At 28.9% G+C, this 144179-nt stretch overlaps 18 protein-coding genes and 1 non-coding gene across 22 annotated transcripts in view; 11 read left to right on the top strand and 8 right to left on the bottom strand.

The window, feature by feature from the left end:
• The window catches only part of LOC123300277 (structure-specific endonuclease subunit slx1), a 1860-nt gene extending 328 nt beyond the window's left edge, over positions 1-1532 (bottom strand). For both annotated transcript variants that reach the window (XM_044882822.1, XM_044882823.1), the window contains exons 1-3: positions 1143-1532; positions 1031-1082; positions 1-500 (exon numbers count right to left, since the gene is read on the bottom strand). The exon at positions 1-500 is cut by the window's left edge. In XM_044882822.1, the coding sequence (XP_044738757.1) occupies positions 1-500; positions 1031-1082; positions 1143-1324 (734 nt within the window). In that variant the 5' untranslated portion in view covers positions 1325-1532. The remainder of the gene's footprint in view (positions 501-1030; positions 1083-1142) is intronic.
• A 16-nt stretch (positions 1533-1548) lies between these two features.
• Positions 1549-5278, top strand: LOC123301187 (zinc finger HIT domain-containing protein 2). Its single transcript, XM_044883921.1, has 5 exons — positions 1549-1588; positions 2156-2180; positions 2313-2844; positions 4097-4306; positions 4550-5278. Exons 1-5 carry the CDS (start codon positions 1549-1551, stop codon positions 4859-4861), a joined length of 1119 nt encoding a protein of 372 aa, XP_044739856.1. The 3' UTR covers positions 4862-5278.
• Positions 5279-10503: 5225 nt separating this feature from the next.
• Positions 10504-11650, top strand: LOC123300654 (zinc finger protein 525-like). Its single transcript, XM_044883260.1, has 2 exons — positions 10504-10536; positions 10602-11650. Exon 2 carries the CDS (start codon positions 10605-10607, stop codon positions 11622-11624), a length of 1020 nt encoding a protein of 339 aa, XP_044739195.1. The 5' UTR covers positions 10504-10536; positions 10602-10604; the 3' UTR covers positions 11625-11650.
• Positions 11651-14256: 2606 nt separating this feature from the next.
• LOC123300695 (mediator of RNA polymerase II transcription subunit 31) lies at positions 14257-15016 on the bottom strand. 2 transcript variants are annotated; one of them, XM_044883315.1, is made up of 3 exons: positions 14873-15016; positions 14719-14826; positions 14257-14650 (listed from the first exon to the last, which is right to left on the bottom strand). In XM_044883315.1, exons 1-3 carry the CDS (start codon positions 14883-14885, stop codon positions 14301-14303), a joined length of 471 nt encoding a protein of 156 aa, XP_044739250.1. In that variant the 5' UTR covers positions 14886-15016; the 3' UTR covers positions 14257-14300. The 2 variants fall into 2 exon arrangements, with proteins under 2 accessions (XP_044739250.1, XP_044739251.1); XM_044883316.1 differs by having other exon boundaries at positions 14719-14808; positions 14873-14993.
• Positions 15017-16519: 1503 nt separating this feature from the next.
• On the top strand, positions 16520-17459 carry LOC123299661 (synaptosomal-associated protein 29). Its single transcript, XM_044881949.1, has one exon. It carries the CDS (start codon positions 16656-16658, stop codon positions 17442-17444), a length of 789 nt encoding a protein of 262 aa, XP_044737884.1. The 5' UTR covers positions 16520-16655; the 3' UTR covers positions 17445-17459.
• Positions 17460-20394: 2935 nt separating this feature from the next.
• Positions 20395-23573, bottom strand: LOC123300126 (larval cuticle protein LCP-17). The gene is made up of 3 exons (XM_044882616.1): positions 23424-23573; positions 23129-23345; positions 20395-20947 (listed from the first exon to the last, which is right to left on the bottom strand). The coding sequence occupies exons 1-3, from the start codon at positions 23430-23432 to the stop codon at positions 20580-20582; spliced, it is 594 nt and encodes a 197-aa protein (XP_044738551.1). The 5' UTR covers positions 23433-23573; the 3' UTR covers positions 20395-20579.
• A 3337-nt stretch (positions 23574-26910) lies between these two features.
• Positions 26911-37288, bottom strand: LOC123301861 (alpha-tocopherol transfer protein-like). Its single transcript, XM_044884796.1, has 6 exons — positions 37033-37288; positions 29526-29682; positions 28549-28801; positions 27809-27919; positions 27173-27275; positions 26911-27106 (listed from the first exon to the last, which is right to left on the bottom strand). Exons 1-6 carry the CDS (start codon positions 37157-37159, stop codon positions 26952-26954), a joined length of 906 nt encoding a protein of 301 aa, XP_044740731.1. The 5' UTR covers positions 37160-37288; the 3' UTR covers positions 26911-26951.
• A 3663-nt stretch (positions 37289-40951) lies between these two features.
• Positions 40952-43328, top strand: LOC123301185 (piggyBac transposable element-derived protein 1-like). Its single transcript, XM_044883919.1, has 4 exons — positions 40952-41290; positions 41347-41587; positions 41753-42670; positions 43325-43328. The coding sequence occupies exons 1-4, from the start codon at positions 40975-40977 to the stop codon at positions 43326-43328; spliced, it is 1479 nt and encodes a 492-aa protein (XP_044739854.1). The 5' UTR covers positions 40952-40974.
• A 430-nt stretch (positions 43329-43758) lies between these two features.
• On the top strand, positions 43759-44897 carry LOC123301862. The gene is made up of 2 exons (XM_044884798.1): positions 43759-43808; positions 44622-44897. Exons 1-2 carry the CDS (start codon positions 43776-43778, stop codon positions 44895-44897), a joined length of 309 nt encoding a protein of 102 aa, XP_044740733.1. The 5' UTR covers positions 43759-43775.
• A 4457-nt stretch (positions 44898-49354) lies between these two features.
• LOC123301860 (phosphatidylinositol glycan anchor biosynthesis class U protein) lies at positions 49355-51631 on the top strand. The gene has a single exon (XM_044884795.1). The coding sequence runs from the start codon at positions 49578-49580 to the stop codon at positions 50877-50879; it is 1302 nt and encodes a 433-aa protein (XP_044740730.1). The 5' UTR covers positions 49355-49577; the 3' UTR covers positions 50880-51631.
• Positions 51632-54422: 2791 nt separating this feature from the next.
• LOC123301184 (membrane-bound transcription factor site-2 protease) lies at positions 54423-56558 on the top strand. Its single transcript, XM_044883918.1, has 2 exons — positions 54423-54503; positions 55149-56558. The coding sequence occupies exons 1-2, from the start codon at positions 54429-54431 to the stop codon at positions 56556-56558; spliced, it is 1485 nt and encodes a 494-aa protein (XP_044739853.1). The 5' UTR covers positions 54423-54428.
• An 816-nt stretch (positions 56559-57374) lies between these two features.
• On the bottom strand, positions 57375-57860 carry LOC123301013 (LYR motif-containing protein 2). The gene is made up of 2 exons (XM_044883725.1): positions 57697-57860; positions 57375-57630 (listed from the first exon to the last, which is right to left on the bottom strand). The coding sequence occupies exons 1-2, from the start codon at positions 57754-57756 to the stop codon at positions 57412-57414; spliced, it is 279 nt and encodes a 92-aa protein (XP_044739660.1). The 5' UTR covers positions 57757-57860; the 3' UTR covers positions 57375-57411.
• Positions 57861-61690: 3830 nt separating this feature from the next.
• LOC123301183 (zinc finger protein 271-like) lies at positions 61691-63193 on the top strand. The gene is made up of 3 exons (XM_044883917.1): positions 61691-61939; positions 62738-62990; positions 63111-63193. Exons 1-3 carry the CDS (start codon positions 61691-61693, stop codon positions 63191-63193), a joined length of 585 nt encoding a protein of 194 aa, XP_044739852.1.
• A 2425-nt stretch (positions 63194-65618) lies between these two features.
• LOC123300699 (iron-sulfur cluster assembly scaffold protein IscU) lies at positions 65619-66575 on the bottom strand. The gene is made up of 3 exons (XM_044883321.1): positions 66439-66575; positions 65920-66223; positions 65619-65826 (listed from the first exon to the last, which is right to left on the bottom strand). The coding sequence occupies exons 1-3, from the start codon at positions 66514-66516 to the stop codon at positions 65762-65764; spliced, it is 447 nt and encodes a 148-aa protein (XP_044739256.1). The 5' UTR covers positions 66517-66575; the 3' UTR covers positions 65619-65761.
• A 1160-nt stretch (positions 66576-67735) lies between these two features.
• LOC123300501 (sorting nexin-12) lies at positions 67736-72803 on the top strand. The gene is made up of 3 exons (XM_044883084.1): positions 67736-68200; positions 70847-71067; positions 72541-72803. The coding sequence occupies exons 1-3, from the start codon at positions 68024-68026 to the stop codon at positions 72644-72646; spliced, it is 504 nt and encodes a 167-aa protein (XP_044739019.1). The 5' UTR covers positions 67736-68023; the 3' UTR covers positions 72647-72803.
• A 2784-nt stretch (positions 72804-75587) lies between these two features.
• LOC123301182 (cAMP and cAMP-inhibited cGMP 3',5'-cyclic phosphodiesterase 10A-like) lies at positions 75588-83346 on the bottom strand. The gene is made up of 12 exons (XM_044883916.1): positions 83179-83346; positions 82722-82902; positions 82239-82439; positions 81851-82131; positions 81069-81223; positions 80453-80756; positions 79598-79719; positions 78143-78383; positions 77779-77934; positions 76469-76747; positions 76198-76367; positions 75588-75687 (listed from the first exon to the last, which is right to left on the bottom strand). Exons 1-12 carry the CDS (start codon positions 83335-83337, stop codon positions 75588-75590), a joined length of 2349 nt encoding a protein of 782 aa, XP_044739851.1. The 5' UTR covers positions 83338-83346.
• Positions 83347-84318: 972 nt separating this feature from the next.
• On the top strand, positions 84319-84996 carry LOC123300860. Its single transcript, XM_044883513.1, has 2 exons — positions 84319-84472; positions 84547-84996. The coding sequence occupies exons 1-2, from the start codon at positions 84398-84400 to the stop codon at positions 84895-84897; spliced, it is 426 nt and encodes a 141-aa protein (XP_044739448.1). The 5' UTR covers positions 84319-84397; the 3' UTR covers positions 84898-84996.
• Positions 84997-85677: 681 nt separating this feature from the next.
• Positions 85678-85761, top strand: Trnal-uaa. The gene has a single exon. It is a non-coding gene; the product is annotated as a tRNA-Leu (tRNA).
• A 2399-nt stretch (positions 85762-88160) lies between these two features.
• On the bottom strand, positions 88161-135345 carry LOC123299906 (sodium-dependent transporter bedraggled). 2 transcript variants are annotated; one of them, XM_044882316.1, is made up of 11 exons: positions 135228-135345; positions 133008-133950; positions 96431-96834; positions 95569-95775; positions 94745-95088; positions 94461-94683; positions 93499-93911; positions 93099-93329; positions 92695-92895; positions 92597-92623; positions 88161-91876 (listed from the first exon to the last, which is right to left on the bottom strand). In XM_044882316.1, exons 2-11 carry the CDS (start codon positions 133784-133786, stop codon positions 91139-91141), a joined length of 3567 nt encoding a protein of 1188 aa, XP_044738251.1. In that variant the 5' UTR covers positions 133787-133950; positions 135228-135345; the 3' UTR covers positions 88161-91138. The 2 variants fall into 2 exon arrangements, with proteins under 2 accessions (XP_044738251.1, XP_044738253.1); XM_044882318.1 differs by lacking the exon at positions 92597-92623.
• Positions 135346-144179: the final 8834 nt, after the last annotated feature.

The following is a 144179-nucleotide window of genomic DNA, read 5'->3' as shown; positions in this document are numbered from 1 at the left end:
TCACCCCATAACACACGAGTACAACATTTTGGACAATCTCCTTCGATTGGAACATATTCTCCAACATCCAAAAATAATTTTGATAAACATTCAAAATGTGCAATCATATCGCATTCAACGGCCAAGCATTCAATTTTATTATCATTATTTAAAATATTTTTACAACAGAAGCAAAATAAAATGTCTTCATCTTCTTGGTTACTCTTCTCTAATTTGGAGAGCGATGAAGAAGAACTTTTTGTTGATTTGGGTAATTTTTTACTAACAACTTTACCATAACAAATTGGCATATGAATTGGTGGTAATCGATCGTTATGAAAATCTCTAGCGTATTCTTGTTCCAGCCATCTTATGGTTAAAGGTAATCGATTCCATGGACCAATACGTAACATTTCAGAAACTATTCGTAATAAATAATCGAACATTCGTTCGTTATTCTTTTTCTTTGGTAAATGGTTTAATCGCCGAGATGTATGAGGATGTTGCCAGGCCCACTCAAACTAAAAAAATTTTAACAACAAAACTATTAAAATAAGAGAACTAAAAGAGTTTAAAAGGATGACTTTTTGTTGACTTCGAATTGAGACATAGATAAAATTGTATATTAGGAAATTCTATTTAAAAAATATAACTAAAAACTATACAACGCAACCGTCGGCAGTAGCAAAATTTATTCATATAACACCTTACAAACATTCTTCAATGTTTTTGTAAAGAATGTTTGTAATATTTTTATATGAATAAATTTAGCTACTGATGATGGTTGCATTACGAAATATCGATATTTAGCGAAATGTAAACCTGATTTTTTAAATAGAATTTCTTAATATACAATTTTATTTCAACTATCGTGGTTTCAAAAACCATAAAAAAGCTTGTATTTTTTCCGATTTAAAAAAAAATGTCTATTATGTTGTCTGGTTATTTTGTAATTACTTGACTTCCATATTTTTGGGAGGAAATTGCCCTGATTACTACTCACTGGATCCACGCTTGCATTTATCCAAGTTTGCTTATACAATATACTTACCCTTAACGCAGCAATCTCGTTTGGAAAGCCATGAATTATTAAAACCATTTTCCTAAAAATACAAAAATCTAAATTCTAAAATATTTAACTTCAATATTTAAAATCAAATTACCATGGTCCTCGATTACTGGTTTTCCAAGCTCCACCAAACTTCCGACCTTTATTATGTTGTTTTATTCGACGATTTGGATCAACTGTAAATCCTATATACGTACGACCTTTAAACTGTGGATTTTCACAATATAATAAGTACACTCCATAAAATTGCTCAATTACATGAGAATTCCCATCCATTCTTTTGTTTATTTATTCTTTTGTTTTCATTACTCGCCCATAACCTTTTATTGCTGCGAGTAGCTTAAGCGTAATTAGTGCTGAGCGTGTTGAGTAAGATATAAGCTAAGGGTGTGGAAAGTCATTTTTTATGGATATTAAAGACTTTTTGACTATTACCTTAAATAAAAGTGCAAGGTTTTCAGAAACTTAATCTTTAAGGGGTAACGATATTTCTTGTTCATATGGCCGCGGCCATGTTTTTTCCTATTGCTGACATCTGGCGTCGAGAAGAAAACATGTATATAAAGCTACATACATTTTGACATTATGGAAACGAACCTTTTTGAAAGTATTTTGTGCAAAATGCAAAATTTTAATAAAAAAATGGTTATTCATATTACAAATTGTATTTAGAAGGGCTGAAGACTTTGGTTTTCACATTTTATGAACACGAATTTAAAATATTAACAAAAAATAATAACCTGACATAGGATCGTTATATAAATTTGAAAATTTTTTTTTGATTAAAAGATATCAAATTTAAGTTTTTAGCCCTTTGTAACATCATTTTGAACATGCATGCAAATTTTTAGGTCATTTTATTGAGGATAACATAGAAAATCCTTTGTTTAAAAAAATGTAGATAATCTTCATATGACTATAACCCCTTAACGATGAAATCTTTTTTAAAATTCAAATTTGTTGTACATGTGAGAAAAGTTTAAAAAATTATTACAGCGCATAAGTAAGCGCAGAACACTGACATTTCATTTGTATACAAAAATTTATAAACTACAACAAAAAAAAAACACAAAAAAATGGAATTTTTACCAACAAAATTAACGGAAGAAAATCAAAATGTAATTTGTGCAATGTAAGTACACAATTTTTCATTAATTGGCAATTTACAATTAATTTATTTAGAACACCAAAAACACAAAAGAAAAATTTTGTAACCTATAAAATAGTTTTTTTTATCAAAAATACACAATAATTTCAATTATAGATGTAATTTGAATCCAGTAAAATATACTTGTCCACGATGTAACATTTCATATTGCTCTGTTGATTGCTATAAAAATGAAAAACATGTAGAATGTTCGGAAAATTTTTACCGGGAAAATGTAATGACTGAATTAACCAGTACTACCGATGAAGAATCTAAACAAAAAATGTATGAAATATTAACACGATTTCAAAACGAGCAAGATACGAATCTTTTAAATAATGATATAGAAATGAACAGTGATGAAATGGATTCAGATGATGAAGATTGTATGGATTTAAGTGAGCGATTAGAGAATGTTGATTTGAATAATCCAGATGCAGTTTGGGAAAAATTAAATAATGATGAACGACAACAATTTGAAGCATTAGTAAATAGTGGACAAATTGCACAGTTTATACCAAATTGGACACCATGGTGGTGTTTAAAAACGATCACAGCTCCAATACAGGATTTGGATCAACCAGAAGATTTTAGTTATGTAGAACATTGTCCAAAAATTAAGGAAGTTCCTGATTTTAATGTCATTTCGGTAATGAAAGTTGCGTTTATAGATAACACAGGTCTGCGACTAAAAAACTGCATACGATTTTTTTACATTTTCTTATAGATTTTGACCTCCCAAAAACAGGAAAAATATTCAAAACATTCTATCATATAGGTTTTTATAGATATTAGTAACAACTTAAACTAGTCTTTAAGTAGTACAATATAGTATTTTATAGTAATATTAAATTAAACTAGTCTTAAAGTATTATTATTGCACAATGAAAATAAATTAGCTTCGCTTCCAATGGGGTATTCTGTGCATATGGAAGAAAACTAACTGTAATAATTTGGCCATTATCCTGGAAAGAATCAAATACCAGGACCATTAATGGATGGTTTGTGGGGACTTTTGGATCAGCAGGCAGCTGACGATGCTTTTGGGTCAGCAGGCAGGCTATACTAAATACCCTTGCTTCTTATGTTTATGGGATAGTAGAGCCAGATAACAGCATTGGACTAAAAGTGATTGGTCACCCCGAGAAACTTTAAAACCTGGAGAGAAAAATGTTATCAATACTACTTTGGTGCCGCCAGAAAAAGTTTTGTTACCACCTCTCCATATCAATTGGGTTAATGAAACAATTTGTAAAACTCCTACAAGAGGGTGGAGACTATTTTAAATATCTATGTACAAAATTCCCGAAGATGTCAGAAGCAAAGTTGAAAGAGGGAGTTTTTACTGTTCCCGACATCAGAAGGCTTTTAACCGGCACCCTCTTTGTGGAAAGTATGAATGAGAAAGAAAAATAAGCTTGTGTATCGTTCAAGGATGTAGTGTGAAAGTTTTTGGGAAATACTAAGGATTCTGACTACAAAACCATTGTTCAACTAGCAGCATACGAAGCTCAAGGCTGCAAGATTAGCCTGAAGGTCCATTTTTTGCACTCCTACATAGACTTTTTTCCTGAAAACCTTTTTTCCTGGTTTCACCAGGATGTCCGCGATATCGAGAGGCAGTTCCAAGGAAGATGGGATGTGATTAAGCTTACAGGCTACCTTCAGGCTACTGTATAATTTTTAATAAACGAGTGCTTTTACCATTTATTTGTTTTTGAATTTGCAAAAAAACCTTACGTGATAGAAACAAATGGCCATAATTTCTGAAATCAGCGCATTCTAAAACATATAATTTAGTATCTCATGCAGCTGACAAAAATTTTTTTTTGCTGACCTGTGTAATTGATTACAGTTTTTATTTTTCTTCGAATATTCTGATTAATAAATTAAATTTTTAGAATACCCCACCTTCAGAATGTGTTCAATTTAATATTGTAAATGTACTGGCATCATTTGTATATACAATGAAAACTTATAATGGCGAACATTACGATTATATCAATGAATCGGTTTATCTGTTAATATTTTTGTCAAATAACTTAAAAAATGGTAAAAATTATGAAGATCCAAACACTGCTATGAATGACATCATTGTTGAAGCTTCCCACGTAAGTTTTTTAAATTAAAAGATATACAGAGTGCTTTTTTAAGTTGACATATGCTTCAAACTCACAAAACATTTTTCCGCAGTTTATTCAAAAACGGACTGAAAAGTTTTACCCAAAAATTGTTGACTTATTTTAAGAGTAACCCCTATCCGGGAGCTTTCAAGATTACAAGTTGATGATTTTTGTTATATTTTTATAAATAAATTGATTCAAAATGCTAACAAAATGAATTTTACTTTTCAGTGTTTTTTAATAGTATTCGATGAGCGTGAATTCGATGACATGAAAGTGAATTGTAAAACTTTAATAAAAGGTCCATCAATAAATGATCAAACGTTTTACATACAAGCAGCACTATCTGAGATCCACAAAATGTTGGTTACATTAAAACGTAAAATCAACCATAGACTGAAATTGGCCAAAGAAGGTAAACGCAGTATTGAACCAGATGATCCAGAAATTGAGATACCAAAAGAAAAATTAAATTTACATATTAAAAAAATTGAATATTATATGTCGTACATTAAATCTTTCAATTTACTGATTAATTTTTGAATATATACATTTTTTTTTTCTTTTTGAAAGATTCGATGATATTTTTATATGTCTATTACTGTTCTTTTAGTTTTGAAAGCCTGTAAAAAACTAAGGGGCTGCATACACGTATCTAGCAGTAGCAATAGTACAAAAATAGTAACAGTCGTAAGATCCCCTAATCCCAGAGATTTATAAAATACATATAGATTCATACTTTCATAACGTACCATAATCTACTCTTAATCAGATTTATATCTTATAAATATAGTCTTTGCTTTAATAAATCAGTTTATTATTATCGTAAATCGATATATCGAGATATACATTCTAAAAGTGATTCCCTAAACTCATTTTTAATAAAATACCATGGTAATGATAAATAAACAACTACATCTATAATGGTTGGTGAATATTATCAATAGGGAATATTCATGAAATTTAAATTTGGTTCAAATATTTTTCTTCCGTAACTTTAATGACTGGACATTTTAACTAAACCATTATTTTAGTAATTAATATGTTTTTAATTAGTTAAAATTAAATAATAAAAGTACAAATTCAGTGAGGGCATTTAAAAATTTCTAAAACGGAAATTCAAATTTTTATACGGACGTGACATCAAAGTACGGGCTTGTCAAATTTGTTGACATACTGTATGATATTGATTACTTACATTTTATATGGTATTTCATTAAATTATACTATTCTACGGTTTTTTATTAGAAAACTTAATTATAACGAGTGTAAATTCTGTGTTGTAAATTCATTTTTTTAAAATGTAAATTATACATTGAACTGTCACCAATTGAAAGATCACGTACTTATACGTCATCAACAGAGTTATTTAATAATCCGGAAGTTTATCCAAAAAAAGAATGTTTTAGTGTTATTAAAATACCATATTTTGTTGAATGGTTTAAGTTTGTAAATTTTTCGTTTACTAATAGTTACCCATTTTTAAAGCTCATTTCTATCAAAATCTTAAATAGAAAATGGCAAAATCAAGATAGACAGTGGATACTTCATTCCATTAATTACACAAAGTTACCAAAAACTCATATTTTAACGGTATTTTTCGGGAATTAAATTAGATAGATAAGGAAAAAAGTATATTTTTTAATACACACAAAATTGATCATTCTTGTTCAATTTTGTGTTTAATTGTTTTGATCGATAGTTTCAAGTATTTATTCAAAATCCAAGTCAATGTTAGATTAGGTGGCAGCTAATAACACTTAAAATTGTTTTATAAACTAATGCCTACGATTGATCCAGCCATTTAATTATGTAAAAGATGATAATTGGCACTAATTTCTAATTTCCACGGTATTTAACAGGTAACAGATAGAGAAAGAGATAGTAAAACCTATATTAGAACCTTATTCTTTATAAACAACATTTTGTTCGAGACATTTTTCCAGCGGATTTGTTCGCGATTTTTCTGAAGAATGCGCATGTTGACTAAAATTGAAGAATATTTCAGGATATATTCTATTTTTCTGTTTCATTCATTGAATTATAAGTGTATGCAGCCTGTTAAAAATCAAACTGTCTCCCTTCAATCGACGTTATAATCTGTATAGAATAGTAAAATTGAATTCCTTTATTCCTAATCAGCTGTTGACGCCAATATTTTACGTAATATTTTTTTTTTTAAATTAATCTTTTTATTTATTTACTAAAAAATTTATTTTTTATTAATTTCTGAAAATTGTTAATTCAAATTAAGAAGGAATCACATAACACGTAATTTATCAGTGAATTGTAGTGTAATTGAAAACTTTTCATAAAAGTTTATTTCACAAAATGGTGCATAAATTAGAAATATTCAAGTTGAGGTGTCGAGTGTTATGTGTGAATAATTTTATTTTGTATTATTATGTAATGTTTTATCCATATTGTTATTTTTGTGAAAATTTTACGTTTGGAATAAATATTTTAAAAAATTATCAAATTTTGTTTCATTCGCATACAGGAATACATAAAATAGCCATTCTTAGGGAGTCCTCAATAACAGCTCCGATTTTGATGATTTTGAGTTATCCACGTTATAGTCTTCAATTCTCTTACCTTCACTTTTATTAACTAAGTAATGGATTTTACCTTTTAGTTCGAATCTTTAATTATTTTGAAAAGAAAATATGGCCATGTTTCTTGCTGATAATGTTGCATTCTAAAGATGAAAGAATTTTTAAAATCGGTTATGTATTGAACTAAAACATGCCGGTTTCACTATTTAATGGATTTTTACTTTTGATGAGCAACTCTAATTTTTAGTCCATGTTACTTGCTGATAAAAAAATCGTATAAAATTATCAATTAATTAATTATGTAGTAAAGGTAAGTATTAAGTTAATTATATAGTTATAAATAAGCCGGGTGGCAGGGTGGATATAGCCCTTGCCAATTTTAATTCCCACCCCCTGACAGAAGAGTGATTTATGACATAAGTAAGAAAGTGGGACTAACATAATGAATTTTATTTTTGTGAAATAACACGTTCTCCTATTACAAAATCTTATAAAATTTCATTTAACAAGAATAAATTTTTAGCATTTACAACAAACAAAAAAGCAAGTAAAATAAGTATTTTTTTAATATTTTGTAATAGGAGAATATGAGCGAGAGATACTATATGACATGTTCTCCTATTAAAAAGTTTCTTATTTAGCAACCAACTTATTAACCAAGCCATTTTTGTACATATTTTTAATATTTTGTAACAGGAGAACATGATTTTAAATAGTAAGATATATTTATGATTATTTAAATTCCCACCCCCTGACAGAATAGTGATTTATGACATATGTATAATTGACATTATTTATTGCAAGAGGGCGGGTTATATAGATAATTTTAACTATAATAGTAGAGTGAAATTACGCCTTGTGTATGGATTAAAAGTTCGAGCAACGAAACTTTGGGGTTTTTCTTTTCACATCAAAATAAGTATTTTTTGAAATTTTTTACTTTCCCGGAGTGGTGCAACATGTTTAAAAAACAAAATGGCGTCAAAAATGAAATTTTTTGCAGAAATTTTATCATTTTTATTTTATATTCGCAAAAGGAGGCATCGGTGCATATCCAAATTTGGTAGGTTTGTAGTCCATGTTAAGAACTACTCCTCATATTTTTTTGGTGGGGTTTCGTCCCTTCCCCTCCCAGTTATATATATATGTATACATACATATGGTAAAACAGTTCATTTGACTGTAACTTGAAAAATATTCGATTGATTTTAATGAAACTAATATCAATAGTAGGTTTTATTACTCACAAATTTTGGTTAAAATTTTAGCGAAATCCGTTAAATAGTTCGGCCAAAATTTCCAATTTAGGAAATTGTTTAAAATGGCTGCCATTTTATGCCATTTTGTCCTACGAGGTTAAATTTTTTTTTAAATTGTAGCATTTTTTATTATCTTTCGATTTTATAATAAGTGGCTTACCCGTAAAATGACTCCTTGATCCATATTTTTTCGAAAAACGGAAAATTTAGCACTTTCTGGAAATAATTGTTTGGGGGGTGTATGGACTGGCTTTGGGGGGTGTTTTTTGCTTTGGCATGAGAAAACTATTTTTAAAAGAGGTCTATATGGTTTAAAGCAAAATTTTTAAGTTTTAACCCTCGCGCTGTAAGGGGGAAGGGGTGTATGAAATAAATGTACCTTAAAAGATTTTAAAAAGAGGTCAAAATAGCTTAAAATGCTAAAGTAACCCAAAATTTTAGATGCTTTTATTAATATAGCACTTTTTACAACATCCACCCCTTCCCCTCCCGCTTTCATATTTTTTGCAAATTCAAAATTTTTATGACGTATAAAGGGGTTTTTGGGGTCGCTGATCTCGAATTTTGCAATAGATTATCAAAAACAATTGTAATATTTTTAGGGGGTGTACTTATTTGGGCCAAAAGTTCAAGATCAGCGACCCCCAAAACCTCTTTATACGTGATAAAAATTTTGAATTTGCAACAAATATGAAAGCGGGAGGGGAAGGGGTGGATGTTGTAAAAAGTGCTATATTAATAAAAGTATCTAAAATTTTGGGTTACTTTAGCATTTTAAGCTATTTTGACCTCTTTTTAAAATCTTTTAAGACACATTTATTTCATGCACCCCTTCCCCCTTACAGCGCGGGGGTTAAAACTTAAAAATTTTGCTTTAAACCATATAGACCTCTTTTAAAAATATTTTTCTCATGCCAAAGCAAAAAACACCCCCCAAAGCCAGTCCATACACCCCCCAAACAATTATTTCCAGAAAGTGCTAAATTTTCCGTTTTTCGCAAAAATATGGATCAAGGAGTCATTTTACGGGTAAGCCTTTTATTATAAAATCGAAAGATAATAAAAAATGCTACAATTTAAAAAAAAATTTAACCTCGTAGGACAAAATGGCATAAAATGGCAGCCATTTTAAACAATACCCTAAATTGGAAATTTTGGCCGAACTATTTAACGGATTTCGCTAAAATTTTAACCGAAAGTTGTAAGTAATAAAACCTACTATTGATATTAGTTTCATTAAAATCAATCGAATATTTTTCAAGTTATAGTCAAATGAACTGTTTTACCATATGTATGTATACATATATATATAACTGGGAGGGGAAGGGACGAAACCCCACCAAAAAATTATGAGGAGTAGTTCTTAACATGGACTACAAACCTACCAAATTTGGATATGCACCGATGCCTCCTTTTGCGAATATAAAATAAAAATGATAAAATTTCTGCAAAAAATTTCATTTTTGACGCCATTTTGTTTTTTAAACATGTTGCACCACTCCGGGAAAGTAAAAAATTTCAAAAAATACTTATTTTGATGTGAAAAGAAAAACCCCAAAGTTTCGTTGCTCGAACTTTTAATCCATATAACAGCCTTTTTTTGCTTAGATTTACTCCAGTATAAAAAGAGTGGAAAATTTAAACAACAGGAAAAATTCATTTAATTTAAAAGTAAAAATATTATCTACACCAGGATACGAACCATCGTACCTTGGCTTTATAAGCAAGTGCTATATCCACACTGCCACCTGCCTTATTTATATTAATAAAATTAAATACACTTACTAAATAATATGGGGGAGCTAACTTAATGGCAAATAATTGTTTAATAAATAATAAATAAACATTTAACGATCGAACAAATATTTTTAATTATCAATCAATGAAGAACAAACTTGGAACAAACGACGAACAATAGACTAAAAAAGATTTATAATTAATTAACTCGAAAAATAATTTTGTGGGGGGCCAAATTACATTAACTGATAATTACAGATGTGAGCAAATTTTTGGATCATTATAATTAATAAAATTAATACTGTTAGAAAGAATTCGAAAGCTTAATAAGTTAAAAAAGTTTAAGTTCACATTTGAATATCTGCCAAACCCCCAAACCAATCCAACCACACATTTATTTGGTTCAACCTCTATGGGTTCAACACATGGAAGTTGTAAGGAGGTTGAACCCGTTAAACACGAATGACATAATTTATGTTTTTTAACTATAAATTAACCTTTCCGAAAATTTTTCCTCTAATTTATGTGAAAATTGTAAAGATAAATTAATTTTGATTATGAAAAGTTATTTTATTTTACAAATATAAACCAGTTTTGTTTAAACTTTTTTAATAATATAAGTGTATACATCAAATTTAAAAATTGTGTATACATTTGGGGACTTGGGGTAAATATTTCAAGATACATATTTTTATTTTTAAAAAGAAAATACCAATAATATTTATTTTCAAGAACATGGATGATGATGGTATGGAAAGAATACCAGTTAAAATTAAAATTGAAGAACAACTACATAGCGAATTTATTATCAAAGAAGAATTGCCAGAAAATGATCCATTAGCAGAAACCACTACAGACGACATCAATTTTGAAAACACGAGTACATCTACTATTAATAATTTAACAAATGAAGAAATAACGAAATATAAAACATTTAATCTGGAAGATAATTTGGAATTGCAACGATTATATACTGGTAAACCAATTTATAAATGTAATTTTTGTGATAAAACATTTACACAGGAAAGTTATTTTGTAATACATGAACGAACTCATACTGGAGAAAGACCATTTTCATGTAACTTTTGTGGTAAATCGTTCACACAGCAAAGTCATTTACCGGCACATGAACGTACACATACCGGAGAAAGACCTTACAAATGTATGGTATGCGATAAAACATTTACCGAACGTAGTAATTTAACACGTCATATACGAACACATACTGGAGAAAGGCCTTACAAGTGTAATTTATGTTGTAAAACTTTTACACGACAAACTAGTTTAACAGAACATGAACGCAGTCATAATGGCGAAAGACCTTTTAAATGTACAATGTGTGAGAAAACATTTATAGCGAGAGCAGATCTAACTAGACATGAAAAATTGCATACAGGAGAAGGAGCATATAAATGTAATGTTTGTACGAAAATATTTTTAACGAAAACTGATTATACACGCCATGAACGAACACATACGGGAGAACGACCTTATAAATGTACGACATGTAACAAGACATTTATACAACAAGGTAATTTAACGGTACATGAAAGGACTCACCATAAGACTAATTTAAATAATATTGTTGTAAAAGATCAACCAGATATTTATCGATGTCATATTTGTTACAAAACATTTACGGGACGTAGTGACTTAGTGAAACATGAAACAATTCATAACATGAGTGCTACTGATCTTGCCACATATGCGTGTAATATGTATGATCAAACTCAATTTGTAACTAAAATTAAATGAATATCGAAGTACAGCCAGTATTTAGACCTTTCAAAGCAAAATTTATTGTTAAAACTCAATATTTTTAATGATTTTAAAATATAAATGCTTAAAGATAATGTGATATTGCAGAACTATTGGTTTTATTTAATTTTTATGCACCTTTTTATACAAACAGAAGTTAATTTGATCTATAAGCGTTCGGCGGCATGCAATCATCTAAGGATTAATTATTCGGGGTTAATACGTGCTCGTTTCTCTATATTATCAGTCGAGGTGATATATAGTGTGTCCCCGGATAGAGGTAACTATACTTGTAAATTTTCTTATTTTGCATTTTAAGAAAAAAAGTCATTCTTTATAAGAAGTTTTGCTTAATATGAAAAGTATGTAGGAATATTTAAAACTTCTAAATAATGTACAGGGTAGCCAAAAATTTGGTATCACTATTTATTTTTTTTTTTTTGGGTAAAACTACCCTTCGTTTTTAAAAGTTGACAAAATGTTACTAAAAAAAGTTACTCGAAATTAACAATTATGACTATATAAAATATCAAGAAGATCTTTCCAACTTTGACAATTCCATTCTTAGTGAATGTTTATCCGAGAAAATAAATTTTCTTTTTAATTTTCTAAACTAGTCCACAAAAAAATACGCTCTCGAATAATGTATGTTAATTGATTTATTATTATTTTCTTTCTTACGTTTTTTTATAATTAGAGCTTTTGTTCAAATAAAAAATGATGCTATAATTAAAGTACATGGATCTTCTTGATATTTTGTATAGAGTCATAATTGTTAATTGCGAGTAACTTTTCTTAGTAACATTTCGCCAACTTATAAAAAAGAAGGGTAGTTAACCAAAAATAAAAATAGTGATTCCAAATTTTTGGCTACTCTGAACATTATTAAGAAATTTTAAATATACCTACACACTTTTCAGAATAAGCAAAACTTCTTATAAAGAATGACTTTTTTTCTTAAAATGCAAAATAAGTAAATTTACACGTATAGTTACCTCTATCCGGGGACACACTATATAATAATATTTTTATTTGCGGATAATTAGGTAAGTAAATAATTGATAGTATAGGTATAAGAATGAATTTTTGTTGACTTCGAGTTGAGACATAGTTATTGAAATAAATACCACGATACTCGAAATAAAATTGTATATTAAGTAATTCTATTTAAAAAATACAATAAAAAATATTATATTATATGTAATATTAGATATTTCGATTGCAACACAATCATTGTCAGTAGCTACTAAATTTATTTATATAACACATTACAAACATTTTTCACAAAGTTAAAAATAAATATGTAAAACATTACCATCAATTACAGTAACTTGAACAAGCCCATTCTTATGAAGACGCAAAGTATACTGAGTCTTTATAAGAAATTCGTATAATGTGGTTCAGCTTCAATCGTTCATGAGTCTGTTTGTACCTAAACGTGTAACTTTTAAAGTTGTTGACCGATAAATGTCATATTCACACAAGGTTTTGATCTGTCGAGACAGTGGGCGAATTTCGAATGCTTCTATTGTAATCAAACTACATGTTATTGATATAGTTAAACCAATTTTGATCGCCTCGTATACGATTGAATAAAACGGGGTGGATCGAGCAATCAAATCTGCGTATTCAACTATGCATTTATTTACAGCCACATCACTTGCTTCATTTTTCTTCAATATCTCGTACCATATGGTGGATTTCGAAAGTGCTTAAGCCATGAACTTCAAAATGTAATCAGATCTAGCTTTTAATGAATACTTTTGAATGTCGCAAAAATTGTTCAAAATCCGTTAAGATATTGTACTACAATAAAAGGTGATATTTACACATACAGACGGACTTCTAATTAGAAATAGATTGAAAAGCTTTCGAAAACTCGAATTTGTAGAAATATTTCCAAAAATGAATGAATTAAAATCATATTTTCTAAGATAATTATTAAAAACTTCGAAATTACTTTGAGCTTTGGTTATAGTATTCTATTAAAAATGAGACCATTTTTGTACATCAGTTAATTTCTACAAAAATATGTGTTGAGATTTGTTGTACGTTCAATTAATAGCAAGATTTGAAGTTTTTTATGGGACTGAGGTAAAAATGGAAAACTTTGATGAGGAGGACCCTCCTTTTAAGATTCAGAGCTCATATTTCGAGATAATTTTTTAGAGATGCATAGAAATCAATTTTCCAGTATCAGAAGTAAAAAATAGTAGATTGTTGTGAACCACCCTAGTGTAGCTGCAGATGCACCTTCTTGAAGGTAAATCTGGCGGCACCCATGCTGTCATAATGTATGTTATAAATAGAAAAAGGTAGTTAGAGGTGAAGTTTATAGGAGAATTAAAGGCAGGGGAATTAAAATTATTTTTCTCATAAGATCTACGAACATGGAATTTTCGCTCGAAATCTAGGGCATTATTGCATATAATATGCATTACTTACAGTTTCTAACTTGGCCCGGTTGGCAAAATAATCTTAATATTCAGTAGTTTCGTAGCTTTCCAGATTTTAACATTTCACCAGCTTCTAGATTTCGAGTGTTAGTAGTTTTTAAAAATGAATAAAACGGAATAAAATAATTTAAACGGTTTTTGTATAAACGAGTTTTTTTTTTAATGAACGCTTTGGAAAATTATAACAAAAATACAAACTTTCTTATATTATAAAATTTTAAGTGACCTTAGGTCCAATACCATTATTTGTATTAATAGTACCATTCGTAGTATTATTATTCTGTTGTTCATTATTAGTTGTGTTTCCATTGGCCGCAGCAGTTTGTAAGAGACGACTTCGTCGGCGTGTATAATGTTGCCACAATAATATTTGTTGATCATCAATGAATTTTGTACATTGTGAGTTAACCACCTCCCGTCTAAAATGTTCGTATTGTAGTAAATCTAAGAAATACAAGCACATTGGATATTTTAAATAACGTGCATATTCTGGTTGTTTCCAATATAATAAATATTTTAAATAATTTACAAAAGCAGCATCCTTAAAGTATCCTCTTTGAGCCAAAACTAAAACATTAAAAATATTTGCATCAGTATTCTTATATTACAATATAATATTTTTAATATAATCTTACAATTTAAATAATTTGGATTTGCCAAACATTGTACAAATTCTAATTCGACTTGAAATCGTACTCTTTGTTGGTCATCGGTTTCTGGACCTCCTGCAACAAATTTGAAACCTTTCTTAATCGTTTAGCATGAACTTATTATGCATTTAATACAAACCTTTTGTTGCCATATTTTATTCACTCATTACTTAGTTTTATTTAAATATTTTTTTTATTCTCACTTCTCTTCTAGTGTTTATCAAATGTATGTTTTCATGACATAGATAATGAATTTTATTTTGTAGGGATTGTTCTGTTATGACACATAATAATAGCTACGAGCCTCATACTAGACCACAGACTTAATATCTAAAACAAAGTCGGGTTAGTTACACCACTTATAATAGGGAATATTCATGTATTTTTTTATATTTTTAATTCATTGCTTACACCGTTATAACAAAGCAAAAAATATAAATACTGCTTAAAAATGCTGTATTTAAGTGTAAGAAAATATTTAAAATACATTATAATTTTTAGATATTTATACGCAGTTTTTTGGCGCTCTCTGTTGATGACGTATAAGTACGTGATCTGTCAATTGGTGGCAGCTCAATGTATAATTTACACTTAAAAAAATGAATTCCGTATAAAAAACGAACATCCGTATAAAAATTTGAATTTTCGTTTTAGAAATTTTTAAATGCCCTCACTGAATTTGTACTTTTATTAATTAATTTTAAGTTATTAAAAAGATATTAATTACTAAAATAATGGTTTTGTTGGAATGTCCAGTCATTAAAGTAACGGAAGAAAAATATTTGAACCAAATTTAAATTTCATGAATATTCCCTATTCAAGACCGGCTGAATTGATTTTAATGATCTCCGATTTGTTAAATTAAAGCACATAAAATTGTGAAGAAAAGGGAAGACAAGTAAGGGCAAGAGAAGTGAAGTTTATAAGGTTTATGATATTATAGCGCGGTAGTCTTTGTTTTTAAAGTTGAAATTTCCCAATGTAACTGCTAGTACATAAATAAATAGCGAGGCTGTAAACAATTCCATTTGGATGGCTTGTTTTTGGACGTTTACCACAGAAGAGAATTAACTTATATGATTATAAAAGATACAACACTCTGTGTAACCACAGAGTTGTGAGAGACAATAGCCACAAATTCGAAAAACTTGCTTTAAGTTAATATTAACTTGTCGAAAACGATGCCTCTCACTAAAATTCATTCCAAATTAAGCTTACAAATAAGAAAATTGGAAAGATTCTATAAACAATATTTTCTGCAATCACGAAAACTTCGCTTAAGAAATTTGAACCTGGTGATACTGTTTTGTTTGGAGCTCTATTTTGTGATACACCAAATATGTTTATTGTTGTATTTTTTTTTTTAAACTTATAAAAATGGCAACTTTTGAAAAATACGAAAGGATAAATTATTAAATAAAAAAATCTTACCACGTGTCAAAGCACAAATGATGGCGTTGATTTAAGAAAGGATTGTTAGGCGGAAGAACATGTGGAATAATTTTATTCATGCTTTTTCCTCATGCTCTCCAAATCATTAAAAATGAAATTTAATACCGCTAACGCCCCCTTTTATATTTAGTGCGTGTTACGTAAGCAGTCTATTTAAAAGTATGTTGTCTATGAACGTCAATTTGTTCACGAGATAAAATTTCATACTCAAGAATTTTCCCCTCTATTGTTATACAGAAATTCTTCGATTAAACATTCCAAGATTAATAAATATAAGTGATAAATAATTATCATTAATAGTTAAAATAACATAAATGCAAATAAGTTCAGTTGATTAATTATTCATTTGACGTTTATTTGTCATTGTGATAATTTGTGATGTTAAATTCATATCCCTAGTGGATTGTGATAAGTATAGTTTTGTGAAACGTAATTTTGTACTTGAAATTAAAAAAAACCAAGTTATAAAAATGTCAGGTCATAAGTATATCACAGACTCAAAAAATTTATTTTCGGATGATGATGTAGATGATAACACGTTTCTACAAAATTCCCGTCAATCATCCAACTATTACTCATCATCAAACAATGATCCAATGCGACAATTAGAAGACCAACGTATGTCAATATTAGAACGTAGTAAGCAAATTGAAGAATCCACGTTACGAAGTACACAAAAAAGTATTGGATTGTTACGTGAAAGTGAACAAGTTGGTATTGCAACTGCTGAAGAATTACAACGTCAACGTGAAAAACTTGAATTAACTGATAAACGTTTAGATGAAATTAATTCAACGTTACGATTCTCGCAAAAACATTTGAATGGTATAAAATCAGTGTTTGGTAGTTTAAAAAATTATTTATCTGGCAAACAAAATGAACAACAGAGTACGTCGAATTTAAAAGAACAATATCCACAATCTACAAGTAGGCCAACGAGTTTTGCTGGCAATAATTCGGAGGATTTGTACAAATCACATCCTTTATCACGGATAAACGATTTAGATAATGATATCAATGATGTAAGATATTCAAATTCATCGACCAGTGGGTCAAGTAATATACAAGCTGCTATTAATTCGAATTTAGAGGAAATGTTGAAGTCTACAATTCAATTAAAAGGATTAGCTATTGATTTATCCGAAGAAATTGATTCACAGAACGATTTAATCGATAATATTACCTATAAAACTGATAAAGCTGATCTAACTATTCATAGACAAAATAAGGAGATGAATAAAATTCTAAAAAAGAAATGAAATTTTTTAAGTAAATTGAATCTTTAAATTTTAATACATTTTTATATTTTAAGAATTTATTTTCAAAAGAGTCTAATTTCAATGAAACTACAATAAAATTTTCTTCAAAATTGAAAGGTAGATTTATTGAAAAGTGGTCAATACTTTCACTTGTAGTAAAATTGTTTTTTATACGTTAAAATACCGTCAATTAGTATTTTGGTTTTTATAAAATACCTACTCTGAAAGGCATATAAGTTGAGACAAAATCATAAATACACAGAAAATTGGAAAAGAGTGGTAAAGGATTTTTGTAAACAAAGAATAAGTATAAGTCATACAGTAATAAGAAAGATGTTGTTCTATATTCTATGCCTTTCAGTGTAAGAATATAATACATTGATTTCTTTAAAAAAATGTGTAAGTTATCGAATTTGTTGATTAGGAGGTCAATAGATAATGCACAAGTAAGCTGTATTTATTCGCTTTTTTAACAAATTTGCGAAGTTTAGCGGAAAAGAGCGCTCATTAGCGATCAAGAGAATACACCACTCAAGAGTGATCAAAACGATCATCCATGAATGATCACCAGCTATCTTTTCAGCTAAATGCAGCCAATAAATGCGTTTCAATTCATTTGTTTTGGGATGCGTTCAGAAATTTAAGCCATTGTATGGTTTTGCATATATTTGGCAAGAAAGTTTAAAATGATAAAATTCTGGGTATGAATTTGAACTTTAAACTATAAACCGTTATAAAACTTCAATTTTGTTTTTTACCTAACTTATCGTAATCCTCCAAAAGGCAGATAAAAGGGAAATTTCATTTCATTATGGGCTCACGATTTCTGGACATATCCCGGGTATTATTAAGCTAGCTGGCTATTAAAATATTGCAAAAGTAAACAATTAATTATAATTGATTTCAATTCAATGTATTATAAATATTACTCGTACATATCTAGAAGTTTAATTTATAGAATTTGTTAATTTAAACTTGGGTTCAGATCGAGTCAATAAAAAAGTTAATGAAAAGATCTCATTTAAAAAATTTTGTGGCGCTAAGATATTGTAAAAAGAAATTTTAAACGTTAATAGATCGATGTTAGATTGATGGGGTGCTTAGTACAAAATTTCATTATTTCGGAACTTCTATGAATGCAAGTTTGAGCAAACAGAGAAGTGTATTATGTAGCCGCTAGACCGATCTGTACTCAGGTTAAAAATTAAAAAGAAATGTAGGTTTATCACGAATGTTTATTAGATCGTGCATAATGAGTACAGTGGCGTAATGAGTACAGATGGCACTAGGTTGTAGCTGGTCGAGAAATAATATATACGTATTATCCGCGTAGCGGGTAAACATTAGAGTAAACATTCGATACAGTTAATAGAAAGAGATCCGAGTGGATATTTTGTTCTTCTACTTGAGCGTTGGACAAAGAGCACTATTTTACTACTGTATTCGTTACGTGCAACTGAAGTTCGATTAGTAGTAAGTTTCACGTGAGCGGTTCTTATCTGGTAATTCTGCCTTATTAGAACTTTCACAATTGCAATATTATTGATTTTACGCTTTCTTACGATTTATCAGATGTTTTATTTGTCTATAAAATTTCATAGAAAAATTACTGAATTCTAAAAAATTTTTTTTGTGGTGCCAAGGTTTATATTATACAGAGGTATTTCTTATAATATATTGTAATTCTGATGAAAGTTCGTCACGATGCTCTGGGGATCGACTCTTGTACTCTAGCGTCTTTAAAATCGCTTTGTTCATATTTTTATGTAAAACTGTTGGTGTGTTAAAATGTTTTTAGTGCAGCTTTAAAAACGTTTTCCTTGATTAAAAGCAGCTTTAAAAACACTAAAATCTAAAAAATGAATTTATTAAACTCGGAAATAACATCTGTTTAAATAATATAAACCTTAGTTTAGTGCAATTTTATTATTTATTTAAATAAATATCGAATGTAGTCAAGGAGAAACTTTTGATATACAAGTTTTAATTGAAAAAATGGAAATTTTGTTTTGTCTTTTGTACAACTTTCCGTATTTGAACGTTAATGAAAACGAATAAAATTATGTGTATTCATATTTTTCAAAATGTTGTAAAAAACACAATTTGTGGATTATAAATATTATAAAATTGTTGTAATATTTTTCAAGATCGATAATTAAAATGAATGCGCACCAAGTTTACAAAGTTTATATTAGAATGATACTCGGAAAAAATAATTTAAACATTTGGTGCGAATGTGTTATGTAATTCATTTAGTTTAAATTCATTTATAATTTATCAAATATATGACCAATGTTTAAAAGTAATTATTCTAAAATGTGTCATTATTATATGTATTTACAAAACATTTCGCGAAAAGAAAACAGAAAATTCGAACACTCTCTTTACAAAAAAATATTTTGTATTCTTGTTTATAAATGATATATACAATTTTTATTAAAAATGTTATGTACCTTATTTTAAAATTATTATCTAAAATGTTTATACATAAATGGTATTTGTACTATTAAAACAAATTTCAATATTTGTCAATTAGGCCTTTTGATTATTATTAATTCCTTTCTTCGAAATATTGTTTTACTGATGTAAATGCTTGGCATCTCAAAAACTAACGCGTTCAATCGTCAAATCGAGACAAAAAACCTTTCCCGATTTTTTATAATTTATCTTTCCAGTCTGGTTGACTTTCGTTTCACAATTATTACTCTTGTGATGAGAGAAAATTTCACGCTATTGTGCAAGCGCCAGGAGTGAAATTTCAAACTTTGTTTACAATATGATTTTTACATATGTTTACGTGTGAAAATACATTAATACATATGAAAGAATAGTATATTAAATTTCCTTTTATATAATTTTCTAAAGGGGTTTTCCTACAGCAGGTACTGACAATCTGAAAGCTGAAAATCGTTATATTGGATTTAAAGGTGAAGTTTTAAAACAAATTATATAAACAAATAAAGAAATTAGCATGTATTTAGTCATTAAAATTACACCATATTAAAGACAAGTATTACACAACGAGCACCTGAAACCCTTGTTAATTTGTTAACAAAAAAATAATTTATTTAACACGAAAAATTATACAAATTTACACAAATAATTAAATAAAAAAATCAACATTCTTTATTATTACTAATAAACTTCAGTTGATTGTTCAAGAGTGTTGGGTTCAGCTGTTGCTAAAATAGCTGCTCGTTCTTCGGCAATACGTGCATGTTCAGCGGCGATTTGATTAAATAAATCGTAATGTTTGTTCGTGGCACGAATTACAGATTCACTTTGTCTTGGTGTTGCTGATGGTAAACTTCCAATACCTTGTGCATGTGCATTAGCGATTTTAGCATATAAAGCATAATGTTTTTGTTTGGCAGCTTCTACAACTGGTGAATCATCTGGTAGTGGTTTTGGTGTATAATTTAATATTGGGTAAAATCCATTTTTATCAGCAACATATTCGACAGTACGTAATCGGAAACGTGGATCCACGTATTGGTAATTACCTGAAAATTTTTATTTGTTAATATATATTTGTTCCCATAATTTAAGTACTGAACCATTTTAATCGATAAATGAAAAAAATTCAAACAAAAAAATGTTGGGTTCAATTGGAGGAGGCGTCTTTTAAACACGTTTAGACACTTCTAGGCGTATTAGAAAGATGCGGTTATTTGCATTCTACGACGAATCGCTTGAAACCTACAAAAATTGGCAAACATACCCCAAAATCACGTTTTTGTGTTTTTAGGGTTTCGTACCAGCAAAATGATAACCAACGGAATCCTATTATCAAAACTCCGCTTTCGATCCTTTCATCTGTCTGTCAGCGGGTTGTATCTCATAAGCAGCAATAGTTAGACATCTGAAATATTGCCGCTATAACAAAAAACTTCGTACTTTTTTTCTTTTACAAAAGTAGGTTTTTGCAAAAATATGCCATCTTATCAAGATTTATTTCCTTTGTTAATAAAGTGTGGAAACATATTTAATCCATAAAAAGTTTATTTATCAGAATTTATAGTAGGGTAATTAATATAAACAAGGCCGTGGCTAGCCAGGGGCCGAGTGGCGGACAGTTAAGGTTTTTAGTTGTAAAATGTAGAATGCAAAGCAACTTCAAAGGATTTGCGAATAATGATGCGAAATAAACTTACGTAGACTTACAAAATTAGTTCACTTGGGGTAAACAACAAATGACAGGAGGGAAGCGACACCCCCTCCTTTGGCGACATCCTTGAATATAAATTATTATTAATCTATTTTAAGCCTTTAGTGTATAATTTATAAATATTTTTAAAATGCTTAAATATTATTAATTTTCATTCCGTGTTTGAACTAGTGACAATTACAGGTTTAAATAATCGCGTCAGAAAAAAAGTGTAACTTGTGCTCAAAAAAAATTTTTTTTTGACGCTGCCGATTTGTTTTTGAATTTGAAATTTTCACCTATTTATTGGTAGGTATTTAATAGGGCTTTTCATTTTAAAATCACGATTCACATTTGTTTCGTACTAAATGATTTATAACCAATGTGATAAAATGAATAACAAATATCTTCTATCTTAGTCCTACTTATTGCTATCAGTACGAAAAAATAAACTCTGCACTTGCGCTTATGACATGATGAAAAGGCCTATTGAATCATCCACAGGTGACTCAATTAAATAAAATTACATTAATTTTTATTTATAATCAATTTTTTTATTTAAACATATTAAATTAGTTAAAATTATTTCGCATTCTGATGCGTTTGTGCGTTTTCCATGAAAACGTAAACAGTTAGCTATAGGAAAGTTGATGGTATTTGATAAAGAATTATATTTTACACCTGCTAACATAAAATATAGGGTGTTCTATTTAAGTTAAACAAGTTATTACCGTTTAAAACTTGTAATTCTTGAGCTTTAATTTTAGAATAACTGTATAAGTAATACAATTATTCACAATTGTGACAAGAAACTCAATCGATTTGTAGGCTCCAAGTTAAATTTGGTTTGGAAAACGGATATAAGCTTTGAGAATTTATACATTATAATATACAGTGTGTTCTATTTAAAAAAAATACAACTTTGGTACCTCGTGTTTTCCGGAAATTTTTTAAAATGTACAGATAAGAACCCTCCATCTATTCCAGAAACAAACTTTTCTTAAAATCGTGCCTTAATCTTTCGTGATATATCGAATAACCCTGTGTACATTTACCTAGAATATCGTGAATAACCTGTATACATGTACCTAGTAACTAGAATCATAGAATGTGCTTGCTCTAATTTTTAATGCAGAACTGAACACATGTTCATCATTATTTGAATATCGAAAAATTTTTTTTGTTTTTAAGATTTTTTTTGGACAAATCAAAAAAAAGTTTTTTTCAATTTATCTTGGGATTTCGTTCAAAACTTCATTTTTAAAAAGAAACCTACAAAATTTAAATTTATATGATCTAGGCTTTTTACTTTCTCGAGAAATCAAGGACGCTCACATGTATGCACTCAGAATAATAAATAAAATCCTATTTTTCAATTTGGGGGACCACAAAACGTAAAAATTTAATAAAATTTCGCATTTTCGCATAACCTAACTTAAAACGTATGGTAGATTTGAAATGGAATTAAACACACATGATATTCTAGTACATTCCAGAAATATTTGACGATGTACAGTAAGTTTCATGATTGACTTACCTCTAACAACACCTGAACCGTCACTACCTTCAGAATGTGAACGATCTAAATGTCCAGGTGCACGTCCAGCCGTATATGAAAAGTAATATGGTCTTGGAGGCGGTTGTGGGGTCGTTGTAGTTTCAACATATTCTTCAACATATCCTTCTTTATTTAAAATATGTGATACATCACACAAACTCACTGTAAATACAGTACTTAAGATTATAGAAATTATCTGAAAAAAAATGAAGTAATAGATAACTTTCACTTCTTGTAATAAGAAAAAACCAAAAAAATAAATTTTATTACTTACCAATTTCATGTTTAAAAAAATAGCTCTGTAAGATCCAAATCCGTATTGTAAGATTGACTGCTGACACGATGCGTAATGAATTTTAATAACTTAATAAATATATTTAAAAAAATATTTAGTGAAAGTAAAATTTACAAAAAAATATTTATTTTTAACTCTTTTAACGGAATCTCTTTCTTTAATGATTCTTCAATGTTAACATTGGTTCGTGTGTGAATTATTATTGGATTAATTTCAATATATAATTTTAATTATAATTAGTCATCGAATACTATTATTGCTTAGTTTTTATTGGATTTCAAAATAATTGTTTGTGGAAAAAAAAATTTTGAAAAAAGATTTATGTAAATTAGGTAATTTTTTTGAAGATATTTTTAATAATTACGTCATGATCCCATGTCGTGATGTTTTTGCTCATCAATATTCACAAAAAAAATTGATTTTTATGATTCAGAAATATTAAAATGACCTTTAAATTTTGTCTCAGGCGTAATTTTTTGTATATATATTTTAAAATAAATTATTATTTTAATTTATAACTGAATTAAGAAGCATGAAATCTTTTTTTTTGTATTTTCAGTTGCAGATAAATCGAATTTCATCTTTTTATTGTTTATCCAAATTGAGTTTCAACAATCAATATTTTGAAAAAAAACGTGGGTATTCAATTTAACATAATTTATGTGATTTTTTTATGCACATGCGGACGCATGCGCTTCACTATCTACTCAATTAAGACCACAGTCTGTGATCCAGATTGTGTATCGGGTGATCAACGAAATACACTTGATATGTAATTCATTTTTGCGCTGAAGCTATGGGAATTTAATGCTAAGAAAGACTCTATCTAGCGGTAGAAAAAATGAATATATATATATATATATATATATATATATATATATATATATGTTAGCTCTCCTAGATACATAATATTTAACGGAAAGATTGTTTACAATGTTGTATTATTGCATTTCATACATACATATATAAAATAGGTTGTTAATGTCATAATTTTTGACAACAAACAATTTTGCTAAAGAATTATGTAAAACATTAAAATAGTTATTTTAACTTGGGTCACTATGTCGTTTAAATACTGTTGTAATGTACCAATGTGCAAATCCTCAAAAAAATATAAATCCCGATTTATGCTTCTATAAATTCCCAAAGTATAGTGAAAAACTAAAATGCTTAACAGAAGACAAGTTTAAAAACTTAAAATTCAAAGTGTGTGTACCAGAGTGTGTGTCTTCATTTTTAACCCCTGAACTAAAAAAGGGGTATTATAAGTTTGACCAGTATGTGAGTGTGTCTGTCTGTCTGTCTGTGGCATCGTAGCGCCTAAACAGATGAACCGATTCTAATTTTTTTTGGTTTCGTCTGAAAGGTAATTTAACGTAGTGTTCTTAGCTATATTTCAAGTGCAAGTTTAGGGTTCCGTACACGAAAAAAAAAACAAAAAAATTAGCGACGATGTTCAAAATGCCTTAAGGAAAATGGTAATTTAATGGTGAGTGTTCTTATATATGTTTCAATGCTTTTTTAAATTTTGTGAATTTCACTTGTTAAAAAGTGATTTTTTGAAAGATATTGTTACAAACTATTTGAACATATAATAGGTTGGCTGATAAGTCCCCGGTCTGACACATATATGGCGTCGCTAGTATTAAATGCATATTATTTTTATATAGTACCAACCTTCAAATGATTCGTGTCAAAATTTGACGTCTGTAAGTCAATTAGTTTGTGAGATAGAGCGTCTTTTGTGAAGCGACTTGTGTTATTGTGAAAAAAATGGAAAAAAAGGAATTTCGTGTTTTGATAAAATACTGTTTTCTGAAGGGAAAAAATACAGTGGAAGCAAAAACTTGGCTTGATAATGAGTTTCCGGACTCTGTATTTTTTCCCTTCAGAAAACAGTATTTTATCAAAACACGAAATTCCATTTTTTCCATTTTTTTCACAATAACACAAGTTGCTTCACAAAAGACGCTCTATCTCACAAACTAATTGACTTACAGACGTCAAATTTTGACACGAATCATTTGAAGGTTGGTACTATATAAAAATAATATGCATTTAATACTAGCGACGCCATATATGTGTCAGACCGGGGACTTATCAGCCAACCTGTTATACAAATACAAATATGATACATCTTTTGTCTTTCTATTCAATGCAAAAATCAGCTGAATCTAAAAAAATGGTTGCCATGTTTTTTACTCGTGGCGCTGACATCTTAGCGTTAAAATCTCATAACCAATTAAACCAAATTTTTCCCCGGAAATTAATCTAACTTCAATTTTAACATTATAAACTTATTACCTATTTTTTTGAGATATCGGACAGTTTTTAATTTTCTTGCTCGGTCATTAATTTTAAGTACTAATAATAAATTGATTTTTAGAAGTCAGCTTTCATTAAACATCGTTTGGCTCTATCAATGTGTTTTCTAGTATTGTGTCTTATTTTACCATGTTGTCGTAAAAAATCAAAAGATGAAAATGGTGAAACTCGACGTCGTTATTGTTGGAAAAATAAATCTACAAATGGAAAGGCTACATTTTGTCAAAAATTGGAACTTTATTGATTTGCAGCGATTAGGAGATTACTGTGATCTGCACACATTATCATAAAAAATTTTTAAATAAAATTACCGGCATTTATACTTTTAAACTTAAATATCTGGCAACTTCGAAAAAGCTGGGTTTTTTGGGCACCTTATTGTATGTGGTATCGTTGGATAGGGCTTTGAAAAGGAAATAAAGGGTTTCAGGTGAATTTATATACCCCCAAAGTTGAAAATCTTTTGCCAGAAACCTTCTTGTCTTCTATCAGGATAGTAGTAATGCCATCTTTTAATACTTTCTTTAGTTAAAATTATGTCGTTCATTTCGATAAATAAGTGGTAGAGGGGGAAGAGCATTAAAAATGTAATGTCTTAAAATTCGTTTAAGAACACGTTTATCCCAAATAAATTTTAAATTTTCAACCAAATTTTTCGCTAGCAAACATTTTTTTTTTCAAAATTTCGATTTTCAATCGATAATTGTATAAAAAAAATTCCAAAAAAGGCCATTTCTTTGGAATGTTTTGCAATGACTTTTCACAATATTTAATATTTTGTTTGTTAATACCAGAAAAAATGGAGCTTTTGTGGATTCGTTTGCAGGGTTTTCAAGACCTATCCATCGATATTGCAAGTGCTCAAAAAATATTCATCTTTCAAAGAAAAAATTAAAATTTTTACGAAAGGCAATAATTGTTTTTTGCGCTGCTTACGACTTGCCCAATTTTTTAAATAATAATTCGTAAAATGGTTTCGAATATTTATAGATTTTATACATACTAACCGAATAACCTTAATAACTGATTAATATCAGATTAAAAAAAAAAAAACATTGATAAACATTTGTGATAAAACTTTTAATTTTTAATTAATTAAGTAATACAACAAATTAATGATCGAAATAAATATACAAAAAACAAATTTAACTTTTAATAAAACACAACAATTGATTAATTATATTAATCGATATCCAATTTTTTAAATGATCCCTCAACACCAAATAAATCTCCTGCAGTTTTTGCTTTACCAGGGCGTTTCGATTCAATAACTCGATTATTTTGTTCATCATCAATAAACCATTGATAATTTTCACTGATTTTCTTAATTGTTTTTTCTGATTAAAAAAATTAACAAATTTAGTTAAGCGTATACCATACTAATAAATTTCAAATTTTTTTACCGTGTATTTCTTTGTAACTTGGTCCTTGACCTCCAAGGTCACTTGGTGCCAATCTTTGAGGAACATGTTTGAAAAATTCGTCTAATTTTGTGTGAGTGTATAGCTAAAAATTATAAATATGAAAAATGAAGAACTTAATTACTATTTTTTTTTTAAATTTTTCATAAAATTAAATGGATTTTTGTAAAATTTATCTCTTTTAGAGTCTTAGATTCTAAAAATGAATTTCTCTAAGATATCGTTTTAATCATTTAAATTCATTTAAATCACACAGTATAGGCAATATATATCACTTCAATGTAAAAAATACGATAAAAAATTACACAATCCATTGATTTTTGGTTTCGGTTAAAATTTTTTGAAAACTATGGATTAAGGCAGTTTTGATCGTGATGATCAAAAGTTGTTATGGACTCAACCCTCAAAAATCCTTCCCTTCCGATCTACGGCCCTTCAAAGGGAAAAAACTATAGATTTCCGTATTTTCCACACAGTTGTGTTACAAACGTTGTTTATATTTCGGTATAACGATTTTTCTCGTTGGTAAAATGTTTCTTAGGTATCGATATGTCAAGACCCTGTAGATTGAACCTTCCAAATACTGATAATTTAAAAAATATGTGAATATGATCATACCACGTCCATTAATTCCTTCTTCATGAATGGTTTCATTAAAGCCAAAATTTTATCCATAAATGGTACCGCATTTATAAAATGTAATCCCTTTAATCTAAATGGTAATGCTTCCTAAAATTATATAAAAATAATTAAAACATGAAAAGCCATCATTCATGGGCAAAGAAAGCGGGTCAGTTTTAATTCAAAGTTTGGAAATCAATGAAGATTTTTATTGGCTTTATTTATAATCAAACCTGGATACTAATTAAGTAATTACACATTTTGTATCAAAAATAATCTTAATATCAAAGCTCGGCTCATCCAGAAAATTAATAACATCTCAGAAATTACGAATTCAATTGGATTAATCGTCAATTTTTAATGGGTAAAAATCATGAATTTATTTTTGTTTCAGAATTTGATGAAACTTAATTAAGGATAATTTTGAAAAAATACAAAATCGGTTTATTTAACATTTTAATGAGTAGTATTTGAGGCACCATCATAAATCCTTTGTGATAAAAGATTTCATTTCAGAGAAATTCTGGGCTTCGAAAAATACTCATTTAGTCATAAAATGGGATAGATTTTTGTTTTCTGGGTTCTAATTACTCAAAAAACGAAAATCTTACCCGTCCAATCAACAAAATGATTCAATTTTTGTGTTTTTTTTTACCAAAATTACGCTTACTCTCAAAATTACAAGAAAATTTGAACTCGATTTCTTTGCCTACGATTATATTTAATTTGATAATTACTTGTAAATAATATAAAAATTTTTTCATTGCCATTAAACCTAATCTGGCTACATGGCCCAAAACAACGCCATCCATATCGAATACAATTACATGCCCTAGTGCAGTGCCTTCTTCGAGTAACCATAAATCACAAACCATGCTAAATAATTTACATCCATCTGTATAAACATAACGATTTGGATCACCTATTGCTAATTTAGCAAAAATTACTTTGTATCCTTGATCTGTTAAACCGGGAGATGGTCCATAAATACTTAAAATTAAAAATTGTATTCATTATTTTAGTCATCTTTAATCACTCATTTTTCTAGAGACTGATTTTCTAGTAAAAAATATAAATTTTCTTTATTAAAATTGGAGATAATTTCTGGCACATTTTTCTAGACATCATTCTGAATCTGACGAGCTATCACACGTATTTTTACGTCCTGTATTTCTATATTTCACCAATTTGAACTTGTTGACTAGACTATGGCATCCGTATAAAATCTACCAACTGGTCATTATTATGTTTTTTTGTGATTGGAAATAAAACTGAGCATTAACACAACGAAAAGCAACTACAAGGTTTCGATTATTCAAATCTCAAGTTGTAATATTATATGTTATCAAAATGAGTTTTTCTACAATAGTTATACAGTTGTGTAATGTGTATTGCATACACGAATTGATATTTTACAAAATGGATTTTTTTTATTCATGACAATAAATATTAAATATAATAATTAATTAGTGTTAAATAATATTCAAATTAAGACGAGCATTTCTGTGGGCTGTATTATGCATTTTGTTAAAATATATCCCCTTAAAGACCCACAATAAAAATATTTAGCTAAATTATAAAATTATTAATAATTAGCTATATATTAATAATTTTATAATCTAGCTAAATATTTTTATTGTGGGTCCTTAAGGGGATATATTTTAACAAAATGCGAGTGTTAAATAATATTAATTTACTTTTTTTAAAGACTTACATAACGTCTAATATTTCTTTAACAGTTTTATTTTTTGCATCACGATTACAAAAAAATTCTGGACAATGTGTTCGAACTGTATAGTAATTGTCAATTGTAATTTTTGCTAATTCCATTCGATAGTAACAACTATGTAGAAATAAAATAATTTCCAATTCTGTAAATAAAAATATATAATATTATTAAAAAACTAATAATAAAAATCTTAATTATTTGATTAATAAAAATTGTTTTAAAACACAAATTTTGAAATTTTCCGGTTATTATATGAATAAAACGCATTGTACTACTACTTCTGCGAAATCTGACCCATTTGACCCCCCTTATATTATTTGATGGGTTTACTATGAAATTAGAATCATTAAACTCACTAATTGAAGCTACCTTTAAATTTTCAACTCGACTCTATCTTCCATAGTTTTTGAGAAAATGGAAACTTAAGTGTTGCCCTTATTTGGTCTCTCAGGGGAAAAAAATATGTACGAAAAAATGTTTCAAACGAAAGTTGTTTATTTTTGATAGGTTAAATAATTATTATTGTTTTTAATACAAAAAAAAATATTAAGTATTCAGTTTAAGCAGTTTCGAGAGCTGTTAATTTATTGCGATCAAAATCCATGATTCAATACTTAACAAATTTTTTTTTTTAATAACAATAATAATTATTTAATAATTTATTTTTATAATCTATCAAAAATCATTAATTAATCATTCTCAGTCAGAGTCGAATAGTTTATTTTTTTGTTACAATGGTTCTGATTGGCTGCCTATTTTAATTCTAACTATTCGTGCATCTAATAAAAAAATTGAGAACTTTTCGTTTAAGAATTTTATTTTCTACCTGATGTAACAAAAACGTGTGGTACCTACGGGACACCCTGTATATATATAGGGTATAAAAAACTACATCCCATCTGAGTGGGAATATAACATATATCGCAAATGAAACTGCAAATTATGTTCATTGTGCGAAAGAAAAATATATCAAGATATCAAGAAAATTACGTAGTTTAACTTCATTACCACCCCTTCACTCATGTAATTCAGCGTAGTCTTTGAATTTACCTTCCCCCCCCCCCCCTCTTGACCAGGCTATAAAGTTCGCTGAAATTCGTTACTTTCATAGTTAGGCGTAAACAAACAAATTTGTCCGCAGGTTACTGAATATTTTTTAAATGACTTCGAATACAAAATTTGGAGTTTCTCTATTGATATTTTCTCAATTTCTCTATAAGTCGAATATGTACAAAAATATATTTATCACAATTTATATAAAACATTTTTTTTTTTACAATAATTCAAAGGTTGGAACGTTATTTGCTTGCTTCCAAAGATCATACCCACAGGAGATTGTTACTATTTTAATTCATGGATGTAATATTTTGATTTCACTCATACAATCAAAAATAATTTAATAGTAAGGTATCTACAAACAATAGAACACAGATGAGGAAAATATTTACGTATTGATTGATTATGTGGAAACAAAACCAAGTTATGTAATAAAGGAGGTATTATTAAATTGAATGAAAATAAAAGAAATTCAATACGATTGAAAAAATCAAGGCCTTTTTTACAACAACAATTAAGTACTTGCAATTATAACTGAAATATTCATTCATTATGTATTTTGATGAAATAATTCTTTATTAGCATATATTTCAAATCCGTTATTTTTACAGTTTGGCAGTATTAAAACGTTTTAAGAAAATTGATCGCAAGGACAGCAGATTACGACGAGGTTGCGAGGAAAATTTCTCTAGAGCGACATTCTAGGGGAAAATGCATGAAGTAGTGATATTTAAAAATTATCAATAACTTAAAATTCTTACTTTTTGCTTTTGTTTACTTTTAATCATGATATTTATTTACATCATGGTCTCTCGATTATAATTGATGATTTTTAATATGATACATATAGCGTAAACTAAATATTGACAAATGTCTTGTCTAGTAATCTTAATTAAAGATAATTGAATAGAGAATGAATTTAAAATTATTTTTTCTATAAATTTTAAAATGTCTCTTAGAGTGATAGTGCTGATAAAATTTTCGTTGCTTTTATTTATTTCTAATCGATTGTTATTAATAGTCGTTAATTTATTGTTCGCAATAGCCATTAACTAAGTCAATCCGTACAGAATTCTGCGATGCAGTATTCGTGGCTAAGAACAGGCTAGAGAATTTATATATCTGTGACTACCTCGAACCATGCGGAATTTTGCTGTCGTAGTTACTGTAACCCGTGACTAAAAACAACAAACAGCAAATTTTGTAGAAAAGTGGTGACAAAAAATTAAAAGTTCTTAAATTAATATTAGAAAATATTTATTAAAAATAGTAATTATACATATATCTAGGCTATTAAAAGAGCATTTGTAAAAACTAACATGTTTGCCTAAGAACATTTTGAGAATTATACGCCTAGAGTATTGGCAGAGCATCTGTAAAAACTAACATATTTGTTTAATAACTTATTATTTAAATTTATTTAAGTTTATGATAATTTTTCGTTCAAATTATATGCCTAGGTTGTATTTTCCTAAGCGGGACATTTTTAGACTGGGAGTATATTTTTCGTCAAACCTAGACAGAATAAGTTTGAAAATGAGAGGTGAATCAAGGAATTTGATAAAGGAATAAAAAAGATAAGGGTAGGCCAGAAAAAAAATTGCTAGAATATATAAGATTTTTAATAAATAAAGCCAATAAAATTTTACCCTTATCGCGGAATTAATTTTAATTGTTCGTTTTGATTTCTATTTTCAAAATATCTCGATATGACAGCTCAAAATTTGGCCAAAATATCTGTCACACCAGTTTATAATATAACTTCAACCCTCGGAAATATTTCTGCCAGAATAAGCCCTGACACACTTAGTCTATATTGTATATCGTTAAATAATATTGATTCATTTGCGAAATTTTGAAATCCGTGTAAGTGCAGTTTTACTGTCACGGGCTCCAGGACTATAATGGTAATTATTCCCATTTCATTATATCTGAGAAATTCCAAATTTTGTATTTAGAATTTAAAAAATTAGTAACTTATTTATGTCAAATATTTTCATTTTTTTTAAATTTATCGAGATATCCCTAATTTTGTGTTTTCTACTACTATCACAAATATTTAACTTGAAATTGGAAAAAATGAGCGTTAAATTCAAATAAAATTTATTTTCTTCAATCTGCAGCTTGATTAATATGTATTTCACTATTGTTATTTACTCCAATTATCTTAGGGTTTCACCTTGGAATCTAACGGATTAAGCTTTTTCGTCCAAACGTACAAAAGGGCGCAAAAATCAGTTTTTTGAGAATATCTCGTTTACTTTCCTTTCAATCGTATTTACATTTATTATAAAAGTTCTGCTTCGTCGTCTATTTCAAAAAGGATTCAACGTACAAAATAAAGTTTCAAACAACTTTTTTAGAGAATTTAATCCTTTGAATCTTTTACAATAAATATAAATAGATACGATTGAAGGAAAAGGAAACGAGATATTCACAAAAAAATGATTTTTGCTACCTTTGACCTTGAATATCTATGGACGCACGAACGTGCCCATATGTGACCTTTAAGTAACATTTTTTGTACTATAAAAATAAAGGTTTTTATAAAAATTCAGTTTATTTTGTTAGATTCCGAGGTTGACCACTTTTTTTGACTAAAATAATCGGGTTAATTATTAAGCAAAAATAACAGCTATTTTACTGCCTGATTTGACAAACGGCGTTGTCTTAATTTTTATATGGCTTTCTTTTAATTTTTATAAACTTTCTTAATTTTTATATTGCTTATTGCTTATTACTTTGATTTTAAGGGGGGAATACAATAATATACTATCAAGAAATTAATAAATTAAAACCGGAAAATCGTACATTTTGAAATTGAATTTATAAATAAGAACAAAACATTGACATTCGTGTGTTTCAACAAAATAATTTTTATTCGTATTAAAAAATATATAAACACTTTTTTTCAAGGTTTGCAACCTACCATATTATTTTTATTAGTACACATGATTGCCCAAACCAAATGTAATAAATACTAATTGTACTTTGTGTTTTATGCTTTATGGAACATTTAACAATTTCACAAACACATGAAAAATTACCGGTTGAAAAATCTACGGTACAAACAAAGAATGAACTAGAATCGAGATTTTTAATTGGTGTTCAAATCTTAATAAACTCTGTGTAGAATTTGTATACATTGTTAACAAGTAAAAACAAACTATTGACTGAGTAAATTGTTGAAATTCCATGCATAGACAGTGTTGATTACTCTATCACATTAAACATACATACATGTTACACATACATAACTGATATCCCCAAATAATACATAGTATACAATTGACATCTAATTTGCGCCCTCACGGGTAAACAGTGATGTTTACGAAAAAATTTTTCAAACAAAAGTTGGTTATTTTTTTTGTATAAGGAATATTTTTCACATTTAAACTTTTGTTCTATCTCTAACGGTTTACAAGATGGATCCTACGGATCCAAGACCCAATTGACCTATATTGCTCATTTACGAAGTCGACCTCTCATTTACGTCCTGAGTATGCTGTAAAAATTATAGCTTGATATATTTTTTCGTTTTTGATCTATCGCGTTGACAGACAGACGGGCAGACAACCGAAAATGGACTAATTAGGTGATTTTATAAACACCTATACCAAAGTTTTGTTCATAGCATCAATATTTTTAAGCGTTACAAACTTCGGACTAAACATAGTATACCTTGCATATTACATATATGCATGGTATAAAAATATCGAATAGTTCGAAAAGTTTTTGTTGCGAAAAAAAATGTTCCAAATTCGAAATAATAATTCGAAAAATGTTAAAATCTTATTGACTGTGAATTAGAAAAAGTCTTTATAGTGTTTGCTGCAGTTTCCCGTACACGCTTTCTTGCTACTGGAAATATTCCAAACGTTCTTAAGGTAGTATGAGCGCCAAGGGAAGTTTAGATTTGTGGTTGAAATAGTTTGTAACTTATTTTCAACTTTGATGATTAATTTTGTTCTAACTCCTGACGAATGAATGTAGACGAGAAATAAGCATACAATTCCTTGGTTTTTGAAATATCGCTAAATAATTAAATAAAATATTCAATTTTCGATATTTTGAAAATTACTCCAGGTAACGAAAAATTTTATTCTTACTTTTCGTCTTATATTGTCAAGTTATAACATAATTCACCACCAAAATTGAAAAAAATAACCTTTTTAAAATTTATGTCCCCACTGCCGCGCTCATACATCCTTAATTAGTCGGGCACAGCGGGTTTTTGTTGTTTTCAATAATTTATTAAGGTTTTAACTTGAAAATAGTTTTGGAGAAATCTCCATCGTTTTCCCACAAGACCAATGTAAAGTATTCCTACTTTTGAAGTCATTTATTTATTTAAATAATCGGTATTTAAATAATCGGGCATCCCCCCTTAAAATAGAATTGATTTAGACTAAGTCCAACTTCATATAAAAAAAATCAAGCCCTTTATCCAAAATTGCTCTGGCGCTCGTACATCCTTCACAAATTTTTACAAAGATATGTACATTTATGCCCCTTTTCCCTCCAAGTATTTCTTCTGCACCCATTTGAAGATCTATGTTCATGATAAGTAGCAGGTTGGTCCAGTAGAGTTTCAGAGATATGGAAGAACATTGCCCATCACGCATCGAATAAAATAGACTTCTATGTATATTAGATTGCAACATGATTTTTATCTTTTATACTCTTTGTTTGTGTAATGTGATTTTAACATTTAATTGTAGGTAATTCTTTATCAAGATGTCACATTATATGCATGTCTAAGGTCACTAAAAAAGTCAAGGATGTGTAAATATATTCACAAAATATTTCCTTCTATTATCAACATGCAATAGATGAATAATTGCATTGTACCGAAAAAAATAACATTTTTTTGCATATTTTATCAGCATTTTGTAAAAAAAATGCATTTTTGTTATTGTTACACCAGAGAACAAGTGTTCGAAGAAGCGTTCAGAACCTGTTGACCGGCCAACCTATTTTTTCTAGAAAAGGTAGTGAAATTTTATTTTAAATAAAATTTCAAAAATTTACGAAGTTTTTACTCGAAAGCTGGAGGGCTTAGAGAAAAATGTCTAGGGTTTCAAATTTTGATCCCATTTATATGACAATTCGCAATCTGCACTTTTACGTTCAGGAGAATTTTTTAGGCGAGATCCTTCAAAAATTTTCCATGCGAAAATTACTCCCATGTTTGCAAAAAACTACTCATGCGTTTTTCACAGCAGATGAATATGCCGAAGATATTACTTCATTATCTGACCGGAAAACATTCAGCGTGATAGTAAATCTAATAATTATAGGCAGGCGTGATTGAACTTCAAAAGACGCAAAAATTATTGTACAGCAATTTTTATATCATAGATATATGAAATATATCAAGGTATACTAAGTTAAGTCCCAAGTTTGTAACGCTTAAAAATATAGATGATACGAACAAGATTTTGTTATAGGTGTTCATAAAATCACCTGTGTTTCTGCCCGTCTGTCAACACGATAACTAAAAAACAAAGAGATATCAAGTTGAAATTTTTATAGCGTGCTTAGGACGCAAAAAGTTAGGTCGAATTCGTAAAAGCAACAAAGGTCAATTTGTTCTTGTAAACCGTTAGAGATGGAACCAAAGTTTAAATGTTCCTATAGAAAATGTTCGTTTTAAAAAAATTAACAACTTTTTTTTGAAACATTTTTTCGTAAAAATCACTGTGTACCCGTGAGGGCGCAAATAAGGTTAGAACATTATATAGTATGCATACAGGTATTGTATATATTTAAAATTTATACGTTACATATATTATATATGTGTTTGTTTATAGCATATAATATATTTACTGAGAAAGTGAAAAGAAAGATACTCTTATTACTTTGTGTGTAAGAGTGACTATCTTTCTTTACTTACATGACATAAAAAAACAAACGATTGCGTAATCAACACTGTCTATATATGGTATTTCAACAATTAACTCAGTCAATTAAAGTAAATGGTTTCAGTCAGTAAATGGTTTTAGAGAGCTTTTTGAAGAATTTGAACACTGAAGAAGTTCAAAATAGAGCAACTATGTTAGCAACGATATATTCGAGTGATTTAAAAAAATGCTTTTTGGATAAATTTATCCATTTACGTTCTTATTTACCTAACGATAGCTCGAACCGCAGAAAATTACCCCGAACAACTAACACGATTTTACAAATTCTAAAAAATAAAGAACTTGAAACTAAATAACTATAAAAAAGATCTTTATTGATAGATTTTTATTACGGGGGGCACTAATTTTTGCAACTGCTTACGTGCGCAAAATTTTTTAATCCATCTCTGAGTTAGATGGGGAATAAATTCGTTGCTTTACTCAAAATGCCTCAATTATAATGCTACTTCAAATTATGGTTCATGAACCACAATTATATAAACAAAAAATTTTAAAATATCGTTTGGACCAACCTGTAACATTTGGTAAATGTGGCTGTTTATCCATCCATTCTTGTAACGCCAGTACATCTTCTTTTCGTAAATTTGGTGAATTCTTTTTATATTCCTCATCAACAGAAATTGGTGTTATAATTGCCATAATTTATAATTTTTTTTAATCTAACAAATAATAATTAAAATAAAACACGCGCACCACTATGAGATTTGCACACAGTAATAAAAATAAAATTATTATGAAAATATTAAAAAAATTGTTCAAAAGTATATATATAAATAAAAGATAAAAAAAAAAAAATTTGCGTGTTTTCAGTTCTTCATCTGATATTTATATGAATTAAACATTATTTCTAATATTGAACACTGTAATCTACCTCAATACAATTTATATTTTGTGTTTGGCCTTGTAAAAATAATTTAATTTTTTTAGAAAATAAAAGTGATTGTAAAGTCTATTCACTTTTACAGCATTGTAGTCGCCCTATTAGCTTAGTTGGTTAAGGCGTAACCAATTCCGTCCGCGGTATGCTTAGAATAGCGGGTTCGATTCCCGCCGTCACAACAAAATTAATTTAATTAATAGTTGTGATGGGTTGGTGTAGTGCATGGCATATGTATGAAGGAGTTGCACTCAGCGTCTGAAATTGAGGAGCTGATAAATGAAATTAATTATCAGCGGAAAGCCGTTTCGGCCTGATTACTTTGTACTGATCTATTTTTTCTCTACTAAAAGGCATAGTTTTCGAGTAATTTGAAAAAATAGTTTAAAAATTGTGGAAAATCGTTGATTTTTCCAAAATTATCCTTTTTTTCTCGAAATAAAAAATTTTTTTATTCTACAGGTAAAAAACTTGGCATAGGTGACCTTGTTGCCTCCAAAACTTAAAACAGTAAATATCTATATCTATATCTAAATATATTATAAATGCGAAAGTAAGCATGTTTGTTTGTTACGCTTTCACGCTAAAACTAGAGAATGATTTTTAATGAAACTGTACAGCAATATAGCTCATACTTCAGAATAACACATGAGATATAATTTATAAAGATATATTAATAAAATAAAAATTAATTTAATTTGTCATTACCATACATTACAAATTTCTTTAAAAGTAGTCATTTAACATTACCATAAATTACAGATGTCTGTAAAAATAGTCAATATAAAATATTTCACGGTCATCTTTTCTGATATACTCAATGAATAATTACGACTATTATACATTTAAAAAAATAGATAACCATACATATATTATACCTGTGTAAAACAATCCTTACCATTATTTCGAGTGTTATAGAAAAGGGCTAAGCGAGAGCAATCGTTATCAATCTTTAGTTTTATACTCAGCGAAGCGGGTGGGTATCACTCTAGTATAATACATAAATTCAAGTTTAGAAACTTAGTAAACACTCTACAACCAAAAACTATAAAAATTTATGATTATAAGGTAGGAGATACATTATAGAATTTAAAATTGTATATGTGTGGTAGATACTTCCTTGATATGAGCTGGACATCCAATTTATAACTATAATTAAAAGGAATTCAGTTTTAATAGAGATATAATTAAAATTACATTAATTAATAATATTGGGAATTGTTTTTGAAAACATTGTCATTTTTATTTAAATAAAAAAAGAATAATATAATGACAATGTTTTGTTGTGGAAGTTAATATTAAAAATCTCTTGCAATTCAAAATTTAAATAATAGCAATTTAGATTTTTTTAAATTATTAAGTACAAAAGTACAATTCAATCAGTTAAAATGTTGAAAATACTTTATGGTATAAACTTCAGTTGCATTGTATTAATAATAGATTTTATGATAGTAATTGATTTGGGTGCATTTTCTCTTTTTTTTGTATTGATGGGGGGTGAAAAATTATTTCAATTTTTACTAAAATTAAGGAAAATTTGTAAGTGCACTGCCATAACATATCGAAAAATTTATTTTCTATTATTCAGACGCTTAATCTCATTAATTAAATGAGAGGAGCTTAATCAAATATACCTTAATTTTTAAATACAAAATTTGCAATAGGAAGCAATAAAAATGAGTTAACACCGTGGTAATAACAATTAAACGTACTCTAAAAATTTATTAAAAATCTTTTTTATTAAGTATAAATACTTTATAATCAATCTTTATTAAAATGTCTGGACATTATTTAAAATTATTATAATAAACAAGTGAAAACAAATAATTGACCGAGTTAATTGTTGAAATACCATGCATAGACAGTGTTTATTATGCAATCGTTTGTTTTTTTTACGTCATGTAAGAAAATAAAGATAGTCACTCATAGATTGCCACTGTCGTGTATATATAACACGACTGTGGTGTCACACACATAACTCATATTAATTATAAATTATACTTACCGTATAATTTGCGCCTAATTTGCGCTCTCACTGGTTAACAGTGTGATGTTAATGGAACAATATTTCAAATAAAAGTTGTTTATTTTTTTATTTGAAGCAATTTTTATTTTTAAACTTTTGTTCTATCTCTAACGGTTTACAAGATAGGTCTCCTGGCCCCAAGATCCAGTTGACCTATGTTGTTCATTTACGAACTCATCCTGACTTTATACGTTCTGAGCATGCTATAGAAATTTCAGCTAGATATCTCTTTTCGTTTTTGAGTTATCGTGATCACAGATAGACAGACGAGCAGACGGACATTCGAAAATGAACTAATTGGGGATTTTATCCATTAAGCCAAAACCAAAATTTTGTTCGTAGCATCAATATTTTTAAGCATTAAGAACTTGAGACTAAACTTAGCATACCTTGATATATTTCATATATACATGGTATAAAAATTCAATTTTCAAACTTTTATTAGTTGGTAATTGGGTGCTAATTTACTTTTATTGACTCAAGAATAACTCGTATGATAAATTTTTATTGAATTCAAATATTATAAACGTAACATTATTGCGTTGTAATTTTTAAGAATAAAATATATTTTAAATTTCCCTCCAACTTGTAAAATAAGGAAGTAAAATGAAATATAGTTCATTGGGACATGCATATATCAAACTGGAGCATATTCGAGCTTTCGAGCTTCGTTTTATAATACATTATGTACGATGTGGGTACTATCGTGTTGTAAAAATATTGAACTAATCGGAAATAAAGCCTCCTGTTTTCAAGGAGTTATGGAATTTAACAATACACATTGTAAGCTTGTAGCTCATTTTTACATAAACATTAGGTGTATCAAGAGTGTAATCCAATCAGGGGAAATAAAATTAAGTATACTAACCAATCTCGTCGTTTGATAATGTTAAGAGGGCTAAAGTTTTTTTGAAAAAAATAATTTCGTAACTTTATTTCAGAACGTGTGGATTCCAAGAAACAAACAAAAAATTTTCTTAGAAAAAAACTAGGACCATTACACTTAATATGCATTTACTAACAGAAAAATTTTCTCATTAGTTAACCCCTTAACTACCGACACTGTTTCTCTAGGAAGCTACTAGTGGTACTTCAGTGTACCGACTATTTGAATTCTCTGTAAAACTTATTAACAATATTTATTTCTAGATATTTTGGTGGTACTTTAAAGTTTAATGTATTCTTATACGGATTATGATTCAAAAACTTGAAAAAACTTGCAATAACAGCATGTTTACACTAATTGAGACTCAGTTCTTGTCAAAGGTTATAATTGCGTATTTTAGTGTAAATTATCGAACAAAATTCAGGTATAATTTTGAATTTTTAATTAAATATGTGGATTTTTATTAATAATTAATGTGTTTTGAATGTGCCTGTATAAAATAGTTTTATTTTATTAAATTGTTCATCTTTAAATATCAAAAAATATAAACTGGACTCGTAAGTACCATTAAGTAAGTACAATGCTTTTGTAAGCATTGTTATGATATTATTTTGAAACAATAAAATAGTATTTGAAATAAATCGATTTTAGTACAGTAATTGAAAATGTGTTCGAGAAATAGAGCTATGACTGATGATGAGTTAATAAGAATACTTGAAGAAGATATTCCATTCGATTTATCTGAACAAACCGATGAAGAGGATGATTTTGAACAGGAGGAGGATAATAATACTGATCACTTTACGGATGTTTTTGAAAGAAATTTAGATAACATGTTTAATGAAGACGAAGAATTAGATATTGAAATGGGACCTGCGGTACCATCTACATTACAAGATATTACAAATATTTTACATGAATGCAGGACTTGGAAAAAAATTGAAGAAGATAAGAATATTGGTCCTTATTATTTGCCAGAAGGTATACGGTAACCATCATAATATTTTAGTATGTATTGAAATTCTGTTCTCTTGCAGGTGTAAATTTAGACGAAATTTCCGATTGTGAGACACCCACTGATTTTTTTATAAAGGTAATGGGTCCTGCAATAAAACACATAACTTTCCAATCGAATTTATATGCCACCCAAAAAAATAAAAACTTAAAACTTACCGAAGATGAACTTTTATCGTTCTTTGCATTGAATTTTTTTATGGGGTATCACCAATTACCTTCCATTAAAAATTATTGGTCAACCGATAAAGATTATGACGTTCCGTTTGTAAGGAATATTATGACACGGACGCGATTTGAAACGATACTTTCCAATATTCATATCAACGACAATACATTTATAACAAATAGTAATGATAAACTATACAAAGTAAGGCCTTTGATAGACATTTTGAACGAACAATTTAAGCATTATTACTATGGTTCAAGAGAGCTGGCTGTAGATGAAGCCATGATCCTTTTCAAAGGAAGATCCACGATTAAACAATATAATCCAATGAAACCTGTGAAAAGAGGTTATAAGTTATGGATCTTGGCGGATAAATGTGGATTCGTAAAGAAATTCGATGTATATCAAGGGAAAACCGGTCAAGTTGACAAAAAATTTGAAAATTACAATTTAGGTGAACGCGTTGTGTTAGAAATGACTGAAGAGCATTGGGGGAAACAAAAAATTATTTATTTCGATAATTTCTTCACATCGTTACGATTGTTGGAAAAATTGAAAGTTGAAGGAACTTTCGCCTGCGGCACTATACGACAAAATAGAAAAGGTATTCCTCCTACCATTAATGATAAGCACATGAAAAGAGGCGATTTCGATCACAAGACAAGTAACACAGGCATTACATTCTGTAAATGGATGGATAATCGACCAGTTCTCTTGGCCTCAAATTATAATGGTAGTAAAGAAACTACAGTAGAAAGAAGAGATAAAAAAGGGGAAAAACATCCAATAAAGTGTCCCGAAGTAATATGCGATTATGGAAAATTTATGGGTGGTGTCGATCGAGCCGATCATCTACGCAGTTTATATAATTTAGACAGAAGATCTAAGAAATGGTGGCACCGTTTACTTTTTGGAATGATAGAAATTTCTTTGATAAATGCATATATAATTTATTGCCAAGCTCGAACTAAAATGAGCGTGTTGGAGTTTCGTAGAGCTGTCACAAATGGACTAGCAGTAAAAGGTGCTACTTTACCTTCTACATCAAGATTGTCAAATTCACGCATCAGCTATGGTAATCGTCCGCAAAAGAGAAAATATAATTATTCGGTATCTCAAGACTTACGACTAAGTAATAGAGGTGCTCATTGGGCACGATTTGGGAATCAAAGAGGAAGGTGTGAACAGTGCCGCTGTTATGGAATACAATCAAGACCTTTTTCAAAGTGCTCAGCTTGTGGAATTTTTTTATGCTGTAACAAGGAAAAAAATTGTTTCCTTCATTACCACCAGGATTAATTTATTTATTGGTAATTATTTCGATTGTTAAAGATTATAATAAGAAAATATTAAATTATTTTTGAAATTTAAATAATTTGAGTTTTATTGTTGTATGAATCCCTTAGTGGTACCTTGAAGTACCCAAATTTTATCTCCGGTTTGGTAAATAATTTTTGAATTTTTTAAAGAAATCCGTATTCGTAAACTATTCGAGATATCAAAACATCAAGCAGCACCAAAAAATTTCCATTATTTCACATGCTGGGGTTTCAGAGGTAGTAAAAATCAGGACTGATAAGTACCACTAGTAGCTAAAGGGTTAAGTTAACAAGTGAAATTTACAAAATTTATAAAACCCCCGACAAATGCGATTTATTCTTTGTAAACCGATTTTTGGTAACTTAGCTATAAAATGTTCTTAATCAAGGCGATTCGACCATTTAGGGGCTACGATGCCACAGACAGACAAACACACAGACTCTCAAAAATCAAGGCAAGTTTATAAAATCATTAAAAACATTTAATCCAAACTTATGTTTTCATTTGAACAGATAAAAATTATTCAGAAGACGAAAATCGAACTCGGGTTCTATAGACATCCTGTCTAGGACGTAACCAACTCCGTCACTTTTTTTTCTATGTAAGTGACTCAATAATATATAGGTACGCTGTTTGTGATTTATTATATTAAAAATTTGAAACAAAATGTAAAAATATGCAAACTGATATTGTTTATTATGATAGCTCAATTTTTTCAATCAAATGTGTACAATATTAAGGGATAATAAGGAAAAATAGCGGAAGTAAATACCTACACCAAAAAAAAAAAAAAAAAATCAATGAATGTGACCTGTAACAATAAAGATTGAACTTTGACATTGTATAAATAAAAATTTGATAAATTAGTGTTTTTTTAATATTCAAATAATAGCTTTTTGAGAAACAAGTTATATTTTTATAAAAATTTACAAAGGATAATATTTCATTTATATATTTAAGGAAATGGATGATGCTGTAATTAAATTAGAAGAAACGGTAAAAATACAAACTTTATTTTTAAATTTCCATAACAAATTCATTTTTATTAATAACTTTTAGTGAAGTCAAAGGTATTAACTTCGCTTTTTGCTAGGCCACAATAAAAATGGATATACCACAATATTATGCTACGGCCAGGCACGAAGGCGAATTCCAAACAACAACGAAAATAGGCAAGTATCAAATGGATATATGACATCGCATATTAGTTATTTTCGTTAGGGTTTGGTGTTCGCCTTCGTTTATGGTCGTACCTTTATTAGTTAAAATACGATTTGATTTATTAAAAAATTTAAAACTACTAAGCGCTAATTTATAGATGAGTCGCGTTGAAATATACAAATAATTTCAAACCTGCTCTAAAATCGAGACCACGTTTTACATAGCATTTTCTCATAAACTCTCAACCGCAAGAGACCATAATCTCTTCTGTTATTTTTTCGTCCTGCGGAAAGAAGTATTAGCAAAATTATTATTTATATATATTATTTTGAAGTATTAGCAAAACATATCATAATTTGTAAGGTTAGGTATATTCATCGAAATCGGTGCTGTATTATTCTAAGTTAGGCTATGTTCTAAATAATGACTATCGATAGTAATAACTTTCGAAAAAATTTTTTCTTTTCAAATCTTTCTTTCAAACTGTATGTTGCTAATTTTGGAAAATTTATCGAGCTAATGTTAACTTTTTTAAAGTAATATACAGAGAGAAATTATCCACATCTGAGCATGCTTAATTATTTTAATCCTTAATTTTTTATAAATGTGACCCGTAACTTGACTCTAATTTGAAAATTAAATATTTAGGTGAAAAGGACCGATGAAAGTCTCGATGAAATGGTTTTGAAAATAGAATGCGCTGAAAAAAATATTTGTGAGCAAGATACAGACGTTACCGTATTTAAATTATTAAAATCAGTTACTGAGGTAAAAAATGATTATCAAAATATACGAAAAGAATTAATGGAAGTGCAACAATTACAACGTCAAATTAGCACTTCGTTACGATCACAATTGGAACAAGTACAAGGCCATTTTACAGCCTTAAAACAAAAAATTGCTGGATCACAAAATGATACTTAATTTTATGACATTAATTAGATTTGTTTTTTTTTTTTATTTATATATTACGTCATGAAAAAAAATCACAATTATATCACTTATAAAAATTTTTGCACAATTTACGACCAAATATGACAAAGGAATAAAATTATTTAAATTCAATTGTTTTGAAATTTACTTTTATAAATATAGATGGAACTATGTACCTATATTGTGATTTTTTTTTAAACAGAATACCAACTATGACGTAATTTATACGAATTTATTTTTAATTTTTGTAATGTATGCAAAGAAAAGACTTAGTTTTAGGGCGGCATTGAATGCATGCAATTTAATTTTACCAATTGTTAATTACTCAATGTGGTATTCAAATTAAATATATTATCTATTTATGCATGTTAGCAACCCTGATTCCTGTTAAATACATGTTGACTACTATGTACTTTAGGTATTAAGAATTTAGTATTTTATGTCATAATCAAACTGAAGTCTCTATTTTAGGACGATTTCATAGCTGAAAACAAAGGTCCACCTTAAAGGAAAAAAAAGACGACTTATCTACATGTAGCTTTCTTTTCACTATCAACTTTAATATAGATATTGGAACATACTACGAAATTTTTTTTTTCTAACATATTTGTCTTTCTAAATTTTCTTCATATTAACTACATTTTTATAGCCTCTAGAAAAAAGCTAAAAGAATTTTTTTACAATTTACCGGAAGCATGGTTTCCTCTTGTGGTAGAAACAGGTACTATTTTAAGATATCTTTTTAAATCGCATTTTATTTTAATTTAATGAAGCCAAAGCAACTGTAACATTGAGTATCAAAAATGAAAAAGTCTATCTTCAAGTTAGTTCCTTGATTATAGAAGATATATATTGTGATTTGATGAATTAGTCGCAGAAACAAACACGAAACACAGTCAAAGTTCGAAAAATTTGAACAAATAAGTCGGATTTTAATGCGGTTTTCGGCATTCGATTCGTTAGAGCGTCAGGACATTTAGTGTCCTCAATTGATTTATGAGGAATTAAAAATATGGAATTTGCATAAATAATATGCATTTTATAATCGCATTTTAAATTATCCGGAAATATACTAAATTTACAATTCGGTTAATGGTGGTGAAAATGATTCCAAATTTGTAACTTTCTTTTTGGGGTCGCTAAACACGAATATCGTGTCTTCGAGGTACCTGGTGCTCAGGGTAAGCAGTATTCCCGTCGTCTTCTGACGTTTTCGAGAAATTCGTTATATAATCGGTCTAAACTCGTTACTCGGGGGTTTTTGGGGGTCACTGAATACGAATATTGCGAAAGCATCGGGCACCAGGTACCTGGTGCCCGAAGAACCTCGGAGATCAATTATTCGTGGTCAAGCGGCTCAGTTAATATCTTTTAATAGAAATGGCCATGTTTCAATTACAAATTTAGACAATCGCTCGAAGCATAATACTTCGATGGTCACTCGAAGCATAATATTTAAGAGTATAAATATCAAAAACCTATATTCAAATGAAAATATTTTCGTTTTTAAACTCTGCTCATATTTCTCCAGAATCTATAGAAAAGAGTTGATCTAGAAATATTAATACCGGAACAGAAGATAAAATTATTTCATAGCATGTTCTTGTATTGATATTCAAGTACATTTTTTTGTAGTACGTTAAGCTACATGCTTTAATTTAAGTAGTACCGTAGTTTTTAGCTATGAGAAATCGCGCTAATTCAAATAAAATTTTAATTTAGCTACAATTATGCATGTTTTATTTATGTAAAACGCTTTATATATCAGCTTTTAATTCTTACATGGAATGTCAAACTAATTATTCAAGCCAAATAAACTTGTGCCAAAAAAAAAACATTCTATGTAAACAGGCTCTAAACTGTGATATTTTATTTATTAGCTTTTCTGCTAAACGATTTTATTCAATTTATTAGTGGATGAAGCTATAATTGCTGCTATAAAAATATTTTCAAAAATCTACAAAACAGATGAAATATTTCGCATGAATAATAATTTTTATAGGCAGAAGACAAGTATTTTTTGGAGTCTTCAGTTTGAAAAATTCAATAAAACAAACAGTATTATGTAAAAGTAACGTATGAGGGCAGTTTTTTATACTAAAGCCTCGACACGACGTTATTTTTTTAATAAAATTTTGAAGGCCTTATGATATCTTCCTGTAATTTCCATGTGATATCTTATAATTATTTTTTAAATTATACTTCGTAAATTATTAAAACAAATAAATTTATAGCCATTCTTTAATTACCGATTTGAACACTTCCAAAAAGAGGCAAAAGTACATGAAGCTTGGAAATATATTTTCTTAATGGACAATCTTTTTTTCTCTTAAGTAAAAAAAGTAGTCTACCCGTTTTAATAAATTTTGAAAGACAATTATTATTGTTCTTGGTCTACTTTTTTGGGAAAACGAGGACAAGAGTATAGAATGATGAACTTTCCGTAAATGGATCACAGGGTAAGATCAAATCTAATATGGTATGTATTGGTATTTATCTGATAAACACTAAATGATAACTAAATGATATGTAGGCAACAAAACTTCGACTGCTGAGCTTAATTTTACTTTAATATTCTACAGTACGTGGAAAATCTTGCTTTTAATTTACAAACTAATTTGAGATTAAATTTTCTATCATGAACTCTTTACGCAATAAAATTTTCTATTATCTTTCTAGAAATGTTTTCGATTGGGTTATATATCCTCGAATATGTATTTGTTATTCACTCGGCAGTTATTGATCGCCATCTTTGTCCTCAAGCTGTTATCGAATAAAATTTCCTAATGGTTCGAAACACACATTCGAAGCAAAATCAAGTGCATACCTTTGATTGGTTAGTTTATTAATATGGCAGAATGTGCTCCTGATTGGCTGTGCTCCAATCCATACATCCGATTCTCTTATGTCATGGTTGCAATGATGAAGCTACGCTCAAATTATCATGGCAAGCTTCATATCTCCTGTGGTGTATACAGTTATATGATACAGTAAGACAATATATTTTATACATAGACCCATTACAGAGACATTTAGAAAAAAGCAGAATCTTGACCACGGTAGCTTTTAACTTTTAGGCATATGCAACTCCTACCACTTTAATCTTAATTAATAGACTTAAGAACTTAGACTATAATGGTTCTTATAAGGTTCCCTTTATACTTTAAATGCAGTACAAACGTTAAATCATCGAATAAAAAAACGAAATAAAAGAAATTTTATCAGTATTATTTCAAAAATAATTAAAAAATATCACAAATTCTTTATACACAATAAAATTATAAATAAAGTAATAATAATAAAAAATACTTTTTGCTCAAGTATTTATACCTTACAAGCATAATATTCCAATAATTAAATAAACTTTAGAAATAAATATTTGTAAACAAAATGAATATTTAAGATGTTGTTTTAGCACTGAGTGTTTTACATATCTTCAATAAACTCTTGTATTTTGATGTCTTCTTATAAATACATAACATAATTAGATTATACAAAATGATTTCATTTTTATCCAAGGTATTAATAATTTACAAATATTGAATATAATTATAATAAAATCAGTATTAAATCTGATCATTATTATAGCATGTAAATTATATATAATAATTTTTATTTTAAATGTTCTTTGTACTTGATTATAATTTTTAATAAAAATCTCTCTTTAAAAATGCCTTTTATTTATTACCATAGCATATCATTGATTTCGTAAAATTAAAAATAATTAAAATACTATTTAAGACATCATTTGCTTATTTCTTCTATTTCTCAAAGAACTCAATAGGGTATTCTACTATTTTTGAAAAAGTACTTCAAAATGTTGATTTTGCTAATAAAAAGCCACCAAAAATTTATTTCGGAAAAATACACACGCTTTCTTGCCAAAAACTAAAATTAAATTTTAAACCTTTTTTAAACTGTCAAAAACGCGGGCATCCAATTCGATGACGTAATATCGGTATCATTACACGAAATAACACAAATAACTTTGACAGATATATTCATAGACATCTGATTATAATAAATATAAATACTTATTATCTATGGATATATTATACCCAGCTGTCGACACTGAACTAATTGATGATCTATGGCTTATACCGATATGACATCACAGCAAGGCTTGTCCACGTTTTAGGTCACGTGATATACAGTTTAAAAATTACGATTTTTAATTTTAATATTTTAAAAGAAAAATGTGCTTTTATGACTCGAAATCAGAATATTAAAGTATATTTTTACATAAATTTTAACTTTTTTCTAATTTCATAATTTATTTTTGACTAACGATAATACCCTATTATAGCTCTAGTTTGTGCCGCTCCAAGCGGATTGCGTTATAGGTACGGTGATGAAAAAAGCGTATGCAAGAACACACCCAAAACTATTATAGATTATAGAAATCGCATGACAAATTGTTTATTATCAATTATCTATGATGGCTGCTATTTGATTTGACTATTTGACTCCACCTATCACGGATTTTGAATTGTGATAAATAAAATATATCTTACATGGTTTAATTTAAAAATACCACTTAAAAATAATTGAGACGTGGTTCTTATAAAATGGAAGAAGCTATCCGTAATTTAGAACAATCGGTAAGCAGCATTTAATTTAAGACAACAGAACAATCAACTAAAAAAAAAGTCGGTGTTTTAACCTAAAAAAATGGCTGTGCAAATAGTTCTTGAATATGTCATAGCTGGGGCAATTCGTTATTTATTAATGAATTCAGATTATCGAAAAATAATTACTGAACGAGTTGAAATATCAACACCATTGAATGCATGGGAGAGAGCTACTGAAGCGGCATTTATTCATGATAAACATGGGATTGATCCGTATACTGCAGATATATTTCACGATACACCATTAAATTTGGAATTTTATAAGTTACTTTTAAAAGTTTTACCAAAGTATTTACCATTAATATTCGTATTTATAGATTTATTAACTGCAACGTTCTTATATTTTACGGCTAGAGCATATATGTCAAATTTAAAATTAATACAAATACGGGATAAAGCTAAATATTGTAAAAAATCGTTACCGTTTTTATTAAAAGATGACGATTTTCAATCGGTACCAGTATTCGTATTAACAGCATTTTTATTTAATCCGTTTATTATATTAAACTGTGTAGCAATGACCACTACTGTCTTAACTAATCTATTTTTAGGGATTATTTTTTACGGTATTTGTAATAAAAATTATGTTTTGTCGTATTTATTTATTGCAATTGCCACTAGTCAAACGTTATATCCAACTTTCTTAATTGTACCATTTGCGATAAATATCGCTCAAAACCATGTGACAACTTATAAAAAAGGTATAACTTTAGCTACTCATTTTACCATTTACGGTCTCGTACTGTTCGGTATATTATATTTATCGTACCATATTTCTGGATCATGGAACTTTTTAAATAATACATTCGGATTTATATTAAATGTTACAGATTTACGACCAAATATTGGTACAACTTGGTATTTTTTCACCGAAATGTTTGAACATTTTCGTTTATTATTCATTTGGTCGTTACAAATTAACGTAACTATATTGTATTTAGTTCCGTTAAGTTTAAAATTTCGTAAAGATCCATTGTTATTAGCTTTTGCATTAACTGCGCTCACAACAATATTCCGAACATATCCGAGTATCGGTGATGTTGGATTTTATTTATCGTTGTTGCCTACATGGAAACATTTATTACCGTTTATGCAACAAAGATTTATAATTTGTTGTATATTCTTGCTGACATCAGTTATTGGCCCGGTATTTTGGCATTTATGGATTTATTCCGGAGCAGCAAATGCTAATTTCTATTTTGGTGTTACACTAGCTTTTACGGTTGCCCAAATTTTTGTGCTAACCGATATGTTGTTTGCATATATTAATCGACAATATATTTTGAAAAAAGGTTGTTTAGATCAAGAAGATCTTAAAAAGTATAAATTAATTTTATGGTAGATAAATTCATATTGTGTGGCAGAAAATGAACTTAACGGTTTGAATTCTCCATAATTTATTGCCTGTTTTTAAAATAGGAAATTTTTTAGTTTAATTATATCTCGAAAGTAGTGGCCACAGGACTGATTAAATTCGTTGAGCGCGAAGACCAACTGAAATTACTTTTTCGAAAAATAATGCGTTCAGATATAGGTCTCCAGGAAGGTTCTTTGAGGCTTTTTTGTTATTAATATCAGTTAATTCTTTGCTCTGAGTGTCAAATACCCAATTTAGAGCATCGACGTTATATAAGTTCAACAAAAAAGATTTTTATTTGTTTTCGATTATGTTTATTAATGTTTCATTATAAATTCGACAAGTCTTTATTACAAAACATTGCAAATAAAAATGTTAGGACGAATTTAAACCATAACATTAATTACATTTACATTAATCAACGATACAGCATTTGCGTACGAGAAAGTATTTCAAGAAGGCCCATTTTAGAAATCAAATATACGTTTAATTCGGGAAACATATCTTAAAACATTTTTCGTTCTGAATGATTGTATTGTGCAAGTGAATGGACCATAAGCCATGAATTTTGGTAATTTTCAGTTTAATTTTTGTTTTCAAAATTACTTGAGTTTTTTTTCTAAATTAAGCCATACAAAAATATAAATATATGATTTTTTTAATGTTTCTTATAAAAAAGCTGTTCTTACGACTCGAAATTATTTCACTTATTACTTTTAAAATAATTTTTGCGTTTCCTTGAACAAAAGATCAAAACCCAAAAAAAGTTTGCGAGCTACAACAATGAAATGAAATTTTTTTAATTGTATTAATTTTGAATTATTTCAATTATTGGCTGATTAATTGTAAACAAAAAAATATCAATAAATTTTTTTTTTTGTAAATAATTCATGTTACATAAATATTGTAAATAAAATTTTTGTAGTGAAATTTAATAGAAAAACCAAGTTTTCATTGTTGATTATTTTATTTCTCTTTGTTTATTTTCAGATACAAGATGTGAATAGTAAAATATTTACTATGATAAAAAAAGTAGAAAACAGTCAAAAAACTGATCCTACGAAAATAGAGAGTATTCATACGCTAGCGTTAGAAGTACAAACATTAAAATCGGAATTCCTATTAGTCCAACAGGAATGTTATCGATTATTGGAAATGGATAGTAAAAAAGATTTCGAGGATAAGTTACAATTTTTGAAAGAAAAATTGGAACGATTAGAAATAAAAGTTGATTAATTTTACAACAAATCACATATAGTTTTTAATACCAAGTGTCTTCGAATCCTAAACAGTAGCCTTGATTAGGAAGAAGAAATTTTCAATTTTGAATTGGACTTAACTAGTTATCAGAATTTTAACAGGCACTTTTACTTTATTTCATTGGATTTTATTCATACACAAGTAAAATTTACAAAATTATAAAAACCCAAAAATGCTGTTTTTTCCCTTGTAACTCACTCCAAATTGAACCGTTTTTCTTGAAACTTAGCTAAGAACACTACATTAAATTTACTTTAAAAAAAATCAAAATCGGTTTATCCATGTAGGAGTTACGGTGCCACAGACAAGCTGACACATAGCGGTCAAACTTATGAAACCATTACAAATAATCATAAAAACCAGAGGCGCCACCTATTAAAAAATGACCTCAACAAAAATTGTAAAGTTTGATGGGGGACAGCATGTTCTGGCATCAGATTGGGCCTAGTTCTTCGGGTTGCTTTTTTTAATAGCCAATTTAGATTCTAAACGGTAAGAGATAGAATAACACTTTATATTAGCAACTTGATCCTCATAAAAAAATAACAATTTTTGTTTAAAACATTTTTCAAAAAAAGTGAGCTTTCGAATGAAATGCGACTTAAAAATATGTCATATTGTAAAATAACCCGTAAAATTGTAAATTTGACTTCTAATAAAAGAGCCAAAAACTATCCCAACCCGTGGTAACGCAATCTAAACCAACTAAATATAACGTAATGAGCTGATTTTCTTTAACAGGTGTTGAGTTAGCGCTAGTTGGAATGGTTTTTTGTAACCAATTTTTTATCTGACGGAAATAACAATATTACGTTTACATACACACTGTGAAATAATATAGAATTTAAAAAAATTCAAAGCTACTCAGTTTAAAACTAGGCCTTAATTGTATTTATAAAAAAACTATTATTCCGTGCATAGTGAGTCTGTGATAATTTTTAATACACCATAATATGTTTTGTCTAAGCTTTCAGAAAATTTTAATATTGCTTTTTATTTATTTAATTTGATAGAATTAGAGATTAAAGTTTAAAAATTTAGTTATTCCTGTAAGACAGCTTAGTTGTAAAATTTTAATTTGTATAAAAAAAATGTTTGTTTTGTAATTTCCTCTCCTCGTAGCAAATTTGGTTTGAATCCATAGATTTTGACCAAAATTATTAAAAATGGTAATCAAAATTATTCTCAAGATGGAAAAACAACATCGAGGTAACACAGATAAAATTTATTTGATAAATCGCATTAGAAAAGTGGTATTTGTAATACAAGTTACCAACAAAAGGTCTGTATCTACGATAGATGTCTTCTAATGATCCCTACCAAAAAAAAAGCGAACCCATGTTAACTCAAATGTCCTTTTTCCATCTTAAAAATAATCTTATCACCATTTTTGGTCATGAAATTTCTGAGAGTGAAGGAGGTTCAGAAAAGATTCAAATTAAGCTTCACTTATCTGATTTAGGAATAAATCATTTACTTTTAATCGGTATAATACGGGTCTACTAGTGGTGTAATGTGATTTTATAAGATAATTAGCGTATACCATGTGTTCAAACAAAGAACCCCTTCCCGATTTAGAGTATACTTTCTGATACAGCACTGGAATCTACTGTTTTTGTTCCTTATATTCGATAAATAGGAGTGAATGATTGTTTCATGAAAATCCTAAATACTTATTACACTTAAAAATTAGATTTATGAATAGTACGCAATATTAATAACATTTTAAAGCTTTATTTACGTTCATTATAAAATAAGACTTCGATTATTCGAAACTTTAAAACTGCCTAACAAAATTGTTTAACATTTATAAAAAAATTTGTAAATATTAAATACAAGTATAAATCATTTAAAAAAGACGAAGCGTTTCTAATTTTTTTTAACTACATGTCTACCCAAGCGAGAAGTTTTTTTTAAAAATAAATAACACCTGTAGATTAAAACCATTAAAACAAAAATGAATTTTCGGTAATTAACCTTAAAATTGAAGATAAAATACCTATGCGGTATTAGTTATAAAATACTTAAAAATATTACGTAAAACTAATAATAAGAGTTTAAAATTGTATTTTAGTTTTTAATAAATTCCGAAATAAATACAAATTAATGGCTGATGTCCATTGTTATATTTGACAAGTTTGAAAAAAATGTCAACATGACTTTTTTGAAGAAATAAAAAAAAATGTGTATTAAATATGGATAAAAATTACACCATAATTTAATCTTTTTTGTATCCGATTATTAATTAAATGATTAGATTATTTGAATTTTGAAATGGATGCTACAGAATGTTTATATGTTATTTTGTTCTGTTATGGAGCCCTATTTTTCTTTGATCGCTTTTTTAAGGTATGACAACTTCTTAACTTCTCTTTTTTTTAGAATTACAAGATTATGAGTTATAGTATAAGAGTTCTTTCGAATTTGACCTTCTGTTCAAACTATTCTATAACTGAGCTATAGAATATCCCATAATTTGAATTGATAGAACGGCAGGATTTTTTCTACAAATCTAGCCAGGGAAAATCTGGAAATCATGCATACGTTTACTTTTATTATAATAAAAGATGGATATCCATCAATATTTAAGTTGTCGGCGCCTCACGACAATTGTTTAGCGTTGCATTTTTAAAAAACAGTGTAAGCTGCCGGGAACTAAGATTACTAAAATTTCGGGGGTGGGGAACGTTAACCGTTCTAATAGCATAGTCTACATCGGAGTGTCTACTGCCACCCGCCAAGGATACCCGTACCTATAATTTATATAACTAATATATAATATATTCGGGTCCATAATTTCAAACACGGGTGACTTTTATACCCGGATATCCGTAGGTACAGTTACAGTCACTAATTGAGAATTTTCTACGGATTTTTTGGCCCTTGCGTACATCCTGTGATCCACGGGTTAAATAAAAATCACGGACATTCGAGCGGGTGGCAATAGAATCGATTCTACATTTCTAATAATTGTGTAACTTTTTTAATTCGCAGAGTTGTTCGATGTATCCTTACATCGCATTTCTAAATGGAACTGGATTAAATATAGGATTTCTACGTATTAGTTGGCGGACAACAGCATTCAATCGAACATTACTGAAAATTGGTACAAAATATAAAAATTTATTGAATATATGGTTCGATATTGGCATATACGTAACAATAATTCTACTTCCAATATCAATTGGTGTACTTCTTTATGCAGCCTTTCAAATTTTCGTGTTCTCAAGCACCACAGATAAAGTTGCTAGCAATAAAGATACTATTATTGAGCCTATAATTCCTGGTGTCACGTCACCCCTAAATGAAATTGGATATTATGCCATTACGCTACTAATATCCAGTTGTTTGCATGAATTGGGTCATGCAATTGCAGCCGTCCGTGAAGATATTCACATAATTGAAGTGGGTTGTAGCGCATTTTTTATTTTACCCGTCGCATTTGTAATTATCTCAAATGATCAATTACAAACACTTAATGTTAAGAAAAAATTACGTGTGCTATGCGCAGGCGTATGGCATAATTTAGTTATTGCAGTCATTGCATATTTAATATTTATATCGTTACCGCTTTTATTCATGCCATTTTATGCGTTAAACCGTGGCGTGTATGTATCTGAAGTAAGTCATAAATCACCGTTACGAGGACAGCGTGGAATCGAGGTTGGAGATATAATAGTTGGAATTAACGAGCATAAAATTTACAACGATCAAACTTGGTTTCAAGCACTTACACGAACTATCAAACAAAAACCAGGATATTGTGTGGAAACCGATTTCGTGCATGCGTTAGATGAAAGTGTTGTAACGGAACATCATGAAATTAATGGATTAATTGAATGTTGTGGACCGAACAAAGGACAAAATTTATGTTTTGAATACTTAGAGGCAAGTGATGGGATTGTTCAACTTCCACCACACATGTGTTTACCAGCTCGTAAAATTGTTGAGCATGCAAAAACTTTATGCTATTCTGGTACGTGTTCCTTGGACTTACATTGTATTAAACCGGTGTTACCAAATGCAACGAGTTTGCTAAGTATTAGCCGATATCGAAAAGATCATGTGATTTATATAGGACATCCTTCCGATGTATTTTATTCGGTTCAAGTATCTGCGTATGTACCAAAAACATGGTTTTTAAGTTCGAAATTTGCGGAACGTATCGACTTGCTACTAAAATATTTAGTGGTTTTTTCATTAGGTTTAGTTATTGTAAATATTATACCATGTTGGTACTTAGATGGAGAACATATAATTGTTGCCGTTGTACAATTAGTGTTAGCACGACGAATCCAATCGAAATTAGTTAAGGATGTAATTTCTTTAAGTTTAACAATATTCGGTACGGTATTTTTAATTTTAGTTATACTAGGCACCTTATTAATGAAATTATTTTATTAAATTTGTAAATATATTTTACCGATATAGTTATTTTTTGCTAAATAAATTATTTCTAGAAAATGTTTTAATTATTTTATGACTGCCGTATTTAACATTATTTCTGATAATTCGACCCTGAATGATGCTTTTTTATATTATATCTAGCGAAAAATCCTATAAAATGTTACTTTGTTGTTCCTCTGCTAGGTCATATGTAGGGTTCTCAACTTTTTGTATGAGAAATGAAGTATATTAAGATCGAAGAAATAAAATTAACATTATTTTATTTTTTTGGCATTTTAAAAACATATTCTTGCAGTCGCCACTTTGCATTCATTACAGAAAACACTCTTTCGGTAAAGGCTCAAGTGGCGGGGACAGAAAGTATGTATGCAAGAATTTTACAGATGTTTTTAAATTCGTGTAAGTGTTGATTAATAAATGATTCCATTTTTGGCTAGTATTCATATAAAGAAAATCCTTGTTCTCAGACATTTTTACATAAATAAGTTGAAATTGTATTAATTCTGAATATAAATTATCCATATCAATAAAGTCTATGCAAATTTAGACTTTATTTTTTCAAAATGATCAAAGGTGACCAAAGACTTGACAAATGATTAATCAAAGAAAGCCAATTAGTTTAATTGGCTTTCAAAATTGGCAAAAATACTAAAGTCGGCTTAAATTAATGGTTGCATGAGTAAGTAGTTTTTGATTAAAATGTTTGCCTAGACAAACATAGCGCTGTCACAAAATTTAAAACTTATTATTGAAATTTTCTGAATACAAAATGAATTCTAAACTTAGGGGAACGGAAGGAATCTACAGCTGTTATTTAATAAATATTTTAAGGTTTTATTTTATACTACTATTATCTAGCTAAAACAATACTACTTTCTAATTCTTTTAAACATTTTTTCCCATAAGTTAGATAAATATTAATTGATGTATTGTCAGTTAAATTTTGATAAGCTCGAAAATCTCTTCGAATCCAATCTTGAATTTCTCTTTTATATTGTTTATCTTCAATCATTCGTGTTGTTCGAAATAAATCTCGATATAACTTTAAAACTTGCTGTCGTCTCATAAACTACAACAATAAATATTTAGTTGAGAAAAAGTTTGGTTATTATTTTAATAATGTTGAATATTTAACTGTCTTTAAATCCATTTCAGGTTTTATGGCTTTATTCAATAACAGTGAAATTAATTTCATTGTTGCTTAAAGCAAAAAAAAAAAACTAATTGTCACACAAAATCTAGTTTAAAAATTCAATTTGCATTTGACACTTGTTTATCTTTGCATAATTTGTACCTGAAAATTTGAGCAATTAGTATTTCAAAGATTTCATCATGATAAACAACTAAAATTTTTCTTAAAAACAAGTGAAAACAAACAATTGACTGAGTTAATTGTTGAAATACCATGCATAGTCAGTGTTGATTTCTTTATCACATTACACATACAAACATGTGACACATACATAACTGATAATCAAGTATAGTTACATATTATAAAATTTCCGCCTAATTGGCACCCTCACGGGTAAACAGTGATGTTTACGAAAAAATGTTTAAAACAAAAGTTGTTTATTTTTTTATAAGGAACATTTTCACATTTGAACTTTTGTTCTATCTCTAACGGTTTACAAGACCCAATTGACCTATGATGCTCATTTACGAACTTGACCTCACTTTTTACGTCCTGAGTACGCTGTAAAAATTTCAGCTCGATATCTTTTTTCGTTTTTGAGTTATCGTGTCCACAGACGGACGGACGGACGGGCAACCGGAAATGGACTAATTAGGTGATTATATGAACACCTATGACAAAATTTTTCATGATAATTTAAAACATTTTTTTTTTGTTATAAATAAATCAAAATCGTTCTATATTTTAAATTTTGTTTTATTTTTTAAATTTTCTATCCTATTTTTTATTTCAGAGCAAAATTATCAATTATTTAGTAAAGGTAAGTATTAAGTTAATTATATAGTTATAAATAAGCCGGGTGGCTGTGTGGGTATAGCACTTACCCCGAAACCAAGGTACGCCGGTTCGTATCCTAGTACGGTTAACATTTTTACTTTTAAATTAAATGAATTTTTCCCTATGCTAAAAATTTTCCACTCTTTTTATAGTTTAAATTATCTTTAAAACCCGCCCTCTTGCTATAAATAATGTCAGTTATGTATATGTCATAAATCACTATTCTGCCAGGGGGTGGGAATTTAAATAATCATAAATATATCTCACTCTATAAAAACATGTTCTCCTGTAACAAAATATTAAAAATATGTACAAAAATGGCTTGGTTATGCTAAAACAAGAAACTTTTTAATAGGAGAACATGTCATATAGTTTATCTCACTCATATTCTCCTATTACAAAATATTAAAATTTGTATTTATAAAATTAAAATATCGCTCGTTAAGACTAAAACTTGAAATTTTGTTACAGGAGAACATGTTTTATATTTTATCCCATTTTTTATAACATATTCGCCTATTACAAAATATTTAAAATATACTTATTTTGCTCGCCGTTTTTGTTGTACATGTTAAAATTTATTCTTGTTAAATGAAATTTTATAAGATTTTGTAATAGGAGAACATGTTTTTCACAAACAAAATAATAATTATTTTAGTCCCACTTTCCTACTTATGTCATAAAGCAAAATCACTCTTTTGTCAGGTAGTGGGAATTAAAATAACATAAAATATACCTCCCTCGCTTTCTTACTTAATTGTCGCTTTTGGTTTTCATAACAATTTTCTAAAAAAAACGACCTTCTCACGGGATAGTTACTAATTTAAAATAAAACTAATCGGGACCCTGCTGTTTTCGAACCGAGGGACGTTGAAACCATAAGCGAGTGTGCTAGCCACCACTCCACTGTTGACATATTATAGTTATCAATAATGTAATATATCTACCTTTTACTCATATTTTTTGAATTAACTTGTTTTCTTAAACTTAGTATTTATTTTTCTATTGCTGACTTTTTTCATTAACGGCGAACAATAGATTAAAAAAAAAAATTATAATTAATTAGTCCGAAATAAAATTTTTGGGGGGAGGGGAGAGCAAATTACGTTAGCTAACTTCAAGTGTTGAGTGACTGGCTGAGTTCATGTATACACATATACAATCCTCTTTATTTTATACATAAGAATGTCCGTAAGAACTTTTCTTACTTCATATAATATAAATGGCCAGTGGCGGATTTAGAGATTTGCCGCCCGTAGGCTATTCAATTTTTGCCGCCTCTAAATTTTGATATCTTAGTTCACAATCATATCAATTATCTATCAATAAAATTGCAACTTTATGATTTGTGCTCCATTATCCTCATTACATCAACTTTTCCCGTATGGTTAGTTTCATCGAGAACTATGGTACCGTGTTAGATCCTTGATTATTTTTACAGCAAAGAATTATCAAAAAACAATATTTTATGCAAAAAATATCTCAAACATGTACCAATTTTAAAGTAAGTTAAGGTATGTGTTAAAACTATACAATAATAGGTTGGCTGATAAGTCCCCGGTCTGACACATAGATGGCGTCGCTAGTATTAAATGCATATTATTTTTATATAGTACCAACCTTCAAATGATTCGTGTCAAAATTTGACGTCTGTAAGTCAATTAGTTTGTGAGATAGAGCGTCTTTTGTGAAGCAACTTTTGTTATTGTGAAAAAAATGGAAAAAAAGGAATTTCGTGTTTTGATAAAATACTGTTTCCTGAAGGGAAAAAATACAGTGGAAGCAAAAACTTGGCTTGATAATGAGTTTCCGGACTCTGTATTTTTTCCCTTCAGAAAACAGTATTTTATCAAAACACGAAATTCCATTTTTTCCATTTTTTTCACAATAACAAAAGTTGCTTCACAAAAGACGCTCTATCTCACAAACTAATTGACTTACAGACGTCAAATTTTGACACGAATCATTTGAAGGTTGGTACTATATAAAAATAATATGCATTTAATACTAGCGACGCCATCTATGTGTCAGACCGGGGACTTATCAGCCAATGTTACTTATGTAATAGGAATAAAGCTTACACAAAAAATCTATATTTGGCGAACGTTGATAAATATTTATTATTACACTTACAGTTACAAAACAACACAATAAATATATCCTTTCTTAATTATTTGTTAGTATTATAATTCAAGTCAAATTATAAAAGCATTACAATACTATTTTGCGACACTTTGAATTCGCAAAATCATTTATTATATCGTCGTACGAAATCTTGTTTATTAGCTCTGACTCTATGCACAAGAGAGCTCTGGATTGAATTGTGTAAGGAGATCTCATAATTATTAGGTACACGGAGAAAAAATTATAGTAATTATCAGTGAAGAAAATATGTAAAAATAACTAAATTTCGACTATAATATGGAATCGCTATTGCGATATTCTAAAAATTCATGATCATTACATTATAATCAAAAGCGTTTAGCAATTGTTTATGCAGAGATTTTGAGATATTTATTATTTAGCACTGTATATAGGACTATATTTCGGTTTTTGTTGAATATTTTAATTCCTCTATAATTTTTGAAATTCGTATTTTGTGTGTGTATTATAATTTTTTCTAAATTTTATCAATCGAAATAAAAAATTTATGAACTAAATTTGCCGCCTCTTAAAATTTGCCGCCCTAGGCTCCAGCCTACTCAGCCTGCTGGTAAATCCGCCACTGTAAATGGCTAATGATATGGTTAACAAACAGTATAACATCTTTGTACGAGACGCTCATAAAGTAATGTCTTATCAACTCAAAATGGCATCTTATGTCAAGTTATTGTAAACAGCAAAGAGATTATATATATAGAGGAAGCATTCGAAGTAATTCATGTTCCAAAATTTAGGAAGAGATACAATTAAAGTTACGGTAGAGTTATCTCTGTCATACGTCTATAATCACCTCTCAGAAGAACAAAGCTAGCTTTTTAAGGCTGCCTCTTTCTTAAATTGGCACACCTTTTCAACACAGAAGGTATATGCATCGCACCGTCTAGTATTACTATGTCTATGGTAAACACTGAACACAATACATGGAAAAATTGTTAATTTTTGAGTTTATCAAGTGGAAAACATGGAACTTGAAAAACAATTAAATACGGAATTTAAAATGGAAAATGAAATATTTGAAGGAACTGTTACTAAAATAGAACAAGTATCACTTAAAGAAGAAATAATAGAAGAACCTGTTGAAATTAAACATGAAGAAATACATTTCAATGATGTATTTACAGAATATGAAAATGTTAAACTTGAACAACAATTGAATACAGAACCAATATCTAAAAATGAAATTTTTAATGAAAATGTTTTAGAACATCAACAGACTGACATCGAAGACAAACGTTTTTCATGTGAAGTTTGTGATAAAAAATTTATTAAAAAACAAATTTTAATTAGACATAAACTTATTCATTCTGGTGAAAAACCATTCTCATGTGAAATTTGTGATAGAAGATTTATTAAAAAACAGAATTTAATTAGACATAAACTAATTCATTCTGGTGAAAAACCATTTTCATGTGAAATTTGTAATAAACCATTTACTCAGTTAGCTAATTTAATTCAACATAAACGAACACATAGTGGTGAAAGACCGTTTTCATGTGATTTGTGTGAAAAATCATTTGCTAGTAAACATAACTTAATTGTTCATAAACGAACTCATACTGGAAAAAAACATTTCAATATGAAATCTGAAATTGTTAAAATTGAACAAGTATTTATTAAAGAAGAAATATCCGATGAAAATTTTGAAACGAGAGTTGTACCAATTAATAATGAAGAAAAACGTTTTTCTTATGAAGATTGTGATAAAACTTATAATCAGCAAAGCAGTCTTAAAGAAAATGATAGTGAAGAAAAACTATTTTCATGTGAAATTTGTAATAAAACATTTACTACAAAACAAAATTTAGTTGTTCATAAACGAATTCATACTGGGGAAAAACCTTATTCATGTGAAGTGTGTGAAAAAACATTTACTAGAAAGCATAGCTTAACTGTTCATAAACGAACTCATACTGGAGAAAAACCATTTACATGTGAAATTTGTGATAAAAAATTTTCTGGACTTGGTAATTTAGTTGTTCATAAACGAATTCATTCCGGCGAAAAACCATTTTCATGTGAACTGTGTGATAAAATGTTTATTGAGAAAAGTAAATTAATTAAACATCAACGAACACATTCGGGAACAAAACCGTTAACATGTGATGTTTGTGATAAAACATTTAATTTACAAAGTGATTTAGCTCTACATAAACGAATCCACACCGGTGAAAAAACTTATTCATGTGAAATTTGTAATAAACAATTTAGTGATAGAAGTAAATTAAAACATCAACGAACGCATACTGGAAAAAAACCGTTAACATGTGAAGTTTGTGATAAAACATTTAATTTACAAAGTGATTTAACGCGGCATAAACGAATTCACACCGGAGAAAAACCTTATTCATGTGAAATTTGTAGTAAAAACTTTAGTTTAAAACATCATTTAAATAAACATAAACGAATTCATTTTCGAGAACAAACTGAAACTGTTAGATTGGAAAATGGGGGAATTAAAGAAGAAATACCAATGGAAACTGTTAAAATTGAACATAGATAGAGATAGATAGATAAATAACGTCCTCCATCTAACTATTATTACTAATAGTTCGTTTTTTACTTAACCAATCCAAAAATATCTTTCAACAAAAGTTGCGGAGTTAGATGGAGGACATATGTTCTTACATCAGATTGGAACTAGTTCTCTAGGTTGCTTTAACAGTCAATTTAGATCCTAAAAGGTAAGAGATAGAAGAAGACTTTAAATTAGAAAGTTGATCCTCAAACATAAAAATATGTCAACTAGCTTAAGCAAAATTTTTTAGATAAAATTTATCAAGGGCAATAAAGATCATTCGTCTGTATTAATAACTTTTAAGTCCAGGTACATTTTCAAGATCGTTTGAAGATCAAGGTCAAATGACCTTGAAACTAGAATTTCAGAGCAAAGTCATGACCACGGGTGAATGTACTCTATTGCCTTGGACAACTTTTGGCTAACGAATTTTTCTGTAGCTAGCGTGCTTTCTATCGATAAAATTTTAGTTTTTTTGTGAGGATCTCTTACCTTTTAGGATCTAAATTGACTATTAAAGCAACCTGAAGAACTAGATACAATCAAATGTCAGAACATGATGTCCCCAATCTAACTCCGCAACTTTTGTTTAAGGTATTTTTTATTGGTTAACTATAAAACGAGCAATTAGCCATAATAAATTAAAATGATTCATCTGTATATGCCTAGCATTGAAAATTGAATACTATTTTCTAAAAAACTTAAATAAGTAATTATGTTAATTATTATTTGTATGTACATATAGATAAATACACTGTTTAATATTAATAAACATAGCCATTTGTTTAAATAAATACAATATTTTAATATTATTTTATCAATCAACAACAACAATTGCGTTTCCCATCAATCTTCCCATTGCGTTTCGAATCCTATCAATATAATAATCTAGTAATAACTACACATCAGAGCTTGCGTCAAATCCGGTAATTCTGATTTTTTGCCGAACGAAACTCTTTGTTTGTTTTCTTTTTCAGATTTTGCCGATTATAACCCTAAAGGGCTAGTTTTTGATAGTACCTTTTCGGGATGTTTTTAAAGTAGACTAAATTTGCTACAATATGAGAATGGCACTGTCTCTGCAGAGCCGAATTTAGCACGGGATTATGGCCCCAGGGCGCTTACCAATTGAAGACTCGCCAATTTGGATAAAATCGAAAAATTAATTGTATGTTTTTAATTGATCCAAAATTCGATAGAAATTAGCAATGTTTTCTAGTGTAGTAGTAGTTGTCGAATAATCACAGTTGATCAACTATCGAGTATGAATGCTTATGAACGGATTACAACTATAACTGACTGTTCTTGACTAACTTAAGTGTGTTCAATACACTAGGCGAATTGTGTATCCCATATTCCAATCACACTGACGAACCTACTTGGTTCGTTCTGGGTACCTTTTTGGGTAACGAGTATTTATACATTTTGAATACATAACTTTATAAAAGCATAACTGATTAATGCAATTATCCATAGATATAAATTATCATAAGCTACATAACAGTTATTGAAATTAAATTTGGGCCTCTGAGTTCTAAATATGGCCTGTGTCTCGGTAGATCCTATAATTTTCGAAATAAAGCTTTTTAAACTTCAACTACAAAAGGCATGAATGAAGAGGGCAAATGTTCTGGTTTCAATGAGGATTCTCTTTCACATTTGTTATAATAAATTTCACGTTGGTTTGAGATCGCAAGTCACTATCCACACCAACGACTACCTCTACATCATAGGTAGAGGCAACAGTTACAGCTCTAGTATGGTAATAGAAAATCAATATTTAAGTGTTTATTTTTTTCTTAAACAAACTTACAAACATTGGAAAATAATTCTTATAAAACTTATTTCAATAATAAATTTTTAATTAATTATAAAAGATAATTTAACTTCTGTTTTTAAATGAGACTATCCGCCTCAAATAGTACAAAATTTCAAGGTAATGCTTGGATTAGTTTGAGTCTGATTTAGACTCATTGGACAAAGGTGTTTCTAGTATAAGTTTTACAAACAATTCTAAAGTTTCTATCGCCAGTATTTTAAATTTTGCAAATTTCTTTATTTGCCCTGCCATATTGTGATTGATTATGCTTTAATAGAGTGACTATTCGCAATTACCCGTGTGCACGGACAGTAACAAGGTGGGTTTTTTGGCCCTTGAGTTCATCCTGTGATCCACGAGTTGGCCATGCCTTTAATGTGGTCGAGTTAGTCGTTTTAGTTCACCCTGTGAAGTACGAGTAAAATATGTATAGAATATGCGTTATCATTCAAAAGTATTTAATAAATGATGTGATATGAATTTGATGCTACTCTTGCGGTTTTGATACTTTATTATAATCATGATACAAATAAAACTGGTCGAAGAAAGGGAAGATATTAAGTAAATAAAGAGTTCAAAGTTCAAAAAACAACTGTTTTATTTTTATTCGACTTTTTACATTATTATGAAAAATAAATCTCCTCTAAGAAGATCTAATCCGACTCTCACCCAATTATCACATTTTATATATTAACAATATGATACAAAAATCCATGAGTATTATTTTAGACAATTTATTTTTTTTGATTTTTTATTTTATAATCTGATAAAGCAGCTTTGATCGCATCCTCGGCGAGCACTGAAAACAATTATTACAAAATTTTGGTAACTAATATTTCTTAAAATAAGCTATAAATTACTAAAGCATAGTGGAGTAGCTTAAAATACTTACTAGAACAATGTAGCTTAACAGGTGGTAAACATAATTCCTTAGCAATATCAGTATTTTTGAGTTTTAATGCTTCATCGACAGATTTTCCTTTTACCCATTCAGTGGCTAAGGAACTGCTAGCAATAGCACTGCCGCAACCAAATGTTTTAAATTTGGCATCAATTATTTTACCATTTTCATCAACCTTGATTTGTAATTTCATAACATCTCCACAAGCCGGTGCACCGACTAGTCCTGTTCCAACACTTGGATCTTTTTTGTCTAAAGATCCTACATTGCGTGGATTTTCATAATGTTCAATTACCTATCCAAAAACATAAACATTGCCCCCAGTCAAAATTTTGGGACAAGAAATTTAAATGAAAGATAATTGAAATTATTGAAAAAAATATAGTTTCATTATGGAAAATTTTTTCAAGTTTCAAATATAGGTGCTTACTAACTAATTATAAACTTATTTTTTACTAATGACATTGAATGATTTTTGCAAATATGGAAAGATTTTGATAATAAACTTACGTTAGCATGGTAAAAAGCAGTTGAAATTGCGTTGCAAGATCGAGATCTTAATAAAATACGAGTTGATAATAAAGCCATTTCGGTCGAATAAAATAAATACGGTGCAATAACTGTAAAGTATTGAGCAATACACAGGCTATTGCGCATATGTGAGAGATGACATTTAATTGACCGCTAATATTTAAATTAAATATCTCTTTTTTTTTTAATATAGTACTCAGACAATTAAGATTTACTAATTAAAAAATAAATATTCGAGTATTGAATTTAATTTGAACATAATTATTAATTGATTATTTGTAAAAATGTTTCAATTAAAAACTTTTTGTATTTAATAAAGTTGCTCAGTATATCGAGTGCAGTAAAAATAAAGGCTGGAACACACTTAAAATTCCAAAATAGTATTTTACAAAAGTTATTGAATTCAAAAGAAAAATTTTATATAACTTTAAATTTGATCTTGACCTTCAGAATCATAACAAGGTTAACACGAATTTAGGAGGAGGGGGATCTAGGAGCATAAAAAGCATTTGAGCCCTGAGTTAAACTTAATATGGCCAAACAGTGGCGGATCCAGGATTTAGTCCAGGGGGAGGATTATTTTATCATCTTCCTCTTTTTTTAGATTTTTAAAATGATATAATAATAATCCACACGAGGGGGGGGGGGTGTTAAAATATATAATCTTTGGTTAAAACTCTTCCCCCTCCTGTGGATTCGCTACTGGGTCAAATAATGTCAACTCTTATTCTTTTCTTTTTTAGCTTTGTTTTGAGACAACATGATTTGTTGGACACTTTTACGAAAGAAGAGATCTCTCAATTACGATTCTTAGTGGACTTTTATTATATTTGAAAATTTAATATTTTTGATCATATTTAAATATGTTTTTTTTTTTTTATCAAATTTGATGCCGATAAATAATCTTTATCCCTACTTGTTACATCTCGACTATTTTCGCGTTGTCAAATAAATTTAATTAACAAAACTAGTTCATATTAATTTATAAGTCGATATGTTTATTTCAAAAGCTACGTGATAGTGACAAGCTAAAATATTCCTTATTACATAAGCACATCTATTTGGTAGCTTTTTGCAGCTTTTATTTTGTGAGTCCTTTTTCGCGCATTATTTTGTTGATAAATAATTTAAAGAATTTATATGAAAAATTTCGAATTCAAATTGTGATTCAAAGTGCATTCAAATGACATTAGTAATAAACCTAAAAACATAATAAAATAAAATTCCCTACAAGTGAAACTTGTAATTACTAATCAAAAAACTAACCAAATGACTGAAAAATAGAATTGTCGAGAAGACTAGAATAGATTATTGAAAGCCAGTGATGAAATAATTTTTAATTTAATATTTAAATAACGTTATTATTTTAGTATTTAAAATTAAAGTGATATAATTCTTCAAAACGATTTTTAAATAATCCGAAAAAAAGTATATGTTATAAAAAGTTTTTTTTTTTTTATAACTAAAAACAAAGAGTAAAAGTGATAACAAAAAGGAGGTGGATATCGGCGTGTCTTTTTAAAAGATATTTTTATTGTTTAGTTTTTTTTATATTTAATTCATAATGATGGCGGAATCCGATACAACGGCGGATGCAACTCGCCGTTTAAATGTCAAAAAACAAACATTGGACGATGCGTATGCAGCACCAGCAAATTTCCTCGAAATAGATGTTGTGAATCCTGTAACGAGTATTACGGCTAATAAGAAACGATTTACAGATTATGAAGTTCGAATGAGGGTAGGATATCATAAATATTTTTTTATTTTGAGTCTAACAATTCAATTTTGATTCACAAAATGATTCATGTTTTTAATTGAATTAGTAATCAAGTTGGAAATTGGATTTGCATTGAGATTAACATTTAATGACGTAAAATCTTTGAAGGGTATCTTTTATTAATTTCATTTTTTTAAATATATTTTCAAACACTTCAAGAGTTTCAAGACAATTTTGTACATTTTATTGAGTTTCAAACTAATGAAACGAATGATCCATATATGAGCTTACGGAATGTTTATTGATCTTTACAAAATTTTTGCTTGTATAAAAACAATTATAGGTACTTAAACCAATTATTAAACTTTATATGCAAAATTATGTTTTTGTTAAATTTTTAAGAATTGCAAAGATTTGCAAATAATCAAAAAATTTTCAAAATTAAATATAAGTGATTCAATCGAATAAAGATAGCGAATTTATATGCAAATGTTGTATTTTCTATTTGTTTACTCTTCAGCCACATGATTCATGAATCAATTATACAGAGTGTTTTATGAATATGCCAACAAACGTAAAAACGTCTATAAAAGCGACATCAAGGCGAAGCGTTTTAGTACTTGCATTTATGGGCTAAAATGTTTCTTTTTATGGTCCCCTACAAGCAACCTCTAGAAGTTTGTCAGTATATTTATGAAATTCTTTACATATGTTAAAATCGAATCTTAGTCTGTGAAAAATGAGTTTTACCGGTCAAAATCATGTTTTAACTTTTGTTCTTATTAAGACAAAGAGTCTTCAATATATCGTGTGTGATGCGCGTGCTATTGCCAAGGAGTGTGCGAAAAAGACTCCAACCTAAATCAAATGATATGATTCCGCGCGTATAACACACAATACATTGTCTGGACACTTTTTCACCTTATACATAAAATAATCCATAAAAACTTTTCTTACTTCATATATTTTAATTATCTGTCTGTCTCTACTGCGATCAACCGTTTGGCGGCGACAAAAATTCAACCCTTAATAAATTTTGAACGAGAAGTGTTTGACAGATACTTTGCACAGTTTTGTATTCAGCAAAACCTAGCCTATCGTCTCTCAATACTTCGACGAATACTTCGGAGTGAAAAAAAAAATTTATATTAAATATTTTATGCAGTGTGTCGCATTTAAGATGAAGACACTCTAACATTTTCGTTATTTATAGGAATATCGATTTGAAACTTTGCACTGTCATAGAGAGCCTACTACTACTAATTGACAAATAGAGCCGATTCTTTTCAAATCGATACTCCTTTAAATAACGAAAATATGAGGATGTCTTCATCTTAAATGCAACACTCTGTATAATTAATTTAGAAAATATAGCAAATTTAAAATTAGGTAATTTATATTTTCAAATTTTCTTAATAAACAATAAACAAGTAGGATTATATACACAAAATTTGTCTATATTTTTCTGTGCGAATTCAGCATAATATTTTTGATGATTAAATATTAGTTAACTAGATTTTTTTGTTTTTATAGAATGTTTTTATTTAGATATTAACTGTTAAATATTAAATTCATCACGTATTTGGAAAATATTAAATTTTTTTAATCAATTTTATCTGAATGAACACAAATGATGTATACGGGGTGTTTTTTTTTTTTTTAACTGGACATCTGCTTGAAACTCGAAAAAAATTCTTCACAAAAAAGTTGAGTTCATGTGCTCAGCTTTAAGCGTCAATGAAAAGCTCATTCTGCTTCATTACTGATAAGAAAACGAAGAATATTTTAAATGAAAAAGTTGTAATTTATTAATAGGCCAAAATTTTTTTTTGAAATATTTTTTTTCCAAACTGAATCCGAGTATATTTTTAAGGTTTCAGCGCTGCGGTAATTAAAAAATGAACTTTTCATTAGGTCTCCAAACCGTATGTACCGAATACTGAGTAACGAGTACGCTATCTAGTACTGAACCGTTATTCACCAATTTATATCGTGACTCACATTTTTCGTTACTCAAATGTTTTATTTAGAAATTATACACTTTGAAGTTTTCTCTATCTTATATCAGGTATGAAGCCGAGTGAACCTTTCATTGATCCTGAAAGCTAAAGTTGAATATAATTATTGCGTGAAATGTGGGCCCCACATTTTGTTGAGTTTTGAGCACACGCCTAGTTAAAAAAAACATCCCGTATATTGTTTGTTCACTGCATCTCACTAAAACTACAATACAGACAGCAGACAAGTTTCAAAAAAAAAAAAAAAATATATTTCCCATGAATAATTCTAAAATATCAACTTTTGAGAAATTGATTCCATTTTGATTTTTAGGGTAGAACAACAAATCTTCATTTTTTATATTTTCAATTTTGTATTAAAAATTAAAATAAGTTTTTTTAAGGATTCCGTTGCCAAATGTTGAAAAAACATGAACCCATATAGTCATTGAAATAAATATGCCAATTCGGGTTGTAATTAGGCTGATTTCTATAATCTCTAAGCTATAGGAAATTTTTAAAATAAATCTTAATTTTTATTATTCAATTTTATTACAGCAATAATAAAACTAGATAATAGAATCTATTATTAAGTTTATTTATATTTAATGCTTGAATATACTCTTTTATAATTTAATTAATAGAAAATTTTATTTTAAATAATTTACAGACTAATCTTCCAGTATTTAAAGTAAAGGAGTCAAGTGTGCGTAGACGTTACAGTGATTTTGAATGGTTACGTAACGAATTAGAACGTGACAGTAAAATTGTAGTACCTCCATTACCTGGAAAAGCATGGAAAAGACAGATGCCATTTAGAGGGGATGATGGAATATTCGAAGAAGATTTTATTGAAGAACGGCGTGCAGGTCTTGAAACGTTTATAAATAAGTAAGTAAAATTCAACTTTAAATACAGGGACTCAAATTAAAATTTAAAAACTATATTATCAAAAACCGACACAAAAAAGGTTTTTTCTACGACTGTCATTAATATTTCAAAGAGACAAATTAGGTTTGTTTAGCCAAAAATATGTCTTTGATGATACTTCCACACAATTCGAGTCAAAATTCACAATTTGTTAATATAGGATAAAACGTAACAAAACGGCCAAATATTATTCTTTATTGACGATCTATTCAGTGGGAACAACTGATAATGAACCAAACCACAAAAATTAAAGAAAACGATGAATATGACCGTAACTAATGAGCGATTTCGATGTAGTTTTTTACTCTATTTTGATCTGTTTTGACACAATTTCATGTCAAACTCAGAAAATTACTTTTCTATTCAGGATCGGATTTAATCTTAGTGCCGTCCTTGGGCAAATTAAAAAATGCCACCCCATTACCGAAGTTTCAATAGATCGGAAGGTGAATTTCCTTCCGTCATTTTCTTTGTAATACGCGTAAATGCAATACGTGTACAAGTTCGTCATCCAATGAAGACTTGAGACCTGAGAAATAAACATTTTTTAAACGCTTAGATCGTTCACTAATTTATTATCCAAATTGCAAAACTCTGTAATAACCGAATAACATTGAAAGTATTAATTCTTAAATAATCCCAACCTGACAGTTGAACACCTCCATCTCGTGATTCATCAGCGTATAATTTTCTCTTCGTTTTTCTGGAAACGGTCGTCTTCTTATATTCTTGTTGCTCGGAAATTTCCAAAGCACTATTTTCATAAATTTCGAATTCATTCCGCATATAAGCAACAACTTTTATAATCATCTCTCATGCCAGCAATGCTGCAATTAACTTTTTGCAATTTTTATAAAAAATGCCAAAGTATTTGCATAAATGCTGTTTCAAGTAAATTAAATATTATAATTTTTAATTTGAAGATGTTTCCAGCACTATTACATTTTTCAAATCATTTTCGATAACGTGGAGAAAATTTTGGTTCTCACCCTCCGAATTTTGCCGCTCTTGAAAATTTACCGCTCTGGACGTCAGCTTCCGTGCCTCTGGTACAAATCTAGCGCTGACTCTATTAGTTATAATACCTTAAGAAACTTGTTCGTTACTTGAATTACCCAGCTGTTATAAATCAAAATTGTTGAATCGCGCTTATTTTAGCGATACTACAGGAATTAATTACCAATATATAAAACTTTAAAATAGTTATCACGGGTTTAGGAATTTCATTTCCTTGAATAAAACATTTGGAAGCAGAATTTTTTATTCGAAACTTTTTTAATTCGTTTGATTTGAAGATTGAAGGAACGCTAACTTGATTCACAAAAGAGTTGGCTTTAATTTGTATGATTTAAAAAAAAAAAAATTTTGTTTGAGTCTCTGATATCTTTGTTAATTTTTAACAATTAGATTGATTTATGTTTGAAATCTTTATAGAATTGCAGGTCACCCGTTAGCCCAAAATGAAAAATGTTTACATATTTTCCTACAAGAGCAAACCATTGACAAAAATTATGTACCAGGCAAAATACGCAATACATAAACAATTAATAAATATAAATTTATTTTTACTACAAAAAAAAAATCTGAATTTCAAAACGAAACAAAAAACAAATGAAGAAAATTAACTAGATAATAAAATTATATTATCACATTCTACCCCTTCTTTTCCACCTTCAATTTTGTTTTGAAGCATATAATTTATAAAAGTAATTTTTATTTGAGTTTAAGGTATTATATATAATTTTGTATGTATAAATTCGATTTATCTAAACAATGGAACTTCTCTTATCGAAAGCTCAATTTTTAGAAATTTTTTATTTTTTGTTTCAATTTGAAATATCTAATTAATTATCGATTAGAAGAGGTTCTATTTAATTTTTAATAGTTTCGATAATTATTAAGTCGAATATTATTATTAAACTGCGTATGGTGATATCAAATGGAATGTACGAAAATTAGAAAAGCATGAGTATAAATTATTATGTGTTATTAGGTTACGTGTTATTATAGTAGGAAAGCTGACTATCGCAAAACCTTTCCTGATAATACTTTTAAGCTTAATTTTTATTATATCGTTTTTACAGTAATTCCTTAGGCACAGAGCCTTATATAATCTAAAACTGGGCTAAATTCATAGAAAGGATAAACTTTCAGTGTAAATTTTACATTTTTTACTTCTCTGTACTATTTCAAATAATTGGGTAGTGGATTTCATAGCTTATAAGATATGAAACCACAGGAGTAGCAGCCTGAGTTTCTGTCAACATATGTTGTCATCGACAACTTCAAGAACTAAGCTCTCTCGTACACTAAGAGTTCCCTTTCACGGAGTCCGAAAATTTTAAATTGTGCTACAGGATTATAATTGACGGATAATAGTTTTTTTTTTTATTAATAGTTCATTGAAACTTAGAGAAGTAACTTTAAAAAGCAGATTAACTTCATTTTGTTAATTTCAATGAACTAATTACGAATTTAAAAAAAAAACTAAACTTTGGTATTATCAGGGCAGGAAGATGTTTACTATGGACAGCTCTTGGAACAGAAAGTTACAACTTTAAGCATAAATCAAGGTTTAATAAAAACTATACATGGAGGTAATTGCTTGTGGAATATAATTTGATGTCACGATTTCACTTCATCTTACTCGAAATCAGATCTAAGCTAAAAAGCGTTTTAGAGGAAGCCTCGAAAAGATCCTGCACAAGAGGAATGTAATATAAATACTATCAATTGGCCTGATAATTCTAATAATCGGTGTGATTCTAAATAAAACAAATCAATGGCCTTTGCGATATTTTTAGACAAAAATGATAGTTATCCTAACTAAATGATAGTTGATTTTTGAAATAAAAAATGATATCAAACATTAACACGAGCAGTACGAAATAATTTCTATGTAGTTTATAAATCTTGTTTATAATATTTAGATCTAATGATTTAACGCTCATATACAACAATGCAGCTTAAATTTTCTCAAAGAAATTCCATCCTGAACAATGAAATTTATGTATTTAACGAACTTGATATAATTTTCTATAATATGTCACAAAATTTAGTTTAAATTTGTAACCTAAATAGCAGCTTTATTTTAAAACATACTTTCAAGTGCAATTTTATTTTTAAAATATACTCGATGGGATAAATGAAGACGGAATAGACGTTGGGAGATTATTTTGGATGTTTTACCATTTAGACATACAGATCGAACAACGCCGTTTTGAATTATTCGGCCTTCTTGGGTAAAAGCTTCCGTTACGAGCAAAATACAAAATTATCGAATTTATAATTTTGAGATCTTATTAGGGGGTACATACAGAATGTCCCGTGATTCGATGGCCAAAATTTAAGAGCGTATTCTTTTGATAATTTTTAGTCGAAAGTACCTCATATACTTTTGTCCAAAATCCAATAGTTAAGGAGTTTTGTGTACTATTAAATTTAACCAATAAAGTAAAGACTTTTTGAGTAAACAAAACTAATAAAAGTTTTGTTAAAAATGTCCCTCCGTTATGCCTCTCAACACATTATTGCTCGTATAATAATTGAAGACATAGCTCTCTGAAGAGTATCTGGATCGTCTCGTATGGATGATGCAGCTGCAGCTAATAATATTTTCAACTAGCTTATATTTGGTTTGCTGCTGAGTCATGGGACACACTGTAACACATAAATTATGTGTGTTTTTCGGTTTGCATTTCTAAATGAGAAACATCCTTGCTTAAACTATGTTTAATATTTATAAAATAATGAATTAAAAATACATTCTTATATAAATTTACTTTCAATAATTTTGTTATCAATCGATTGATTTCTAACCCATTCTAATCCAAATTTATTTGTAAATATTAAAAATGTTTTATAAAATTATTGGAAGCAAATTCTGTATAATGTGTTTTATTTCCTAAACAAGAAAAAAATTAAAAAAAAAACTATTGTTATTAATTATTTAGTTAGAAAAATTGATGAAAATATTAAATTCGAATCTTTATTTTGTTTATTTTGTATAAAACTTATGTACGTACTCAAATTTATCTACTTAGAACCAAGTTTTATTTCTTAATAAGCTAGATATTGATTAACTTTCTCTATATTTTTTTAGCTCAAATGTTTTCCCCTCTGTCAGTGTACCCACATTTGATTATTCGCATTTTGTATTGTCCATTTAAAAAAAGAAGTTATAAATATGGGTTTTATAAATATGTCTAGCCATAAATTAAGTTAGAATAGTTCTTTTTATTTCCACAAAATATGAAAAAAAAAACTTGTTGCACATTTTCTCCAAATAATTATTTCATCACTGTTTTCTTTATTCTCCGTAAATCCAAAATTTCAAAGTATTTAAACACAAAATTGTTTTTTGCTTTAATTAATAAAAAAATTTCAATGTTATCAAAAGTGATTATTGTAATTATTACAATAAATGAAAATATTTGATATTTGTAAATTATTCACGTAAAATAAACATTTAAAAAAAAAATTCATTCTGTAGATTGTTTGTTACTGCTGTGAGATTCTTCAGGTACCCAGACTTGTTTGTCGCGAGTTTCTATTACATCTTGCCAATTTTCAAGCATTTCACTGTGAAAAAATAAAACAATAGATAATAATATTCTCAAAATGGATAGGTGCACAAAGTGCGGTAATTTGCGTGCTTAATATAAAATATAAAATTCGTGATCAACGAAGCCCCATTACTATCTCAGTTCTTGTCTTTTCATGTTTTTGAAAACATAAAATATCTACATAAAAGAACTTGGGAGTAGGCACACCCAAAAAGCACTTTTAATTGTCTCGAATTAATTCATATTCAAATTTTTAACCTTCTAACTCAATTTAATTATATGTATTGCCCATGAAAACACGATATTTCGGCATAATAAAGAGGGGGGGGGGATATGGGTTGGTAATTTGACAACCTCGAAAGATATTTTCTTGACACCAAGTTAACCTACATAAAAGTTTTGAACGTTCTATTTAATTTTAAACCCACCCTCCTCTGTTACGTAAGCGTAATAATTAAAAATGAAATTTTATACTTTACTTAAAATCAAGTGTTGCTGTCTGTAATCAATAATATTTTGCACTTACTGGCATTTTTCAACTAAATTCGACGTAGTCGGTAAAATTGCAGCTAATAATTCAACACATGGAATGACTACAACAGATAAAAATTTTGATTGGTCTTCTGGGATTAAAAATGCTTTGTCTCTATCCATCATTGATAATGGAATTATTCCCAATTCTTTTTCAATATCACCCTAAAATATTTCAAAATAATATTTTAATATTTAGAATGAATTACGATTGATTATTATTTATCATTCAAGATAAATTAGTGTTCATTTTCGTAATTTCATACCTGCCGATAAAATTCTCTGTACAAATCATCAGTAACCTTTTTAGCAATAGGATACGGCTTACATTGCCCACATAAATCACATGCAGTCATCATTAATTGTTTTAACATATTTTTATGCTGTAAATTTTGCCAATCGAATTCATTTCCAGTAACAATACTCAAAAGTATATGTCGTTGACGAAAATAATTTGCTAAATCTGTTGCTAATATGGCTTGCTTAATTTCTTTACATAACTGTATGAATTCACTGGAATCTATATTTGTAAAACACTTAGCTTTCTGTAATATAATTTTGTTGTAATGTAATCTTATAGAAAAGTGTTGTTTAAGTTAATTTTTCTGAAACTTTGTTATGTTACATCTTTAACTTGCCTAAAAAAAGTTTAATTCATAGCGATTATAATTTTTGAGTTACGTAGACTTTAAGTTAAAATTTGCACATTATAGAAAAGTATCTGGCAAGCAAAGATCTTCTAGAGCAGGTATTCTGAACCAATGGCACGCGACACAATATTTTGGACAAGTCACCGATCACTAAGTTCTCTATGAAGTATTATATTATGATCCAACGCTTGTTTGTTTTTGTAGTTACATTATGGTATACAATTGTCAATAACGTATAATCTGTTCATGCATAACATAACAGTCAATTTCATTGACAAAATTGTCATACGTCAGTCCATGGCCTCATTAAATATTTCTTTTGGAAAAATGGCACATTAATATATAAACATTCTCCACGCCTGTTGTAGAATTTAAAGTCATAAATATGGTAATTTTTGAGTGACAAAGCCTTGAAATTCGAATTTCAGAGATGTACACCTTCCATTCTTTAAAAAAAGTTGTTTTAAGTTAAAAATTTGAAACTTTATGTTACAGCTCTCAACCTGCTAAATTAAGACCTGCAATATTAATATTATAATACTGCAAGGAATCAATATTTGCCTAACATAGTCAGCTATAACTGCATGCATCCACCTTTCTTTTACTTGCCCTATTATTTTATTACATGTTCATTTTTAAAAGAAGAATGAGAATAAAAATTGGATTACCTGAACTTTACCAAAAAGAAGAGAAAGTGTATATATCTGCCTTTGATCACATGACCTCTTTTGTTAAATAGTTTAAGAACAGAAATATCAAAAACTCGGAAGAATAAACTGAAGTAAGTATGAAGTAACTGAAGAGGAAACTGAAGTAACTATAGTCACTAGTACTTTGGTCTATGAAGACTTTTGTTTGGTAGATTAACAGCAATACATAACAAAATTTCAAAAAAAATAATGGTGCTGGGTCTTTTTTCTACTTACACCAAGGATTTCAATCGTCACGTCATAATGATGGTATTCTAATGAAGAATCTTCATACAATTCAGCAATAGGACTATTTATAAACCTTAAAAAGTTATTTGTCCAGCCTTGATGATCAACATCGTGACTTAATGCCGCAATAATTAATGCTTCACGCTACAATTAAAAAAATGTTTGTTTGAAGCCGAAACCGTTCGAGGATTGTTTATGTATGCTTCACGGAACTAACCTTAGAGTAAATAAAACAGCCAGGCTGATCTGAGAACCGGACACTGGGTCACTCTGAGGTGAATAAAAAAATGACCTAGTGTTGGTCCCGGAGGCGTCGTGTCGAACGTAAGTAATACTAAAATAAGTTCATTACCTCTATTAATGTAAACACATCAGCATTTTCACATAATATTAAATGCATGCAATGACAAGCGTGAAAAGCATGGGTAAAATTATGATAGGGATTAGTGTTCAAATATGATTTTTGTATCGTTAATATCACTTCAATCATATTGTCAACATTTATATACGGGTAACCAACACTTTGTTGTATCATGTATAAAACAAGTTGTGGCATTACATCTTCATATTCGGGAGTTATATAATAGTCATACCTAAAAGTAAATTGTGCAAGTTTTTACTACATACATGCTCATCAAAAATATTAAAGGAAAATTTTTAAAAACTAAATTTTATCAAAATTTTAAACAGCTGGAACCTCAATAATTCATATGAAAACTTGTAATTTTGGGAGTTGTGACCATAAAAAAAAGGGAGCAGAAAAATAATGAAAGCGATAAAAACTTTTTACAAAACGAAATGCAAGTGCTTAAACGAAAGCAGTTTAAGTTTTCAAAGTAATTATTATTTCAGCAGATACACAGTACTTTAAATCCAGAAGTATCAATTTTGCTTGGAAGCGAATATCTTGGTTCAAAAAGCTCGTACGGAAGCTTATTATAGCTCATTGAAAAAAAAAAATCTGTCTATATGGTCTGAGTAGGTTAACAATTTTTGTACGTTATAAACTTCATATAAAATTTAGGGATAATATTTCTCACCATTTCAACCCTCAGTACAAAGCGACAAGGGATGATAAAAATTTTTGAGCAATAGATTCCAAAACTAGAAAATACAAGTTTTCACATAAGTTATTGAAGTTCCAAATTTGATGATTTTTCGTAGGGATAATTATTTATAAATTAGTCTATGTGATTCTGACTAACAGTTTCTATTGGCTGATTGAAAAATAAGGGAACGTTTTCGACTTCTAAGCTGCGATATTTCACGACACCAACTCGATTTCGCTTCAAAAACAATATCCCATGTGTGTGCAAATGTAATGTGTATGTAATTTAGGCAAAATACATTACATAGGTGTATGATTTTTGTACAGAATATCGTATTAATTTCGTGAAATATCGCAATTTAAGAATCGAATAATTCGAAAACGTGTAATATGACTGGTTGGACATCATAACTGCGTTGGCATTATTAATGGCAAAAAAGCTGTACGTAAGGCCGAGACAACCATAACGGGAAACACTTATTTTTTACAGGATATACTTTATTTTTATTAGAAATTCTATTATTTTCTAAAATGGTTTTTGATTTATAGAAGTTTTTCACCTGTTCGTGTTTATTGCAGCTTGAAAAAGTGGTTGCTTTAATTTAGAAACAAAAAGGAAACAAAATATGTACATGGTTTTATTTCCGGTGGATACATATTTGGAATAAATAATTCTGTTAGGAGGAGATCTTAAGAAACCATATCCGAAACGTGTGCAGCCAATGTAAATAAGTATGTATAACGTAATATTTTACTTACGAAAGAAATTGAGGTGGTAAATCTTTTTCTGTGATCGTTTTCGATTTGAATTTTTGGATATGTAAATCACATGGTCGCAAATGATACTGTATCATATTACTTAGAATTACGTTAGTTTTTTCCTGGAAGAAGATAATTCACTGTATTTTTGGTCACTAACTGGTCATATAACTTTTACAATTAAATCGTTGAAAACATAATTCAATCGCTTTTTGAAAATGATATGATTTTAATTGAGAAAATTCAGTCTTTAATAAGGGAATGGTAAAAGGGAGCCAAAACTTATCATCGTAGAATGTGAATATGTCTTTCATCAATATGAAATTTGATATCGAACGATAATTGCAGTTTCTTATCTATATTTTGTCTGAAATAGTTTTAAGGTAAAAAAGACGCCTTCAATAAGCCCATATGGTGTCATATTATTTCAAGGAGACCATTCATTTATATATTTTGTCGACTCGGGGAGACCATTAATTTCTTTTATTTATTTATTTATTTTTTTGGGCGTTGGTAACGAATTTTAACTTCCGGTCTAATTTTTAGCCTTCTTTAGCTATGGCCATATTATGGCCGTTTTTCCGGAAGATCCGAACCTATACAATATGTTACTTGTCTCTGGGAGACCATTGATTTTTATTATTTTTTTGGGCGTTGATAATGAATTTTTATAATTTTTTAGCTATGGTCATAATTTGGACAAAATAGTGTCATGATTTGAGGACAGTTTGGTGACGTCACTTGACGTCATTTCGACCAAAATATGACCATAGCCAACGAATATGCAAATATCTGGTAATGGGACCAAAAAAAATGTGTTATCTAGGGTGCATAGATAAAAATTAATATATAAACCTTTGAAAACATTTTACGGTGTAATTGAGAATAATATAAAACCAATGAAGAATAAGTTGCAAAAGTATTTAATAAAATTTCATCGGATTCAGTGAATTTAGCTGCACCGATTTTATTTGATACTTGTATCACACCTAAAGCTTCTGTAACACCCACAATTGGCATACATAATACTGATCGGTTTATATTCGCTGATTCTGATTGATATTCCTTTGGAAATTTTGGATCATTATACGCATCTAAAATATTTAGTGTTTTACCAGTTTTTGCAACTATTCCAGCAATACTTGTATCCTTTGCCAAACTGTAATGATGAAAAAACTATAAACTTTAGAGTAAAATAGTTTACTTTATTTAAAAAATTACCATATCAATTTTTGATTTATGTTAATAGGGAACTTGTGAACTCCACCCGCCTAATAGAATCCGGGTTTAGGGCTAAATCAAAGTTTCGAAAAAACCGGGGGTTAGCTTTTTTTTGGTACAGAATTCCCTAAAGTGAGACCAAATGAGACAAGGAATCTGACAACAGGCAAAGACAAATATAAATGATGATCACGTAAAACTACTTTGATTTACAGAAAATTAGAGGCCATTAACATAAAACAAAATTAACCTCACTGTTTGTTTCTTTTTATACATTAAAAGTTTAGGGTTTTTCTCGGTAAGTTGAATCCCATCTTCATAAACATCCGCAGTAATATCTCCATTCTCTCTGTTAAGGATGTAAAATGTACTTCGTTCTGCTTCTAGTGTATTTTTAGCCACTTTCTAGTTGTTAAGAAAAATAACATAATATAACTTTTCTGTTCTTTTCACGCCAATGGGTTAATTTTAGTTTAAAAAGCTTGACTCAAAATGAATTCTTCGATCATCACTCTTAACTTAAATTTAACTAACACGCTTGTTAAAATGCAACTAACGCTAAGATTTGATTAACGCTTATATATTAATTAACGCGATCGAATTCGGCTGTGTCGAGCTTTGTTAGGTTGAATTTGTTGAGTTTGTTGGTTTTTGATAGTCGAGTTTTGTTCATATAAGTTTGATATAAACGTCGAAATCGAAAATTAGTAATTTATTGGGTTGGTTTGTTTGGTTAACACTTTTGACTGCAACATTTACAGGGTAGTCCAGGTTGGTAGATAACGGTTAAAAAATTGACAATTTCTCAATACACTTATAGCCGCGAGATTGTCATTATTTTAGCGTTACGATTAGCTACCATTTGATACAGTTGCTGTTCACTAACTTGAACCAGCTTGAGCCTGTATATCAAGAATATTCATACTATGCCCTTTAATAACTACGTTTGCGTGAGAGAAATAAAAAAAATTACCAAATATCACTCTCAGTCTGTAATGAACATATCATTTATGTAATCATTGAAATACAAACCGCTATTTCCGATAAAAGTTCATTTTCTAATGCAGTATCGTTAAAAAAGCATTTGGTTAAATTCAATAAATATTCATTGAGTTTTTGTTGTTTTTTAAGAGATAAACGCAGTGAATTCTGATCAATAGCCGCGCCCATCCATCCAACTGTTACCACAACAATTTTCAAATCATTTTTTACAAATGGTGGCATTGATGCATCTTTATATAATTCAATAACTGCCAGGCATACATTTTCTGGTGTTACAACCGGAACACATAATACTGATTTTACTGTGGGACCTTCAATAAATATTTGTTTATAAAAAATATTATAATTTTTGGGGTCTATAAAGTTATCTTAGAGCCAATGTAATTTAAAAAAAATTGCTTTTAAATTAGCACTCAACCTTTCCAACCAGCACCCTCAGTAAAACGAAGATCCTCCCAAACATCGTCCACCATTACATATTCTTTATTTAAAGCAACATATGCAGCAACAGTTTTACTCTTATAAATGTTCCACTTAGCTCTTTCTCGTTCACCAGATTGATGTCTACAAGTTTGAATCATTTCGCCGGAGTTTGCATCAACCATGTATAAGATAACACCTAGTAATCATACGCATAAATGGTCATTAAAAATGGTTCTTCAAAGGTCGCGTGTGGAATAAAAGAATTGGGAATGAGTGAATTTTAAGCCTCATCTATCGTGAATTTCTAAGTTACTTATACTATTTAACTAAATCATTGTCCTATTGTAAACAAGACTTTAAAGTATAAAAGAAAATTTATTTTCACGTTACATACATATATAGTACTTTTGCTCTCGCAAAGAAAATTTGGCATGGTTAATTGTTTTATTGAGAAAGATAGGCAATGTGAAATAATTACCCGTTGCATTGGTAACATTTTTTAGAACATCAATAGATTCGTGGAGTAAAGAAGTTAATTCCACACTGTCGTTTAAATAATCATACATTCGTTGCATTAATACACTCGGTTTTCTTCCTAAGTAAAAAGTAAAATGTTTATCTTCTTCGACCGTTTTAAATTTTTGCCCCTTTTTAATCACCTGCATCATACAAACGAATAGTTTATATTGTAAAATATTGGAAAATTTTACAAATGCTACTTGGATAAAAATTCGGTTAAAGAAAAAATCGGGCACAATATAATTAAACTTTCGAGGAGACGGGAAATGTTTTAGGTATACGTAACTGATTTTTCCGAAGATCATAACTAGCTTTATTAAAGCCATTTCTTTTGTGTTTAGCTCGCAAATTATAGTAGCATTCGTAAAAAATTACTATAATTTAAAGTAGTATATTGAGTACTAATATGTAAATACTTTAACAAATGGTGCAATAACTCTCCGTGTTGCTTTATCAGCTGTTGAAAATGATACTTTTGTCAGATTTTTTCCAAACTCAATTTGATATCTAGGTTTAATTTTAGTATTAGGGACCGAACCGGCACTTCGATTGTCTTCAGTGTTCATTTTACTCATTTTGGACACTATAAAAATTTAATCCCAAAAAATAACTTTAGTAAAAACTTGCAATTTTTGACATAAATTTTTTTTACTGAGAAACAATTGAAAATAAAATGACAACAAACATTTGACTGAATTAATTGTTAAAATACTTTGTATAGAAAATGTTGAATGTCAGTGTTGGGATTATTTTTAATAAATTAGAAAAGTTTACAAAATCAACACAATTATAGCGGCCTTTCAGCCGCCATTTGATTTGATTTTCGAAAATTTTCGTAAGCGTTTTACGACAATCCGATTGAGCTGAAATTTTGCATGAATGCATAGTTTTTGATGACAATGCATGGTAAGGTAAGTGGCGTCCTGATTTTCCCATCGCTTCCACCATATTTGATATGTATATATATAACATGCTATTCACCATGGGAACTGATTCTAGCGCTGTCTGGTGGTAGAAAATAGAAGCTGTCTATGACAAGTCAAATTTCAACAGAAATAATAGTACGAACGTGTCAAAAGTTAATTTTTTTTTTATTTCACTCATTATCAAAATATAAATAAACAAGTCAATCATAGCCATGCATAAATTTGACTTGCCATAGACAGCTTCTATTTTCTACCACTTTTAGTCTTAAATTAAATTAATTAATTAAAATATTTCTTAAGGAACAAGCTATCATTTCGTGTACTAAAAAGTATAAAATAATTTTTCCTATGAGTCACTCAGACACGATTATTTTTAAAACTTTGAGGCGCTCGATATCAAGAATGAATCGAATTTTTGATATTGAGCGCCTCAAGGTTTTACAAATAGTAGTGTATGAGTGACTCATTGAAAAAATTATTTTTTACTTTTTAGTAGAATAAGTCCCTTAAAAAGTATTTTTCATTAAAATTTTTTTAAATATTTGGTTTAATATATAGTATTGGCGGTGCAGCCATCTATTTCTTTATTATATATCTATGATTATGACAACAGACAAACATAGACAACGAGCGAAATGATTTGAAAATCAAAATAAATCAAAAATGCATGGTTAAAAATTTTTAATCCATTTTACTCAAAAATGGAAAAATGGCAGAAAACGTTCATAAATTATTACATCCTGATTTAATGTCAAGAGAAGAAATTATTGAAATCCTAATATCGGTATAATTAAAATAATATTAATAATTTTACTATAACCTCTTTACTAATTTATAGTTTTATTTAATTTTTTTTAGAGATGCATTAAAATCGATAATATTGAACAATTAAATCGTTCTGAATTATTAAATATATATAATCGTATAGTCATGCCATTGGAACAAAGGTGTTCACGGCAAAATGGTGTTAAGAAACCTACACAAGAAACGAACCATGAAAAAAAAGTGTGTGCATCGTTACCACCATGCCGAAAAATTAAAGTAAATGCGGCATCGAATAGTAATTCAAACGATTATGATAAACAAAAGAAAATATTAAAAATGTCTGATGATGTTAGTAAGTTAAGTTTAAAACGAAGTATATCGGCTGAAAATGATAAACCTGAAATTCCAAATAAAAAAGGGAGACAAAAAATTACATGGCCTTGAGATTTCAGTATAATTTACGATTATAAGTGAATTTAGGTTTGAACAGCGATTAGGTTCTTTTACGGTATTTTTAAGAATAGAATTGCAGCTTATTTTTATTTAATATGTAGATACTTTTTTTTTAAAAGACGAAGAAACGTATTTTCTGATAATTTTTGATCGCAGTAATTTTAATTACTAATAATATTTACACATTACTTTTACAGTATGGATCGATTGTAAACACTTTCATTTTCGCCAATGTACGGTTTTCAAGTTTACTAAAACATACATGGCACATTTTCTTTATAATTTTAATCATGTATCGATATAATTTTAGGAAAATGTTTTTAAATTATTGTAAATATGTAAACTATTATAAATTGTATAATTTTGTCTGTACTTGAAATAAATAATTAAATAAGATATAACAGAAACATATTGTAACTTTTTTTTCTAATATTTAAATAAATGATGTGACCGTATTTTTTGTAGTTTCAATATTTCCTCTTTACATTTACTAGAAGAAAAGAGCTATTATATTTTAGTTATTCTATTTTGGACTTTATAACTGATCCTTAACAAAATAACAAAAGGTGAGTTCGATACATACATCAATTGCATCTATAGGTAAACAATTCTTTAAGTTTTTATAGTTTTTTTGGTGATCCTTCTTCTAAAAAGTTTAAAAATATTTAAAGATTGTTCTTATAATGTCTATGAGAGAAGATAAAACAAATTTTTAAAAATCAATAAATTTATTTTAAATATTATTCGATTATATTTAATATATTAACATCAGTCAGGTTGGCCGAGCGGTCTAAGGCGCCAGATTTAAGCTCTGGTTCCCAAACGGGAGCGTGGGTTCGAACCCCACACCTGACAATCTTTTTTTTTACATTTATTTTATTAAATGCATTCATTTATAGACTAACCATATTACTATATTATGTTAGTATTTAATTTTAATACTAGCCGCTATCCGCCTGATTTATTGAACAATTTCAACTTTAAAAAGAAATATAACAAAAATTATTACTATAGGATACCAAATATTATTTTGACCTGACTATCTTCTCTTCGGCATAAGAGTTTATTTCCCTCGGATCAAAGAGAAGAGAAATTAATAAGAAATACAATTACATTCATTTATAGGTAAGTTTTATATTATATGGAATTATGTGCAAGTAATTCGTAAATAGTTTTTATGTATTTTGATTTCATTTAAATAAAGTTGAAAACTCAAACCCTGTTTTTATTTTATTTTTCCCCATCTCTTTGTAGCTATACAATATTATTTCAGTTAAAAATAGGTGAGTATTTCGAACTTCACGATAGGTAAGTATTTCAAACTTCGTTTGCCATTTTTTTTTGTAATAATACTACTCAAAATTTTCCGAAAATGAGTTTTACTTTTTGTTATAATTTAAGAAAGTCGAAAATATGAATATAATTATTTATTAATACGAATAACAGAGCCCTAATGGTATAATGGTTAGCGTATCTGACTTCGAATAAATAGTCCCTTGGTTCGAAACTAGGTGAGGACATATGTTAAAAAAAAGTTCATTAAATCTTTTAAGCAAAATCTGATTTTTATTTTCATTTTTTTCAAATTTCCACCGCAGCATGTTTGCCTAGTAAATGATGAAAAAATTAGTTTTTTTTCGTTCAAAAACTTCAATTTTTTTCACATTTCTACTAGGAGAACATCAAGGACGGACGGAATAAGTAGTACCTGATAGCAAGGTAATTGTTGTCACCTCGTAAGTCAGAAAGTTAGTGGTCTGCACACCCGTGTTTGGTGAGTGTGACCTCTAGTGGGCAGACCAATAACTTTCTGCCAAAATAAAATTTTAGACTTTCGGGGTGAAAACACTTACTCACCTTTCTCCTTATCAGGAACTACTAATTCCCACTTATGTTCTCCTAGTACAAATGTTGAAAAAATTGAAAATTTTTTCGAAATTATTATTATTTTTTGAATATAAATAAAATTAAACTGACCAATATTATTTATATTAGCTGACCAATTATCAGCGAATGCTTCCCGATCGCGCATAGGTGGAGTTTTTTCAATCTTTAATAAACAATTTTCTGGTGCTGACCAATTAATGAGACCAACTGACCTTTTATGACCTTTCAGATGGTATAATTGGTCAATCGAAATTTCGCACATGAGGAGCTAAGCTTTTGTACATATTTTTAATATTTTGTAACAGGAGAACATTATTTTAAAAAGTGAGATATATTTTTGATTATTTAAATTCCCACCCCCTGACACAATAGTGATTTATGACCTATGTTTAACTGACGTTATTTATAGCAAGGGGCGGATGATATAGGTAATTTAAACTATAAAAGGAATGGAAAATTTATAAAATCAGAAAAAATTCATATTTAATTTAAAAGTAAAAATGTTAGCCAAAACAAGATACGAACCAGCGTACCTTGGTTCCATTGCCATGTGCTATACCCACACAACCATCCGTTTTATTTATAACCATATAATTAATTTAATACTTACCTTTACTATAAATAATTAATTAAGTGATATTTGCTCTGAAAGAAAAAATAGGATAGAAAATTTAAAATATATAACGATTTTTATTTATTTATAACAAAAAAAATATTGTTATAAGCTTTCATGAAAAATCATATTGTACATTTTCATAAAACAAATTAACAGAGATTCTTCTTTTCTTATTAAAGTTTTTATACAAAATAAGTAAAATTCGATCACTTTTATATAATAATAATAATAAATAAGGGTGTCCCAAGATTAACGTTTGATTCGAACTTCTTTCATTTCATTTCATTTTATCTACCAGTTATTTATTCGACTGTATTATGCATTATTTCTAGGAACTGTTGTTTGCTTGTTACTTACTTAAAATAGTGTTATTACTTACTTTTTGGTATGGGAGACCACTGATATGGAAAATTTTAGGGGTTGAATACTCATGCCTTGCCTTCTTTGAATCAGGATGATTGGAGCATGATGATAACTTTGGTTTTTTAAAGATTCATGCAATTTTCTGTTAGTTCCACAGAAAACATCTTTACTTTTATTATATAGGAGAAATAAAAAAAAAAAATAATAATAATAAAATAAATAAAAAACAATTAATTGTTGTTTTTCAATAAAAATTTATTAAACTTATAATCGTATGTAATAAACTTAATAATAAATAGTTTAAAATAAGTTCTGATACTTTATTCCATAACGATAAAGTACAGAATGACTAACTAAGCGTTCGTTATTTTTGATGAATACAATTATTACAATATACATATATTTAAAATTATTTATAATAATACACTTTAACTATATTTACACCAATATTAAAATATTTTATTTATAAAAGCTACCTTCTGATACGACTTCTGGTCTGTTGGTGTTTGCAAAGGGTTATTCGTTAAGAATGGTATAACTTTCAACTTAAATTAAATAGCTCAGATGAGACAGAACAGCTAAAATGTAATAATTTTTTATTTATTTTAAAGAGTATTTTATGTTAATTTGTGTGATATATAGACAGCCAAATGTAGCCTATAGCTTTTCTGGGAAATGCGTGTCCGGAAAATTCGATTTTTCAATTACTCGACCGCATAAATTATGTTCGACATATTGACGGTATGAACAAATAAAAACAATGTAGTATGGTAAATAGCTCGAACATGAACACTCATTATAATAAAACTTCGATAACACGCATGCGTTGTTCAACATTGCATTAAAATACTCTTTTAAATATAAATAAAAATGTTAAGTTTAAAGTTCTGTCCCTGTAAAATCCCTGACAAAGACTTTGTTAGATTACGAACTTGTAGGAATGTTTTCGATGCCGATTTAAGCTTCCAACTTGATTTTTATTTTGCATGACCTTAGTTATTAATCTATGTCCTATAAAAGTGTGAAAAGAAGTGAAACAAGTAAAGTGATCAAAGAAAGATAAGTCATTCTCTCCTCCAGAGGAACTGTTATATTAAATTTCTATTTTCAGAATAATACTTATTAAGTTATTGGAAGCTAATTGGTTGGTAGGAAAAAATTCGCTTTTTATTTTAGTAGTAAATTTAGTGGCTGATACGTATTTTCCGATACCTAGATGTAGATGTAAATCCTAGAACGAATTTATATAAATTTTTAACAAGATTGATATCAATCTTGGTAAAAAATAAAAATTGAAATAACTCCGAAGTCAATAACAATTTACTTTTTTAATTGTTGATTTCTTTGAAACTAAGAATGTATGTTACACCGGATTAATCATATACGAACAGGGTCGAATTAATCATCCGGAGACTCATAGGCAATGCAATTATCATCGGAATGAGAAAATTAGCGCCGTTTTTTTAGTCTTCGTAAATCTGTATGTTTTTTCTCTTTTTTCCTTTCCCTGGAGCTCCTAAGCAATTAATCCAGCCATGAAATTGTGACGACTAAATAAATTACAAAATTTAATAGGGGGAATAAATTAATCTGTCTTTTTTTTGGTTTTTATCTCTCAAGACAATTAATAAATTAATTATCCAACAATAATAGTAAAGACGATAATAGTCATCGCATACGGAAGCCTGAATGGTTCATGATCAATTTATGAAAAAGTGGCGCTACACTAGCTTTTTTTTTAAATGTGTACTACCCACAAGTATAAAACCAACTTTCAAAAAGTGCACTTGTGACTTGTGGTTATGGGTACATACCTTGAAAATGTCAGTCGGTGATAACTTTAGTTAGCCACTATCGAAACTGTCTGAAATTATTAATAATTGTATATCCGGATTTAATGATAATATGATAATGTTTATAATTTGTATTAGGTAGTTAGTTATAAATTTTTATTAGTATTATTTAAAAAATATAATGCTTTAACTAGCCTTTTCCCTAAAATAAGATTCGCTACATGGCAGAACTAGGGAGATACAAAAATTTTCATTTCCTATATTTTCATATCCTGCCATCGAGCGGATCTTTTTTTAATCTTCTGAGGAAAAAGGCTAATTAAAGCATTATATTTTTTAAATAATACTAATAAAAATTTTTAACTAACTACATATTACATTGTCATATTATCATTAAATCCGGATATACAATTATTAATAATTCCAGACAGTTTCGGCAATTATTTGGTTTCGGTGATGGCTAATTAAAGAATAGTTATCACCGACTGACATTTTTAAAAAGGTTTGTATCCATAAACACAAGTCACAAGTGCACTTTTTTAAAGTTGGTTTTATACTTATGGGTAGTACACATTTAAAAAATAAGCTAGTGTAGCGCCATTTTTTCATAAATTGATATGAACTATTCAGGCTTCCTTCCAATTAATTATTCAGGAAGATATATTTTTCGTTTTCGAAAGTGAGTAGAGAATGAAAGACAGAAATAGCTTCAATGGCTTTTTTTTTGTATTCGACTCCATTGCAGTGGGGCAATCTTTGTTTTTCGTTTTCTATTTCAGTTAAGAAAATGAAAGAGACTAATAAAAGTCTTTGCATTCTCCATTTACAAAAATATCTTTCAAAGTTTTATCTACTAATAATAAATGCTCATAAAGTAAAAAAGTTATAGCCAAGTATGTCTATTGATTGATTTTGGTGAGTAATGAAGTGTATGCTTCATTTTTACTAAACAATCCCAAAGCATGCGTCTTTTATATTAATAAAATAAAATTGTTGTGATTAATTCAGGTTCAATTTACTAGTTCCTTTGTTCAAAACGTGTTATTTAGTAATAGCGCCTAACACCCAAGCCAAAAAAATTAAATTATAAAAATACAGAGTGATGTGTTTTTAATTGCCCCGCCGTTCTAAGTATTTATTTTTACTGCATTGCTTCAAATGAGAATCTTTTTTTAATAATATCTCGGTTAATAAATAATTAATTTAACTACTTAAAGTATGAATTAATTACATAACAGTCTATTTTTATAATTGGTACAATCAGAGGCGAATTTAGGATAAGATTCCAGGCCTAGGGCGACAATCTAAGACGGCATCGAACCTAATTCCACAATTGGTTGATACTTTTTTGTCCCTTAATAAGTGAAGTTATTCAAAATTATTTCGTAAAACGACGAGATAATTAAAAATACATGGTTTTGTATGCTTATCTACTACAGACAGGGGCGTAGGGGTTAATTAACACGATTTGAACAAGAGGAATAGGTTTATAAGTAAAATGATTTGGTGTACACATAGTTAAGTAAGTTTTTTTGTTAAAATAATAAAACATATTTGATTGAATATTTAAAAACTATATCACAGAAGACAAATTTTCATTTTTTATATTGTCTTTTTGTATTTGATCCATTGTTAATGAATCTTGTCCAATTGGTTCAGCACCATCGACTAAACACACAACACTTAACGAACCACTTGTACTTTCTTCAGACACAACACTACGACGCAACGTATTTGCTGCACGTATTGTACTACGTCTAATACTACTACGTAATATACTTGCGACTTCGGCAGCCGTTAATGTTGACGATGAATTATGATTGTGAGTTCTACGATCAATTGTTGAACTACGATTTGTTTCACTATTATAAACATTTCGTACTGTGGGTGGCAGGGGTAATTCTGTGGTATCTGATATACTGATGGCTACATGTGGTGATTGATTCATTTCAACCAAAACAGCTGCATAATCCGGAGGTGGAGGTTCTAATTGTTGTTGAATGTTTGATAATTGTTGTTGATTGTTTTGTTGCTGTTGTTGATCACGTGATTCACTGCTTTCGCCTAATACGTTAGCAAGTCGTCGTACACTACGACGTATACTTTGACGTAATAATTTTGCTATTCTTGCACCCGTTGCCGTTGTGTATGATGGCGGAGGTGTATATTTTGGTGGTGGATCTTCGAATGCTGGATCTGTAGCGGTGGCCGAATTTGTTGTATTGGTCTGTGCCCCCCTAGAATGTGTGTAGGATGATAAATCTTCCATATGTTCACTATCCAACGGTGGTCGATATAATAATTGAATTCGCTAAAAAGAATAATATAAATATATTAATATTGTAATTTGAAAATTATTAGAAAATTTTGGATACGAGTGATGGAAATCGAACAAACATGCATGCAGTGATAGCCATAAAATTTCGTATTGACTGTGAATTCTATTGTTGAAAGTTTCAAAAGTTTTTCTGGAAATTAACAGAATTGTAAAAAATCACGGCTGATCTACTAATTCTAAATTATTGAATTAAATTACACAGATTAATAGTGCATCTCTAATTAACAAATATTATTTATAAAATTGACAAAAATCTGAAGCGGCTGTCAGCCCTTTTGTCAGAAAGTGATATTGTTAAAAGGAAATGATTTTTTTGATTGCAAGTTCCATGATAAATTTAAAAAAATATTATTGCTAATTAGCCAAACCGGTTGCGGTTGCTTTGGCAATCCTCTTCAGTAGTTTTATGCTGTTAAAACTATAAAATCAAAAAATCAAAATAAGATAAATGAATATGTACATCGCCCTGTTGTGGGTCCTGAAGGGGATATTTTACAATTTTGTATACATTTGGAAAGACTGATTTGATCTCTTGAATTTTTCCAGTACAAAGGTTCTTAGTAACCTTTGGAATTTAAGGATTTATAAAATTAAATAAAAAATTGTGCGTATATAAAATTGAAAACTAAAACAATAAAAGCGCAACGAAAAAGACGAAGATAAATCACTGAAATACTATTTTTTATCTCTTACATAATTTTCACGTTCCAATTCCTCTTCCTTTAATACGATACGTAAAATAGAAAATGTTAGTAATGAATTAGAAAAAAACCAAATTTAAGTACACTTACATCTAAGATATCTGGTGGTCCTTTATTTAGATATCTATAACTTTGTACAAATGCGGCAATCGGAACAGTTAATATTGGTAATAATTGTAAAAGACTGCCTAATTGTCTCGCCCATAATGCCCAATAATCGTATGCCGGTGCATGATGCCATGTGTATAATTCACGAAAATTACCATTTCGAAATGTAGATATACAATACACCTAGAAAAATATAATTTAAGAATGAAAATAGTTATCATAATGGGCTAACAATTTTGTTGCGTCAAATTAATAATTTTAAATTTGAGCATTGTGAAACTTATATCTCAAGAACCCCAACATAAAGACCGATTTTAACTTTTGGAAAATTACGTGCCTCAAGATTTTATATCTTCAATTATCTTCGAAATTGAAATAATACTTACAACTAATGCTACAGGAAGAACTACATTCCAAATAAATGATAAAAGTGGAGCAGCCCATTGTACAAGACAAGCATGACTTCCAGGTGTAAATAATGCTGTTACAACTGAATCACCACTGTAAGGACGCCCGCGTACCATAAACACAGCACTTACAAATACCATATATAACACGGATAACCACCAAGTACCACCGACGCAATAATCAAAGAAATAAACCGCGTAGATTCCATACTGCAAATAGAACAAACAATTTAATTTTTTATTTAATTTTGTTTAATTATTTAGCTTTCGATATTTCGAAAACCAAACTTAGCATTAATTAGGTATTGCAAGCGTTTGTATAATATACCAAAATATGTATAACTTTAAAAAACTCGTGTCAACTCAAACTTCAACTTACCTCTGTTGTCATCATAATTCCAATTAAAAATGCTGTTACACAGCTGAAAAACGTAATAGACATTTGCCATGATTTTAAAACTTTAGCCTTAATTGCTATAATGCCTGTAATAACACAATGCCAGATTGCCAATTGTTGTGAAATCCCAAATAGTATCATAATAAAGTAGAATAGGACAGCCCAAAATGGTGATAGTTGATCCGGTCCAATAATTGTGAACGTAGCAGGTATTAATTCAGTAGCAAATCGTAATGGTTGATATCCACTTTCAGAGCCTCGATCAATGCCAGGACGTATCACACGTTCACCTAATATTAACGATGAATGCATCATATATCGGACAGGAGTTGTTGCTAAACTAGGAGGTAGCGGTTGTCGAACATTGCGCATAAAAATATATGACTTAGTTGTTTCTAAAAAAAAGAAAGAGTTTTACGTAAATTTTACATAAGATTGATATTTCTCGTGATCTTAAGATAGTATAGTAGTATCGGGGGTCAGAGTTATTTACGACTATTTTTTTAAAATTTATTTAAAAAATCATAGTTTCCTCATTTATGCGAAAATAAAATTAGATTAACAAATTGAATCACAGGGAAGTTGGTCTAGGAATAGGACAGTAGTTGGACAGTTGATCCTGTTGTAAGTTTCGTCTCTTTATTGAGACTTCTTCAGCAAGTTGATCTTAGTTAAATTCAGAGTCTTGTGAATTCGAACTAAGTAATCACTAAAATAACAAAAACATACTAATGCTTTAACTCGCTCAACTAGCTGATGTTCAAAAGAATGACCATAATATAACATATAAGTACAAATGTAAAATATTATGTATTCTAACTGTTTATGTTCTTGTGGGAAAATAACCAAAGTGGGAAAATAATCCAAATAAGCAAAGGCTACTTAATTTGAATGCACCAAAATCAACGACTTTCAATAATAAAATTTGACTTATAAATACTTACCAAAAGATCCTGGTAAATAGTTGTACCCATAAAATTGTAATACTTCAACACACGTATTTGCTAAAAATGCTGCTAGAAGTAACACAGTACAGGTAATTACAACTACCAGTCCTGTATCACGTTGTAACAGATGCTTATGTTTATTATGTGATGCAATTTGCATTGCTGCAGCTCCAAATAAACCCCAAGTTAGAAACGCTTCCTGAAATGCTGCTACCCAACACTGAAATCAAATCAAAGTAATGAAAATACGAGATAATTTATAATAAAACAATTGATTTTACCTTTGTATTTAGAAAAAATTCAGGCCATGAAGTTTGAGAAAAAACACCATGCCGTGAATTTGTTGGTGTTAAACCTAATAATTTTGCACAGAGAATAAATGTACAAAATAATGGTACCAACGTGAATAGAAACACCACTTTTCCATACGACTTTAGACCTTTGCTTAACGATACAAAAATGATAATCCAAACAACAGCTAGATTGAAACATACTTGAAATTTTACATTATTACCAAACGAATCGCTATCAAAGCCAGCTAAACTATATCGTTGTAATACTTGGCCATTAAAATAATCGGGAACAGTTTCCGTAATTTTGTATGTGCCGTTTTCATTTTTTTGATCTGAAAGAAAAAAAAAAGAATAAATTCAAAACTACTCGCAAGTTCTTACAAATGAAGCTTTTAAAAAAAATGCATCGGGTCGATTCAGTATACAAAAAGGTATGTGTACTTATGTATGCACGTGAGAAGTTATACTTCTTTGGTAATAACAAATATATTAATTTACAAGTAATGTAAACAAATAATACATAATCCAGTTAATCTATTTATAGTGTTCATACAGTGTGTCCGCATTTAAGATGCATGAAGACACTCTCATATTTTTAGCCCATCTAGAGTTTTTTAATTTAGTGTTTTTTTTTCAGTTCTAGAGCCACGCAAATATGATATGTTTGTAAAGTTGCCAAAGAATGAGTAATTATTTTACTCATAGCGATTTAAAAAAAAATTTATGGCGTTTCAAAGTTAATTTTACCTAAACTGGTTTCCCTACCTTAGATTAAGATAAATTATGCATACTTGGATGTTAATTTTACTTACCATAACGATATATATCGAATGGTTCTGCCCATTTATAATTATCCATTTTGGTTATAAACGAATCGCGAAAGAATACAAATAGCCACGATACACCAATAATACTATACATTCCAATAAGAGCTTGTGCGACTAGAAGTGCTATTCCAACACCTTGGAATATTGGTGAGATACGCCACATGTCAATCACTCCAGCATTTAATTGTTGACCTAGAAACATTAAAAGTAAGGACGTTTACAAAATGAATATAATTGTGGGTTGAATGTGAACACATCATCAGGGTGGCACTTAGCCATCTAGGCACCCCGGGAGGGTCATGCATTTGTCACACTCTTAGTAATGCTTATTTGATTATAATTAAAAAAACTTATTTCGAATTTGTACAGTTTTTTGTAAAAAAAACTAATTTTGATTAAAAACAAAAAATGTAGAATTCTAGAGGTAAAAAACGAAAAAAATGAGAAAATCGCGTTTTTCCCTCTAAATTTTTTTGACTTTTATGAGTCGCTGGAAATCTGTTATCAAATTTTAGCTTTTAATGGTATCTTTTTGTAAAAGAACTTTCGTTGCAAAATAATACAACGTACTTTGCGAAAATGTAAAAATAGGTGCTTCGGAAAAGCCGTGCTCGATCGGTGACGAAGCATCCAACGATAATTTAAAAAGCAGCATTTACTTCGTTAAGACTTGTCCCTAAACATCTAAAATAGTTATTAATCTTGTGGATGCATGATCTTGAGTTAAGTATTTCTGAAGATCTTAGCAGTGGTTAAATATCTTGCCAATCCTTTCATGGCCATACAACCCTTGATAGCATTTGAAGTATGAAAGTCTTGCGAAATAAAAATATAGTTTCTAACTTACCTAAGCATGTATGAAGTGTAAACAATGGTATACCAAATACAACAGATAGCACCATAAATTGTACAATAAAATTAGCTCCAAAATGTATACTAAGTATTGCAAATCTAGATATATTAAAAATGCCCAATGTGCATCCCAGACTAGCTAACATGGAAGAAAGTCTATGTTTCCAATGTCCAATTGGACTTCGTTGGTGATCTTCATTATTATTATTATTATTATTGTTATTATTATTTCTATTACTTGTGCCACCTCCTCCACCACCGCCGCTCCCACTACCAGGAGGTCGTCCTGTATTTGTTGCACGATTATTTGATACATTTGTATTTTCTTCTACGCGATGATGTCGACTTGTATGTGTGCCATTTGTTGGGATTGTTGAGCCCGTTGTGTGATCGCATACTCTAAAACAAACAAAACAAAATACAATTAATTATTTGAATTTCGTACAATCAATAAACTCGAGTGTTTTTAGTTAAAAATTAATATACATTTGAGAAAACTCATTGATCAAAAGTTTTATTTTAGTGTTTATCGCTGTATAGTTATAATCAACTAATGACAAAACGGTAAGGTTTTGTAGTAATTTAGTAGTTATGTTCTAAGATATAGCACATAAATATCCATGATCCCTAACTTTCTGCTGCGTAGTAAATAAGTTCTTGAGTCGATGTGGAGCATTTTCTCTCGTAGGTTATAGGTATATGGAAGAACGGCCATTTTTGAGATACAGGAAGGTGTAGAAATCTGGGGTAAAAAGTGAACCTAACCATCTGGAAGCAATAGTAAGTCAAAGCATCCATTTTTTATAAACCGGGAAAAATAGTGGCAGGCTAAACTTTTTGGCGGATTCTGAGGTGGGTGGTATTGAAGTAAACCGTAAAAAGTAGATTTTAACCGGATAAACTCAAGTATGATTTTCTTCATACAACACGCACTTTTATGGAAGAATAGTGGCAGACACCGCAGACTGGCAGTGTGGCGGTAATTTGGAATCAAACGTGGAAGAAGTCCCGAAAACTGCTGTAAAACACAGTAAGTGCACATGACTGGCAGACATTTACTCCTCCTTCTCCCCACTAGCAAACGAACCACTTTTGCCCCTTTTGGAGTGTTTTGGAGGAGTGGAGGAGTTAATAATGTAGCCTCCCAATACCTCAAAAATCATTTCAAGCAAATAAAAAATAAACCAGAATTTGAAAAGAACATAGAAAATGGGTCAAATTTATTTGATGCTCTAAATTGTTCTTGGCTTGAATAATTAATAAATATTTTTTAAAATACGTATTTCGACTACGAAATAGCTATGAGAACAAATTGCCTAAAATCGAAACAGTCATTTATTAGCTACATTAGCGACAGGTAGTTATTTCTTCGAATAAGTAAAGAATGGAGAGAGAGTTGAGGGACACAGTGTAACACCGGTTATAACGGAACAACCTTAATATTTGTACCTTATTCCAAAAAATTAAAAAAAAAATTACGCAAAATTATTAAATCTGGTTAATTTAATAATTCTGTGTATTTTGTTCTGAAAATTTCTTTGAATAAGGTACGCATATTACAATTATTCCATTGCGCCCGCGTGTTCCACTGTGCCTCACCTCCCTATATTGGTTTGGTAAAGGTTGTGGATTCGATTCCCACATGACTGTGATGATGACTAATTGTAGTCGAAATGCGTATTAGTATAATAATTGAACTTTGTAACGATAAAATTGAATATAGAAACTTACAAAAACATTCAGACCCAGAACTCCGTCGAATGATAAAGTATACTCAAACTGATCGATATCTAAATAAAAACAACTTTTCTATAATATTCGTACTAACACCGTTAAAATTCTAATCATGAATGATCGTTATATTATTTTGTACGAAGAACATTACACTGTTGGTCATATATGGATGGTCTGCGCATCACCTTTCGAATAACTAAAGTGTTTACCATGGTTAACATCGAATTTATTATTATCATCGATTCGTTCTTTTTAAATTAATTAGAAAAAAAATGTTATGCTATTCTATATTTTGTAGTGGTTTTTTTATACACAGTCAGCAATTGTTTTGTACTCAATTTTTGTTCGTAAGAGGAAATTGATATGACGGAGGACTCTTCGATTCTTTGTATAAAAGAAAAGTGAAGGAAGATACTTGAAAGTGAAGTCAATTATGAATTTGTAAGAGATTCTGATGTATAGTAAAAGTTGAATATAACGTTTCTAGAAGATACTGAGAAAACCTTAGATAGCAAGTTAGATATAGAGATCAATGAGTGGCTGCGACAACTCTTGATCATTGAGATTTCATGTTTTTATACCATGTATATATGAAAAGTATATTAAGTTTAGTCCCAAGTTTGTAACGCTTAAAAATAATGATGCTAGGAAAAAATCATAGGTGTTCATAAAATCACCTAATTAGTCCATTTCCGGTTGTCCGTCCGTCCGTCTGTGGACACGATAACTCAAAAACGAAAAAAGATATCGAGCTGAAATTTTTACAGCTTACTCAGGACGTAAAAAGTGAGGTCAAGTTCGTAAATGAGCATCATAGGTCAATTGGGTCTTGGGTCCGTAGGACCCATCTTGTAAACCGTTAGAGATAGAACAAAAGTTTAAATGTAAAAAATGTTAAATATTAAATCTTATCAAAAATTAAACAACTTTTGTTTGAAACATTTTTTCGTAAACATCACTGTTTACCCGTGAGGGCGCCAATTAGGCGGAAATTTTATAATATGTGCTATACTTGATTATCAGTTATGTATGTGTCACATGTTTGTATGTGTTATGTGATAAAGAAATCAACACATGGTATTTCAGCAATTAACTCAGTCAATTGTTTGTTTTCACTTGTTATTTCTCGTTTAAGGTATTTCGATTGCGAAAAAATGAAAATGATCAACAAAATTTGAAATTTTATTATCAATAATCAATCATCTGTTTATACGTCTTTTGTGAAAAATTCATATCGATTCTCTGAACGGTTTATGAGATAGTTAATTAACCATCAAAACCAATTTTTTTTACCAAAAAAGGCACATTTCTCATAAATCGTACAGAGAATCGATATTAATTTTTCACAAAAGACCTATACAAGGGTATAAATATTATCGAAGAAAATAAGATAATAAATGAGAACTCTAGGATATTTCGAAATAAATTTCGATTTTTGCCCAAATTTCCTAGATTTATTTTTTATTATTTAGTTTTTTGTATTTTATAAATACGTATTTCGACTACTATGTTACTCTTTGACACAAAAATTTCAGTTTTTTGGTAACCTTTTCGTTTTGGTATCGAAACACCTTAAGTGATTCCTTTATTTGAAGAATGGCTGATCCGAATGTGACCCAAAAATAGAATTGGTTATCGTTTTTCCATTTGCTCACTGCGTTAGCTTCTGCAGTAGTCAAGGAGCATTGCCCTTGAAAGTTTTACAATTCGCTGGAATATTTTTGTGGCCCGGAATCCACTTTAAGTTTCCATTGTATCCTGCCACCAGTTTAGTCAAAGAGGATTCAAAATTTGTTAATTTTTATTTTATAAGGAACATTTTTTACATTCAAACTTTTATTCTATCTCTAACGGTTTACAAGGTGAGTCCTACGGACCCAAGACCTTGACCTATATTACTCATTTATGAACTCAACCTCAGTTTTTACATCCTGAGTAAGCTATAAAAATGCCAGTTTGATATCACTTTTCCTCTATCGTGTTCACAAGCGGCAAATAGACAGCCAGGCAACTGGAAATGGATTTTTTAGGTGATTTTATGAATATCTATACCAAAAATTTTTACAAACTAGGATCTTAACTTAGTAAAATTTGACATATTTCATATACACATGGTATAAAAATTCCACCGGTTAGATAAACGGAATGAATAAGAGTCATATTGTTACATGCGTAAAAAAAATGCAGAGAGAGAGCATCCAAAAGCTGAAAGGTGAGCCCCAATGTGTCTTTATGCCCCCATGAGACATGAACTAAGCTATATTTATTTTATGCTACTATAATTTCAAAAATAACTTTAATTTTTAATCTAATACTGTTTGTAAAAGAAAATATTGATTAAAATTGATAGTTTTATGATTAAAACCTGTAGCGGTTATAAATTAAAAAACAAAAATTAGTTGGCCTATAACTGATATAGTTAATTGAATACCAGAGTTGATAACATAATAATATATGACTTGCCATTTCATTATAACTGTATGAATCACGGTACTAATTTTATTGATTCTATAAAATTGTAATAAAATTTTTATTATCGTATATCCTTATATATAAGGAAATCATTATGTGCCATTTAGAATTCAGTAACTGTGGAAAAAGAACCAGCTATAGCTTATAAGCGTGCGTGTGGTCTATTAAGGAAAAAGCGCGTGTACTCTGAAAATGCTAGTCATTGGCAGCTTCTAAGATCTAAATAATATTGATCTGGATAGTGAAAAGTAACGAAATTTCATAATTTTGATACTTTTTTCCTACAGATGTATTTGACTTAATATTGAAAATTAATGGTTCTTTATTTTGATTCGTTTGAGTGAGCATATCGTCGATATTTAATATGCGGATAAGACTCGTAGAGCCAATGGTGCACTACCTTCTTGCATATTTTCGAAAAATAAAAAGTGACGTGAAAAATAAGAAATGGAAAAACTCCATATTCACTTGGTACAGACTGTTAACTTAAAATTAACTCCTTCCACACTACAATAAAATCTCTGTGAGAATCTCCTGAACTTTTGCGTTAATTTGCATTAAAAAAACAAAAATTTCTCTATTGGTTTTGGGGATCGCTGAACACGAATATCACTACGAAAATGGTCGTTGGTGCTCAGGGCGAGCAGTATACATCTCACGCCTTGGATTTTTACGAGATTATGTAACATATTTCGCCTGGCCTGGGAATCAGGTACCTCGGGGGCATATCCGTAGTGATATCCATGTTCAGTGGCTCCAAAAACCTCCGCGTAACGAGTTTCAACGAAGTATGTTACATATTTTTGTAAAACTCCTAGAGACGAGATGTATACTTCCGCTACGGCCCCAGGTATCTCGAGGGTCTTTTTCGTTGTGATATTCGAGTTCAGCTGCTCCAAAACAACAAAATTAGATTCATTTAATGCAAAAAATCGCGATCCGTCTTATTGCTCACAAAATCGACAGTTTGACTAAAAACTTCAAATGATTCCGTTAGCAGAAAGTGTGTGAAAATGATTGGAAAAATTCCATTACATTAATACATTAGATTCTTAAAAAGTATTGAGTATAAAAACAATCATAGAGAAAGCTTTTTAAAAAGAGTCGAAAAGAAAGTACTCGATACCAGAGGCAGATTATTCATAAGCCAAAGTAGGTACGTGGCTACAGGTGCAAGGCTACAAAAGGGCACGCGCATGGAAGTTTTTAAGCAAACATAAAATTAATTGTGAAAGCAAGTATGCTAATAATTACAGTCCGTTGATATTGACATTTGTACAGTTATTCAAATGTATGACATTTTAATTCTTATAATTTCTACATAAAGGAAAAACTAATAACAATTTAAATAAAAACAACAAGCCTTCGAATTCTCAATAGTCATGAAAAGGATATCAAAAAGATACGGAAGAGAAAATTCACAGCAAATGAATCTACCGAAGATATTACTTCTCAAGGTTTTGCCTAACTGCAACTATTTTTGTGAATGTCTTCCGTAATTTTTTTTTATTGAAGTTCTCAACCTGGTAAGTTGGATATTCAAATGAATCCTCACTTCAGAATGAAAAGGAAACTTTATATGAATCAAGGCGATAAGAAAATCGTAAAACTTGCCATTTGTTTTATTAATATTTTAAGTAATTATGCTATTGTTTTATTCAAATTAATTATTAAAAAAATGATTTATTTTTTAAACAATAACAAAAAAAAAACTAAAAATCATCTTTATATATTATTATAGGTCAATAAATACCCACAATACCTAAAAACGTGAAAGTTTTATTATTATTATTTTTTTATCACATAAAATAAATAATTAGTGCGAAAATATTATTTGTTTTTTATCAAAAAAAAAAAAGAAAAAAAAATGTTACACTTTTGTGTTCTGTATATTTAACAGTAAATTAAAGAAATTTTAAAACAGGTGATTCAGGACTTGTTTATTTTTTAGATTTTTTTTTATTTGGCCGACATTTAAATGATGGATGATTTAGAAGTTCACTTTCTCGATTACAGAATTTATTTACTCAGTAACAGTTAAGGTTTTTTATAATCGTTAAATGAATTAATTAATCGTTAAATAAGTTTTGTATTTTTAATTACTTAATAAAATGATTTTAACCCAAACTACCAATTTTATGTGAATTTTCTTACTGGTTTTTTGATGATTTATTAATCGAAATTCCATATCAAAAATTCGTTCCAACAGTTGTTCATAATTTTATCTGAGACGTAAGGACAAGGCAGAAGGCCATTTCGGGCGGTTAAGGAGGGAACCCTTTTGTGAGCAAAGCGAGTTCAATTATTGTTGAAATATTGCTTTTTATTCTTGTTTTCTAAAAAAATTCAATAGACTTAACTATAAAATAATAGAAAGCTACATTATTATCAAGAGAGGATCTAGAAATTTATTTTTTATACATTTGCTCTCGTTTTTTAGTTTATTTTGCATGTCTATAAACCTTTGGTTTAGTTGTAAAAGATACAAAATCTGATTCGAGATGCACTCATACAGATATATGTAATACACTCAGTGTCACAAAAAATACACGGATTACATATAGTATTACTAGCTTGATACCCGCCCGCTTCACTGGGCTTAAAAGTAAAAACCACTGCTTTATAGCCTCCACCTCTCTTGATCTCATTTATCCCCTTTCCATAATACTCGAAGGGATTGTTTTATACAGCTAAAATATACGCAGTTTTCAAATTTTTAAAGAGTAAAATAGTCATAATTCATTGACACTATAGCAGAAAAGTGGCCAACAAGAATTGTTTGACAATTAATTTTTACAAAAATCTTTAATTTATGGTTCAAAATAACGACCATAGCTGGAGCTGTTAAATGTAAGATTAAATTAAATAATATAGCTCATGTGTTATTCTGGTGTATGAGGTACATTATTGTTCAGTTTCATTTAATTCCAACAAACAAACATCCTTACTTTCACATTTATAATATATAGGAATATGTAATCCGTGCATTTTTGTGGCATAGAACATACCGTATATAAACGCCGAATTTGATTAAAAAGGATTCAGGAATTTTCAAAAAGGACATAGGTACTGATTTTTGAACAATAAAGTAAGAAATAAGCATTTATTTACGTTATACAGTTTGAAGCGACTTTATCAAAGACAAAAATAGTTTTTATAGAAAAAAAAAATCGTTATTTTAGACTTTCAATATTTTTGGATACGGGAAACGGAAATCGGGTCGTTTTGTTAAAGGTATCATGAACTCAAAATGGAGGTTTCTCATCTTTTTTTTATTCAATTCAATAGAATTTTAATGAAGATGGACAAAGGAAACAAATTGTAGGTATCCTCCCTCTAGACAACAAAACAAAAATCAGACAATAATAAAAACATCAAACAATAAGAATCAATTTTTAAAAATTGAATAATAAATTTAATTACAATTTTATTCTAATAGAATATTAAAATTTTTTATTTTTCTTAATTTTATTTTGTGTTTATTTAAAAATATGATTATTTTAATTTTATAAGCCAGACAATAATAGAATTTTAATTAGTTAAGCACGTGCTCATCAAATCTAGAAGTGTATTTGTGCGTCGAAGTTAACAAAAAGTGTTAATCAGTCGAATGCCCGTCAGATACATTACCATTGTTAAATACACATTTAGAAAAATTATTGTATGGATTAATTTTCCTTAGACTATAATAACTTTCACGGAGCTCGGGCAAAACATTAATTCGCAAACAAGCTTAAAATTGGCGGATTCCCTTTTCTTTTAGTATTGAATAGCAAATGCAAAAAGCAAAACAAAATTATACCGGTAAATTAAGCTTATCAAAACAAATGGAAAAGCTCTTTTCCAAATTTCGATCTGAGGCCTGATTCGGTAGATGTGGCTATGGGAAAAATAGAAAGATTTATGAATTCACAGACCTATCAAATTCATTAAATTATAAGGTGGCACTTTAGAATATAGAGGGGACTATCATAAAATAATAATGGATTGTAAATTGATTTAATTGGGTAGCAAATACTAAAAAAAATATTTTGTTGTCTTTATTTATAAAGAAAACAAAAAATAATACATATTTATCAAATTATTTCACCAATACAGAGAAAGTAAGATGTGGGAAGTATCAAATTATACATTAATATATGTACGGAGGGGATTAATACATAACACATAAGTTTGTATTAATACATAACACATAAGTGGTGTAATACATAACACATAAGTTTGTTTGAAGCTTCTGACCGTCGATAATTATGGGTAGAAAAACAATTTTTGAAATCAGAATGGTGGAAGCTATGAGTAATTAAGATAGTTTGTACTCTATACGTTTCAATTCGTCGAAACGGAATATATGTAGGAGTCCGTGGTTAAAGCCTCTATATAATAGGTTGATTTCTTATGAGAAGCCTCAAAATATTTGAAATCTGGCGGATGAAGAACCTTAATGAATTTTCGAGAGTGGATCAAAGAAAGCAGTTCAGTATTTGCAAGTCCCAACGAATATAATTTATTTTACAAACGTGACAAGTGTTCTAGGAAGTAACATTTTTCGAGATTTCATTAACGGATCAAAGAATGGTCGCACAAAGTAAATACTAGTAAATACATAACTTATTTAACCTTAACCGAGCAACGTCAAGCTTTATAGTTATAGTACTGGTCTAACAATAATAAATAACAAAACACATTAACTTAATAAATTTATTGTGTTATTATAACATTTTGAATCCAATCAATAATTCCATTGCCACAATTGCTTTGTTGTGGCCAGTATGTTACCATAGAAACAATAAATATTCAACTACAACAAAATTTGTATACTTTAAATAAAAAATCGTATGTAATTACTTATAGAAACTATGTTTTTGTGTTAAAATGTTTTCTTATAAGTATATCCATGAAATGAAAACCTTTTTTAATACCTGAAATTGTTTTTTCTATTTTTTTAATATTTATTATTTTGAATGTGTTTTTATTAATAAAACATGCAATTTTAATAATTTTTACCACAAATCATTAGCTTTAATCTACATACACGCAATTAGAAATAAGTTTAGTCTACTTATATACTTTCTAAGGGACAAACTTGAAGATGGATGAGATATTGAAAATGTTTTGTACATTTTAGTTTTGACATTCTAGTCTTTACCGAAGCTTCAGTTAATCAGCTTTCACCTATGCCTCAACCACGACAACAGAATCTAATTTTGGTTTGCCTGCCTTGACTAAACCATGGACGAAGTTTTGACACACGAACTTGGGCCAAGATAAGACACTCAAGGTTGGCATGATGTTAATTTAAGCCTGGGCTAATCTTGTTTACAAGTTTGGCCCAATCTGTCTCTGTTGTGGGTCGTATAATAACTCGAATGCACTGGTTATACGTCGAAAGTTTTCCAATAGTAATAATCTAGCTACATGGTGATATAGAAAATTAAATTCTAGTTGACAAGAGCAGCCTTTGTTAATGTTAAATTTAAGTACGAGACCTTGTTTCCTTAAAGAGATATTTATGTTCCGATATACTCCATATATGATTAATATTAACAAAAAATTCTTCAAATTAAATGTTACAATTAACGAAGGTTTTTCTCAAAAATGGAACGTCAGATCGGAAAACCTTAAGGATTTTCTACCTAATGGTATTAGATCTAACAAGAACATAAAAAAGTTGATGTAAAGACGGGTAAATTTTGGATATTTTTTTAATAAAAATTAGGTAAAAAATAAAGTAAGCCTGGCCCCTGAAAGGGGTTGCGTTTAGCTGATTTTAAGATTTTTTTCATGTTTTTATAGCATGCATATATGAAATATACATAGTATATTAAGTTTAGTCCCAAGTTTGTAACGCTTAGAAATAATGATGCTAGGAAAAAAATTTTGTCATAGCTGTTCATAAAATCACCTAATTAGTCCATTTCCGGTTGTCCGTCCGTCCGGCCGTCCGTCCGTTCGTCTGTGGTCACGATTACTCAAAAACGAAAAGAGATATCAAGCTGAAATTTTTACAGCGTGCTTAGGACGTAAAAAGTGAGGTCAAGTTCGTAAATGAGCAACATGGGTCAATTGGATCATGGGTCCGTAGGACCCATCTTGTAAACCGTTAGAGATAGAATAAAAGTTTAAATGTAAAAAATGTTCCTTATAAAAAAATAAAAAACTTTTGTTTGAAACATTTTTTTGTAAACATCACTGTTTACCCACGAGGGCGTTAATTAGGTGCAAATTTTATAGTATGTATTAATATAGGTATATATCTTTTGTTATTTACGTGACGTCATAAAAACAAACAATTGCGCATCAACACTGTCTATACATTTTTGTATGTGTTATGTGATAAAGAAATCAACACTGACTATGCATGGTATTTCAACAATTAACTCAGCCAATTGTTTCCTTTCACTTGTTTTAGTTATATTAATTATAGTTGCCAGAAAGTTTTACCCTTGCCAGCTATTATTCTAATAATAAAAATAGTATAATACACATCTAAGGAGCAAAAGTAAAGGTGAAAAACATGATATCAGAGACATTCTTTACTTTTTCTCGTGATGTGTATACTATTTTTCTCCCCAACAAAAAAAAGTTTAAATTAGTGTTCTTGTAACTTTAATTAGGTTTGTAGTACAATTAATAAGCTGGGATGCATTGGAAAAGTTGGACAAGTTGCATCGATTATAATGAAACTTTTTTGTAACTTGTTTGTATTATCCTAAGGAACATTCAGCTAACTTAACCTAGTCATAGAAGTTCATAGGGCTCCAGCATAGGTCATATGTAGCCCAAAAATTTTTTTAAAACTAACTATTAAGAATCCAAACTGTGATCTATAGGAGGTATTTTTGATTTATGATTGCTAATTACGAATTCAATCTCAGATTACATGGATTCTGTCGCATCTTGCCATATGCCATTTTTGACAGTTACTAAAAATTAAATATTTTTTTCTGAACTTAGTCTTTAGAAACTACTAATTAATAGTAGTAAAATAGATTACTACTTTATTAATAATATTTATTACTGTATTGTATAAATTTGATCATTACTGGGCACATATGTATGTACTTCGAATGTCTCCATTATCAGAAAAATACGAATTTCAATTAAATTTCAAATAATTTCAAGGTACAAATAAAAGATTGAGTCATATTAAAACACACCTTCTCGATTAAAGATAAAGTGAATGCCGGTAATGTCTAATATTATAATAAATAGGTTTGTATACAGACAGTAATTGATAAAATAATAATATCTATTATTTATATCCGGGAAGAACTAATCACAATTTAAACATGTACTACTTAAATTGAATGTATAAAATATTGAAAGATTAACTAAAGAAAATTAATTTTTTTGTTTGAAAATATGAATTAATAATACCTAGAACTAATCAGAATAATTCTATCCACAAAGACATCCTCGAAGTGGATAATTAGTTGAGGTAGGTTATGGACATGCTTTGCTGAATTTATATTCGCTACATTACAGCAATCATGATAATGTCAATAGGATATTTAAAGTTTCAAAAAATACGAACAATTCTTACAGTAAAAACTGAGGTGCCGTCTCTCACACTGTAAAATTTATATTAAAATTATTTATCTACGCCCGTGCGATAAGAACTACTTAGCCCACTCATTTAGCGTGGTGTTCATTACCGCACGCATAATCACTACCACACTCATTTTCAATCAATTAAATTAGCCAAATGGTTGTGGAAATCAAAACTAAGAACAAGTTAATATATAGCAACTTTTTTAATGTTTTAGTTTTCTCAATAACTCAAAATAAATTTTAAATAATAATTATCGTTTATTTTCACATTTTATACGTATGATAACGCATTATAAACGTACTTTTGCGTTTGCCCAACTTACGCTACGCGCTCGTTGTGCAAATTTCGTATGAACACGTTAATAATGCTTTTACCCACTTGAATTATAAACAACTCTTAAGATGCTTCGTATCTTTTAAAATATGGTGGAAGCGCAATGAAAAAATATTTTAAATTCATGACCAAAGAGTATAAGAAAGAGGAGAACGCACCTATTACCGGCAATGTTAAAAAAATTATAAAAACTTCAACGCCTCCTGTGTGTCGCGTCCAGTTAGAAACGCCCTTCATTCCATAATTTTGTTAAAAAAATTCTGTTGTAAACAGTATTATTTACAGAGCATAGTTTCGATCTAAGGATCTCTTAATTATGAGTCCGTCTGTTGTAAACAGTAGTATTTACAGTACATCTTCTTCTATTATTCTTTGTTCATGAGTTGGTTTTGTTTAATCTTTAAAATTACTTAAAATGAAATAAAAAATCAAACTTAGGTAAGTTAAAGAGTCCTTCTTTCTGAAGGCCATTGTGTTTCCTATGTTTGTTACCTCCTTTTAACTACTTATTTATATCCCTCAGTTATTACAAAAATTGATCTAGGAAATTGGGGGCAAACATTGAAATTGATTTACTTTAGTAGTTTGCCATATTTGAAGAGATTGTAGCATTACGAGCAGAAAAGCGAACAAACGCGTCGACTATTGAAGTGTACCAAACATATATATTACACAGTAACCAAACCCATATTCCATCAGCATAAAAAAAACACATTTCATGTAATGAACGGTTCGTTGGTTGAATAATGCCCCATAATGATGTTTTAAAAAATAAATTATTATAATATTTTACAGAATATTTTATACTCCTTCTGTTTTTACGTTTTGACGTTTGTTTGATGTTTCTTTTACAGAATAAATAATGAAGAGAACTGAAGGGCGCGTGCCCTGAATGTTTCATCGGTGTGGAACATGCTTACTTCCTGTTATACTTGGTTAATCATATGTATTTGTTAATGCAGACAATATTTACGAATATTTATTATTACAATTTAATTTTACTTTTGTGAATAATTTTGTTAGTTTAAAAAAAAAATCAGCATAAGGACAGTAATTAACTTTGTAGATGCCGTCCATAAGTTTAGCTATTTATTATTAAAGTAAAGCATGGGCAATATTTAATCAAATTGGAGATGGAAAGCAGTAGGGGCCATTAATTAATTACTTAAGGATGATTTTGGCGATTTTTAATTGCTGGCGTTTGCGTAGGGAAGTAAAAATTACTTAATTTTCTTGCTTCTGTTTAGGAGGAATTTAAAAGGTAGTTCACTGTTGATAAAACTAATAGAATTTTGCAAGTGAATCGCTTGGAATACATATTGAAAAATTCCAGTGTTTCTTAAAAAAGTTAGGTTCTTATTTAAACCATTTTTGCAACTCGTACACCGTAAGAAATACATGGCGTTTACTACAATGCTGGAATGGTATAGAGACAGATACTATAGTATCTTTGCAAACATAAGTAGTATTATAGTATTGAATAGGCCTATCCACCAGAAGTATTGTGCGAAGCGCCAACGAGTATGGGCCTGATGCCCGTACTGAATTGACTCGTCCGCCATAAATATTGCTAATGTTACTATTACCCCAATACATAATATGGTAGTTGATTTTTGTCAACTTTTAATTATAGTGTAATCAAATCGTTTCGGAATTTTGCAAAATAATACGATTGAATTCGTAATTCCTCAAAGAGGTAAAAAATGAATTCCACTGTACTTTACAAATGCAATTTATATTATACACAAAAAAGTTGAATATAACTACACCAAATATCACATACCTACTCGAAAAATATAGCACAATAAACTTCTTATATTGTGTTTTATTAATGCATGAGATTTATCTTAACTTTAATGAATTTGGCTTGCATGTAACCGAAAAAGGTGTTTTAAATATAACTCTACCAAATATTATAATATACACGGTAAGAAATGCTTGGCGTTTACTACAATGCTGGTATGGTATAGAGAGATATATATATATAGCATCTATGTTAGCATATCTACCGAAAAGTGTTAATGGCTATTTCTAATTAAATTAATTCTAATCAATGTTTTTCCATGAAAGTTTTTTTGCAGGCTAACCATTGTTTTCGTAATTAAATTATCTTTCTTCTGATACCAATTTCGATTGGTTAATAGATCGGTGTAGTTACCTATATTGACTTACCTGATCATATGGTATGACCATATCTACACCGTTCTGTTAACCAATCGAAATTGGTATCAGAAGAAAGATTTAATTACGAAAATAATGGTATAGGCTATCCTTCAAAAAATTGTTCATGGCAAAAATTGATTAAAATGAATTATAAAAAAATAGCCTTTTCCATAGAAAAACTATGATAAGCGTGTTTAAAAATCAATAAAATATCATAAAAAATGTCTCATCTGGTTATCAGATAGGTGAAGTTCGACCTTATCTTGTACTAATAAACCTACAAAAAAATTAAAATATCAGATAATAGCTAATGTTATTACAAACGAATTTCACTGTACTTTATAAATGCATTTTGTTGAACGAAACTTTAATATTTTAGACATATTTTCACAGTATGAAAATGACATATTTAAGTGTTGATTTTAGCAGATAATTTTTCATATATAAGTATACCAAATATTATATACTTGAAAAATATAACTATAAAATTCGTATAATGTTTTGTTCAAGTGTGATATTAAATGTAATATGAATATATACATGTCTTGCAATATATGTAATCATAAGAAAAACTTCTCATATTCAATTTTTTATGAATAAGTTTAGTAGAGTCACGCACATGTGCGTGATTTAAAACTATACCATCAGTTATAATATGTAGACATAACAACCAGTACTGTAATTTAGAAAAAAAGATATGTTTCTACCTTTATACAGGTCGAATGAAATGAAGTTTGTGTAGATATTTGCAGAAACAAAACACTAAAAATGGTCAAAGTTCGGAAAAATTGAACAATAAGTCGCATTTCTATTCCAAAATTGAAATTTTTAGGGGTGTTTGAGGATATAATGAAGTATATTCTCCGAAAATTTCAATGGGTTTCGAGTTGATAGAAAAAAGTTCTGGCAATCTGAAAATGACGGTTTTTAAAATTCGATCATTTTTAGATGGCCATAACTAACGAAATAGAAGCAATCGGGTAAAAAGTTGTTAGATATCTTCAGAGTATACCTGAACAAAAGATATCAGCTGCTGATTAACCCTCTACTTAAAAACTATAGATATGACAGCATTTTAAAAATAGGTAAAATTTCTCTGGAACTTTGGTTTAGTTAGAAGCTCGCGGTGATGACGCCGGACTTGAGTGTAAGCCAATGATCTTTTTTTCTTAAAAGTAGAGGACTTACAAAGAAGAACGTCATCTCAAACAAGTCTCAAAGTTATATAGATGACTAAAAAATCGATTTTTTCAAAATTCAAAAAATTCTCCGTGCCCCTATTAGGGACAAATCTTACATACATTAATTTTAACAATAATCATTTTTGACATCTATTAAGTAGCAAAGCTTCTAGCTTCAAAAGCAATAGCTTCATTTCCTTCGGCAATTCGCTAAATTGTAATTTATATGACTTATATAGTAGTGCGAAACGATTTCGTGTTCTGTACACACAAAAATACAAACAGAATAAACACGAAGAAGTTACATATAATTTGTGACACTAACACAGAACAGAAGTGACGAAGGTGATTCCGTCCTAGACCTATAGGACTGTGGTCAAAGTCCCGGGTTCTGTATAATTTTTTCGTTTCTTTCAAATTAAAATGAGTGTTTCGATTGAGCTACGTACTATGTGATTTTTATAGGTGACATAATATAAAAGTCTTTGCGAGGTAATTATTCGTTGTTTTGTAAAAAAATTAATATCAAGTGGCTTATAAAATAATCAGACAATATTCGAATGCCAAAGATATCGAGCCCGATCTATATAGCTTTCTACGTTTTTCATGCAGGCACCAGTAAATTTATTCATCCATCCTCATTCATTTTATGACTTATTCATCCTCAATTTCTTTTAATTTAGTTTATAATTCCATAGCTTTTATGAAAAATCCCTTACCCATAAAACATACTGTATAACAATAATTTATACGGTATGAAAAACTAGATACCTTTGTTGTTCACAAAGTGTAGTAAAGACAATACCTGCTAACTGAATTGATGTGGATAAAAAGTTTTATGCAAATTAAATGGCTTGCTTTATTCTTTATTCATTATTACTTATTATATTTTCAATCGATAAAATTATTTTCATTTATTAAAAAAACTATACAAATTTTTGTCATGTATCTCTGTGCCACAAAATTGGCACAAGTTTTACCATTCTAAGTGATAAAGCTATATGTACTGTTATAGTAATATCAATTAGAATGGTAAAAACCGTGCAAATTTTGGGACGATGGGATATATGTGTAAAATTTTAACCATATAATTAGTTGCCCTAAATATATTGAGGTAGTCCGATCAAACTTTAGATATTCGAATCAATTTAAGGTGATTGTAAACCTACAGTATTATAAAAAGTTTTGGTTTAGGTGCACTGTACAAACATATAAACTAAATTCATGCTTCGTAGTCAAGTATTGAGTTATTTTTAGCTTTACAATACCACGCAACTACAAAAATCTATAATGTATTGTGTGCAAGTGATGCTTATAAATTTGATAATATAGATATCGCTCTTCAATCATCAATACTCTAACTGTAGTCGTTTCTGTTCATCAAATGATGGATTTTCGAATTTTAATAATTAAATTAAAATTTTATTTTTATATCATCGACAACCTTATATTTTTATGGTATTATTATAAACTACAACATTGTCTAAGTATTTTAGATAATTTTTTTATCACACTCTCTAGATTTTCTTATATAGAAATATCCAATTGAAAAGGATAACCTATATGATTAATCATTTTTTCAACCAACTTTGAACGATAAAATAATAATAAAAAGTCCGATGACCTAGGAATTTTTTGTTATTTTTGGAAACATTGTTAATCAAAAAATGTATTTATAAGGTTTTATTGAAATTCCTAGTATTATTCTATCTTTGCATATCTCCTTAATTGACTTTTCATTCTTCTTTTAGAAAAAAGCTCAAACAAGAAACCAATTTCCTCGATTAAAAATTTAAACAAATATTTAAAAGTTCAAATAAATTTTTTTTATATATGAAAGCTAAAGATTCGATTAATATTTGATTTTAGTTCAATATTTATGTTTGTAGGTATTTTAAACGTAGATATTTCAAAATTTTAATTAGAAACAAATCAAATTTTAAACTTTTAATCAAAAGTGTGTTTCTAATTTTAGAATTTATCAAAATGCTTTTAATTTTTATTTACAACATAAGACTTATGATTTCTAGGGTCATAAAATGTAAATAGAAATAAAAAAAATTTTAATTTAATGTACCAAATTTTGTTAACTACAAAATACAATAACAGTATCTATACCATTTTTATTTCTGAAACCTACACACGCGATTTTTGAATTAAAGTATAAATAAGTCGATTTAGATTTTGTCTTAGGGTTCCGTATTAAAAAGGTCAAAGATACTTATAACGGTCAAGCTGACCGTTCATTTGTCATAGGTACATAAGAAGACTTTCAGTTTTGTAGGTAATTGAAAAACTATTTAATTTTTACCCCGACTAATATAATGACGAGGGTTATGTGTTTGACCGATATATGTTCATCTGTTCGGACCTAGCTTCTAAACTACTTATCATAATTTGACAAATGAGGTATCGTTAGAAGCATCTTGATCGTCCGCTGGTTATAGGCTACAGGCTATGGCGTCACATTAAATTGAATACGGCGCCCTCTATAGGACATCAAGATATGATAGCACTTTTCAAATATATATATATATATGTTATTATACTTTCTTACGAAATTATAGCCCCAAAATGGTTTAAATAAAATAAAGTTCGAAAACTAAAACCCCGACAAACAAGAAAATATGTTCATCTGAAATTGTTATGCAAAGTAAAATCGTCATTACAGTCAGGGGACTTCTAAGATTAAACAGCTTTCCACAGGACCGAAAAGAGGTTCCCCGACTATAATGACGACTTTACTTATCATAATAATTTCAGATGAAAATATTTTCATTTTTTCATACTTTTAAGAGCGCGATTCTGTAACTGTCGGGGTTTTAGTTTTCGAATTTTATTTTGCTTTTGCGAAATTCATGATTATAGTTGCTTTTGCGAAATTCATCGCGAGTCTAATCGACTGGATGTGTTTGAAAACATCAAGCATGGGGTAAGAAAAACATAGGAAATGATATATACCTCGGATCAGTGCAGCGTGTAGAAATTTTTCGGTAGTAGGCACTACAAAATTTGCTACCTTCCTCTATTTTTGTAGCTTTCTGGCGTACTCAGCCAACCAGTAAATTAAACACTGCGGCGCGTACAAATTGTTAAAGTTGACAGAGCTCATGTCAGAGCGCTTGCAATAAAAGTCTCGAAATTTTACAGTTAGTTTATTATTTTCATACAGTACGTAGCCCTTGACGCAAGAGTGAATCCCACATTTAGCCAATTTTTATTATAATAATTTATCTACGTAAGTTGTAAACATTGAGTCATTTAGAATTATAATTTTGAGGAGTGTCTTCCTACTAAAAAAAAAAACAATAACTGTAAATTGGTGTAGGTACATTTTTTGTTCAAGTATTTTACAATAATTAATGTAAGACATCTTAATGCACCAGTAGATAAAAAAATTTGTTTTAAAATGTTAGGTATTCATTCATTTGTGGTAAGCATTATTAATTTGAATAATTACTTCCGTATTTATCTTCTTTTATATACTTCTTGTTAAAAAAATGAAGTTTTAATTTAACAGTTCCTTAATTCATTTGTTAAATTTTGAATCATTAAAATTGTCCATCTTGCAATTTTCTAGGTTAATGTCAGTTTTACAACATTGGACATAAGAATTACGAGAAGTTTTTGGGAGTAAAGAAAGTCAATATCTGATGCATTGCTTCTTACAACGTTTTTGATTTTGAGTATAAAAATTCGTCTAAGTTGTCTTCATTTTCGACTGATTGAAAGTTGCCTTTAAAACTTATCTCAGCCAGTACAATTTCCATGATTTTCATATAAATATAAATCAAGCTATGTTTAGATATATTCGCACTTATATCTTCTTTTTCAAAATTTTAAAATTGATAAAAATCAATTTTCTCTTATCTTCCCTTTTTTCAAAATATTCCAAAATCAGTACTTTTACATATTTAAAGAACCATTTTCAAGGGTCAAATAGACGCGTAATATGGAAATAGTCTTGGAAAATAGAAAATGCACTATTACCGCAGAGGCGTACTAAAAATCTATTAATAAAGACTGTTATTTTTAATTCCTTAGTACCTTAGTTTCAAGTTCTTCTTCTTAGAACCTGTAAAATTGCGTTGGTCGTTCGGGGCAGTTAATCGGTTCAAGTTATCGCTGTTAAATAATAACGTAGATGGATCCATTCATCAAAAAAGCTTTTCTTTATCACCAGAATACATTGTTCCTAACATATTTCCTCTATTTTGCACTTTTACAGTGTTCCAGTTGTTTCAAAACGAAAATTTACTGTAAAAGTTGCTATGCAATCAATATTCGCAATATTCGCCCTTTTGACATTCAACCACAAGTCTGTCTACAATTACTAGATACACTGCCTCTTTCTGAAAGCTTCACGGCCAGATGTGCTTTCTCTTCCGTACCCTCTTTGTGTCCGTTTCATATTCTTTGACTAATGCGAATTCTAAGGATTTTTGTTTTGTTATTAAAATTATCTTTCTGCATAAATTTTATGAATTTTAGACTTTCATACATTTGAATAACTTTACAAATGTCAATATAAACGGACTTATACTACAATTAATTTTAAGATGCTTAAAAACTTCCACGCGTGTGTCTCTTTGTATTCTTGTACCCAAAAACGTATGACATGAGGACGTAAAACTAGCGTGGAGAGGGTAGCAAGAAAAAATGTGCTTATCTGGGCGAGGTCTAGTCCTTTCGGTTGACGTGGACTTTGTACTATCCATCAGGTTTCCCATGAGTCCATCAGGTCTTCTTTTTTCAATTTTTTGTCTTTTTCAATCAATTAAAAGTGATTGAAAACATGTTTTCAATCCCTTATAGACAGCCTGATGCGCAGTACAAAGTATGCAACGACCGATGACTAGGCCACGCCTAGATACGCACCTTAAATTTAGCTACGGGCGCTTAAAGCTCGGCATAGGAAGTATTATGTCCTTGCGTATAAAAAAAGTATAAACGTTCTTGCTTGTAGCTTTAGGCACTTGAACTTTATAATATTGTCTAACAAAGAACTAGACAAGGCAATAGGGTCGTCTAGGTAAATTTGAGCCTGCTTTATCAGCTAATATCATAAAGTAATGCAAAATGTCTGTGTTTGAACCTCGAATTTATGTGTACACTCTTCGCTGAAAATTTTCTCATTATAAAAATCTGCGCGAATATTGTGCAAGTTCGTTGATATAATGCATATAGACTATTCTTTGCAACTAAACCATATTTTGTACAAATACGGATTTTCACAAATTGTATGATTGTATGTACTACAGCCTTATAGAACCCATAAAAGGGTCGAAATCTTAGTCTTATGATCAGAGATCTTAATCTTTTTATAATAATGAGAAAGTGAATATGAAATGACCTTAAATTTACGTAGCCTAAATAAATTAATTTTGACATTAAAATTATTTCCAAAACAATAAGTTTTTTACAAAAATAAAACAAAAATAATAATATAATAATAATAATACATACCGATGATTATCATAAATATCAAGGTTTATATCATAATTCAAATCAAATGAATCGAATAATGTAAGATGACGCCTAAAAACAATATTCATATCATATAATATCAATTGTATGTGATTTGACATTTTAAATATAATAACACAATGACCTTTTATAAATGTAAACTTTATCCTCCTAATATCAAATTGTAGAGGAAATATAGTTTTTGTTTGAGTTAAACTACTCGAAAGCAATTAAAAACAGTAGCTCGATCCGTGAGGAATTCCGCCGTGCGGTGGCTAAAAACATTCTAGAGAATTAATATATAAGTGATACAAAATACTTTATTTTTAGTGTATAGGCAATTTTATTGCAGATATGATATACAAAGTACCTACATAATGAACAAAATTAAATCTTAATGTACTTTCTTTAGACTGTTGTATCCTAAGTGGTACATTTTTAGATCGTCGGTCTATTTTCTTCATTAGCCAACACGATAAGCTTTCTAATGAGAGGTAAATCATAGGATTTGATAAAGGAATAAGGAAGATCTCCGGTGGACAAAAAAAAAACTGGCCAGAAGAATAAATAATATATAAGGTAGTACTTTTATTCTTAGAGCTGTTAAATATTTCTGGGTGGTATTTGAGAAATTTTGATAGTAACGCCTGAATAAAAAATCTGAATGAAGGATCATGGAACTTATCCAACATGATACCAGCCTGTTGCTTTCCAGGTCTCTGGTGATGGCATCGGGGAGAAATAAAATTGAAACCCTCTTCGAGGAAGAAAAATTAATTTGTATGTAAAATCATTACTTTTGAAAATTTGTGTATAGAAAATATACAGTCCGCTAAAAAGAAAATTCTATAGATCAGGCTATAGTTTGATATAGGACCCGCATCCGCCAGGTGTCTTGTGTTTACGATATAAAATTATTTTTAAAACTCTATGTATTAATTGGAAATTTAAGTATTATCATTTTAATTCCCCTGACAAAAATAAAATGTTCCTAAAATTATCTGATTTTTATTTTATTTGAAGGTATGGGATTAAATTTGAAGATATTAAAATTTAAACATTATTATGACCTATGCCATAAAGTACAGTCAAGTTTTTTAGTATATTATAGTTTGTTTAAAAGCAAGGAAGAAACTGAGTCAACAGAATGGGTGAAATGATTTTCAATAAAAAAGGCGGAGTAAACTAAGTGTTATGGAACTTTTTTATATCCTTTTTGTACGCAGTAAAAAGGATGTAATAATAAAAAATATTTCGTAACATTTAATTGGACTACTGCGGTTTTTTTACCCGACTGTCGAGGAGTGGCTATGTTTTTCACGGGTGTCTTGTATTTATGTATATTTGTTTGTAAATTTCTCTATTACCTGGTACCTTCCAAACATCTCGATGGATTTCGCCAGTTAGGGTATCGTTATATTCGTTTTAAAAACCCAAATGCCCTTAGATAGTATTTGAAAAGAAAAAGAAAAAATGGCGGATTTGAAATGACCCAGCCTGTATAGATAGATTAGGTAATGTAATTTTTTTAAGGTAAATTGAAGTCTATTACTTTGAACTTTCTCAAATAAGTTTTTACGAAGAACTTTATTTTAGAATCAAATTTTCCAAAAATTGTATACTTGAAGTAACTCGCCTTTTCAATATGAAATGGTTCAAACAAATAGCAGATTAGGGCAGAAACAAAAATGGGAAACCTAGATCAAATTTCGGTATGGTAATTTCGAAATTTAGTTTTAAGGAAACAAGAAACATATTCAAAAGTATCTCGTGTACATCGAACTATATACTGTAATATTACCAGCACCTGGAGTAATGACCTATTAAGTAGTAGCAAGAACAGTTCAAAGACATTTTTTTAAGAAATTCTTTTAGGTTAAATCCTTTTTCTAATATATTTCCTCTACTATAACATATTAAACGGATAAGATATTTTAAGAGTTCAACTTACCGAGTGGTAATAAAATTTTGTAAGCCCATATATTCCATAGTAAATTTTCATGTGAACTTTTTTTTTAATTTACAGGTCAGTGCACCACCATTACAAATTATTATTTTTAATATAAAAAAAAAACTTAAAAATAATAACACACAAAAAAAATTCACTTATTGCATGTTATTTGTGTATTAAAATGAAGTAGTTTTCAAATAAAATGAACAATAAATTATATGAATTTTTAGCCAATAAACTTTGTTTTCAATGAAATGTTGTTTTTTTCATAACTGAGAGAATATATTTTATTTCATATGTCTTCATATCTTTAATTGAATTCGAATTGAGTAATTAATAGATCTGTTTTAACTTCTTTTAAATCATAGACATAGAGCTTATAAAAGAACGCGGTAAAAGCAGCAGAATCGTTCATATCCCTTAAAAATATTTTCCGACTTTTTTAATAATAAATAAAATAAACCCTAGAAGACTTCTAAACCCTAGAATACTTCGAAACTCTCTCTCTCTCTCTCTAGGGGTCAAGGAATAAGAGCCAGCAAAGTGACGAAGTTGATTTTAAGACAGCGCCAACCCGAAAATTTCTGATTTTAAAATCATTTTAAGACAATATTTTTATATAATTTTCTATAAGCTTTTAGCAAAAGAAATTTTAACTATCAGACATTATTTATTCACGAAGAAAAATACATCAAAATTTTCATTTTCTGTTTTTGGGCTGAAAATAATAACTTTTTATCAGCAAGTTCATAAAATGGAAAAATTGACTTCTGAAAGTTACTATGAATCATTTTGTACAATAAAAAAAATACTGGATTGTTGTAAATGTCTTTAATTGACTATTGATGATCGTATAACTAGTAAATATTTCTTGAATCAACGTTTTCAATACTTGGTTGTTGTTAGAGTTGTGTAATGCTTCGTACACTATATATTTATTTTACGAGAAATAGTTGAGTGGTACATTAGAGTTAAAAATAACACATTTTTTCACGACAAGCTTATATAATCTTGCCATGCATATAGTCCAAAATATTTTTACAATATTGTAGGAAGACAAACACGCTAAGTCAAGAAATTTCTTAAGTCAAGAAATTTCTTGAATCAAGAAAATATTTACTTGCTACCATGTTAAGAATATATTTTCTTGTTAATTAACTGGTACTTTTTTCAATGTACAATATTACCAAAGAATTGCTAAGACAAAACAGATCTAATGTTGATAACAAAGTGAAAACAGTGGGATAGCATAATGACAATTACTTTCAATTACACACGTCCAATTGAAATGATTCCAATTTAAATAAGAATTTGGGGGAGAGAGGTCATACACGTGATTCAGTAACATGTCAAAAGTTATCAGTATTTACAAACACTCATTATTAATTTCTTTTAAACTGTAGGCGAAAAAGACGTTAGCATTAAGAATTGAATTTGTTTGATTTGAATGTGATCAGGGAATATTTTTTATTATGAAAATCTATGTAATCTATAATCTAAAAATGAATCGCTGAATGTGTTGCTAAGCGCAAGTCTCGAGAGCAGCTGAACCGATTTTGCTAATTCTTTTTTTTATAATTTTCCTTGAAATACGAGGATGGTTCTTACGGAGAGAAAAATTTAAAAAATGGCCTGAAGAAGTCTAAAAACAACACTTTTCTATATTCCCATACAGAAGATTCGTAATAATAATTAAAAGTCATTTTGAACTTTAATACCATACCATAAAGTTTAAGTGTTTAAGAGGAGTTCCAGGAAAGCGAAACAATTGAGCGACGTTAGTATCGTATAATTATTAATGACAATATTTAACAATATTTATACTATTGTAATATTACTCAAAAACAAATTGTCTATGGTAAAATGTAAATTGAAATGTAAATGTCTCGTTGCTGTGTATCTATAACAGGTGATATATATCATAAAAATTCACGTGATATATATCGGATATATATCATGATATATATCCATTGATATACATGGTGTACTGTTATTGACTGCAGATCGTCGGCCTACAGAATAAGCTCATAAAGACAAAGGAAAAAGTCATTTACCAATTTTAATATTAATCAGTAGATATTAGTAAATGTCATTTAATAATGACTTTTTCTTTCGTCTTTATGAGCTTATTCTGTAGGCCGACGATCTGCAGCCAATAACAGTACACCGTGTATATCCTCGAACCCTGATCTATAATATTACTAAATCTAAAAGCTACAAATTTCTATAAAATGAAAAAAGTGTTGTGTTTGTGGCTTATCTCAAAAAAAAAAAAAAAAAGAATCGACTGTTAGGCGGTAAGAATTTCGCCGGGTCAGGTAGTTTATTAATAACATTAAGTCAAAATTTCGGACAAAAAAAAAAGCATTTTTAAGAGCGCTTTCAAAAAAAAAAGTTTCAAGCTCACCATAATGAAGTTATAGTCGGGTGTAAGACAGTTTTCAATACGTTCCAGGACCCAAGGATGATAAATAATATTTGAACTTGGTAAACACTATCACGATGAAGAGCGTTTAAAGCAGGGGTGCTTTCCCCATTGGGTAAAGGAACCCTTAGTAGCCATTGCTAAACAATTGCCCAAAAAAAAAAAAAACTATTTAAAAATATATATTTTTTAATTTTTATAATCTGTAACTCAAAAGTTTATAAAAGATAACCGTAATAATTAATAGTTCAATTTACCAGAAAACCACTTTATAATTCATATTAGATAATAGTTAACAGTTATTTTTGTTATTTTCTCATTATTTTAATATTAAAAGAATTAAAAATCATCATACATATTAAAAGTAAACAAAAAATAAAAAATTATTGAATTATTAATAAAAATATTATTTAATTGTAAAAACTGTTATTTAAAAAAAAAAAAATTAACAACAGCAATTTTTCAACTAATTAAAATTACTATTTATTAAATCAAAAATTTAAATTAAAAGAAAAAAGATCACTCTTTTGTTTGTTAACAACTTTTTTGTGTTATTAATAAATTAAAACAGTAAACTTGAATAAATTTAAACAACAGTTTTACACTTTTTAAAGAAATTTATTTTAATATTGAAATAAATTAAAAAAAAATATATTGACTAGGAAGAACTGTACAGTGTGTTTCAGAATTCAACGGCACTATTTAAGGCGTGTGTTCTCGAAAAGAATTCTATTTATTATTTTCCTATATCACAATTTTCAAATTTATATAAAACAACTTTCAAATAATTCGACGTTAAAATTCACCTTAATAGCAGACAGTTCTTAAACCAGGTTTAATATTTATCTACCCTCCCAAAATGATTATGCTCTCAAAGATTTATATTTTTTATTGATATTTTTATTTATGGTGCCGCTAAGCTGTGAAGATATCGTAAAAAATTTCTCAATAAAGAATACCAAATCGAAAAACGTTTCAAGCCATTCGAATACAGTTTACAGAAAATGGTGGGTTAATAGCTGAAATCTGCATTAAATAAAATAGTGGCTACTATGAAAAATTACATACTTTGAATGTTTGGCAGGCAATGATTATATTAACTATTAACCAATAATACTGACGTAAATTTCTGAAACATCCTATACAATAATATTTTATGCTTGGTCTTATCAGTGTTGGGACATAATTTCTTTTTGTTGTTTTATTATCTACTTCAAATAAATAAAACTTTATGTAAATGAAAAAAACTAAATGGCTTTAAAAAGGTGGTGCAATACAAGGCTACGCAAAATGATTATCCTATTGAAAGGTGATATCATTTTTTGTAAGTAGTTTATATTTATTTCTCGCTTATGGATCGAAGTGTTGCTGTGTGAAATAAAATGTGAAAAGAAAGAAACAAGCCCAGTAGGTTACATAGGGACTTTAACAGTCAGGGCTCATTAAGAACTAGACCGGCTCAAATCTTCCCAATAATGGGCTCCGACTGTTAAACTACTGGGCTTGTTTGTAAACTACTGGGCTTTTCAGATTTTATTTAATACAGTTGGATTTTTGAATTATTTATAGCCACTACATAGGCTATAACCAGCGAACGATCAAGACGCTTCTATACGTAGTTTAGAAGGGAACAGACGAAATAGCATACATTTTAGACTATTTTGCGATTATAATTTCGTGATTAAGGGTATATATATATTATATATTATATATATATATAGGTATATATATATATATATATTTTTTTTTTTTTGAAAAGTTCTAATCAAGTTGATACCTAACACGCAATCATTAAAACGAAATTAGTTTTTCGATCATAACTTTAAGCCCTCTAGAGGCCGTCATAATCAAAGATGATAAGTAGATTAGAAGTACATACATACCGGTCAAACAAATAACCCTCGCTATGGTACGTAGTCGGGGTAAAAATTGATTCTACGGTTCAAAACATAGGAAATGACATAAATCTCGTCGTCACTCTCATTATGGCTACAGCAGTCGAGCCAGCGACTGTTGTAGATAAACCATAAAAAAAAATTTGTTTTATGAATTTCATTTTACGGATGACTTTTAAAACATAAATAATAAATATTATTTATTTCAACAAAAAAAAAACAGCAATTTTTTTTTTTTTTTAAATAAATTAGTTTAATTTAGAAATTATATTTCATAAAATTATCTAAATTACTGTATCGTAAAAGCTATTAGCAGTGTTAAAAATTAATAAATTAATATTCAATAGTATTTTTTATGGCTGTTAAATGATTTTTATTTTAATATATATATTATTTTATAATAAATTTTCAAATAAAACTAAGTTACTGTAATCTCCGTTAACAAAGGTTTTGAAAAAATTATGTTAGCTGTAAGTACTTTATTGTCTATTAAAAATTATTAAGTATATGATTTAATTAAAATATTTGTAACAAAAAAGCATTATAATAAAACTTTTCAATAAATTTACCGAAATATTGTTATAAGATGGACAAAAATTATTTTTCTTATTCTAGAATTTTACCTCCTTGAAAAAGCAATATAAAAACAGTCAATACTTATATTGTTTGAAAATTAAAAAAAAAAAAATGGTTTTCTTTGGTAATTTTTATAAGAATATCATACAAATCCAACTTATTTGAAAATATTGCAGGGTCAGTATACTTTCGATTTTGTGGGTATTTGAGGATTATCGTAAAGTCTCACTAATCCGAACACTCAGTAATATATTGTTTATTGAACAGTCTTGTCTTTTATTCAAATATGGCTGGCGGTAAAATATTTCTTGCGGTTTATGAAATACAGCCCGTTGACAGACAGACAGAGAGCAGAGTCTTTGTATTAGGGTTTTGTTGGTTACCCTTCGGGAACAGAACTATTTCTATACAATTCCAATAATCTGAAAAAATTCAATAATCCGATACCACTTGGTTTTTATTGTGAAAAGTAATTTTTTAAGTAAAATCAATTAATGAATGACTGAATTGCGAAGTATTTATCAATTTGCAAGTGGAAAAGAGAGTCTTGCCTCATGTCATATTGTACGATCAATATTTGAATTGTATAAACAAAAATTTTATTACCTATACGTTTTGATAAAAAATTATTTTTCAATTATCTTATTGGCGGAAATATCTTAAAAAGATTTATTCTTACCTTAATAAAAAATAAATCAAAATCGTGTAAAAAAATAATTAAATTATAAATTGACGACATTTCAATGATGCCGATTTTTTACAGTATGAAATTTCCTTATTAGAACGTGCTCAATTCAAGATTTGTATTTAAATAAATCTGTTAAAAATTTTTTTCCTATATTTTTTCATACTCAGTTGACTTATAAAATACTGAGTTCATTTTTGGGCATACAATATCTTTCAAATTTCTATAAATCTTTATATGGGAGGCTTTGGCAAAGATCGCCGATTTAAACTCTTGTTTTGCCTCTAAGATATTAAAATCTACCAAATATTGGGACCAAAATAAAATGTAATTTTTGTTTTTTAAAATTTTTTATCGTGGGCCCTGATGGATGTATACTCAATGTCAGAAAAAATATGCTCGTTTTAAAACATTCTAAGTGTTACTATTATAACATAACATATGATGAGTACGCTTAGAATGTTTTAACTGTGGCATTTTTTCTGACAGTGAGTATATATTTTAACAAAATACATATTACAGATTTATTTCCGGCCAAAAATTTACAAGGTTTTACATATAAGTAGGTATTTTTAGCTAAGTTGTTACTATATAGCTGCAGCCTATCCGTTGGTTGTATGATTACAAGAATCTAGTTATTATGTGAAAGAAACTATTAATATGCTTCATGCCTTCCGCTCTGAGCCACATCCCGATAGATATCCAGCTAAACAAGAAGTTTCATATTTATATTTGATCGCCTTCTTTTTATTATACAAAGCGTTTAATTGCCACTGATTTATAAGAAATAATGGTGCATCTCAAAAATGAATCTAAATATCTTCTCAAGTTTTTGCATGCTCAACTCAATCAATTTTTAAAATTCGTTTAAAATTCATTTCTAGCTAACTACGACGTTCTTATTCTCTTCTCTTCACTTTATTGTCGAGCTAGGGACTGCTTTATCAATCAACTTTTGCTAAAACTCGTTCTACATATATTGTTGATTCAATTCGAACGAATGTCTGCATGCCGCAAAATAAAATAGCTTATTGTGTTGCACGTATATTGATCTAAAAATCAAGGTTACAATATACCTTGTTAATAAACTTTTACTTAAATGTTTTTTCCTTTAGGGTAAGATGGTATTATATTCAATTATATTCAGAAAATAATTTTTTTTTATTATTATCTTTCAAGGATATATTAATTATGATTAACAACTGTAATAAGTAATACATACAGTGTATAGACATTACACGGGAGAGTACTATACCTTGGATCACAAGTAACACTATTTAATTAGGTTTTTTGAAGCCAATTTTTTAAATTTACCAGTGGAAATAGTCTATCTTTGTATCCAATATTCCTACTCATAATGTAATTTTTGAAAATTTATTAAGCTTTCGATAAAAACATTATATATATATTTTAATTATTATGTGATCCTGTCTCATTTACTATAGGAAATATCATAATAGAAGTTATATGAATGAAAAACCTTATGATTCCTACAAATTTCTTCTCTGAGCGTGTAAATAAGAGCTAAACTGCTCGTTTTCTTGACCTGAGGTGAATAAGACTTCTTATTTTCACTTGTGCTGCTCTAACTTCTGACAAAAATTAAATAAGTGTAAAATTGGTGCCTACTTATAATAAATGATCAGTTGTACAATACGTTGCTTTACCTCCTCAACATTTAATGTTATATTTAAAACTGATTAACAAAATTACTACCTATAAACAAAATTTTGTATTCTTTGCATTAAATAGTTATTATTTTTATTCTACTTGAAAACAAAAGTACATGAAGCACTATTGTTTTGATTTAAACAAATAGAAAGAAACAAAAAATTACACAGAAGTAGTGACGGAGTGACGGAGTCTACGTCCTAGACCGGATATCTATAGGAACGATTCGTTTCTTTCTATTTATTCAAATGAAAATACGTAATGAGCGTTTTCCCGTGAAGTATACACAGTGAGTCTCGCTCTCATATGTTAAGTGGTATAATGTATTAATATAACAAAAGTTATTAAAAGTATCATGCATGAGGGACTTTGACTTATTAGGTAGGTACAAAAAAAATTTGAAATAAATATAAAAAAGTTTAGTTTCATAGTAAAAATATGTAGGTTCAATTGTTTTGGTTGATTGTCCTCTAGTAAGTAATATCTTCCAATATAGTGAAAAGTGAACTAAGATATATTATCATCAAGATACAACACTTTACCTCATATTATTTAGTAACTGACTTATTCAATAATTACAGTTTTTATATATACAAATAATAATAATTATTCAACAAAGTTAATTACTTTAAATTGTTTTAAATAATTGTAAGTACTTTATGGTACAAAATTTATATGTATTACTTATGTAAAAAGAATTTCAATTAGATATTATTTATTTTAATTTGAAAATATACTCATACTTAAATAGACTGAGTTCGAAACTATATAGTTAAAGTTAGACGTACGAACATGGTACACCAGATCGAAAAATTAATATATATTTACTAGCACGACCCGTATGGACAGTTGATAAATATCAACAGTAATTTGCTTTCTTTTTATTTATAGGCAATTCTCTTACAGATATGATATACAAATTACATACTGAACAAAATTAGTCCGTTTTTTCCTAAGCGGTGAATTTTTAGACCGTCAGTCCATTATTCGTCATTAGCCACGATAAGCTTTAAATTGAAAGGTAAATCATGGAAATTGATAGAGGAATAAGGAAGATCTGGCGATGTGGCAGTAAAGCAGGCTAGAGAAAATATTTATAAAATTTAAATGATTTTGAGATTGAATTCACAATGACAATTTTTTAAAGCTTAGACTACATTCTAATAAGTTGCTGTAATATCGTTTATATGCTGTTTACCAAAAAAACAGTTAGAGGTCCGCGAGCGAGATCAATTGGAAATTATAATAATAGCAATCTTTCTTTAGGATTACAATTGTGTGATGCAATTTAAAAATCTATAACGTTCAGTTTATTTTCAGCTATTCATAAACCTAAGGGTAGATAGGTAATTTTTAATTTCGGCTATTTTATCATCGTGCAAAGATGCACTAATCGCAAGTTTGTTATTTCTTAAGTAATTTAGTAGCAGCACAATTTAAAATTAGTTACGACTTAGATTAATTGTTGTAAAAACTATGAAAATTACTTTAGACTGATATTTACGACAATTTTTCTGATAATGCGAATTTATCATTCGGTACTTATTTGATATTTCCATTTCCGCGACAAAATTGCTGATTTACGTTTTATAATATTATTATAGAAGTAAAAATTATGAATATTTATTCACTTTTAAATGGCTCCTCTTTAGTTATTTATTATGTAAAAAATTTTTAATTTGAAATTTTATAGTAATTATTTCTTTTTGTATAATTGTTTTAATTTAACAATTATTGAAAAAAATTGCCTTAAAAAATATTTCTTTATCTAATAACTGGTACTAATCTAGTTTGTTAATTTTTACTTTCCAATTTCCAATTATGTTTAAAAAAAATTATTTTCCGTGTTTTATAAACCAGATAGGTATTTATTTGATTAGTTATTAGAGGTTTTGTTATATTTAGTTATTAAATTGACTCGTAGTTGTCATCTCATTGTATCTCGTTAATAATTCATATTTTTATGCATAAAAGTTTAAACAGGTGTAATTGATAAACCAATCAATCAAACAATCAATCAATTTTAAAATAATATATATAATTATTTTATTGAACTTTTTTACGAATGTTATATAATTTTATTAAATGGTAAAGTACTAGGTGATTCGTCCAATGTCGTTCGAGTTAATCTTCAATACAATGCTACCGATTCAGTTTTTGTTATATTACAGGTACCATCATATTATACCTTTGATAATTAACTCCCTTCTTCTCTTTTCCATTTGAATATACTATGAACCTCCTCGTCCCTTCTGGACCTCAATTAAACCCTTTATCACCCATCTGCTTCAAGGCACAAGGGGAGGGTCTTCAAGTAAAAAAGTTGAAAACAACCAATATAAATCAAATCATAAACAGCAGAGCATATTTCCAACTTATCAAATCTCCCTTTTTGTTGGATGTATAAAATTGAAATGAGATTTTTGGAAAGTCTGGAAAGTTTACACAACCAAAAGACACTCGCTGGACATTAACTCAATTCAAATACAAATTTTTAACTATCTAGTTCAATTTAGAGATAATAGTATTAAAGCCTTAAAAACCACGAAAAAATTTCCTTTTTTTTAATTAAAAGGAGCAAGATGGCTTGTACAGTTTACACACTCAAAGGGCGTCTACTTGGCGTCGAAAACGGTGGATTTTCCTCTTGAAATTCTTCGAAATTTATTAAATAAGCCCCTGATTTTTGTAACAATTTGCCAAGTAAACAATTCTACAAACCAAGTTGAAGCTCATTTGAACTAAACGGGCCCCCTTAGGATGCTCAAGTAGCGGGAGATGTCATAAATCTTCGAGACTACATAATCGTGTTATATTGGTCATTAAACGGCTTTTTATCACTCTCCTAACTTTGAAACCTGGCAGAAGACTATATTTTCGAGTAAAATATGACTAATCACAAGACAATTTTACCCAATACTTTCTCTTTTTATGTGTATAAAAATGTTAATAGCAAATCAATCAGAATCAGCTTGGTTGACGAAACAGATAATGCTACCTATCTCTTAAAGAGTCTCTAAAGTATTGTTACCCAATTCATTATATCCAAAATATTTAAACAGTTAAATCTGTTATTGTTACGAAGTGAGACTAATGATGGTCCGAGCCCTATCATAGCCTACATAAAAAAGTATTCAATGACTAATTCATTTGATATTTCGAGGGCAGGCGTAAAAACTATCACAGACAAAAAGGCAACCTCACCAAGACGCACCGCGTTTTAGTGACATAACTAAAATTACTTTGTTATAAGGATTAAACTTTTATACTAAAACGTTTGGACATTGGATAAAAGGAAAGTTTCTGTTTTTATTTAATATTTACTTTTTCATCAGGAATTTATTATAATTGAGAAAGATTTTGTATGATGGCGTGATATGTGGTTTGCCAAGAAAGTGCGAGATCTTTAAATATTGTATTTGTTTGCCTTCCAAGCAATCAAACATGGCCCACAAAATATTATGATGAAAATAAATGATTGATCAAACTACTTTTTCTTTATATTTTGTTTTAAATAGATCTTATTATGTGTGATTTTTTTTATTTAAGAATTATTTTGGCAATTTTGAGTTTTGGTAGGATGGCCCACAGCCAATTTTTTATCACAATTTTTTATTTTCAATGATACAATTCTTAATTAAACTATCAATGAAAATATAATAATTTTAAATATATTTTTTCCTACATGTAAAGGGCCTCCTTGAGCTACTAATTATTAAGATAGCCCATCAAATATGTTTTAAAATTTAGTTTTTTTTTTCAGTTCTAGAACCAATTCACAAGTTTGTAAAATTTGTATTACCAGTGAATAAGTACCTAATTGTTTTATAGATGGTATTTTTTTGAAAAAATTTAATTTAGAGAATTTATGGCTTTTTGAAGTTAAGTGAGCCTTATATGTTGCCCGTACCTTATTTCTTGTTTGATTTCAAATGGCATTGAAAAAATTTTTTTTACAAACAATATCTAGACAAAGGTGTGGATGTTTATACTTTTTATCATGCAAATGCAATATCAAAGTTTTACATAATTTTTATTTAATTTTTTTTTCAAAATCAATTATCGTATAGTCTCTAATTAATCCACATAAACGATCGAATTGTTTATTTAAATTACCACTAATATATATTTTTTTTAAATAGACATTTTTCTTTATTTGTTTATTATTAAATAATATATTTTATTTTAAATATAAGTTTTGTAATAAAAATATATTAAGAAATGCTTACTAATTTTTATTTCATATTCTATTTTGTTTATAATAATGTATATTTAGATATGAATACTATATTTTTATTGCAAAAGTTTTATTATTGTTGTTATTATTCAATTTTAAATAATATGGAATGTATGGGAAATCTTTATTTTTAGAAATTGTTTCGATATTTTAAGAAATCCTTCATTTTTATTTTATTTTTACAATGATATTGAAATTAAAGACTGTATAATTATGAAGTGGCTAATTATAGTTATCTTAATAAAATATTGTAATTATTTCTTTCAATAAGAAGCAGATCTAGTAAAGTTTTATGTTGGAAACAGATTTTATTGAGGTTTCCTGGTACTCCCAGTGTACGTAATAAATACAATGACATATTGATATATCTAAGCCAGGCATGGGCAAACGTGGCTTAGAGAAGACAGTCATACTTCTGTATCTAAAATACAAGTAAGACAGTGACATCCTAACCAGTGACAACCAAAAATACGAGTAAGACAGAGAGAACACTTTTTTCTACCTATCTCATTACTATAAGAGAAACTGAGATAGGTAGAAGTGTCGTATACCCGTCTCGCTTCCTCCTCAATGAGCAATGCGGACTTGGATAATTCAATAAAGTTTATGGCACCCAATAAAGTTACAACAATGGTGACTTCGCCTTAAAATAACTCGCCCATGCCTGATCTAAGCTATTGCTCTAATAATTAAGTTCTTAATTGTAAATAAAAGTTTGCAAAAAAAAAAAAATAATAAAATACATATTCATATATTTTACAATTGTGGAAATTTATTTCGTTCACTTTCTTAGTATGGTTAATTTAGTTTTTCATATCTAGCCAAGTTTTATTATACCCTCTTTCTATTTTTTGTTCGAAAATTTGTATATCATTTTTATCGTCACCTTGAGTCTGCCTACAAAGTTTCGGCTCGATTTGATCACAGGAAAAGGATTAAAAATCGATTCAAAGTTTTTTCGGCAGACAAGCAGATATGTAGACACTACAAGTTAAAAAAAAGGGAGTAAAAAAGCAGTATTTTTTCTCTTATTTTAAATATTAAGGATGTACGAGCGCCAAGGCAATTTTGGATAAAAGCTTGATTTTTTTATATGAAGTTCGACTATGTCTAAATAAATTCTGAAAATTTTAGAGGGGGTTGCCGATTATTTAAATAAATAAATTACTTTAAAACTAGGCATATTAAACATTGGGCTTATGGGAAATCGGTATATGGATGATTTGTTTTCATAGATTTCTCCAAAATTAGTCGGTGGAAATTAAAAAAAATCTATTTAAATTAAAGCTAAAACTTTAAAAAATTATCAAAAACAAAAAAAACCCGTTGTGCCCGACTAATTAAGGATGAAAGAGCATGTCAGTGGGGCCACAAATTAAAAAAATAATTTTTGTATATTTTGATTTTGAATTATGTTATAACTTGACAATATAAGACGAAAAGTAAGAATAGAGTTTTGCGATATCTGGAGTTAGTTTCAAAATATCGGAATTTGTTCAAAATAATTTAGCTTTTGTACATTCATGAAGTTAAAATAATAATAAAATTCGTCATCAAAGTTAAAACTAAGGTACTAATAATTTCAACCCCAAGTCTAAACTTGCCTCGGTGCTCGTACTACCTTAAGTGTGTAAAATTTTATTATGTAGGTAGTATAAAAATTTAGCTTTTCATGAATGTGAAAGAAGAATTGCTGGCATCTTTTCTTTCCACAGGGAAACACTCATTGTCTTTCTCTGATTTTGAAATTAAATAAAAATAATCGGAAAAGATATGCAGTTTTATGAATATGATTTTAAAAACATAAAAATGTGTATTTTTGTCGATTTTTACTGCAAAAGTATTTAATTTTGAACAAGTATTCATTCCTTTCACAATTTTTCCTTGTGAAATATGCAAAAAATTGTTCAAAAAGTATAATGGACGCTACTGTTGGCTTTCGGGGCTCCCACACTCTTATAAAATTGCAGACGCAATGTAAATGTTGAATCCTACCAGTTTCCTCATCAAATCCTAAAAGGACAAATTTTTGGATTTTTCTTATTTTTGCAAATATAAACTTATGTAAATAAAATCAAATAAAAAACTATATAATATTTTTTTTCCAATTTGCTTCCCTTGTCACTGACAGAATAATATTGCAAAAATTCGGATTCATAAATAACTGAGAAAATATTTTGATAAAGAAATTCTAATCGAATGAAAAAAAGTATTCGAAAAAAGTACGATACCTTCGTGATTGTGATGAAGCTGTAATATCTGGTGTATTTCGTGTTGGTGTACCAGTAGGTGTACAACTTGAAGTTGTATCAATACTAGATCCCTCATCGATACTAGAATCTGTTGATGATACACTACGCGGTCGTCGTGATCGTGATGATTCTGAACTACTTCTTGCACCATGATGATGATGATGGTGTAAATCCGATGAAGATGATCGTCCGTTACTACTACTCCGATAACCACGATTTGTTGAACGCGAACGATTCACTAACAAAACACTATTCGTATTTGGATTCACATTAAAATTTTGCACAACACCTTCACCGGTATCACCTGCAGGATGTACAGATATTTGTCGATTTATTTGAAAATCTTGTGAAAAACTTAAACGATTCGGTGCACTTGTTGGTCGTACACGACGATGTGTATGTCGAAAATTATCCATTGGCTGTTGTAATACAGACGTCGTCTGTTCAATTATTGAAGGCGTCGCGACGGTAACATTTAACGGCGTCGATATAATACGTTGTTGTTGTTGGTTCGTTGAGGTGTTATTTGTTGATGGTATGTCTTCAGTATCAGGTAAACGAAAATGACGTAAACGACGCATTGAACTGCGCAACCATGATCTTTCTTGTTTGATTTCATTTTCTACGTTTTTTGACATTTCACTAGAATGATTGTCGTCCGTCGTTGATGGAACAATACTACTCGTGCCGCAACTATTGTTTATACTTTGACTTGGTTCTGGTGTTAATTCCGTTATGTTATTAACATCTGTTTCCATACAGCTGTTATTGTCGATGGTTAAAGGTATATCACCGCTTGCATTATTTTCAATGCTCTGATGATTATTTTTTTTCTCTAATTCATATACCCAACTCCAATCTATATTTTCATCTTCATCTTCCCCTTCACTTCCACTTCCGGTACCATTTAATACAGTATTACCTATTGTAAAAGACAATTAAATGAGAATTCTAGGTATTTGAAATTTAATTTTAAATACGCCCACATACTTTGTACAAACTTTTGTAAATCCTATCTTGACTGTATCCCTACCAATTTTTAGTGTCTATAGTTGAAACTTTCAGGAAATTTGATCAAGTTTGTAAAATTTTTAATTTAAAAATTTCGAAAATGACAATAACAAAATTTATGCTTGGACGAGAAGATTTTTTTGGCACGGAATTATCAAGTACAATACTTCATATTAGTCCAATTTATTGCTTAATTCCTTGATGGAAACCCGACCCGATTGATAAAAAAAAAAAACTATACTTCACTTGTTTTATCGAGGCCAACATTTAAAAAAACAAAGTACATTTTAAAGCAAACAGTTTAATTTAAGTAATTCGATCTTTTAACTTTGATTTAAAATAACTTTTATTTAGCAAAAATATGAATTCGAATCAATTAAATTGTACTATAGCTCGAAAATACACTTTAAAATTCAAAAATTTGGCCTCGATAAAACAAATCAAGTATAGTATCCCATTGGCATGGCGATTGGATTGGTTTCTTACGTATCGACTAAAATTGTATACGAGGGTGATTCAAGAGAAATTTCTTCGGTCGATATCTCAGAAAGTGATTGTTCAATTGGCATCTCGTGTCTTTTGATAATTTAGGATAATTAGATAAAAAAAAAAAAAACAAACAAACAAACAAAAATGCAACTCATTTTCGAACAAATTCGAATTTTTTGAACCTCGCCCAAAATTTGTTTGAAATAAAAGGTTTTTGCTCATGATTTTAGGTGATATCTTTAAAACTACGTACCGAATCGTAAATGAGACTAATATTTGCATTTTTTGACCTAGAGTGGCCCATATACCAAGTTTCATCAAATTACGCAAACATTTTTTCACTTAAGAAAATTGAATTAAAACGGGGAAAATTCTTTGGCCTCGAATTGGATAAGCTAGAGTAATTTTGACCAAAAATCGCTCACTTTTTTCTGACATATCAACTAAAGTCCTATTCGAAGATTATTATATCCAGAAGTATTTTCTTCAGTTGGAAACAAAAAAAAAATTGTCATTCAATCGCCAACCGCATAAATCCAAAGTACCAGTGTCAATGAAACACAACGAAAGTAAAATTCTTAATAACTCAAAATGCTCATGTTAATTTCATATTCATATTGTTTTATTTCATTAGGGTTCCGTTGCTACATGACAAAAGGTTCTAACAATAATTGAGAAAAATTCTTAATTGAACATTACCTAATTTTTTCTTTTTCCTGGCGAATCCATTAAATGTATTTCGATCATATGTTCTACGACGAAATTCCTCATATTTACGACAATTAACCGTTGATAACGTATTACGAAATGGATTCGAATGTGATAAATAATTAATTTCCTGATCATTTAAATCATACTCTTGTAAATATTGATCTAAATCATATAAACATTCTTCAATTGAATCTGTTATTGATAATACTTGTTGTCTTTGGTTATCCGATGATAATTCATCATCAAAATTAAAAAATTCTAAATCATTTGCAGACTTTGAACGATTGATCACTTGATGATTTGATGATTCATTATTATCACTAAATATATCTAATAATAAGGCACTATTACTTCGATGTAATTTTTTGATTTGTGTATTATCAGTATTATCACTAAATGAATTATTTAAATTAATTAATATATTTAATTCGTGATCATTATCGAATTTTATTAAATTTTTTGATTGATGTTTTTGTAAAACTTCTTCCAATTGTGTTAATTCAGAATCTAATATATGTGCCGCTTCATTTTCAGTTGTTGATAAATTTTGTTCAGAACATGTACGTGATAATATCGGTGATATACCATTTTGGAAATCGATTAAATCTTCACTATTATCAGTACTTATTATCGGTGCATTATCACTTGTTTTATTATCATCGTCTGTATTTTCATCATCTTCTGTTTCGTCTTGTAAAACAGAATTTTGTTGTGAAGCACCATTATTTGTGGATTCGATAATTTGTTCCATTTTAATAAAGTTGTATTTTTTATCTAATGTTGATGATGTTTGATGTCTGGATGATGAATTTGTGTCTGGAAAAAAAATAAATAAATAAAAATTTATTTTAATGTTTGTTGTTATAGTCGTACAAAGTGTTTAAAAATTCTATAATTATATATTATCATCGTTCTTTCTATCAATTTTTAGTGTCTATAGTTGAAACTTTCAGGAAATTTGATCAAGTTTGTAAAATTTTTAATTTAAAAATTTCGAAAATGACAATAACAAAATTTATGCTTGGACGAGAAGATTTTTTTGGCACGGAATTATCAAGTACAATACTTCATATTAGTCCAATTTATTGCTTAATTCCTTGATGGAAACCCGACCCGATTGATAAAAAAAAAAAACTATACTTCACTTGTTTTATCGAGGCCAACATTTAAAAAAACAAAGTACATTTTAAAGCAAACAGTTTAATTTAAGTAATTCGATCTTTTAACTTTGATTTAAAATAACTTTTATTTAGCAAAAATATGAATTCGAATCAATTAAATTGTACTATAGCTCGAAAATACACTTTAAAATTCAAAAATTTGGCCTCGATAAAACAAATCAAGTATAGTATCCCATTGGCATACTAATTAAACAAAGAGAAAAATATCGACTAGTGACGTGATTGTACGGTATCGTCATAGAGATTACATACAAAACTTTGTTTTTCAAGAAAGAAGCAGGCTACAATCGTTGAATTTTTATAATTTCTTCATTTTTTAATCAATTTTAATTTAACTTTCAAATTTTGTTAGGCATCAAGTCTATGGCATTTGTTATGGCATCAGGAAACCTTATTACTTCAACATTTTAAGTTGACTACCACTAAGCTTCGCAATTATCAGTTTTTATTGGAAAGTACCATAATCGACTGATTTTCCAACTTTCGTCTCCGCCTTTGTTAAAAATATGTTCACTACACATACGCAAATTTCCACTATAACCGTCAGTAACTGCAGCTGAAGGGAAGAATGGTGGACTCATAATATTTGCCGTATATTATCTATAATTAGTCTACATCTACACTAATATTATAAATAGGAAAGATTTGATTTTTTGCTTGTTTGTAATGCATAACTCAAAAACTACTGTACCGATTTTAAAAATTATTTCACCAATGTAAAGAAACATTATCGGCGAGTAACATGAACTATATTTTATTTTTTTTTAAATAAGGTTTGCGCACACAAAAATTAAAATCTATGAAATTGAGTAGGTACAAAAGTGAGGGCAAGTGTGTTTAACTTTAAAGTTGAAATTTCCCAGCGAAGAGGCCGGGTAACTGCTAGTATGCTATGCAACTAATGCCATAAATTATGAATTACACTGATCGTGGAGAATTAGTACGAACGATGTGAGATAAGAACTAGCACAAATTCATTTACGCATTGTGCAAAGGCGGTCATGGGTCTTGAAAAAACTGTGTGTCTTGAAACAATCTGTATGACGCTTAAGACGCACGATTTTTTAAACACCTTGTAAATACTCTTTGTATAATTTATTTACATATAATTAAATAGTTAATAAATTTCCACGCCATTACATAAATATTATGCTATGAATATTTCTCTCAAAACATATAAAATCGTTTTCACGTCTGGTCGTTACAGTAAAATTCCATAAAATTAAATACAATTAAAAAGAATTTCATATGCTTTTATGGGTAAAATCTAATCACGCCGTTATAGACATTTTATTATGGAAATGTTTTATGAAATATTTTTCAATTGGGAGCCTAACGGATTACTATCTCGTTAATAGGGCTGCTATTTCTACGGCTATTTGCTACAATGACCGATTTTCAAGTTAGTTAGAAATTAATTTAATTAATAGTTGTGATGGACTGCAGATTTAGTGCATAGTATATGCATGAAGGAGGTGCAGCCTCTGAAAATAATTGAGAAGCTGATAAATAAAAATTATCAGCGGAAAAGTTGGTTAAACAGATATGGTATCATAATAGCTTAGTGCGTTCTTCGTGGGCAGTCAATATGACCTAACCTAATCTATATCCTACTCGATAGGTTTGATTTTTTTTATTAACGTATTACTATTTTGCGTCAAAAATCCGTCATTTTCTTTTTGTTATTCCAACACTTATCGAAGGACACTTGGGTTTTTTAGAAGATTATATCTATATTTTAACTATCGAAATTTATCGAGCCGTTTCAGAGGAGATACAAGGTAATAATACATACATACATACAAGAATTAAGGAACCTTAAATCGATTAGCGATCCTCAAGTTTCGTTGAAAACTTGAATTTTCGAGTGGAAAATGTTAACCTCTACATTACTCTATTTACTCTCATTACTACGAATTTAGAAAACAAAGTTTAATTACAGCTAAACAAAATCTACTCCAGTTATAATATTCTATAACTGGAGAATATTATAAGGATAGGTGATTGAACGATACTCATTTAGGTATACTCTCATGAAGGTTGTCCATAGTAGCTACCAGTAGCTACCTATTTAGCTTCAAAGAAGCTAGCAAGCAATAGACATAGGTAATTACATACGCGTATATAAGTTGAATAACCAACCACACGCAACAATAAATTATACTTTTTTTTTGTTATCTCTACTTAGAAAACAACAACTATAAGTACAAATGTACTGTTAATATTTTGTATAAAATTTATTGTTCGTTAAACAGTTAATATCAGCATGAAGAGAGTTGAACAAAAAATTGTTCATATGAATCATAATTCTGGAGTCTTAATAAAATCATAATTCACCAGGTAGGAGATTTTTTGATTTAAACAAATCTTTGAAATTAATATTTAGGGTGGGTTAGTGAAGTGTGCGATTTTGAAAACGCTCTAAAAAGAAATCCTATATGTAAAAATGTATTTAAGAAAATTAAGTGCGGGAAAAAATTAATTGTGTTTGTAAGCCAATTGAATAGTGTTTTAATAAGTTAGTAAATATTCCTTCCGTTTATTTCGGTTTTCCTGTCATTTAATCAAGCGATTTATACATAATTATTCTTGTGCTTTCGCTGTGAAAGTGTTTTATCAAAACAATATTGAACATTGAACAAGCGGATCTGACAAAAAGTGGTTCAAAGCCCACTGGGAACTCAGCACTATGTGATTAAAATACAATCCAATTTGCTTTGAAAGAAAATTAATTATCATCAATACTTAATTTTTTTTAATGTAGTTTATTAGTAGTATACGGTGGCGAAAAGATAATTTGGAAAATTAATGAGTTTTCTTTTATAGCGTTTTCAAAATCGCACACTTCTCTGCCTCAACCTGCCCATGAAATTATACTAGAAACTAGCTGTGAAAGATTTATATGTCTTTCAATAATACATGTTTAATTAATTCTCCATTCCTTCCTAGACGCAGTGTCAAGGACGAATATAATCAAAACTTTTGTCGAGATCATCTTGAATCATCTCAAATTTTCTGTTTTACCCAGTCCTTCTTTAACGATTCGGTGCATAAATTTGATAAGGAGAGCTGACACTTACACGGAGATCTGTGGCGTATTGTGTTGCGCTGTAAATAACTTGCTATCCCTCTTAAAAGTTCGCAGTTCTCTACACATGACGATGAGTTTTTAAGACGAAAAAATTCAAATTGTTATGTTTTGAAGTAAATGTAAATCAAAATTATCCGGTAATTGGCTAATTAAAAAAAAACTCAAAACTTTCATAACTATATTTTTCGTATTTTTTATTTTTAGGTATTTTACGACGTATTTGTTACTGGCATGGGAACTTGGACTACAAGTTCATCTTAACTATTAAATGTATCTCTTTCTAATCGGTATAAAACGTAATCGAAGGTAGTTAAAGATTTTATTTAGCATTAAATTATTAATTTTAATTAAAATTCGAGGTCGAATATTTTTGTATATTTATTTAAATTAAATAGGTACTACAATTCATTCATTCTTGAAATACTTCAAGGATACTTTTATTCAGGAAACAATATGAACATAAAAAGTTTTATATATTAATTATATTCTGATACACATACTTAATAATAGATAGAAGAAATTAAAATATATTAAATTATTATAAGGAAGTTTATTATATTTTTTTATATTTTTAATCTCAATTGTGAAAAATCTGATTAAATTATAATTGGTACCTACTTTTTTTTTTTTTTTTACAAAAATAATTTATTAATTTTTATTGCTAATTTTACAGGATGTTCAGAAAATATCGTGCTAAATTTAAGGAGGTGAGAATATTAAGTGAGTTTAATTGTAACTTCCTTGTTCGACTAATACCTACACCATATTTCAAGGTAAAAACATAAAATTTGGACAAAAAACAAAAAAAGCACATGCTGCGTATTTTGCCTCCGCCTCTTTTCATAAAATATTGAGGTTTTTCCCCATCTTATTCAAAAAATTCTTTAAAAAAATTACGTAATAAAACATTAAAATTTAAGGTTTTTATCCTACAATTAAGGATTTAAAAAATAAATTTAAGTAATGTTATCCGAACTCAAAATATCTGATTCCCTGGTTTCGTCTAACTTGAAAACTTGATGTGGGAAAAGCTAATAACGACATTTCTAAGAGGAGAGGGGTGGTTTAATCTGACTTTGCATTGGTATTCCAAACTTTCTGATTTGGAATAAGAACGTTTTTATTTGAAAATTGATACAAGTTTTTGGTTTTTTTGGTTTTTGGTGTGTATACAGTGTGCCAATTATTATTTGTTTTATAAAAATAAGCTATTCTTGATAAAAAGTCCTGCATGATCTAAAACGCAATATGAAATAATCAGATGCCAATTTTTTACCCGACTACCAAGGAGTGAAGGAGTGATTATGTTTTTCGTGTATCTTGAATGCATATTCTTTATTATCTGGTATCTTTCAAATAGGCCAATGGATTTCAAAAGTTTAGGTATCATTAAATTTGTCTCAAAAAGTGTTCTTACATTAGTGCTGGGACACTAACAAAGTCTAAAACAAAATGAATAATTAAAAAAATAAAAATCCTGACAGCGTTAAATAAAGTCCGAAAAGAAAGAAACAAGTTCAGTAGTTGACATAGCGGCTCTAACAGACGGTCCATTAAACAGTCCATTAAAATATAGAGCAATTCAAATCTTCCCAATAATGGGCCCTGACTGGTAAAGTCGCTACTAGACTTGTTTCTGTTCAGACTTTATTTAATGCAGTCGGGTTTTTTATTTTTTAAATTATTTATTTTATTTTTGACTTTTTAGTGTCCCAGTACTAATCTAAGAACACATGGGTTTTGAGACAAATATAATAATACCGTAAATGTTGAAATCCATTGAGCCATTAAGGATGTATGAGCATGACAACAATGTTTGATTTAAAGGCTCAAAATTTGTTTGTCGGTAAATTTTTACTCAAAGAATATGTGGTTAAAATTTCAGCTTAGGTAACCGTGCAAATTTTTAAGAAAAAAGTCATTAAAAATCGATATAAAATACATTGGCTCTTATGGAGGAATCTCAAAAAACGACAAATTTTGGAAGTTTTTGATAATTTTCATTTGGAATGAATGAAAACAAATTTAAAAAAAAACTTTTTAATAGAAAGTAAACATATTAGCAATGAATTAGAAAAGAAAAAAACTAAGTGTCACCGTCGATATAAGGGATGTAAGAGCAGGGTAGATTAAGGGTTTAAATTATTTTCAACTTTGATGATGAATTTTGTTATAACTTCATGAATGTAGACGAAAAATAAGAATAAAATTTTTCGATATGCGTCTTGGTTTTCGAAATATCGAAAGCTAAATAATTAAAAAAAAATTTTCAATTTTCGATATTTTGAAAATTAAGCCAGATATCGAAAAATTTTATTCTTACTTTTCGTCTTATATCGTCAAGTAATAATATAAATTTATCAACAAAATTGAAAATATCTATTTTTAAATTTGTGCCCCCACTACCATGCTCATACATCCTTAAGTAGATACGTGGTGATCAAAAAATTGACAATTTTTTTAAATTATTCATTTTTTTACTCTATGATATACGAGGTTTGGCGAAAAATGTAAATTTTACTCGAGAGTAGGTTAGGTTAGGTAAGGTTAGGTTATATTGGCTCTCCGAGAAGGACACGTTTAGGCTATAGAGATCATTGTGATACCATATATGTCTTTTACCAACTTTCTCCTGATAATTTCATTTATCATCTCCTCAATTTCAGATGTTGAGTGCACCTCCTTCATGCATATACCATGGCACTACACCAGCCCATCACAACTATTAATGAAATTAATTATGTGGCGACGGCGGGAATCAACCCGCTACCCTAAGCATACCACGGACGGAATTGGTTACGCCTTAACCAACTGAGCTAATAGAGTGACTACTCGAGAGTAAAGTAGTTTTATTTTGTACACTTTCGACAATTGTGTTGTAGTAAAATAGAGTACCTAGAATTCTTTTTATTTCATTACATTCAATAAAAGAAAAATGAACATTAAACTAGTTCAGCTAACTACTAATATAGTTAAATAACATAGTTGAAGAGAATTGAATAATTATTACTTATTTTCAAAAAATCTTTAAACTATATTATGTATTAAATGTTCACATGCAAACTTTAAATTTATTATCGTATTACTTGAAATGACATTGTCTATAACTTTGTATGATAAGTCAGATACGTGTTCAATTACATTTTACCATAGCGTGCAAGCAATTGAAGCCGTTAACTAACATAGATCAATTTTTCATAATTTCACATAATTGAGTAATTATTCTTTTAATTTCAAATATAAAATTATTGCTCGAATAATTAAATAATTTTATAATAAGTTCATTTTATATAAATGGAAAATTCTGGCCTAAGTCTGGACAAAATTTATAAAAAAATTAAATAATTAAAGCTGTAATGGAAACATGTTACAAAGTGCGGTGTGATTAATTAAAGGGTTAGATAGATATATTCTAATAAACCGCGAGTCCTTCATGAAGCTAAATTTTGTTAATTATTGTTTGCCATTTGGAGGATTGATGAAGATAAGTTTGGTAATAAATTAAAATGAATTTTTAATAATCGCTCCTTGAATCGAATTTATAAAAATCAAGTTTTTCGACGATTTTATTTTTGTCTGCCGAATATGTTTAAAATGGAACACAACTCTAAAAAATCATTTTTCAACCTTTTATTTGTACAAAGAACAAAATTTTGAATATTAACAAATTAAAAAATATTTTTATTTTTGTATTTTTGATCAGTTTTAAGCCAAAAAGTACTAGTGATTTTTTCTCTACACCGTTAATTTTCGAAATAAAAATTCCTGGAAAGCTAAGAATGTGTTATTTTTTCAAACTCTGAAAGAATTCGCTTGGTTAACGCAGCTTTTGCTCTACGAATTTTCTACAATTTGAATGCTTCTGAGTACAAGAAACTCACATATGGCTGGGACAAAACTATAATATCTGATTAGTTAGTTTTTGAGTTATGTGAGATACAAACGTTTATACAGATTTCATGCCGAAATAATTCGGAATGGATGTATACAGAGATTTATTAAAACGGATATGCCTGTTGAGGAGATAATCGGATTTTTTTAAATCTATTTTGTCGTCGATGTTATGACCATAAAAAAGACTGTGTATTATATAAAATAATTAGCTCATGATGTAAGTAAAAGGTAAGGAAACGGTGCCAATTACGGTAGCAGATATGAAACACATCCCATAAATCAGTCATATTAAATAGAGAGCCTAATCAAAGGTCGGAATGTGGGAACTGAGAGAATTGAATATATTTGGACTTGGCTTTTGTAAGTAAACACTTTTTTTCTTGAAAATTTTCACAAATTTTGTTCGTGAATTTGGTAAAGAACGAATTATAAGGCTTAAATTGCGTCATTTATGTATATAACCAACTATTTAGATCAAGCATGGGCAAACGCGGCTTAAAGAAGTCCCTCGGAATCCTAACTTAATATACGAGTAAGACAGTAACAACCTAACCAGTCACAACCTAAAATACGAGTAAGGCAGAGAGACAACATTTTTTTTTCTACCTATCTTACTATCAGAAAAACTGAGATAGGTTGAAGAGTCGTATACCCGTCTCGCTTCCTCCTCAATGAGCAATGCGGACTTGGATAAAAGGACACACAATTAAGTTTATGACACATAATAAAGTGATAACAATGGTGACTTCGACTTAAAATAACTCGCACTTGCCT

This window comes from Chrysoperla carnea, chromosome 5, assembly GCF_905475395.1.
Source record: "Chrysoperla carnea chromosome 5, inChrCarn1.1, whole genome shotgun sequence".
NCBI classification, from domain to species: domain Eukaryota; kingdom Metazoa; phylum Arthropoda; class Insecta; order Neuroptera; family Chrysopidae; genus Chrysoperla; species Chrysoperla carnea.
Note: the sequence above shows the minus strand (reverse complement) of the source record. Positions and strands in the feature narration are given on the sequence as shown.

Bases quoted from the DNA above. Each gene is read 5' to 3' on its own strand.
- LOC123301187 (XM_044883921.1), top strand. From the start codon at position 1,549: ATGGCCGCGGCCATGTTTTTTCCTATTGCTGACATCTGGC. The intron at 2,181-2,312 runs GTAAGTACACAA...TTTCAATTATAG, and splicing joins CAAAATGTAATTTGTGCAAT to ATGTAATTTGAATCCAGTAA. The intron at 4,307-4,549 runs GTAAGTTTTTTA...TTTACTTTTCAG, and splicing joins TCATTGTTGAAGCTTCCCAC to TGTTTTTTAATAGTATTCGA.
- LOC123300654 (XM_044883260.1), top strand. From the start codon at position 10,605: ATGGATGATGATGGTATGGAAAGAATACCAGTTAAAATTAAAATTGAA.
- LOC123300695 (XM_044883315.1), bottom strand. The intron at 14,651-14,718 runs GTAAGATTATAT...TTAATGTTTTAG, and splicing joins AAATCCAAATTATTTAAATT to TTTTGGCTCAAAGAGGATAC.
- LOC123299661 (XM_044881949.1), top strand. From the start codon at position 16,656: ATGTCAGGTCATAAGTATATCACAGACTCAAAAAATTTATTTTCGGAT.
- LOC123300126 (XM_044882616.1), bottom strand. The intron at 20,948-23,128 runs GTAAGTCAATCA...AAAAATTTTCAG, and splicing joins CGGTTCAGGTGTTGTTAGAG to GTAATTACCAATACGTGGAT.
- LOC123301861 (XM_044884796.1), bottom strand. From the start codon at position 37,159: ATGGCAATTATAACACCAATTTCTGTTGATGAGGAATATAAAAAGAAT. The intron at 28,802-29,525 runs GTAAGTCTTTAA...TTTAATTTTAAG, and splicing joins AAAGAAATATTAGACGTTAT to TATTTATGGACCATCTCCCG. The intron at 27,107-27,172 runs GTAAAAAAATTT...TTTTTTAATCAG, and splicing joins AAGTTACAAAGAAATACACG to AAAAAACAATTAAGAAAATC.
- LOC123301185 (XM_044883919.1), top strand. From the start codon at position 40,975: ATGTGTTCGAGAAATAGAGCTATGACTGATGATGAGTTAATAAGAATA. The intron at 41,291-41,346 runs GTATACGGTAAC...GTTCTCTTGCAG, and splicing joins TCCTTATTATTTGCCAGAAG to GTGTAAATTTAGACGAAATT. The intron at 41,588-41,752 runs GTTTGTAAGGAA...CTATGGTTCAAG, and splicing joins GATAAAGATTATGACGTTCC to AGAGCTGGCTGTAGATGAAG.
- LOC123301862 (XM_044884798.1), top strand. From the start codon at position 43,776: ATGGATGATGCTGTAATTAAATTAGAAGAAACG. The intron at 43,809-44,621 runs GTAAAAATACAA...TTAAATATTTAG, and splicing joins TAATTAAATTAGAAGAAACG to GTGAAAAGGACCGATGAAAG.
- LOC123301860 (XM_044884795.1), top strand. From the start codon at position 49,578: ATGGCTGTGCAAATAGTTCTTGAATATGTCATAGCTGGGGCAATTCGT.
- LOC123301184 (XM_044883918.1), top strand. From the start codon at position 54,429: ATGGATGCTACAGAATGTTTATATGTTATTTTGTTCTGTTATGGAGCC. The intron at 54,504-55,148 runs GTATGACAACTT...TTTAATTCGCAG, and splicing joins TCTTTGATCGCTTTTTTAAG to AGTTGTTCGATGTATCCTTA.
- LOC123301013 (XM_044883725.1), bottom strand. From the start codon at position 57,756: ATGAAATTAATTTCACTGTTATTGAATAAAGCCATAAAACCTGAAATG. The intron at 57,631-57,696 runs GTTAAATATTCA...TTATTGTTGTAG, and splicing joins CTGAAATGGATTTAAAGACA to TTTATGAGACGACAGCAAGT.
- LOC123301183 (XM_044883917.1), top strand. From the start codon at position 61,691: ATGGAAAATGAAATATTTGAAGGAACTGTTACTAAAATAGAACAAGTA. The intron at 61,940-62,737 runs GTTTGTGATAAA...ATGTTTATTGAG, and splicing joins ACAAACGTTTTTCATGTGAA to AAAAGTAAATTAATTAAACA. The intron at 62,991-63,110 runs GTGATTTAACGC...TTCATTTTCGAG, and splicing joins TAAAACATTTAATTTACAAA to AACAAACTGAAACTGTTAGA.
- LOC123300699 (XM_044883321.1), bottom strand. From the start codon at position 66,516: ATGGCTTTATTATCAACTCGTATTTTATTAAGATCTCGATCTTGCAAC. The intron at 66,224-66,438 runs GTAAGTTTATTA...GTTTTTGGATAG, and splicing joins CTGCTTTTTACCATGCTAAC to GTAATTGAACATTATGAAAA. The intron at 65,827-65,919 runs GTAAGTATTTTA...AATTGTTTTCAG, and splicing joins TGTTAAGCTACATTGTTCTA to TGCTCGCCGAGGATGCGATC.
- LOC123300501 (XM_044883084.1), top strand. From the start codon at position 68,024: ATGATGGCGGAATCCGATACAACGGCGGATGCAACTCGCCGTTTAAAT. The intron at 68,201-70,846 runs GTAGGATATCAT...AATAATTTACAG, and splicing joins ATTATGAAGTTCGAATGAGG to ACTAATCTTCCAGTATTTAA. The intron at 71,068-72,540 runs GTAAGTAAAATT...AAATCTTTATAG, and splicing joins CTTGAAACGTTTATAAATAA to AATTGCAGGTCACCCGTTAG.
- LOC123301182 (XM_044883916.1), bottom strand. From the start codon at position 83,337: ATGAGTAAAATGAACACTGAAGACAATCGAAGTGCCGGTTCGGTCCCT. The intron at 82,132-82,238 runs GTTGAGTGCTAA...TATTTATTGAAG, and splicing joins TGAGGGTGCTGGTTGGAAAG to GTCCCACAGTAAAATCAGTA. The intron at 81,224-81,850 runs GTTTGTATTTCA...CTTAACAACTAG, and splicing joins AACTTTTATCGGAAATAGCG to AAAGTGGCTAAAAATACACT.
- LOC123300860 (XM_044883513.1), top strand. From the start codon at position 84,398: ATGGCAGAAAACGTTCATAAATTATTACATCCTGATTTAATGTCAAGA. The intron at 84,473-84,546 runs GTATAATTAAAA...AATTTTTTTTAG, and splicing joins TTATTGAAATCCTAATATCG to AGATGCATTAAAATCGATAA.
- LOC123299906 (XM_044882316.1), bottom strand. From the start codon at position 133,786: ATGGAAACAGATGTTAATAACATAACGGAATTAACACCAGAACCAAGT. The intron at 96,835-133,007 runs GTATCGTACTTT...TGTTTGTTTTAG, and splicing joins GCTTCATCACAATCACGAAG to AGTATGCGATCACACAACGG. The intron at 92,624-92,694 runs GTAAGTGTACTT...ATCGTATTAAAG, and splicing joins GACCACCAGATATCTTAGAT to GAAGAGGAATTGGAACGTGA.